The sequence below is a fragment of the Mirounga angustirostris genome, unplaced genomic scaffold (assembly GCF_029215605.1).
Source record: "Mirounga angustirostris isolate CCGP_5_RB_7025 unplaced genomic scaffold, mMirAng1.0.hap1 SCAF_5, whole genome shotgun sequence".
NCBI lineage: Eukaryota > Metazoa > Chordata > Mammalia > Carnivora > Phocidae > Mirounga > Mirounga angustirostris.
In genome coordinates, this window is record NW_026991713.1 from 98,392,318 (window position 1) to 98,536,496 (window position 144,179).

Below are 144,179 nucleotides of genomic sequence, written 5' to 3' on the forward strand. Positions count from 1 at the left end.
ACACCTCTGGTGTGGTTCCAGAAATACAGAGCGCAATACAAGATACTGTAGAAGAGACGCTAGTCCAGGGCCTCCTCAAACACAAGCCACCTGTTTGATGAAGGCCTTGCAGTTCTGGAGCTCATGAAACTACGCTCTGGCCCTGCAACCAATGTCCCTCCAAGCCCACCCAGACCTGGCTTTGCCAACAAGCCTGGTCCATCCACACCTCCAGAACTTCCCCTCACCCTGTCATCAAAGGTGCTTGGAGGACAATGGTCACTCCTGGGTTTTGGGCCCCCAAATCTTCATGATGATACCTCTCTTGCCCAAATGAAATTCAAGGATCTTTACCTTCCCAGGGTTGATATTCTGTTTCTTTCTTGCTTTCAAAATTGGGAAGGATGTCAAACTGCAGTTCCTTGGTTTTTTAGCATCCATGTTAGTCCTGCAGGAGGAAGAATAAAAAGTACATTGGTAGTAGGAGCAAAATATAAGTAATGGCCCCTGCACCCAGGGATGGGAAGAATGCAGGGCAGGCTTGGAGACAAAAAGTGGCAGGCCTAGGGTGCCTGGGTGGCTCAGTCGGTTAAGCATCTGCCTTCAGCTCAGGTCATGATCCCAGGGTCCTGGGATCAAGCCCCACGTGGGGCTCCTTGCTCTGTGGGAAGCCTGCCTCTCCCTCTGCCTCTGCCTCTCCCCCTGCTTGTGTAAGCTCTTTCTCTCTTATAAAAATACTTTGTAAAAAAAGTGGCAGGCCTAAAAACAGTGGCTGAGTCTCCGCTAACTCCTTTTTTTTCCCTCTTGGTGGCAGATGATATCAGGAAAGGGGATGTCTTGGCATCAGCCCTTGGGTGCTCAGGGCAGAGGGAGACAGCAGCCCAGGAAGCTAACGAGCTAACGAGGTGGCCAGCAGTTTAGGACACCAAACAAAAAGACCCATTTCCTCTAGCTCACTGCAAAGTAAACCATTCTCTTACCACAACCACCTTTTGCTCTGAAAGATACATATATAAGCGGTTACTCGGTAGCTTAAAGCCTACAGAAGAAGAAAAGGGACAATGGATAGAAATGCTTTGCCTGGATCTCATTCAGCCATTTTTTGCACCTTCTTTATTCAGACCAGAGCTATATGAAAAATGAACTCACTGCAAGACGAAAATCTAATTTGCATTAAGTTTATGGAATCTGGTTAAAGCGATGATTTATATAAATGGAAGAGTCTTAGAGGCTCTGACGCCCGTTCCATTAACAGCTGCTGGAACTCTGCTTTGTGTCCCTTTGAAGTTCCTTTTCAGCCTCTAACTCTAATAAGAGCCAAGGGAGCCAAGGATATATGAACAAGGACAGAACAGGGATCAGTGCGAATGTTATCCTGGCTTCTGCAAACCACTCCATTGGTAGGTTCTTAAAGACCCTATAATAAATGGTGACAGCATCACAATTCTGAAATTATTCAGAGAACTCAAGACACGTCCTGCCCACTATTATCGCAGCATAATGTTGAAAAACCAGAAATTACTTGTCTATATATAATGAGAAGTTAAAAAATATGGCACGTGTATTATAGACTATGATGTGATCACTTTAAAAAATGAAGTCTCTATGTATGCCTGTAATGTATTGAATAAAAACAGAACAATATGCATGATTCCATATTTGTTTAAGAAAAGAACGAGATGGGGGCACTTGGGTGGCTCAGTTGTTAAGCATCTGCCTTTGGCTCAGGTCATGATCCCAGGGTCTTGGGATCAAGCCCCACATCGGGCTCCCTGCTCGGCGGGAAGCCTGCTTCTCCCTCTCCCACTCCCCCTGCTTGTGTTCCCTCTCTCCTGTGTCTCTCTCTCTGTCAAATAAATAAATAAAATCTTTAAAAAGAAAAAAACGAGGTGGAGGTGGCTGCGTGGCTTAGTCCATTGAGCTTCTGCCTTTGGCTCAGGTCATGATCTCGGGGTCTTGGGATTGAGCCTGGAGTTGAGCTCCCTGCTCATTGGGTTCCCTGCATCTCTCCCTCTGCCCCTCCCCCTGATTGTGCTGTCTCTCTCGCTCTTTCTCTTCTCTCAAACAAATAAATAAAATCTTTAAAAAAGAGAGAAAACAACAAGATGTTTGCATGTCTTAATCAGGTATATCGAAGAACATAGGAAAAACCATAGCTGGTGGAGCTGGGGGAGGTGAGTGGGAACATGAGTTTTAACACACACACACACACACACACACACACACTATGAAAAAATCCTATGCAAAAGTAAGCAAAAAGTAATAGTTGCTTCTCTTCAAATGATCATAATGTCACTTCTTTCTTCCCTTCCTTCCTTTTTACAAACATTTGCTGAGATAATTCTTCTGATAAACCAGACACAGCCTCTGCCCTTAAGGAGAGTTCATTATCTAGGAGGGAGACACATGGAAACAGGTCATTACAATGCACATGATCAGGGCAGTAATAGAGGCCAGTGCAAAGAGCTAATGAAGCACACTGCAGGGGGCTGAGGAAGCCTTCACACCTGAGCAGAGTAGAGCTGTCCTTGAAGAATAAACATGACAGGCATGGAGTCAAGAGCAGATGGACAAGACAGCAAGCACAACAGTAGGAAAGAGCACTGTGTTCTTCAGAAAGTGTGAGCACATGGACATTACCGTAGAGGGCTAGAGAGGTGGTTAGACTGTAAAGAAAGGGTCTCATGGTTCATTCTAAATCTGACAAAATCAGATTTGTACTTAGGATCATCTCTCTGGCAATACCATGGAACAAGGTTCAGAGGAGCTCAAGTAGGAAGCTGTCTTGAGCATCTAGGCAAGAGAGGATGAGGACCTCAACCAAGGCCATGTGAGGACACAGTGGAAGTGGGAACTTGGGAATAATTTGGGAGAAAGAACTGGTAGAATTTTGGCCATCAGTTCAATATGAGGGTTGCAAAATCCAAACATGGGGTAAGAATGAATACAATTCTTTCTGCCAAGGCTCTGTATCAAATGCTCCCTCCATCTATTCCACAGGGATGTAGGAGACAATCAAGTCCACATGCATCTTTCCCAGCAAGTGGAGCTCTTTTCGTCTATTCAGCTTCTGGTGCTCTGTAGGTGAAGAGAACATGAAGACCTCAAGAAGATGCTGAGGCATCTTGGAGTCTAGTCTCAGTGCTGTCCCCAGATAGATTCTGAGCAAGTCATATGCCTTGTCTATCCTCAGTTTCCCCATTTGTAAGATGACAGGACTGGACTAGATGGCCTCTGATGTCCCTTCCAGTTCTAAGCTTCTTTGATGCTAACTTTATTAAATACTGCCAGATTGGAAAAGTTCTGTTGTGCCTTATTCCACAAGCTCTCTCCTTTGGATAATTCTGTGATAATCAAAGACTGTCTTGTGCCTTTTTTATTTCCTAAGAATGCATTCAATCTAGCTTCAATTTAATCCATGACACATAACCTATGTTCAAATCTTCACAGATGCCACTTTCTATCCTCAAAATAAGTGGTGAACTATGAGAATGTTTTATATCTTGTTTATAACTATTGCATGAAGGGTCAAAGATAACAAACTCATCTCAGAGCTAGAATGAATATGGCTTTGAGAACTGAAACTAAAATTTAAAATTTCCTCCTATTATTTTACACGGAGATCAGTTTCCCTACCTCTCCAGCTTAGACCCATCGCCTTCCTCTGGATTTCAGCACTCCTGTATGTGGAGATCATTTTGTCACTTGGTCAACAACTTGAGTTTTAATTATTTTAGGGGCATACATTTCATCTCATCTTGATTGTGAATCTCTTGGAGGCAAGAATGATGAGCTCGGATTTTATTTTATTCCTTACATTCCTCCTTCAGACAAGGACAATGACTTGTCCACTGAAAGCTCTTGGTACAAATGTGCTGAGAAAGAGACAACTAAGATAGTTCGGATGAATTCATCAAAAAATTTGAGACCACCATCTGAATGCCAGGGACTGCGTTAAGCATCGGGGCCTGAGAGATAAGGAAAACAGAATCCTTGCTTTCAAGGAGAGTTCAGGGTCCGGTAGGCATGACAGAGCCATCGACAGTGGGGCCAGGCTTATTGCACACATAGTATTTTACACATAGTGTGTTATCTATGTGCACCAATCTTCAATGCCCAGAAAGGAAATATATCTTTTGAGATTTACCTGTTATGATTTCAGTATTTCTATTGCAGTTGTCAAGTAGCTTGATCTTTATGCCTTGGAGAGCTACGTTTGGGGCAGAAATTGTGGCAGTGTAGGACTGGCAGGGACTCCCTTTGTATTTCTGTGAATAGGAGATAATGTACTTAATGTACTTAAGTTACTCTCACTGCTGCAAAGAAAACTCCTTGGCCCCTCTGCAATTATCCTTGAAACTCTTCATGGTCCATGGACTCTCAGAGCTGGAAGAGGTTTTAGGGGCCATTCATCCATTTTCCCACCCCAGCAGAAATCCTCTTTAGAGTATCCCTGGCAATCATTCAGTCTCTGCTTGAATATTTCTGTGACAGAGCTCACTGTTTTTCTGGGCAACCCATTTCACCTCTGGCTGCTTATACATATGGTTGGTGCTCAGCAAATGTGGGTGGGAAGAAATGATACTGAGCAACATATTCTCCACCAATACTTGCTATCCTCTGCAGAACAACAAAGAACACATCTACCCTCTCTTCTACTCCAAGAGCTCTTGAATATTCAAAAACAGTGTCTTCTTGCCTCCCTGGCACCTCCTCATCTCCAGGCATTCTGTAGTTTTATTTCAAGCATGTCTTCGTAGGATAGAGCATCCAGGCATGACAGAGAGAACTTGTATTGTGATTGTTCCTCTCTACTTTCTAGTTTTTCTATGACCTTGTTTTAAGTGGCTATCGTTTTCTAGAGTCTAGATTATGTACTGATCAATGCTAAATCAGCCAGCGAGATCTTTACATCACTTACCTGGTCACTGTGTTTCTATTAATGAAGTCTAGACCAGTATTTGCCCCTTTTAGCTGTCACAACACACTCATGTTGGATTTGGGATCAACTAAAACCATGGACTCCCAGCACTGGGTCCTCCACAAGTTTGCAGAGGATGTATTCTAGCCAAGTTCCTGACAACAGTATGGAGCTGGAGAAGGCAAAGTCAAAGAGTGGCTGGCACACCACTCGAGACTCCTTTCAGGTTTCTCATTATCCTCCTGATAAGGACTAAAACCGAGAAGGGAAGTAAAAGACATAAGTCCCAGAACCAATTAGGCACAATCCAGGTTTGGAGAATTCCTTAGAACTCCTAGATTTTACATACTTAACACACGTAGATAATTAAATCCCTCGAGCAAGACTGGCAGCAAAGGACACATTTGTCCTTTCATAGTTTGAACTTTCTATAAATGGCCTTGCACCTTTGCCAGGTCTCCACTGAAGCCTGAACAGTGAAGCTTGAGTTAAGATTGTTGACCATCAGCCATTTAAAACAAATCAGAGGGGTCACAAGTTACTTACACCCTGAATTGGCTGATGGACGTTTCAAACGTAGCAAGTACCACAAATCAACTACAGATTAAAAAAAAAAAAAAATCCAAATTTTGCATTGTTCATTCCCCTTTTAAGTAAAATATTTGCTAGGACGAGCATTACCCTAGAGTGGCAAATCAAATACCACCCAGAGGAAAAGTGATGCTCTGGATGTACCTACGATCGATCCGCACACAGCTTAAAGCAGTCCTGCATTGGGCTCTGCTTGAGCATGGAGGCTGCAAGCAGATGGGCTGGGCCAAGATAGGCTGGTATCAGCCACATCCTAGGACATCCACGTGAGGCGTGGGGTTGTGGGCTCACTTCTGACCTCCAAAAGGACCAGCCACGCCCTGAAGATAAAGGAGGAGGAAAGTTTTGCGCCCCACGTTGTCGGGGTCAGGGCTGGAAGCAATTTCAGGAGAGGTCTTATGAGTTTCCTAAAATCCATCTCTCCCCACCCCGCACTCAGCCAAGGTCTGCGATGCAACTTTCTGTTAGGAGCAAACTACATGGATGCCAGTTTGTGAGGATGCGGCGGTTCGGAGCACTTGTCCCGTCCGCGCTCACACCCCGCGCCTCTCTCTCCTCCGACCACACTCCGCCTGCTGTTTCGCATTCTCTGCACCTCCCTTCTCCCCGCTTCCCCAGCCTTCTTCCCCCGTTGCCCCGGATGCTTCTGCCCCACCGCGGTCCCTTCCTCCCCGCTGGCGCTGCGCGCTGCCTTACTCGGTCCGGGCGCCGGCAGGTGGTGGCAAGAGCTGCCTGGGGCTGGCGCACACTGCCCGGCGGCCGCTGCGGGGCGCTTGCTCCCACACCCTGCCCGCGCCGGCCCGGGACCACGCCCTCCTCCCGTAGCTATAGAAACTCTGGCCGCCCTTTTTGTGACTCCGGCCGCGGAAAGAACTTAGACTTTGTTCCCGTCCCAAACCACCGTTCACATCAGCCTAAAGAATACTTCTCTTTCCCCCCTACTCCCATTCTCTCGCCTCAGGTGGAACTGGACATCCCAAGGATGGGCAGATTAGAGTTCACCGAACTGCCCGGGCTCATGAAATTGTTCCTACTTTGTCCCTCTTCCAAAAAGTTTGTGGTTCCCGGAAGCTCACGGCAAAAGTTCCAGATATAAAGTATTCATCAGATGAGCACTTTTTGAGCATTGGCTCTGCACCAGGTTTTAAATGCATGAAAACTAAGAAAAGTTCTAGCTGAATGACAGTAGCGTGACCTGGAGGAATATCGTCTGGTCTGAGGAAACAGACATTCAAAAAAAGCTTTTAGAGAGAGGAGTTGAATTTGAGTCTTCAAGGCCAAATAGGAATTAGCAACGTAAAGCAGGCAGTTAAGAGCCCACGTAAAGGCCCTGAGCTAGGGGACCACATGGTATCACGGGTGTCAGCCTGTTGGGTGAGGCAAGAGTCAAAAGTGCATAGGGGACAGCATGAGACCAGGTTGAAGAAGCAGACAGGAGACAGCCAGATTTGAAATAGCTCATGAACTAAACAGGCTAGGGTATATGTATGTGGATTTTAAGCAGAGGGGTGTTCATGCTCAGATTTTAGAAAACTTTCTGGCAATATGGTATGGAGGGTAGGCCAGAGTAGGTTAAGAATCAAGGCAAGAAGATGTCCATCGACAGATGAATGGATAAAGAAGATGTGATATATATATACAATGGAATATTATGCAGCCATCAAAAGGAATGAGATCTTGCCATTTGCAACGACGTGGATGCAACTGGAGGGTGTTATGCTGAGTGAAATAAGTCAATCAGAGAAAGACATGTATCATATGACCTCACTGATAGGAGGAATTCTTAATCTCAGGAAATAAACTGAGGGTTGCTGGAGGGGGTGGTGGGGTGGGAGAGATGGGGTGGCTGGGTGATAGACAATGGGGAGGGTATGTGCTATGGTGAGCACTGTGAATTGTGCAAGACTATTGAATCACAGATCTGTACCTCTGAAACAAATAATGCAATATATGTTAAGAAAAAAAAAAGATAGCAGGAGGGGAAGAATGAAGGGGGGGAAATCAGAGGGGGAGACGAACCATGAGAGACGATGGACTCTGAAAAACAAACTGGGGGTTCTAGAGGGGAGGGGGGTGGGAGGATGGGTTAGCCTGGTGATGGGTATTAAAGAGGGCATGTACTGAATGGAGCACTGGGTTTTATACACAATGAATCATGGAACACTACATCAAAAACTAATGATGTATGGTGATTAACATAACAATAAAAATTTTTTAAAAAAAGAATCAAGGCAAGGATGCCTATTAATAGTGAGTGATGTTTCAGAGTAAGGGACAGCAGGTGGAAAAACAGTTCTGAGCAATTTACAAAATGGAAGAGAGCTCAGTGACTGGATGTGAAGGGCGGAAGTGCCCCAGGCCCTCCAGTTGATAGTGGTGCCATTTACTAACAGAAAATCTAGGAGGGGAAACACGGAGGATAGGGAGGATATTACTGATTTACTGGTGACTTAATGCATCAGATTATCAATGAAACAGGCTCTTGCACAGAGCAAGATCTGGGCTAAAAAAATCCTGACTTGGCAGTCATTGTCACATAGGTGACCACTGGAGCTTGAAGTCACCTAAGCTTAAAAAAGGGGGGGGGCAGGGGAAAAGAATGGAATCACACAGAATAGGGCACTATGGTGGAAAGAGTGGATGTAGGTGACACAAGAATGTAAGTCTGCAAAATAATGAAGAGCAGGCAGGGATGTGGGGAGAAAACTACAAAAGAATAGTGTCATGTGAGTCCAGGAAATAAAATGTATTAATAGGTAGGTTATGATGAATAGGGTCTATAAGATTAGGTGAGAAAACTGTACACTGGATTTGAGAACAGAAAGGTCATTAGTGCTTTCTGCAAGGCCAGTTTTAGCATAATTTAAGGTAATTTTCAGTATAAGCTATTACTTTTTTAAAGATTTTATTTATTTGGAGAGAGAGAGAGAGAGACAGCAAGCATGAGTGGGGGAGGGGGAGCGAGAGAGAATCCCAAGCAGACTCTTGGCTGAGTGCAAGCCCAATGCAAGACCATGACCTGAGCCGAAATCAGGAGTTGGATTCTTAACCCAATGAGCCACGCAGGTGCCCCCAAACTTACTTTAAATAACACAGAGGAAACAGGTCCATCAGGCTGGTGCCAGATGATTAATCAGTGATAGCAGTACCTAATACAGGGTAGGCTCTTAATAAATGTTTACTGTTGAACTGCACCATATAGAGCACCTTAATACCTTGTAACTGAATACATGTTTTTAAGAAGGGGATGCAGTGGGGTAGGTGAGGTGGTATACAACAGTATACAAATATACACAGAAAAAAATGTACAATAGCAATAAGCAAATGCTCACTTTTTTTTTTAAAGATTTTATTTATTTGAGAGAGAGAGAAAGAGAGAGACACAGAGCATGAGCAGGGGGGAGGGTCAGACTCCCCACTGAGCAAGGAGCCCGACACAGAGCTCGAGCCCAGGACCCTGGGACCATGACCTGAGCCGAAGGCAGACACTTAATGACTGAGCCACCCAGGTGCCCCTGCAAATGCTCACTTTAATCATTTTTCTAAATTCCTTATTTTCACATTAACATAGATGTTTCTATAAACCAAAAAAAACTGAACCAATAATATTATATGTTTTAATGGTTAACATGATGAGCAAGAAAAAGAGAGAGACTTTGAGGAGGAGGGAGGAGCAGAGATGAAGGGAGAGGGACAGGAGAGAATCTCGAGAGATTCTGTGCTCAGCATGGAGCTCAAACCCACAACTCCGAGATCATGACCTGAGCCGAAACCAAGAGTCAGACACTTAACCAACTGAGGCACCCAGGCGCCCCTAATGGTTAACATGATTTGAAGAGTTTTTATTAAAAAGTGATCAGGAGCTGGTTGAAATTCTCACCATAAAATGTGAAATATCTACAACTATTTTTATTCATAACAAATTCACATTAAGCTTCCTGAAAAGCTGTATTATCTAATATCATAATAGGGATGACGAAGTACTTGACAGCCACCCTCTAATCACTGGCCTCACAAAGTGATTATTCTAAGAAACAGCTCCCCCCCACCCTTATACTTACAACAAAAAGACTAACTTTTTTTTTTTTTTTTTTTTTTTGCAAAACATTCATTTAATCGTGAAATGTAGACAATCAGAAATAGATGGATGTAATGGTATGAAGGAAAAGAGCATATCAAGACTCTTCCACTTTTATTAAAGGTTTTGGCAATGAGAGCTTCATAAAATCTCATGAAATTCTATTTGCTATATAATAAACATCTATTTCTGAGTAGGAGACATATGCCATATTATAGTAACCATTTTAATGTGTAAAATAATTCTGAATTCTTACTGTAAAAATATTTGGCTAAAATATGAAACATCTTTGCAGTAAAACTGACAACAAAACCTAAGTTAAGATTTCAGAAATGTCTCCTGGAAAAAATGGGCATGTTTCCTTTTGCTAGATAAAGCCACAACAGTGAAAGTTAAGGTGCCATAAATCAGACAAAGCTGGAAAGCAACATCATCTTCTTAGAACAGTATGCAACATGGACTTCCTCCCAAACAGACAACTACTTAATGACAATGACTTACTACACACAGGAAAAAGAGAACACGTTCTTCAGAAGGAAATGACATCACAAAATAATTCTTATAAACAATCCTCTTCTTGAAGTCTTGAACAGCTTCAGAGAACATCATCACAAAATAGGTAGAGGCAATTCACATAACCTTAAAGGATTCCTTTATATTATGATGCCCTCCTTAAATAGAAACACACTTCAAATATAAACACACTTGTAAAATTCTGATTCTCTTAATCAAACATTTGTTTACCACCACACTCAGCTGCTAGCAGCGCTTGGATGCAAAGGTTTAACTCGTGCTAATCTGGACAAGCCAAGGCGGAGACTCTGACTTGGAGACTTAACAGACACCCCTGCCGGGGGGCTCTTCCTCCTGCTGCAGCCGCTGCTTCCAGATTCCGCTGAAAGAAAGCATAGCACCTGCTGCTGGCGATGTTTGAAATCTCTTAACAAAGATCAACTTCTAAGACAGAAGATGCAAAAAGAAAAGCAGGTGCGGATTACTGTGGTATGTAAGTTCTATCAAGCCATAAACAAGATCAAAAGAATGAACAGTATTAAAGGGCAGAAAGAATACAGTACTGCCTATTTTCAAACATGTTCAGAAGGCAAGTTAATGGCACCAAAACTTTAAGCACAAAAGCTGAAACAGGTAAGTTGGGAGCAAGTAACATTGGTTTTAAAGGCATGAAGAACTGCATGCGGTTATAATTTCTAAAGGAGCAGAAAAATCCAATGCATTTTTTGAAAATGCTGCAATTTTTACAAATACTCCTTGAATCTATTTTTTCAAATATTAAATTATTGTAAACATGACAAATATTCTTTTTATTTATTTATACTAGTTTATTTAAGTGACATTATATGGTATTTGTCCTTCTCTGATTGGGGGTGGGAGTGGATGGGTGAAATAGATAAGGGGGATAAAGGGGTTGAGACATAAAAACTTCCAGTTATGAAATAAATAAGTCACGGAGATGAAAAGTCCAGCATAGGGAATATAGTCAATAATATTGTAATAACGTTGTATGGGGACAGATGGTGACTATACTTATCATGGTGAGCACTTAGTAGTGTGTGGAACTGTTGAATCAATATGTGCCTGATATTTTACAAGATGAAGTAATTAAGAGACATTAAGTAATCATGCAGTTTCAGACTGCCATCTTTTTTTAATAATGCTTTTTATTTATATTTCAAGTTTTATTTAAATTCTAGTAACACATAATGTAATATTAGTTTCAGGAGCAGAATTGAGTGGATTCATCACTTACATATAACACCCAGTGCTCCTCACAACAAATGCCCTCCTTGATGCCCAACACCCATTACTCCATCCCCCTACCCATCTCCCTTCCAGCAACCCTCAGTTTGTTCTCTATAGGTAAGAGTCTCTTATGGTATGCCTTCCTCTTTTTTTTGCTTCCCCGATGTTCTTCTGTTTTGTTTCTTAAATTCCACATATGAGTGAGATCATATGGTATTTGTCTTTCCCTCACTGACTTATTTTGTTTAGCATAATACCCTCTAGTTCCATCCAAATGGCAAGATTTCATTCTTTTGGATGGTTGAGTAATATTCCATTGTATATATATACCACATCTTCTTTAACCATTCATCAGTTGATGGGTATCTGGGCTCTTTCTGTAATTTGGCTATTGTGGATAGTGCTGCTATAAACATCAGGGAGCAATACAAAAATACTGACTCAGACTGAAATCTGTCTATTAATACCTAGTTATCAGGGGGTGACCACTGTGGACCAATCAAGAAATGTCAGTGAAAAGAAGTAAACCAAACCTGAGTAGATTTGAAATGACTTAGAGAAGGAGAAGGGACAAATGAGGAGAGACATACCAGAGGGAGGAAAGTGGACAGAGAGAGGCTCTGACAGAAGACGACACACATTGTGTTTAAGGAAGAAAAACGGTATCAATCTCCCTGGACTAGAGGGTTCATGTGGTTGGGTGAGAGGAAGCAGATAAAGGACTAGTTAGGAAGCCACAGGTGCTTTGGGGCATGAAATGAACAGGGCCTGGACTAGGTTTTTGGTAATGTCAAGATAAGTGAAGGTCAAAGAATTCTTAAAGGATCAGTGAGGCTTGGCTGTGGAGCAAAAACAAAGGAAGAAAAGTCAAGTCTGCGAGGGCATTTGTTAAATGCTGGAAGCCCTGTGTACAGGTCCCGAGGTTTCAGTCAGACTGTGACCAGCGGGTCTTGAGCAAACCAATTTGTTGCCAAAAATAAATATCAGGAATGTTAAATGTTAACACTCTTTGACACTGTAATTCCACCACTAGGAATTTGTCCTAAGAAAATAATCAAGGATGTGCCCACAGATTTCTAAAATAAGGACGTTTGTGCTTATTGCAACCTTATTTATGACACTGAGAAAATAAGAAACAATCTAGATGCTCAGTATAAGCATGTAAGTATAAGGGAATGACATATGATGAATAAATGCAGCAATTAAAAACCTTGGTTTTGAAGAGTACGTAATAATATGGTGTTAACACTTACAACTAGGGAAAAACATCTGCCAGTGATAATTTTCCAGGCCCCTGCCCTTGATCAATAAATATGCCATACCTGGCGGGATCCACTTAGGTTTTCTGCTTTCAGCTGAAGGGCTACGTATTTGTAATGATTTCCTAGTGGCCTCTGAAGAAAGAGAAACCTTTTTTGGTGAAGGCTGAGATTCTGATTTCACAGCAGCTGGAACAGAGTCTCCTGAAGTCACTTTAAAAAAAATATAGAGAGAGAGAGAGAGAGAAAGTAATGAGCACTGGGTGTTATATACAACTGATGAATCACTGAACTCTACCTCCAAAACTAGTAATATACTCTATGTTAATTAACTGAATTTAAATAAAATTTTAAAAAAATATACATAGAAAAGGTTTTTCACAGAGGAAGATTAAGTCTAGCACATAGGTGTAAAAATTATAAACTTACATAATCTTATAAAAATTAAAAAGGCAATATCATAAATTTGGAAAATTCTTATTATACACAAACATTCACTGAGAGCCTAAGAATAGCCATTTTTACGAGCATTTGTAGGCAAGGCACTGTGGTAAGCATTCCACACACACTACCTTTAACTCTCAGAGCAACTCTGATACAGATATTGCTATCCACACTATCAGATAAGGAAACAGGCTAAGCAATCTGCCTATAGTCTGATAGCTGATAAGTACCTGAGCCAGGATTAGGAACCAGGTCCAAAGTCTATACCTGTAGCCATGACATAACAGTGTCTCATCAGTACATGTCAATGAGACAATATATTAGGCTCTAGGGTTACAAAGAGTATAGCTCATGGATCTTGTTCCCAAGGAACCTAGACTCTAATAGAGTTCAGTCACTAGACTAGTAAAATGCTCAGGTCGTGATCTCAGGGTCTGGGGTTAAGCCCTGCGTCGGGCTCCCTGCTCAGTGGGGAGCCTACTTCTCCCTTTCCCTCTGCTGCTCCCCCAGCTTGTGCTCTTGCTCTCTCAAATAAATAAATGAAATCTTTAAAAAAAAAAAAAAAAAGGAAGGAAGGAAAACCAAAGAAGCCCAAAACATGTGGCAAGAGGGATCTCAAATCAAAGACTAAGTCAAGATTGAAAGCAAGAAATGAGAATCATGCAAACTTCCCTGTTCGTTGTCTGGAAAAAATGTGGTCCAGTGGCTAGAGCTTGGGTTCTAAATGGACAAACCTGGGTGCAAATTCCAGCAGCTCACATAATTAGTTGGAAGAATTCCAATAAATTCTTTAATCTGAGCCTCAGTTTTCTCACCGTAAAATGCAGGTGACCCTAGCTGTCTCAGAGGGGGACCGTCAGTGCTGCAGGAGGGAAATTCTAGTAAGAGGTCCACAGGAGGTGGGGCTCAGAACTCTCAGCTGCTTTTCTCCCTTCCCCACCACCCCCTTCCTTCTGTGTATCTTAGCTAGAAGTGAACACTGGCAAAATGTTAGGGAAAACAAAGGCAGAGAGAAGAAAAACACATTAAATAAACCAAATACATTCCCTTTATAAAATTAAGTGTTTTGGACTAGGCTTACCCAAAGTATCACATTTGGATTTAGGTTTCTTCTCCTTCTTTTCAACTGGGGATTTTCCCTTCACTTCTTTCTTCTTAATTTCTTTCACTTTATTTTTTCCCATAGTGAAGTCTTCATCATCGTCTTCACTCTCATTAAAATCAGAGTCATCCTCAGACTCTTCACCTAAAACAGAGGATTACATACTTGATCTTTGTTCTAAAAAGTGAGGCTTCCGTGTATACCTGAAACTAATATAACATTGTATGTCAATTTACTTCGATTTTAAAACAAAGTGAGGTTTCTATTGCCTCAACTTTACAGCCGTTGCACTCGATTCTTGGGCACCTCGTGCTATGCTATGCCACTGCAGGACTGAGCATGGTTGCCTGGGTTTGAATCCTGGCCCCTCTGCTTACACTTTGTGTGACCTCAGACAGGCCGCTTACCTCACTGTGCTTAAGTTTCCTATGTATAAAATGAGGATAGTCATAAAGCCTACATGAGAGGGTTGTTGTGCAGATTAAAGGAGTTAATATAGGTAAAGGATTTAGAATAACATGTGGCCAAGAGCAAGCAAAACAGAACTGTTTGCTCTTACTATTATTATCATTATAATTTCCCATCAGTAATCTTTACTTCCAATTTTTCCAATTTAACTTAGTAACTTTAAAAGAATAGTAGGGCATAATATTAGCAACTCCTTCAAAACAAGGACCTTGATGGTAATAATAACAGTATACTTTCCTTTAATCACATAAACTTCAACATTCTAGAATAGAAACCCATTGGGAATCGAGAAGAGACTAACCATACCACAACATATTAACTGATAACCCTATGTATGATTTCATTTGGGACACACCTTTCATTTCCCACAAGCTCTTCTCTGTATTATATGAGATGATACAAGCTAGTGAGGTGATATGTTAAGTAGCTACAGCTGCTCTGGAAATCAACATATTTCACACAGCTGGAACAAATAATCCTAAAATTTGTATGGAACCAGAAAAGACCCCGAATAGCCAAAGGAATGTTGAAAAAGAAAAGCAAAGCTGGTGGCCTCACAATTCCGGACTTCCAGCTCTATTACAAAGCAGTCATCATCAAGACAGTATGGTACTGGCACAAAAACAGACACATAGATCAATGGAACAGAACAGAGAGCCCAGAAATGGACCCTCAACTCTATGGTCAACTAATCTTTGACAAAGGAGGAAAGAATATCCAATGGAAAAAAGACAGTCTCTTCAACAAATGGTGTTGGGAAAACAAGAGAGCAACATGCAGAAGAATGAAACTGGACCATTGCCTTACACCACACACACAAATAGACTCAAAATGGTTGAAAGACCTAAATGTGAGACAGGAATCCATCAAAATCCTAGAGGAGAACACAGGCAGCAACCTCTGTGACCTCGGCCACAGCAACTTCTTGCTAGACACGTCTCCAAAGGCAAGGGAAACAGAAGCAAAAATGAACTATTGGGACTTCATCAAGATAAAAAGCTTCTGCACAGCAAAGGAAACAGTCAACAAAACAAAGAGGCAACCCACAGAATGGGAGAAGATATTTGCAAATATCTTATCAGATAAAAGGCTAGTATCCAAGATCTATAAAGAACTTAGTAAATACCCAAAAAAGAAATAATCCAGTCAAGAAATGGGCAGAAGGCATGAACAGACACTTCTCCAAAGAAGACACACAAATAGCCAACAGACACATGAAAAAATGCTCACCATCATTCATCATCAGGGAAATACAAATCAAAACCACAATGAGATACCACCTCACACCAATCAGAATGGCTAAAATTAACAAGTCAGGAAACAACAAATGTTGGCAAGGATGCAGAGAAAAGTGAACCCTCTTACACTGCTGGTGGGAATGCAAGCTGGTACACTCACTCTGGAAAACAGTATGGAGGTTCCCCAGCTATTGCACTATTAGGTATTTATCCAAAGGATACAAACATAGTGACCTGAAGGGGTACCTGCATCCCAATGTTTATGGCAGCAATGTCCACAATGGCCAAACTATGGAAAGAGCCCAGATGTCCACTGACAGATGGATGGATAAAGAAGATGTGGAATATTACTCAGCCACCAAAAAAAAAAAGAAAGAAAGAAATCTTGCCATTTGCAACGATGTGGATGGAATTAGAGGGTATTAAGCTAAGCAAAATAAGTCAATCAGAGAATGACAATTATCATATGGTGTTACTCATATGTGGAATTTAAGAAACAAAAAACAGGCTCATAGAGGAAGGGAGGAAAAAATAAAACAGACAAAATCAGAGACAGAAAAAAACCATGAGAGACTCTTAACTAGGAAATAAACTGAGGGTTGCTGGAGGGGAGGTGGGTGGGAGGATGGGGTATCTGAGTGATGGGCATTAAGGAGGGCACATGATGTAATGAGCAGGGGTGTTATTATATAAGACTGATGAATCACTGACCTCTACCTCTGAAACTAATAACACAGTATATGTTAATTAATTGAATTTAATAAATTAAATTTAATTTTAAAAAAGAATATCTGATAGTTAAGCAATGATTCTTCTGTTTTGGGAAAGGCCAGGGGAGGGGAGTCAGAAAGCCATGTCTTATAACTAATAAATTCTGAATACTAAGTGTAAGTAAGGAGTAGTACTATATTCATAAAAACTTTACATTTTTTTATATTATAAAACAGTACATGCTTTTTGCAGGAAATATAGAGCACACCAAAGAAATATCAACGCAAAAGAAAATCCACTCTTAATCTCGCCACTCAGAGATAACCACTGTTATGCTCAGTGTATATAATATTTACCTATCTGTAGGAAATAATAAATTTTATATAAAAAATACATAAACATTTCCAAGCATACACAATAGACAATAATAAACTACCACTCAGACTCAATATTCATCAATATTTTTCTACATTTGTTTCATCTCTCTCTTGTCTTCTCTTCCCCTTCCTCCTTGGAGTATTTTAAAATAAATCCAAGGCATCAGCTCATTACACTCCTAGATACTTCAGAGTACGTCTCTAAAAAACCTGGGCTTTTTTTTTTTTAAACACAGCAATGTCATTATCATATCTTATAGTATCAACAACAGTTTCTTGGCATCACCTTCTATCCAGTCATTATTAATCAAGTAGGGGAGTTTCTCCAAAATTTCAAAATATAGACTCTTGGAGGACAAAACTTCCTATGTATCCAACAGTTTTGGTAGTGCATATATTCTTTTCTTGGCTTGAGGATAAATGGTAGGAGCTGACTAAACTCTATTTATCAAACTTTTCTAAAGATGGGGTCCAAGTGATCATCATCAGTCAACAAAGAAAGTAGTTTAAATAATTTGGTGGTGGGAAGACAGAGCTCCCAGAATCCCAAGTCATTAACACACCATATTGGCAAATCTGGAAGGCCCAAACAATGGGGTTATGGATTCTGTGAATCTTCAAATGTCCTTAAGAATTCTTAAGTCTTGGGGCGCCTGGGTGGCTCAGTCGTTAAGCGTCTGCCTTCAGCTCAGGTCATGATTCCAGGGTCCTGGGATCGAGCCCCGCGGGAAGCCTGCTTCTCCCTCTCACACTCCCCTTGCTTGTGTTCCCTCTCTCGCTGTCTCTCTCTCTGTCAAATAAATAAATAAAATCTTTAAAAAAAAAAGAATTCTTAAGTCTTGGGCACCTGGGTGGCTCAGTTGGTTAAGCGACTGCCTTCGGCTCAGGTCATGATCCTGGAGTCCCAGGATCGAGTCCCGCATCGGGCTCCCTGCTCGGCAGGGAGTCTGCTTCTCCCTCTGACCCTCCTCCCTCTCATGCTCTCTGTATCTCATTCTCTCTGTCTCAAATAAATAAATAAAATCTTTAAAAAAAAAAAAGAATTCTTAAGTCTTATGTTCTCAGTGAGGGGGAGGAGCAAGATGGCAGAGGAGTAGGAGACCTAAATTTCGTCTGGTCCCAGGAATTCAGCTAGATAGGGATCAAACCATTCTGAACACCTATGAACACAACAGGAGATCGAAGAAAAGAATAGCAGCAATTCTGTGAACAGAACAGCGACCACTTTCTGGAAGGTCTCTTTGGATTTGTTTAGTGTATATTTTTCTGGGGTCATTGTTACCCTGTTAGCATTTTGTTCTCTTATTCATCTATTCTCCTCTGGACAAAATGACAAGACGGAAAAAAATCACATCAAAAAAAAGAACAAGAGGCAGGATCAACTGCCAGGGACCTAGTCAATACGGATATTATTAAGATGCCAGAACTAGAGTTCAGAATGATGATTTTAAAGGTACTAGCTGGGCTTGAAAAAAGCATGGAAGATATTAGAGAAACTCTTTCTGGAGAAATGATAGAACTAAAATCTAACCAAGTCGAAATCAAAAAGGCTATTAATGAGGTGCAATAAAAAATGGAGGCTCTAACTGCTAGGATAAATGAGGCAGGAGAGAATCAGTGATATACAAGAACAAATGATGGAAAATAAAGAAGCTGAGAAAAAGAGAGATAAACAACTACTGGATCATGAGGGCAGAATTCGAGGGATACGTGATACCATAAGACAAAATGATACTATAAGACAAAACAATATTAGAATAATTGGGATCCCAGAAGAAGAAGAAAGAGAGAGAGGGGCAGAAGGTATATTGGAGCAAATTATAGCAGAGAACTTCCCTAATTTGGGGAAGGAAACAGGCATCAAAATCCAGGAAGCACAGAGAACCCCTCTCAAAATCAATAAAAATAGGCCAACACCTCAACATCTAATAGTAGAACTTATGAGTCTCAGAAACAAAGAGAAAATCCTGAAAGCAGCTCGGGAGGAGAGATCTGTAACCTACAATGGTAGAAACATTAGACTGGCAACAGACCTATGCACAGAGACCTGGCAGGCCAGAAGGACTGGCATGATATATTCAGAGCACTAAATGAGAAAAATATGCAGCCAAGAATACTATCTCCAGCTAGGCTGTCATTGAAAATAGAACGAGATAAAAAGCTTCCAGGACAAACAAAAACTAAAGGAATTTGCAAACACGAAACCAGCCCTACAAGAAATATTGAAAGGGGTCCTCTAAGCAAAGAGAGAGCCTAAAAGTAACACAGACCACAGTAATAGTCACCTTACAGGCAATACAATGGCACTAAATTCATATCTTTCAAAAGTTATCCTGAATGTAAATGGGCTAAATGCCCCAATCAAAAGACACAGGCTATCAGATTGGATAAAAAAACAAGACCCATCAATATGTTGTCTGCAAGAGACTCATTTTAGACCCAAAGACACCCCCAGATTGAAAGCGAGGGGGTGGAAAAGCATTTACCATGCTAATGGACACCAAAAGAAAGCTGGGGTGGCAATCCTTATATCAGACAAATTAGATTTTAAACCAAAGACTGTAATAAGAGATGAGGAAGGCACTATATCCTACTTAAAGGGTCTATCCAACAAGAAGATCTAACAATTGTAAATATCTATGCCCCTAACATGGGAGCAGCCAATTATGTAAGCCAATTAATAACAAAATCAAAGAAACACATTGACAAAAATACAATAATAGTGGGGGACTTTAACACCCCCCTCACTGAAATGGACAGATCATCTAAGCAAAACATCAACAAGGAAATAAAGACTTTTTTTTTTAAGATTTATTTATTTATTTATTTATTTGAGAGAGAGAATGAGATAGAGAGCATGAGAGGAGGGAGGTTCAGAGAGAGAAGCAGACTCCCTGCCGAGCAGGGAGCCTGATGCGGGACTCGATCCTGGGACTCCAGGATCATGACCTGAGCCGAAGGCAGTCGCTTAACCAACTGAGCCACCCAGGCACCCGGAAATAAAGACTTTAAATGACACACTGGACCAAATGGACTTCACAGACATATTCAGAACATTCCATCCCAAAGCCACGGAATACACATTCTTCTCTAGTGCCCATGGAACATTCTCCAGAATCGATCACATCCTAGGTCACAAATCAGGTCTCAACCGGTACCAAAAGATTGGGATCATTCCCTGCCTATTTTCAGACCACAATGCTTTGAAACTAGAACTCAATCACGAGAGGAAAGTCGGAAAGAACTCAAATACATGGAGGCTGAAGAGCAGCATCCTACTAAAGAATGAATGGGTCAACCAGGAAATTAAAGAAGAATTAAAAAAATTCATGGAAGCCAATGAAAATGAAAACACAACTGTTCAAAATCTTTGGGATGCAGCAAAGGCAGTCCTAAGAGGCAAGTATATAGCAATACAAGCCTTTCTCAAGAAACAAGAAAGGTCTCAAGTACACAACCTAACCCTACACCTAAAGGAGCTGGAGAAAAAACAGCAAATAAAGCCTAAACCCAGCAGAAGAAGAGAAATAATAAAGATGAGAGCAGAAATCAATGAAATAGAAACCGAAAGAACAGTAGAACAGATCAACGAAACTAAGAGCTGGTTCTTTGAAAGAATTAACAAGATTGATAAACCCCTGGCCAGACTTATCAAAAAGAAAAGAGAAATGACCCAAATCAACAAAATCATGAATGAAAGAGGACAGATCACAACCAACACCAAAGAAATGCAAACAATTATAAGAACATATTATGAGCAACTCTATGCCAGCAAATTAGATAACCTGGAAGAAATGGATGCATTCCTAGAGATGTATCAACTACCAAAACTGAACCAGGAAGAAACAGAAAACCTGAACAGACCTATAAACACTAAGGAAATTGAAGCAGTCATCCAAAATCTCCCAACAAACAAAAGCCCAGGGCCAGATGGCTTCCCAGGGGAATTCGACCAAACATTTAAAAAAGAATTAATACCTATTCTTCTGAACTGTTTCAAAAAATAGAAATGGAAGGAAAACTTCCAAACTCGTTTTATGAGGCCACCATTACCTTGATCCCAAAACCAGACAAAGACCCCATCAAAAAGGAGAATTACCGACCAATATCCTTTATATACATGGATGCAAAAATTCTTACCAAAATACTAGCCAATAGGATCCAACAGTACATTAAAAGGATTATTCACCACGACCAAGTGGGATTTATCCCTGGGCTGCAAGGTTGGTTCAACATCAGCAAATCAATCAACGTGATACAATACATTAACAAAACAAAGAACAAGACTCATATGAGCTTCTCAATAGATGCAGAAAAAGCATTTGACAAAGTACAGCATCCTTTCTTGATCAAAACTCTTCAGAGTATAGGGATAGAGGGTACATAACTCAATATCATAAAAGCCATCTATGAAAAACCCACAGCAAATATCATTCTCAATGGGGAAAAACTGAGAGCTTTCCCCCTAAGGTCAGGAATGCAGCAGGGATGTCCACTATCACCACTGCTATTCAACATAGTATTAAAAGTCCTAGCCACAGCAGTCAGACAACAAAAAGAAATAAAAGGCATCCAAATCAGCAAAGAAGTCAAACTCTCACTCTTTGCAGATGATATGATACTTTATGTGGAAAACCCAAAAGACTCCACCCCAAAACTGCTAGAACTCATACAGGAATTCAGTGAAGTGGCAGGATATAAAATCAATGCACAGAAATCAGTGGCATTCCTATACACCAACAACAAGACAGAAGAAAGAGAAATTAAGGAGTTGATCCCATTTACAATTGCACCCAAAACCATAAGATACCTAGGAATAAATCTAACCAAAGAGGCAAAGAATCGGTACTCAGAAAACTATAAAATACTCATGAAAGAAATTGAAGAAGACACAAAGAAATAGAAAAACGTTCCATGCTCATGGATTGGAAGAACAAATATTGTAAAGATGTCAATGCTACCTAGAGCAATCTACACATTCAATGCAATCCCCATCAAAATACCATCCACTTTTTTCAAAGAAATGGAACAAATAATCCTAAAATTTGTATGGAACCAGAAAAGACCCCGAATAGCCAGAGGCATGTTGAAAAAGAAAAGCAAAGCTGGTGGCATCACAATTCCGGACTTCCAGCTCTATTACAAAGCTGTCATCATCAAGACAGTATGTTACTGGCACAAAAACAGACACAGAGATCAATGGAACAGAACAGAGAGCCCAGAAATGGACTGTCAACTCTATGGTCAACTCATCTTCGACAAAGCAGGAAAGAATGTCCAATGGCAAAAAGACAGTCTCTTCAACAAATGGTGTTGGGTGTTGGTGATTAACATAACTTAATAAAAAAAAAGAGAAAAAAAAAAAAGTCTTATGTTCTCTCCAATTTTCATTTTTCTTTCTCTACCGAAGGTCACAATGATCCTTCTTCTCATCTAGGGTGAATCAGTACAGGGCTAGAGTTCTGACATGTCACCTAAAGAAAAGGATCCTGCTCCAAAATAACTTCAGGTTTTCTGAAATGATACCAGTTACACATTCAAGTGCAATAGACAATCACTCTGAGGGAACTGGAGAGTTGTCAGTCATCGCTGGCTTAGAGTGAAAGAAAATACACTGATTGCATTGCTCCTTAAAGTACACTAAACATGAAGAGGAACAGGTTTATCTTTCAACTTAAAGGTAAAGCAGGCTTGGCTGGAATAGCTTAAGGAGGTTTACACGGCCAGAAGACAGTATAAAGCTTTTGCATGCTCCAGCAGGGGACAGAAAAAGAGAGACAAGGAGAAAATTCTGTCTAAAGCTTAGTTTGTGTATCCATGGCACAGGCCAGTGGGCAGTTCTCACCACAGCTAATGAGCCAGCTCCCTCTAACAGAAGGACTGCTTCCCAGGGTGGACCACATGGCATTTTATAGGGAGAAGAGCCATACTTGTAGTTTGGTGGAAACCATAATAATGTAACAGGGGAAAAAAACCAAACCAGCTCTCAAAGAGCTGGAGAAGTAGCCGTCATTTTAGTCCACAAATGATGCTAGATAGGGGATACTTCTTAGAACCTAAGAATGTACATATACTACTATATAAACAATTTGCATTATTTTCTCCCAGTGTCCTAACCAGTCTCAGATCCGAGGATTCAGACATTCCATTTATTGACAAGTCACTGTTACCACAACAGCTTCCTGTAGTGACTACTGTCTTAGTTATAATGATAATGACCCTCATCATCAGAGTTCACAGTAAAATCACCATTTGACAAGCACATTTCCCCCCAAACAGCTAACAGGTCTTGAATCCATCCAAAGGAAGTGAGAATAATTTTCAGTTAGAAATATTTTTTGCAGTCCTCACATCCAGCATAACTTCAGAAGCACATATTTCAATAAATGTTTTCTTTCCTATTTTCAGTGTTTTCTATATCCTAAATCACCATTCAACTGTACAGAACTTGAAAATAAATCTATTCCTCTTTCAGAACTGTGGCTCATATTTCATCTCAAAAATATTTGTTTATGCAAAATTGAATAAGAAAATCCACCTGGAACCAAACCAGTTACTTTTATTTTTTATTTTTATTTTTTTAAAGATTTTATTTATTTGACAGAGAGAGCACAAGCAGAGGGAGAGAGAGGGAGAAGCAGGCTCCCTGCTGAGCAAGGAGCCCGAAACCAGTTACTTTTAAAAAATGACTATTTCCTTCTTTTAAAAAAATTTCTAATTGTGGTAAAAAAAAAAAAAAAAACCACTAACATAAAATTTACTATCTTAATCCTTTTTACGTGTGGAGTTCAGTAGTGTTGAACATATTCACATTGTTGTGCAACAGAACTCTGGAACCTTTTCATCTTGCAAAATTGAAACTGTACCCATTCAACAATTCCCATTCCTGCCTCTCCCCAATCTCTGCTAACCACCATTCTACTTTGTTTCTATGAATTTGACTATTTTAGATACCTTCTAAGTGGAATCACACAGTATTTGTCTTCTGTGCCTGGCTTATTTCACTTAGCATAAAGTCCTTAAGGTCCATCCAAACTGTAGCACATGACAGGATTTCCTTCCTTTTCAAGGCTGAATATCCCACTGTACATGAGACCACATGGTGTTTATCCATTAATCCGCTGATTGGCATTTGGGTTGTTTCCATCTCTTAGCTATTGTGAAGAATGCTGCTATAAATATGGGTGTGCAAATATCTGAGACCCTGCTTTCAATTCTTCTGGGATATATACCCAGGAGTGGGATTGCTAGATAATATGATACATCTATTTTAAATTTTTTGAGGACCTGTGGTCCTGTTTTCCACAGCGGAAATGCCACTACCAGCGCACAAGGGTTCTAATTTCTCCACATCTTCACCAACACTTGTTATTTTCTGTTTTTTGACATCCTAATGGGTGTGAGATGACAGCACATTGTGACTCTGATTTGTATTTCCCTAATGATACTGATACTGGGCATCTTTTCATATGTTTTTCGGCCATTTGTATATTATCTTTAGAGATTTTAACTACTTTTAAAGGCATACAGGCGACTTTTAAGTCACTATCCAAATTACAATTTCAATAAAAACTTATTTTTATAAAAGGATTCAAGACTATCTGAAGTTAGAATGTAAATAACACAATATTATTCTTTTTAAATCTCTATCATACCTGAAACATAACCCATATAAACCCAGCCAACAAAGCAAGTGATTTCACTTCCACATAGAAAGCAAACATTTGAAACATTACTAAAGATAAATTCATTTCATTGACATGCTGAGTAGACTTGCTATCTATAACTTTAAAATTGTTTATGGATTTTTCTGACAAGCGTGCATCAGATAATGATAAGGACATTCTAGAAGTGCTACGATCATCACCCCTGAAAGACACTTAAACTGACAAGGGGTTATTTTTATCATTTGGGGCTTTTTTGTATTCAGTAAACTTCAGTTGGAAAACATTCAGCCTGTGCTTTCCTATACTATTTCTTCAGGGTGTTTTCTTTCACTGGCTCCTGTTCTGGTGCTCTGCTTATGTCTGTGTTTCTCCAAGTAGGACCCCTAGACCACCTGCTTTGGCATGACCTGGATCATGTAAAACGGCAGGGACTGGTTCAAAAGGCAGATTTCTGGCCTCTACCCTGCCTTTCTCTTCTTCACGGCTCTTCTATGATGACACTGGACACATTCTACATTTCATTACTGTCTGTGTCCCCTTGCTTGAATTCAAGCTCCTTAAGGGAGCTCTGGTATTTTTTTTTGTTGTTGTTGTTCACTGCTGTATAACTAAGTGTCTAGAATATAATGCACAGATACTCAAATATTTACAGAATGCTGATGAACAAAACCATTTGTCAAGAGCATGTTAAAATCTGTCAAACTATATCATCTGATTTGGCACAAATTTATGGATTTATTCACTTTAAATTTTAATTAATATATTATGATGCTCTGTCAAGGTCACTATGCTTCCCATCTGCCCTAATTTCTGAATGAGTCTGAAAACATGTCACAATAAGATACAGGTTTCATACACTTCAATCCCAAACTATGTCATGAATTTCCACTATCTACAGAAAAAGTCTACATTTCTCAGAGTGGGTCTGAGGCCCTCCACGATCTTGTGCCAGCCTGCCTCTTTAGCCTCTTCTACAACATTCTCTCCTGCAGGCTCACTGACTTCTTGTATGTGTCCTTGTCTATTCCACTGTTTATGCCTTTCTGTCAGCCAGGAAAGCTATTTTATTTACCCTGTCATTTTGCCTAAATGCTACTCATTTTTCAAGCCACAGCTTAAAGGTCACCTCCACATAAAGCTTTCTCCCCAAATGGCAGAGCTGAATTTAACTGTCCTGTGTGTTCCTCAAGTTTGCATATACCAAACACTTAGCACAGTGCTTTGTATGCATTAATGGTCCCTAAGAACTTTTCATTGAATTTCCATGGGCTTAATTTTGAGGTGGGCTATAACTCACCAGTTGCAGAGTCTGGTTCAGAGTCATTAGCACTATCACCATCACTACCGTCCAAAAGAATCTTCCTCTGTTGTACCACAGATTTTGATGCTGCTTTTCTTTTCCCTTGAGCACCGTGAAAATCATCTTCCTCGGTAATCTTATCCAAATCTTCAGGAGAGGCGTAAAAATCAACGGAAAACTTTTGTGACAGGTAATATTGCAAGAGCTGCAGAACAGACTTCTATCACATCTGTTTTTTTGTTTTTGTTTTTGTTTTAATTTTATTTATTTATTCATGAGAGACAGAGAGAGAGAGAGAGAGAGAGAGGCAGAGGGAGAAGCAGGCTCCCAAGGAGCAGGGAGCCTGATGTGGGACTCGATCCCAGGACCCTGGGATCATGACCTGAGCCAAAGGCAGACGCTTAACCATCTGAGCCACCCAGGCGCCCCACATCTGTTGTTTTTATTTGCCCCGCTTCATCCCTTCGCTGCTTCTGAGAGACCACAGAGTCCAACCTGGGTCAATCCCAGTACCTCAGGCTCCTGACAAAAGAGTCCAGTTTAAGGATAAGCGTGAGACTCAACTGAGGAGTCCTTCCCCAAGAAACGGTAAAAACTGGAGCTGGGAAGATGCAGCCCCTTTCTTCAGCGGTTGAGCTACTGGCTAGGAGCCGGGGGTCATCATGACCCTCCCCCAGGGAAGAAAAGAAAAATGGGTCTGCAGTAAAAGGGAAGAAAACTAAAACACAAAGAAACAAAGGAGAAGTGGTAAAGGGAACCTTGACAAATTTAAATATCTTGGTTCTAGCTACCGTGTCAGGTATTTAAATCAAAGTCAGAAAAACAGCAATGTTGACAGAGAAAGTAAATATTATTATTAATATCAAAACTTACCTAAATAATCACTGGCTACACTGCAATTGGAGATATGGGGAGCCTTATTTATTGTTCCGGTTTCGCTGCTGCCACATTTTTCGGTGCCTAAAGACAAGGAAGAAGGAAAAAGATAGAGGCACCTTAATCAGCCAAGGGGCAGAAATAGGAAAATTGGTGCTCCAATGTAAAAGCAACCAGATACAGATGAATGATCCAAACTCAGAGCACAATGATTTACCTTGGAAAGGTTAGCATATGGTTAGGAGTTTGGGCTCTGAAATCACAGATTTAGACTTCAGTTGAAATTCAGGCTCTATCATTTACATTGGCTATATGGCCACAGGAAAGTTGCTTATCCTCTCTAAGACTTAATGTCTTCATATATCATATGGAGATAAAAAATAGTGTGTGGAATAATTGGGTTTATTGTGGGGGATTAAATGTCGATCACATATAGGAATTGCTTATTGTAGTGCCCAGCACATAGGAAACAGTCAATAAATATTAACTATCATTTCCATGTAAGCTGATACATGCTCTTACTAACAAAGCCTCTTCAATCATTATAATAATCTTAAAATGATTTAAAGTATTTCAAGAGGACTTTAAGTCATAATAATTGGTACTATTAAATCCCATTGCTATAAAGGGCATTCATCTATGAGAAGTGGTACTTCCAAGGAAATCCTGCTATGTCTTCTACCCTCTCTTACTGGAGAGAGATGAATTTCATTTTCTCAATTTTTGGATATAAGATAATTCTCTTTTTACATTTCTTTCATTTCCTGATTACTAAATGGCTCCCTAATCAACAGTGTCTCATTCATTTCCAAATAGGAGGCAATACTGATTTAAACATCTATACCCCTAAATAAGCTAATAAGTTAAAAATATCCTCCAACACAAGTTAAGCCAAAACAATTTCATCCAAAAAGTATTTTAACAGTTTGAATATCTTTTCCAGGAATAATGATTTCTGCCTCTCCAGAATATCAATATTGCCATCTGCTGCAGAGTTGCCAGAAAAATCGGAGAAAAACCAGAGAAATCCACAAGTCACACATCTTTTATGTCCACTGAGCTCGCTAACCAAACTAGTATCTTTAACCTGTAAATAATAAAAACTACCACTACCAGGTCATGTTTAAAGGATTTGAATTTTGAGAGAAAACAGGTGGATTGTTAGGATTGTATAGACCAATTCATTTGATCAAGAAATTAAATTTCCACTGTAAACAAAAATGTAGCTTGAACATCCAAGCTCAAAGTCCACGACCACAAGTTTACATTAAGTGTTAAGCAGAGATATGTGTGTGTGTGGGGGGGGAACGTAGACTTATGCAGCAGAATAAACAACCAAATCTAATTGTGCCCTCTGCAAATTGTTCCACTTGTTGTCCATAGTATTAAAATTTTACTCTTTCCTCTGTGAAGGCTCATCCAGAGAAATGATGACAAAAACACAAGGTTATAAAGATAAATATATGGAAAATAAAGTTACTTTTATCTTGAGCCTCTTCCATATCAATGGTGACTGTTGAAAGTTCCTTCACTGATAAAGCTAGTGCGACTTCTAAGTCTCGCTGGTAGAGCTTGTCATCTAAAGCCATCCTAAGGTGGACACACAAACAAAAATCAGTTTTTAAAAATACCAATCTCAACCAAACAGCAAAATCTGTGATTTTCCTAAATTACTATTTAAGAGCTGCCAACTCACAAAAATGTTTTTAAACGGTAATCATGATCATAATTGATTTTACTAACAACACTGCTAATATGTAGTAATGTCATGTTACATCTAGCACAAGAAACTGAAAAGAGCAGCAAGCACCATTGTTAAGTACTGTTTCCTTTCTGTGTAATGTCAGTCCTTACTACCAACTCCAAGCAGCTGCTCAACCTAGAATAAAGATGTGGCTCAACAACCCACTTAGAAATCTTCTTTGACCTCACTCACACCTCCCTAGACAAGTATTATAGCTCTTATATTAAACTGGTTTTTAACATCTGTTCCTCCCAATCTCAACTTTAACAAATATGTCACCAAGTACTTACTGTGTATGAGGCACACACTAGATAGAATACTAAAAGTACCCTCAAGGAATCTGCAATTAATGAGGGTAGGGAAATAAGACATACTAATAATTATACTATATATGCAGATTATTATTATTATTATCTCCTATTCAAGGTAGTCAAAAGTGCTATGGTAAGAAAAGAAATCAAAGATTTTTTTAAAAAAGGGTATATAAGGACAAAATACTGAGATGCACCTTGAGGGATTATTTTCTAAAAACAAGTTTTATTGAGATATAATTTACATAGCATAAAACTCACCCTTTTAAAGTGTACAATTCAGCAGTCTATAGTATATTCAGAGTCGAGAAACCATCACTGCTATCTAATTTCAGAATATTTTCATCACCCCAAAAAGAAACCCTATATCCATTAGTAGTCACTCCCTGCTTACCCCTCCCCAGCACCTGGCAACCACTAATCTACTTTCTGTTTCTATGGACTCACCTGTTCTAGACATTTCATATCAATGGAATCATATACGTGGACTTTTATGTTTGGCTTCTTTTGCTCAGCATGTTTTCAAGGTTCATCCATGTTGTAGCATATATCAGGACTTCTTTTTATTGCTGAATGATAGTCCAGTGTATGGACAGACCATATTTTATTTATCCATTCACCAGTTGGTAGACATTTGGATTGCTTCCATTTTTTGGCTATTATGAATGATGCTATGAACCTTCATGTCCAAGTTTTTGTATGGCTATATGTTTTCATTTCTCCTGGGTATATACCTAGGCTGGGTTATAAAATAACTCTGTGTTTAACATTTGGAGGAACTGCTAACTCTGCTTTCCAATGTGGCTGCACCATTTTACATCCCCAGCAACAATGTGTCAGAGTTCCAATTGCTCCACATCCTCTCACTGGCTATTGTCTGTCTTTTTGATTATGGCCATCCCAACGGGTGTGGGTGTGAAGTACCGTCTCACCACAGTATTGATTTGCACTTCCCTGATGGCTAAGACTGTCAAGCATCTTTTATGTGCTTATTAGCCATTTGTAGATCTTCTTTGGAGAAATGTCTACTCAAATCCTTTGTCCATTTTGTAAATTGGGTTATTAGTCTTTTATTGTTGAGTTGTAAGAGTTCTTTATATATTCTGAATACAAATCCCTCATCAATTATATGATTGGGAAATATTCTCTCCCATTTGTAGGTTATTTTTTCACTGTATTTAAAATGCAGTACAAGGAGCTCGAAAACAAAAATGAAAAAAGAGAAAAAAGTAAAGAGCAGGACATGGGGTAAATTTCTCTGTTAATGAACTCTTCTCATACTCGCAGCAGTGAACCGTATCATACCCCATGTTCCATTTGTTAATACTCCCATCTGCGTTGGTGGTATAGTGGTGAGCATAGCTGCCTTCCATTTGTTAATACTCCCCTTCTGCCCATCTCCTCTCCATACTACAGGTTTGGGGCCTCTCGGGACTTCCTTCTCTCATTCTCTCTTCTCTCTTGGTACTAACTAATGGAAATCCTATAGTCTACAAACTATAGGACCTTCTCAGTGCTGGACAAGTCTCAACAATATAAAGAGAAAACATCTTTTACCTACAGGAAAATAACATGGTTTTAATTTTTAGAAGACTATCCTTACAAATGTAATTTTTAACAAAGTAGTCTTATAAGACTTGAGGACTTTAGAGACAGGTACAGAGTCCTATCAAAGTAAGCTGTAACTCCTAAACTTTGTAATTATGATTATCTTAATACTTAAATGAGTATTTCCTTACATGTTTGTGAATTTCTTTTTTAAGGCAGAAAGTCACAAGAGGATTAATGGTACATCCCTGTTCTCTTACACCCACTAAATAAAATAATACCTAGGACTCTGCTCAAGTAATAATTTAAACCAAGAGTTCAAATCTGTCCCTCTCTTAAATTAACACATCTAATGTATATTTACTATATGTCTTACCTCTCACCTTTTTTTAGGGGTTTTCTCTTGTTGTGAGATATCTTCTTTCTGGAGATTCTTCAGTTTAGGTTTCCTTGTTTCTAGTTTTAACTCCTTTGGTGTTGTTCTGGGTTTCTTATTTAAAGGTGCAGTTGCAGAAACAAAGTCATCTATTTATGTGTGAATCAAAAATAAAAGAATCTATGACATTGCTTTTCATAAGTAAGAAATAAAAACATTTTCTGAGCAGTTGAAATTCATTACAGTGTGTGTTCAAGTTTTAAACATTAAGAAAATTGTTTAACTGCCACAATGTAAAAAATGTGGTTGGCATATTATTTTTCTTTATTCTCACTCATGCTTTTCAACTTTGTCGTAGTGGCCTTTATTTATGAAATTATCAGTCTAGCAAAAACTGATACAGTTCCGGTGACACTCAACATAAAACTGCTGCTATAGCTTTTATACTCATGCGTGACACACGCGTGAATAACTTCCGGGCACATGTAGTCTTAATTGCAGCTTTAGTATTAATACATGTTGTCTCTTTAGAGATTCCCAGAGTAGGAATATGATAACTCGTGGCTTGTCCCCCAACTCCACTCCATAATGTCTAGAACACAACTGGCAATTTATAAAAATCTACTGACCTACTGATAATAGTAATAAAAAGCTACAAGTTAGAGTCTCTACAATTTTCTCCCAAGTTTTAGACACACTTATGGTTGAGCCCAATGCAAAAAACAGGTTCCTTCAAACCTCAGGATTACAAAACATTTGACTCACAGAAAGCTCTGGTGGTCTGAGAAGTACAGAACCTACTTCGAAGTATAATGTAATCTAACTAAATGTTTCTCACACTTTCTGACCAAAATTCCCTTAATAGCAGAGACAAAAAAATACATAACCCAATAGGGTATAGCTTACTCCTAGCCTTTCTTCGAGGTCTTTTCTTTTTCTCCCAAGTTTTTATTTAAATTCCTGCTAGTTAACATACAGTGTAATGTGTACTAGAATTTAGTGATTCAACACTTACAATCAACACCCAGCGCGCATCACAAGTGGTGCCCTCCTTAATCCCCATCACCTATTTCCCCCGTCCCCCCCCCCCCACTCAGCCCCGCTCTGGTAACCATCAGTTTGTTCTCTATAGTTAAGAGTCTATTTCTTGGGGTGCCTGGGTGGCTCAGTCATTAAGCGTCTGCCTTCGGCTCAGGTCATGATCCCAGGGTCCTGGGATCGAGTCCCGCATCAGGCTCCCTGCTCTGCAGGAAGCCTGCTTCTCCCTCTCCCACTCCCTCTGCTTGTGTTCCCTCTCTCGCTGTGTCTCTGTCAAATAAATAAATAAAATTAAAAAAAAAAAAGTCTATTTCTTGGTTTGCCTCTCTTCCCCCCACCATGTTCATTTGTTTTGTTTTTAAAATTCCACATGAGTGAGATCATATGGTATTTCTTTCTCTGATGTATTTCACTTAGCATAATACACATTAGCTCTATCCATGTCATTGCAAATGTAAGATTTCATTCTTCTTTATGGCTGAGTAATATATGATCCAGCAATTGCACTAGTAGGTATTTACCCAAAGGATACAAAAATACTAATTTGAAGGGATACACACACCCTGATGTTTATACCAGCATTATTTACAATAGCCAAATTATGGAAAGAGCCCGAATGTCCACTGACCGATGAATGGATAAAGAAGATGTGGTATATAAAATCTTGTTTTATTGTACAATTAATGGGCATTTCACATTATATTCTGTAACACATTTGTGTTTCAAAAGACAATGTGTTTCTTCTTAAGGAGAGGGATAGGAGGAGACAAATCCCACTATGAGAAACAAGAACCTAGAATAGTTTAGATCTAAAGAGCCATTTCACCTGGCCCTGTTCATTTATCACTTACCCACATAATTCTTATCAGTGTAATTATCAGCATAATCATCCCAAATGCTTAGAAGGTAATTTTTGCAGCCCTAGCTCATATACAATTGAGCAATATGTTCAATGTTAGAATTCTATATGTCATATAAATTCTGAGAAAATAGATTTCCAAATTTTTAAAGCAAAAATATGAATCTCCACTTACCATCACTGTCAGAATTCTCAAACTGGGAATAATTGACTGGTTTCTTATGCCTATGACCAAGAGAGAAATTTTTTAATTACACAAATACCAATTTCCCACCTCCAATCCTTAAGACCATTAACAGTCTTGAGTAAAGGAAAATGTGTTTCGATTCTCTTAAGAATACTTAAACTTGAAACACAAGTTAGATTTTACAGTTGGAACTTAGCATTAGCTGAAGTAATTACAACTATACTTGATATACCTGATAAGGAAAAAATGAATTCAGATGAACCCTCAAAGTAAAAATAATCAATATCATTAACATAATTTACATACTGTGTAATTGCTGTGAGGTGCTTATAAGTTCCTGTTATACGTATTCTTTTGTTTTATGTGCTCATTCTGTCTTCTTATTTGATTAAAAACTTGACACTGAAAGCTATTTTCTCTCTTTTTTTAATCTCCCCACAATACTAAATAATGTTCTTTATGCACTGGACAGCGAAACAATGGTGAGTGACTTTGTACCTGCCACCTGAAACAAATCTTTTACTACTTTAGAGAGCCATTAGAAGAAAGTGATATTCAAAGTGGAAAAAATAAACTCACTTTCTTCCCCCTTCCTCTAGGCACTAAATGAAATGGCATTGTGGTTTTCTTTTCTACCTTTTGCCAAATACCCAAGTGTGAATAACCTAGTAGGCCAGTTGTTCTTTCAAGTAAAATGATGTTCTATGGAAAAGAAGTCAGTTCAGCTCCCAACTCAATCTCATAAGTGCTTTCCCTGAAGACAAACACTGTAGAAGTAGTTTATGTGTATATACGTAACTCTTATTACTCTCCTAATCTTTGGAGCTAAAGATTTTGAAAGCTGAATAAAATACAAAAACCCCTTTACAAACTCTGAAGACTGAATAATAGTAAAATATAATAAAACCTCTTAAAAAAATAAGTATGCTCAACAGTTGAGCTATAATGAATATGAGAATTCTTACTGCTTCATCAAACACATTCTTAAGTGAAACTGGCATTTTCTCTTTTTTTTTTTGTACTCTGAGTGTGCAGCAGTAAAGAATACAAAGATACTCGTGCAGTTCAGTGCCACTGCCTTGATTTGTGCTGAGCTTCCAGCAGTTATGCCACCATTGCAGTGCAGATAACAGAACAATGAATAAAGCGAGCAATGTCTCAGGATGACTATGAAAATAGTTTTGACCTGAGAAGGTTTCAGGGAACCATAGGGGTCTGTAGCTGGTACTTTGACAACTGCTATTCCAGACAAGGGGATTATGTCTTTGCTACTTGGGTGTTTAAAATCCATTTCAGACTTCATGTGCTCAAAATGGAACTCCTGATCCCCCACACCTCCTGAACCTGTTCCCTTTCCTAGTCTTCCCCACCTTGGTTAGTACAAAGATCATCCATTCAAGTAGCTCAGGCCAGAAATACTGTGAAATCATCCTTGATTCTTTTCTCCCCCTACCTCTACATCCACTTCATCCGCAAATTCTGTCAGCAGTATCTCCAAAATATATCCCAAATTCATCTGTCCCATTCCATGTCCACTGGTAACACCCCACTCCAAACCACTATCCAATGATATAGCAGTTTCCCTGTTCCCATTCTGGTCACCCCATCTTACATTCTTTCTCCACCAGAAGCCAGTGAACTTTATAAAACCAAAATTAGATTTCCTTGACCTACTTAAAACTCTCCATTGGCTTCCCATTGTACGTAGAATAAAATTCAAACTCCTTTTAAAGCCTACAAGGTCCTACCTACTCTGGCCCCTGCCTATTTCTCTGACCTAACCCCCTACAATTCTCCCCACTGCTTGCTAATGCTACAGCTTTAGTGGCCTTCTTTCTGCTCCTCGAACAAAGTCAAGCTCAGGGCCTTGGCTCTTGTCCCCCTCTACCTGGAGTGTCCCAGATTTTCACTGGCTAGCTCCTTCTCATCATTCATATCTCTAATCATGTATTATCTCTGCAGAGAGGCACATCCTAACTACACTATTTAAAATAAGATTTTCCTCCTTCTCACTCTCCATCACTTCGCAGTATTTATTTGTGGCCCCCTAACCTTACCCCTTGACTTGAATGTAACCTCCCACAATTAGTACAGTATACAGGTAACTTTCTAAATGAATGGCTGACTCTAGGCCTCCATAGCACTCCACTGTGGTTAGGTAGGGGAACAGTTTCAAAGAGTATAATGGAAAGCACAGAGGATCTGGAGCCAGATGATTTAGGTTTGAGTGTTATCCTGCCACTCACTAGCTGTGTGACTCACCTAAATTGGCCTAGGAGTTTCAATCGATAAAAACAGGGATACCTAAACTGTTATATCAAAGAACTACAGTGATGAAAAAACGAAATAACATGCAAGTAGGAGCTCGGTGAAATGTAAAGCGCTGTTCGAACGCTTACACAACCAGGGCTTCTTTGAATGGGGTCGGTAAAAGAATCCGCAATTGCTGCGAAGGGGGGGCAAACAGAAGGGAAAAGCTAGCATGCTAAGATACGTCTGCGGATTGGGTGACTCTCAGTGGAGACTGGAGAGCGTCCCAGAAACCGTCCATCCCACCCCACCTTCGCTACCCTCCGTCCTATTCGGCCCTTCTCCCTCAATCGGGTGTAGACGAAGTTGCCTACAGCGTCTTCCTGCCTCTTCTCCCCATCCCCGGCGCTGTCGCGAACTACTCACCTCACAGGCCGCACCATGGCCCCCTCCAATGCTGAAAATTCGCAGCTTTCAAGTTCTTGCTGGCAGCAGCGGCAGTTTCAATTCCCGCCCAAAACCAGACACAGGAGCTCTCCGCCCCCTACCACCAGCCCTCCAATGATTACCAGCCATCCTTGCAGCTGCGCATGCGCTCTGAGAAGGCCTAAGTGCTCACGCCGTTCCCAAGGCATTGCCCTTCCGCATCCGGTCTACCAAAGCTGAGTTTGTGCTTTGCCTTTGCACTTTCGCCACGACAGTGGATTCCTTTTTTTTTTTTTTTTTTTTGCGCCTTCTCTGAAATTCACAGTAACAGTATAAATACACCTTATTACATTTTTAAATGACCAAATTGAGGCAGGATGGAAAAACGGGGCACTTAGACTGAGGAATTTTCTATAGAGTGCCGGGAAAGAGGAAAAAGTATGGGCGAATCTGCTGAAGCGAATCTGTTAGCTGTAAAAACAAGTGGGTAAGTCAGCTGATGTTCCCTGTGCCCCAGCTCATTGACTGCTCGGAGTGTGCGGTCGGCTCAGGACTTCGGAGCTAGGGAAGGTGAGCCCAGAACCACGAGCGAGGAATCCCTTTGAGACTGAGACCGCCTAATGGAGCGGGTGTTCTCACTGGGCTGGAGCTTCTCGCGCCGGCAGCCTGCCCTCCCTTTCCTGCACTCAGAACCTGCGCTCTGTTGGCGGCAGGAGTTCGGTCCAGCCCTCCTCCTCCCATCCCAATTTTGCCTGGGAAACCTTCCTTAATTTCACCCGTGCTAAAAAAAAATTAAAGTGGGACTAAAGGGAACTAAAGAAGGGAACTAAAGTTTCAGTTTGTTGAAACATAATAAGTTTAAATGTTGAGCCGTTTGAAATCGGAGCTAATGGTTTTTGTTGACCGAAAATATTGAATCTAAACAAGATTAGATCATAACCCATTTATCCGTAACTTCAGTTCCCTTTTACAGTGTTCCCTTACTGCTTTTGTCTTCATCATGTATACTCAATCAGCAACCTGTGATTTTTTTTTATTATTATGTTCTTAGAGAACTTTTATTATTATTACTAGCCTTCATCTATTGATCATCTTGTTTGTCAGATGCTTCGTATTATTCGACTAATCCTTATGATAATCTTACAAATTAAAAGACTTCTCCGGTGCCCATCTAAGCTGAAACCTGAAGAATGAGTAGCTGTTATCCAAGGAAAGAAAAGCAGTAAGAGTGCTCTAGGCAAAGAAAAAGCATTCAAAACGGTTGGAAGTGGAAAGAGAGGTTTGGTGTTGAAAAGAGCTCAGTATGACTGCAAAATGGTTTGTGAATTTGTGTGTTGCGGATGAAGGGATGCAGGTGCTGGGGGAAAGACGTCTGGAAATATAAACATTGATACTGGGTATAGGAGTTTGAATTTTATCCTGAGAGCAGTGGAATGTGATCAAAAGTTTTTAAGCAGATGAGCAACATGATCAGATAGGCACTTTGGAAAGATTACTATAACTTCAGTATAGAGAATACTATGAAAACTGTTTTGATGGTGAAAAGTGTAGAGATGGAGTTTAGCAAGGAGGCTGATAAATATCCTCAATTGATATTGATTCTTACTCTTTGTGGCCAGATTTTCTTCTTTTGAAAAGTGTCCAGTTTATCTTTTTTTGTATGTCTTTTTCCCACATGGAAATCTTTCCAACACCATCTTTCTTCCATCCGTGCCCAGTAAGATCTCATAACATCGAAGATCTTCAAGATCACTTCTTGGTCCCTGATCTATTTCTTTGACTTTGTATTCACCAGTTGTTTCATAACTCTGTATCTGTCTACCCATTCATCTCTTCCTAAAAATTTTCTCTGCTCTTCTCTCCATGTTCTCTCTCTATTCTTGAGAACCCTGCCTAGGAGTGCAAAATACTTTATGGGCACAATGTTTTTTTTTTTTTTCTTTCCTAAGTGAAGTTTAAAAGGAACTTTTTTCATTAAAAAAAGAAGCACTTCATTTCCTTCATGAAGGTGAAAATGCAGGGATAAAGGTAGGAAAACCTAGAATAATTAGCTTTGAGTCACACAAAATCACTGAGTGGTGGAACGTTTTCTTAAAAGTGGTACAACAATAAGGAAACATTATGATGTTTATGGACTTATGATCTGCTGGGCTTATGTTTGTTTGTTCTATAGAAATCCTGCCAAAGAAGATGAAGAAAAGCAGAGAAAGATTCTGCAACACAGAGAGGGAATTTGTATATGAATTCAAAGTAGGAAGTCAGTGCTTAGAACTGAGGGTGCCCCTCAAATTTCCTATTCAAGAGAATGCCAGTCATTTACATGGGCGTCTGATGCTGCTGCACAGTTTACCATGCTTTATAGAAAAAGGTGAGAACTGATTTTTTTAAGAGTTTATTTGTTTATTTTAGAGAGAGTGAGCATGTGGGGGTGGGGGAGGGGCAGAGGGAGAGAATCTTCAAGCTAACTGCCTGCTGAGCACAGAGCCCAACATGGGGCTGCGTCTCATGACCATGAGATCATGACCTGAGCCAAAACCAAGAATTGGATGCTTAACCGACTTAGCCACCCAGGCACTCCAAGGACTGATTGTTTTTTTTAAAGATTTATTTATTTGAGAGAGAGCACGCACATGTGTGCGCAAGTGGAGGGAGGGGTAGAGGGAGAGAATCTTTAGGCAGACTCCCCACTGAGCATGGAGCCCAACACTGGGCTCGATATCGTGACCCATGAGATCATGACCTCACCCAAAATCAAGAATCAGACACTTAACCAGCTGAGCCACTGAGGTGCCCTGAGGACTGATTTTTTTTTAACACTTTATTATTAATTACACTTTATTATTTTCTGATAGTCTCTTTCCTTAGACATTTCGTATTAGAAAGCTTAAGCCTGAGAAGCTTGAAACAGCCATAAAATATGAAGTGTTTAACTGCTTCCTAGAATAAAAAGGTTCCCCAGGCCTTTGTTATTGAGTGTTTTTTTTCCCTATAACCCTTGTAGTTGTTTATTGGGCAATTTAGTATAAAAATTAATTTACAGGGGTGCTGGGGGACTCAGTTGGCTAAGACTCTTGATCTCAGCTCAGATCTTGATCTCAGGGTTGTGAGTTCAAGCCCCACATTTAAAAAGATTAAAAAATAAATAAATGAAAATCAATTTATATAATGAAAAATTAGTTATAAGGTTTGGGTTAGAATGCTTACTCTCTTAATTTAGTTGGGTAGATACATTTCAGCTATCAGTAATTATGACATTATAGAATTGTATTGCTAAATGCATTGCCCTTTTAATGATCTGGTCCTCAATTCCTGAGATGTCATGGAAAGGAAGGAATACTAATCTTTGAATAATTTTTGCTTACCTAAATTAATTCATAAGGTCGTCTGTATTAAATCCTTTTTAAAAGGTCTCTATGTTCTATGTCACAAATGAGAAAAACATTTTAAGCTGAGAATATGTTAGATCATAGAGCTAAAGGGGATCTAGGAACTTTTTAACACAATCTCATTGTACAAATAAGGAAACTAGTACACTGAAAAGTTAAATTTTTTGCCTAAGGCAGTGGTTCCCATAGGTTGTTCCTTGATCAGAAGCTACAGCATCACTTGGAACCTTGTTAGAAATGCACATTCTTGGGCCTCGCCCCATTCTTTCAGAATCAGACACTCTGGGGGTGGCATGTAGCAATCTATGTCAGTAAGCCCTCCAGGGATTTCTGATGCATGCTAAAAATTAAGAACCACTGGTCTAAAGCTACAAACATAGTGACAGAGCCAAAACCAGAACACAAGTATCCTGATTTCTGTCCCTGTGCTCTTTCCATTATATCATCTCTAAGTAGTGTCTCTAAAACTGGAATTCTAGATCATCCCAATTAAATCCATTTTAATATGCTAATCATTCAATTTCTCTTTCAAATTCAAGGACTGTAACTCTATGTATAGGAAGCTTTTTCATTTAAGTACAGTAACCTTCAGAACCTCAAAATCTGTAGATTTTTCTTCATGTGCTTTTACCTGCTCAGTTTCAAACTGAAGAATCAGACTTAAGAAAATAATGTTTTAAATTAGTATCAAGGTTATACATAAGAATTTTGACCATTCTCAATGCAATAACCTGTAATAGTAAAGAAAAATAATTGTGAAACTAGTCAAATGATCCCCAAGCTGATTTTACTGTATTTAGACATTAAGTATACAAGGTTGATAAAATAAAATTTCACATTGGAATGCTTATTCAGGTAAAATGTTCCCTGTTTACTTCAGGATTTTGCTGATGTTGGCATTTCTTATCCCTGTTACAGACTTAAAAGAAGCTCTGAGCCAGTTTATAGAAGAAGAATCCCTCAGAGATTATGACAGAGATGCCGAAGCATCCCTGGAAACTGTGAAATCAGGTGAAGTAGATTTACATCAGCTGGCCAGTTCATGGGCCAAAGCTTATGCTGAGGTAAGAAAATAGATCAGATTGTAAATATCAGGGATATTTTAGACTTTGATGAAGCTTTTAAATTGCTAAAGTAATACTGAAACAGTTGTGGAGTCCTTTTTTCTCTACATACAAGGTTCTATTCCATAATATGTAACCTATATTGATGTTCCTGTGCCTCCTTCCTATATGAGGGTGAGCACCAAATACTTTATGTAATATCTTTGTAAAAGAGAAGCTACTTTTATATTTCTAACCAGCACAGGGTTGGCAGATTTAGCAATTAAAAATACAGGGCACCCAAATCTCAAAGAATGAATAATTTTTTAGTATAAGTATGTCCCACATATTATATGGAACATACTTACAGTAAAATTTATTCTTTTCTTATCTGAAATTCTAATTTAACCAGGTGACCTGTATTTTATCTGGCAACCTTAAACTAGCAGTAGTAGTTCATTTTAGGCTTTTACTTTTGTCCTCTCACTTATCCTCACTGTTGTTGTTGTTGCCTTTTTTGATTTGTTTTGTTTTAGAGAGAGCAAGCGGGCGTGAGTTGGGGGCAGAGGGGCAGAGGGAGAGAGAATCTTAAGCAGGCTGCCTGCTTAGTGCGGAGCCCAACGCGGGGCTCGATCTCAACCCTGAGATCATGACCTGAACCCAGGCACCCTTCACTGTTGTTTTTATAGTTACATAATGTCATCACTTTTCCATTTAAATAATATATCTTATTTCATAGAGTCTAAGATGCCATTGATCATAACACGCACCATTAATTTATTTACTACCGAGATAGAACACCACCATCAATTAAGCAATGGTAGAATACCAAGATACCATCAGTATAAGACACATTCTGATTTCTCAGAGCTGTAATGTGAAAAAATATGCATCTTAGAATTGATGAGATACAGTTGAGAATCTACGGCATGCCAGGTACTGTACTGTGCCAGGTATTGGACATAAAGTGGTGAGCAAGATAGACACAAAATGAAATTTACATTTAAGTTAAGGAGCCAGAAACAGAACTACATAAACAGACAAATTCTATAATTGCAAGCTATAATGAGTGAATTACATCCCACTTTAAGCAACTTGGTCTATGAGAATTTGAAAATCAATTTTATGGGGTCATATTTTGTTGTTCAAAGCAGTTTGCTTCATGTCCGTTAAGGTTTCCTAGTATGTTTAAAAGATGACACTATTTACATGTATTATTTTGAATGTTAAGAACACAGTTGTTGCATTAAAAAAAAGATATGCCTGTAATAATTACTATTTAAAGAAACCTAATCTTTCTGCTGATAAAGGAATAAATAATTAAGATGTAGTTAAAGAATAATTCTACTTAATTTATTCAAGCAGTATTTTTTTGTACATCTAAAATGTACACAGCTGAGGATTTTAAGTCTTTGCCTTCAAGGAGCTTACAATCTAGTAGAAAGAGACAAAGAAATCTATAGCCAATAACACTGTGCAATCAGTGTTGGGATCAAGGTAAATACATGGGAGCATGTAGAGAAGTTGGGAGAAGAGTGGTCAAGAGTTCTTGAAGAAAGCAGTCAATTCCTCTTCTAGGATTGCTATTGTTTTGATACAAAATCTGGAAGTAGAACCTCTTCTAGCCCTGATTTGGTGTAACCAAAGAGAAAACTTCCCAAATGTTAGGTCAATAAGTGCTTATGTGTTTAAATTTATCTTATTATAAAAAAATAATTACCATATTCACTAATTTATGGTTTTCCTTATTCTTCTGCACATTAGCCATTCTAAAAATAAGAATTTGACTGTCTTCCAGATTAATGATCATAACAATAGTAATAATAATAGTAATATTAATATAACAAAATAAGAACACTCTATACTTATTCATTTAATCACAAGAGTGCAGATTTACAGTGAATTAAAATCAACAAGCCTCCATCGAGCAAGTACTCTGTTCTCACCCTCTACAAATTTAGTAGATACATAGCACCTCTTGTTACTTAGAGTTCAGCTTTCTAGCAATGCCAGGATTCTAGAAGTATAGTTGCTTGTTTGTTTTTAAAGAATTAAGAAAAGAAAGAGCAAAGAAGCTAATACTAACAGTAAAAAAAGGAAATCTTGACTGTCAGGAAAATAACCGAGAGGACCTAAATATTGTTATACCCACTGGATGTATTCGGGCTGCCACTGGCTGTGAAAATTATAAAAGCTGAACAGCTAGTACAGGCTCAAGAATGTAGGAATCGGTGACTAAAAAGAAGGAATTGAAAGGGAAAAGGAAACAATGTTGCAGATCACCAAAGGGCCGGCAGAGATTAGAAGCTGCAGCCTTATGGAGATCAGAAGAATCCAAGTATGGCAGGCAGAAGACTGATAGTGGAAGCAGAATGGAATAGAGGGGACAGAGGGGCTAACACATCGCTGCAGTATATGGGTAAACGGTATTTCAGTCACCTGAGAAGAATAACTGGACCATCAGGAAAAAGGTAAAATAGCATAATGTTTACAGTAATACCGATTACCTTGGTTATGAAGGAATGAGCTCCATTTACTATAAACGGACCTACTAGATATTTCAGATGCTAATATATTTAAATCACGAAACTTTTTCCTTAACCACCTTTTGATGAAGATCTTTTAAAAATGTAGTACAGGGGTACCTGGCTGGCTCAGTAGGAGCAGTGTGTGGCTCTTGATCTCAGGGTCATCAGTTCCAGCCCCATGTTGGGTGTAGATTACTTTAGATAAAGATAAATAAACTTTAAAAAAATTTTAAATAAGGAATGTAGTACACATTTCCTTGCTTTCTTAAACACAGTATATAAAATTCAGTTCTAACTCTTGAGGACCCCGAGTCATTACTATAAATATAAGTGATTATACCTTTACGTGATACAGTGAGGCACAGCTACAAGGAAGGACTGTCTGTCCCATCACTGCAGATGCAGTACACTGCAGAGATGTACTGAGTATGCTGCTGTTATATAAGGAATTTCCATTGTGGAGGACCATTGCCCCTGATAACAGAGCTGTACTTTAATGGATGTACTTGCCTGGTAGAGGAGATTCTGATGGCCTACTAAAATAAAGTGTGTATGACTGTGAATCCCTACTGTGTGGAGTAATTCTGTTTTCTTCTGTGTTTCCTTTTCTTGTCTACTGTCATAGGATCTATTGCTTGTCATCTTGTTCTGTTTTCAGCCTCTAAAAACCTTATATGGTTTTTTCCTAATCACAGCTGTGTCTTTGCTATTGCACTAATTTTTTAAAATAATGAGAAGTAAGCTTGGCTAGATGAGGAAAGCTAAACAGAGCCAAATATTGGCAAAATTGTGAAGTTGGCTATTTATTTTTGGTGGTGCCCTATCTTCCATTTCAGTATTGTCTTCTCAGGTCTCTTTGTATTCATCCATTCATCAAATGTGTACTGAGCTTCTGTTAGATATCAGATATTGTGTTAGGCACTTGGGGATAAGCAGAAAGAAAATAAGACACAGTTCTTACCTTCTCAGAGTTTATAGACTGTCAGCAGACAGATATTTAAAATTAAGTGCAGTGGGGCACCTGGGTGGCTCAGTCGGTTAAGCATCTGCCGTCAGCTCAGGTCATGATCTCAGGTCCTGGGATCGAGCCCCATGTGGGGCTCCCTGCTCAGCGGGGATCCTGCTTTTCCCTCTCCCTCTGCTTCTCCCCCACTCATGCACACTCTGTCTCTCTCTCTCAAGTAAATAAATAAAATCTTTAGAAAAATAAAATAAAATTAAGTGCAGTGAATGTGATAAGTGCTATGGTACAGGACAGTGCAAGGAGAGCACAAAGCAGGTACACCTATTCTAATCTAGAGAACTTCAGGAAAGCTTCCCACAGGAAAGAGAAAGTGAGTTGAGACCTGAAAGATTAGTTGGAAATAGGTAGGTGGAAGGTATGTGGTGGGAGAGGAGAAAAATAATACCCTAGGTAGAGGGTATAAATATAAAGGTTTGGAGGTGAGAGAGCCCATGGCACATTAGAAAAACTGAAAGTTGTTCAGAATGGCTAAGAAAGAGAGTTGCAGGCCATCTTGAGTTCTGTCTTTATGCCAAAGGTAATGAGCAGCTTTAAAAGAGTTTAGTAGAGGAGTAAGATGATGATCATATTTGCACTTCAGGAACGTCAGTTCAGTGCATTAGCGTGAAGAGTTTATCCTGCAAGGGAGAAATATTGGAATAAGTTAGAGAACTGTTGTAGTTAGGGAAGAAATTATGAAAGCTTAGTCTAGAACAATGGTAGTTAAAATGGTAAAGAGAAGATAACAAATGACTTTTCATTCATATATTTGTTTATTCAGCAAATACTTTGTGTGGATCCTGTACTAGGCATTGGGGATGTATCAACATAACAAATCTGGTCCTTATTCCCATGGAACGGTAGTGAAGAAGACAGTTAATAAGTACATAAATTATAATTTTAAAAATGTTATTAAGGAAATAAGTAGGGTACTGTCATGGAGAACCATGAAGGGGGTTATAAACCTAATTTATATAGGATTAGAGAACTCTTCTCTAAGGTGTTAATATTTAAGCTGAGACATGAAAGATAAAAGATCAGTTGGCTCAGATTTCTTGCTTGGACAACTGAGGGAATGGTGGAGTGGTGGCTCCCTTCACTTGAGCTCCCTTCACTTGAGAAGCAAGTTACAGCATAAAAATGATGGCTTCAGTTTATACCCTTTAAATGTGAAGTGCCTACAAGAGGCACCCATGTGGAGATGTCTCATAAGCACTTAGCTGTGTACACCTGGCACTCAGGAAAGATGATTGGATTGGAGACATGGGTATGGGAGTCATTCATACATAGATGAATTTTGAAGTCATGGAATGAATGAAATTGCCCAGGGTGACTATGTAGAAGGAAAAGAGTACATGCCTGTCCAGAATCCCAATGAAACCCTGCATTAGAATTGTCTGTTGACTTACCTGTATCTCCTGCTTGTATGGATAGCCACCTGGAAATGTTTAGTGTATTCTCTATTATAGCTCTGGTACGTAGCCCAGTGCCTGAAAATAACAGAGCTTTGGTATGGGTTGGATAGATGGGATAAGTAGATGGCAAAAAAAAAAAAAAAAAAGATGGATGAATATACAAGTAAATGAACACACTAACACTTAAGGGATGAACAGAGGAAGAAGAACCTGCAAAGGGAAGAGAGGAATTGGCCCAGGAAGTAGAAAGAAGACAGAAGATTATGGCTTCATGAAAGTTGAGAAAAAAGAGGTGCCAAGAAGGAGGGAATAGTTCATATGTCAAATGCTTCCAAGAAAATGAAGTGAGGAAAAGTCTCAAAAATATCCATTAGGTTTATCAGGTAATCTTTATCTGCAGCAAGATAGTTTTAATGGATTGGTGGGACTGAAACTAGATTTCAGTGACTTTAAGAATGTGTGGGAGTATTAAGGAAGGCACGTACTGCATGGAGCACTGGGTGTTATACGAAAACAATGGATCGTGGATCACCACATCAAAAACTAATGATGTATGGTGACTAACATAACATAATAAAATTTTAAAAATTAAAAAAAAATGTGTGGAGTGTGGAAATAGAATGAGTATAGATAACTCAAGAAGCTTGGTTGCCTAAAGAAGAAGGATGAGACACTTGCAAAATGAAAACACAAGATCAGAGGTTTGTTTATGATGGTATCAATGAAGACTAGAAGGGATAGAATCCAGAACTCAAGTAGAGAATCTTGACCGGGAGGAGGTACATTTCTTCTGTTATGGCAGAAAGGAAGAAGAAAAGGATAGATATAGATTCTGAAAATTTTACTGCTTTAGTAGCAGAAAGTTGAGGACATTTTCTTCTAACTGCTTCTACTCTATCTGGGAAATAAAAACAGGCCATGTGTTTAGATGAAGTGGGGAACTGATGACACAGTTGGATGTTTGAGGAGAGAACTGACCAGAAAAAGATAGGATTTCCAGGCATCATTGAAGGGAAAAGTTAGAGTAGCACCAATCTGTCATCATAAACTTTACAGTTTTGTAGTTTTTCTGCTGCAGCATTCTATAGCCTGACTGCAGGCATAGAGAAAAGGAATAATACTAGAGTTTTGTTAGGTGGGCAAGAGAAAGAACATCAGTCAAGGGGGTTGAGGATTTTGGCAAGAAAATATTTGAATGCTGGACCATTCTCTAAACTACTTAGGGAAGAAAGTGAAGCTGGGCGGGACCTAATGGCTGATAAAATATAAGAAAGTAGAAGGGTCTGTGCAGTGGAGATCCTGATGATTTAAAGAACTCATTGCCTGGGAGTAATTGAATGTGAATCTTGGTTGGAGGTTATAGTCAGACTGAATGTTTCAGTTTCAGAGGCTGAGCTGTTCCTGGGGATGACACAGAGTGGGGGACTCAGGGGGAGCAGAGGACTTAGTAAAGATAAGTTCAGGGAGGGGCGCCTGGGTGACTCAGTGGTTAAGCGTCTGCCTTCAGTTTGGGTCATGGTCCCAGGGTCCTGGGATCGAGCCCCGCATCGGGCTCCCTGCTCCACGGGAAGCCTGCTTCTCCCCCTCCCTCTGTCCCTGCTTGTGTTCCCTCTCTCGCTGTGTCTCTCTCTGTCAAATAAATAAAATCTTAAAAAAAAAAGATAAGTTCAGGGAAGCAAGAGGCAGGGCACTGGATTGGGTTACCCACATGGACATCCAGGTAACCCAGGCTGATGACAGGAGGTGGAACAGAGAGGAAGTCTGTGGTGTGAACTCAGGGCCAAAGCTTTATGCGGGAAGGTAGAGGTGGAGAAATAATGGCCTGGACATTAAATAGTTTTCTTTTTGCAGGCCTTTACTCAATGCCCCCATTCCCGTCAGCCATCACAGTTCCTTTCCTAGCATCCTCTCTCCTGAGGGGTTGGTATGAGTTAGGTTAGGGGAAAACTCTGTTTAGTGCTTCTCATGTAGGTAGTTTGTACCTATTGGTAAGGCTTGCTCTAGGCCAAGTGTTAAATTGATGCTGCCGGTTACTGTTGTTAGCTGATCTGGTTTGTGAGGTTCCTGAATATTTGGTACTATGTATGGGCAAGCAGATCTCTATGATCTCTCACGGGCTCCTTCCTACAAAGTTTTAGCCTGAACCTGAAGTGAATGGCGACCTGAGCTTAAGTCACATGGGCTGCTCATAATTCCTAGAGCAGTTAGCAGAATGTGCTTTCAAGTTTTCAGAGGCATTAGAGCAGATGAAATCCATGTTCAAGATTCAGCTAGTCACCTTAAACTCTTCCCTCCTGATCTGGCAATTGATTGAAGTATAAGTGAAAGGTAAGGGATAAAGGTTTACCTGTTGATTGACCGATTTGAAGATACCTATTTCTGGGATATGTCCACTTGCTTTAGTTTTAGGTAAATTATTACTCTGAGTTATGTCCTCATCGATTACAGTTTTTATTTTCATTGGCAAGGAAAGGGAAGAATTCAGATTGTTCTTTTTTTATAGTTGTCTGTCTACAAAGATCAGTAATGGAAAAAACATTGAGTTCTTTGTGTTATTTCCACTTTTGCCATTAAATTGTATAATCTTTGACAAAGAACTGCTCAGCCAGTTTTCTCACCTATAAAGCATTGTGTCTGTCTGATGTATTGACATATCTCAGGTCCTTGGGACAGGCATCTGTACCTCCCCAATGGATATGTGTGCATACTTCCTTGGATGGATCCTTGTGTGTGTTGAGGGTATCCCTATTTTGCCTCTCTCCATGTTTCTGTTTTTCTTGTTTATCAGTGTTTACTCAGTCCCTTATCATTTTTTTAAAGATTTTATTTATTTATTTGAGAGAGAGAATGAGAGAGAGAGAGAGCACATGAGAGGGGGGGAGGGTCAGAGGGAGAAGCAGACTCCCTGCTGAGCGGAGAACCTGATGTGGGACTCAATCCTGGGACTCCAGGATCATGACCTGAGCCGAAGGCAGTCGCTTAACCAACTGAGCCACCCAGGCACCCAGTCCCTTATCATTTTGATAGCTACTGTTTTCATATTCTTAAAAGCATATTCTTAAAAGTTTTCATATTCTTAAAAGCATTTTAAGAAGAAAGAATACTAGAAAATCAAAATAATTGCGTAGGTTTATCTTGATGTAAAATCCTACACATGAATTGGATTTTCAGGGTCATTGCATCACTAAACATGTGAGTATATATGTAACCTCATTTTCTAAATGTATATCCTATAAAACCTTTTTTAGCAATGTATTTTTAATAATGAGAAGCTTTTTTTTTCTAATTATAATAATATAAAGAAAGTTAAGGTCATCAGAAATCCTACATTCCTGAAATAGCTACCATTAGCATTTTGTTGATCATCCCTTTGTGTGTGTGTGTGTGTGTGTTTTACAGAAATGTTATTCTGTAATTTTACAGAAATGTGAAAATTCTGTTATTTTACAGGAATGAGATCATAGCACCCTTAATTTTTTTTTCAATTATGAACACTTCCTATCCCTTCCTCCATATTAGTACCCCCTCCTCATTCCTACCTCCAGGTAATTCATATTACATCTTAGTTTATACCTTTCCATCTTTTTGTATACTCAAATAATCCTATATAACCTATATATACACATATATAAATAGAAGGTCTCTATCCTTGTCTGATGTACAAAAAAAAATTCATAATATATGTACTCGTCTAATAGTATAGTAAATGAAAATGCCCGTGTCATGATTTAAGAATGTCTGTGTGTCATCTTGTAGACCACGTTAGAGCATGCAAGGCCTGAAGAGCCCAGCTGGGATGAAGATTTTGCAGATGTGTACCATGACCTAATCCATTCTCCAGCCTCTGAAACTCTCCTAAATTTGGAACATAATTACTTTGTTAGTATCTCAGAACTGATTGGCGAAAGAGATGTGGAGCTGAAAAAATTACGAGAGAGGTATTTCAGATTTCTTGCACTATCATAATTAAATGTCACATTGTCAGATACGATGGCTGCAGAATAATTGGTTTACATTTAATTGTAAAATTGAAAAATAAAATAGAAAAAAGTTCTCTAATATTGGAAATTAATTTTCTTGTGTGTTTCAATCTGTAATTTCAGCTAGGAAGTCATCACACAGGCTTATAAAACTTCTCAAGTGATTTACCTGAATAAATTATGGTGACTTTATATATTATTTCTAATCTTTATATATTATTTCTAATCTTTATATATTATTTCTAAGATCTAGGCACTGTGCAAAATGCTTTAGATGATGTCTTAGCCTGTTCAGGCTATAACAAAATACCATAGACTAGGTGGCTTAAACAAGAGAAATTTATTTCTACCAGTTCTGGAGGCTTAGTAGTTCAGGATCAAGGTGCCAGCAGATTTGGTATCTGGAAGACCTGTCTCCTGGCTTATAGACAGTGCCTTCTCAATGTGCGCTCCCATGGCCTTTCCTCAGTGTGTGGTCCTGGTGCGTCTCTTCTGGAGAGAGAGTTCTAGATACTAATTCCATCATGAGGGCTCCAACCTCATGACTTCTTCTAAACCCAATGACCTCCGAAGGCCCCACCTCCGAAAATCATCACGTTGGGGGTTAGGGTTTCAACATACGAATTTGAGGAGACACAAACATGCAGTCCATAACAGATGCCTTATCTCATTTGATTCTTACCGCAGCCCAACAATTATTACCCCCTTTTACAGATGAGGAAAATAAGTGAAATAACTTGTCTAAGGACAAGCTAGAATTTGAAGTCATAGCTCCACTCAAAAACTCTTAACCACTGTACCAAGCTCTCTCCCTATTTGGAACCTCTTTAAAACCCTGCCGTTACTAAGTTCATGGTCTCTTTCAGTTCACTTTTGTAAGTTTATTTACATGAGGGGAAAAAATAGCACTAGTATTATTCCAAGACATTTTAATTCATTGCATACAGTATTGAAAACAATGCTTTAGTGATTCACTTTTTTCCCTCCAGAGTAAGTAAAAAATTGCTAGCATTATTTATTTTAAAACATGACTTTCCAGATTGCTTCCTAGCAATTCTATAAAATATAATAATAATCAGGGTATGCTTCTTCTAAATAATCCATTTTAATCCAGCAGAATCTAATAACATTTATTACCTTAAAAACATTCACTTAAGACTTTAGGTATATGTGGTATTAAGATAATGTTTTGAGTGGCTGATGTGAAATTTCTTTAATTGTAAAAGTATATTAGGACCAAATCACATGTATTTCTTGTGACTGACTTGATAGTCTGTCCCAAAGCTGGTTTGCTCCTGGCTCTCATTTGCTTTGCATTAGAAAACGTTGGGACCAGCAAGATGAGAATAATCTGTTATTTTGAGGGTTGTCATAGTTAGGAAAATTTAAAACGCAAAAATCATAAGCAAATTGATTTAGTAATTTTTTCCTGAGAAATACTCTTCTGCATACCAGATCAGCATTTTTACTATATTGCATAGGTTGGTACATTTTCATAACAGTTCTCCTCTCAACCTTTTATTTTCCTATCTAGTAAAATACTAGAACATTCCCTGTCAGAAAGAACTTGATATTTTGACATTTGTCACTCCGTATGGGTTTAGCTTTGCTGTTCAGCTGCATTGAGGCAGTTTATTCCTTTCTAGGTGGGATACCTGCAGTATGAGTCGTCACCAGGTAAAGAGTTGAAGCTGTGTCCCTGAGGGAGACAAAAATTTTATTTAGTCCTTTATTATGTAGCCAGTAAAACTGTGACTATATTTTTAGAGTAAGAACAAAACATAGGTTAGATTTATATAAGTATTCTTCCTCTGGGGAAGCTGCATTAATTTATTAATTATCTGCATTTACTGGTACTTCATACTTTTTTTTTCTATTGTGGAATAGTTTTTTTGTAGGAGTTTGGGTTTTTGTGGGGTTTTTTTGTAAGATTTTTTTAATTTATTTGACAGAGAGAGAGATAGCAAGAGCAGGAACACAAGCAGGGGGAGTGGGAGTGGGAGAAGCCGGCTTCCCGCTGAGCAGGGAGCCCGATGTGGGGCTCGATCCCAGGACCCTGGGATCATGATCTGAGCCGAAGGTAGACGCTTAACAACTGAGCCACGCAGGTGCCCTGGTTTATGTTATTTTTTGAAATGTCCTTTGGTCAAATCTCTTGATGGGGTTTTGCTTTTTTTTTCTTTGTAAACATAAACAATATTTAAATACATTTATTTTTTTTCTTAAGATTTTATTTATTTATTCGACAGATAGAGAGCATAAGTAGGCAGAGTGGCAGGCAGAGGGAGAAGGAGAAGCGGGCTCTCCGCTGAGCAGGGAGCCAGATGTGGGGCTCGATCCCAGGACCCCAGGATCATGACCTGAGCCGAAGGCAGCCGCTTAACCGACTGAGCCACCCCGGCGTCCCTAAATACATTTATTTTGACAACAATTTGTAGTTTATTCTCCACATACCCAAACTGTTAGCTTGAAAGGGAAAAATAAGCTAGGTTCCTCTTGAGGTAGGTGATTGTTGTAAAGGTTAACAGTATAACTTAAGACAAGTTAGACTTCACTGATAGCTATGGAAGTTCACCCAATTCATTTACCCAATGCATGAGCAGAAGTGACACATTTTCTTATTTCTCTTTTCATTTTAATTCCACTTTACATCTTTAAAAGACAGTTTCTTAGCACAGTATAATAATTTTTTCTGTTTTGTTCTGTTATAGCAGACTGTTATAATCGTTTTTTCTAAGTGTCTTCAAGATAATGTTCAGGTTGTTAGAATTATCACACCTGACATACTGAGCCAATACCTAGTTAGATAGAACTAGAAATATAATAAAATTTCCTTTCATCTTAATCCGAGAAAATGTATATTGTATCATTAACTGTATTATTAGCTCTTGCATTTCTGACACATTTAGGATGAAATGTTCGTGCAATTTCTTTTGTTGAATTATTTATTAGTCTTTTTTTCCTCACTGTTAATTTGCTGCTGTTAGCACACCAGATTTAAGATACAAAAATTTGAAGATACTCATTTATTGATATTTAAAGATACTAAATCTTTAAAACTTAAAAATGGCAATGATACTTTTTATCCACTAGAGGGAACATGCATAATGTAAAATATTAATCTATTTATATCAAAGTTTGTATTTATAATTGTCGCAGTTATTTCTGCTTTAATTAAAAATTTTACTTGCAAGCACCTGGCCCCCAATAGTTATAAAAAGTTATTGGGGTCACCTTCATTAGAATTAATTGAGGACTAAATGGTACTGAATATTTAATAGTAGGAGGTAAATACAGAAATGTATAAATAAATGTATAACATATAAATGAGTTTTATTTATCACATACATATAAGTGTCTTAATCAGTTGTTATAATTAAGGATAAATTCTCTTTTAAGAGCGATTACATTAATTAGACTGATAGTAAAATCCTTTTCCTTAATGTCTTTATTTCATTCTTTTCACATTTGTTTGAAATATATTTTAGAACAAACTTTTTAAATACATTTATATTAGATAATTTTTTAATTTGAAAATTTTTAAGAACTTATTAAAACATACAGAAAAGACAACAACTGTAGGTGTACAATAAGTTTTTATAAAGTAAGCACACCCATGTAATCATCACTCAGCTCAAGAAATGGAATATTTCCAGCACTGCAAAAGGCTCCCCGGGGTCTTCTTGTCACAGCCCATCTCTCCCATAAATAACTGGTATCTGAACTTCTAATACCAGTGATTAGTTTTTCCTGTGGGAAAACCATGTTTAATTTCTGCACAAATGAAGAAGGTAAGGCTAAAACATACTTTAGAATGTATCTTATATTCCTCTATAAGGAGAACTTTGTGACTTAATACCAGTTTGATTCTTAGAACCTAATTGACAGCTTCGGGGATACTACAAGCTAACTTTCAGAGCTTGAAGTCACTTTAACTCCTGTGCGTATAAGTAGAAAATGTATTAAAGCTGGAGTCAGAGTATCTTCTTTGAAGAAATCTACAGATGAGAAAGGAATCTAGTTTCAAGCATCAGTCATGGAAATTGAAAGATTGCCTAGATTTTGACTGCTTTCACTTATGTGAAGCTTAGATCAAGATCTAGCTGTACAAATGACGCGTTATATGACATTATCATTATTCCCACATCCCCATTTCCAGGGCTTCAGAGTGATTTCTAGGTATTACAGTTGCTGTGCCTGGACATCTTCCTATAAAAGAAAAAATTTTATTTTCACTTCGTAGAGATTGTTTAATGAATCTGGAATGGCCATACCCCTTAAAGATATCATGAATAATATCTGATATGCTCATTTATGTTTTAGACAAGGCATTGAAATGGAAAAAGTGATGCAGGAATTGGGTAAATCACTGACAGATCAAGATGTAAATTCACTGGCTGCTCAGCATTTTGAATCCCAGCAAGTAAGTGAAGTGCAATGATTTTAATTTTATTTATTTATTTTTTTTAAGATTTTATTTATTTATTTGAGAGAGAGACTGAGATAGAGCATGAGAGGGGGGAGGGTCAGAGGGAGAAGCAGACCCCCTGCTGAGCAGGGAGTCGATGCGGGACTCGATCCCGGGACTCCAGGATCATGACCTGAGCCGAAGGCAGTCGCTTAACCAACTGAGCCACCCAGGCGCCCAAAGTGCAATGATTTTTAGATACACAGTTGCATTTTCTTTCACTTATGTTTGTAAAAAAAAAAAAAAAATTGACCACTTGGTGTACTCTCTCTTTTGAGGACTTAGAAAATAAATGGTCAAATGAATTAAAACAATCAACTGCGATCCAGAAGCAAGAATATCAGGAATGGGTGATAAAACTTCATCAAGACCTAAAAAACCCTAACAACAGCTCCCTCAGGTATTAATCATCTATTGTTCTTGTTAGATGAAAGTTCATTGTTAGTAAGAGTTTGTATGTATTATAAAATTGAATCTTTTAGTTGTAGCTATTTTTAAGTTACCAATGACAGTTCAAGATAATTTTATACTTCTAACACCTTTGGTATTATCTGGATTTGTGTGGGTTATTTGGGAGGGGGGTAAATTGGTTGGCTTAAAATAGTGATTTGCCCCCTTAGAACTTAGCTATAAATCTCTTAGGTGTGTATATCTAAGTATCCCAAGTACAGTCTCTTGTTCGTTTTAAATTGGTTTCTGTTCAGTGCAATAAGCATTGGTTGAATGCATCTTAAATGCCACGCACTCTCTAAGCAGAAAATCAAAGATGCCTATGCATGTGGAGCTTATATTCTAGAGAGACTGACCTATAAATAAGATAATACTGTGTAGAATGATATGTGCAGTCAGAGAAGCATGTGCAAGGTAGAAAAGGAGTATATACACAACTAATGAATCATTGAACACTACATCAAAAACTAATGATGTACTATATGTTGGCTAATTGAACTTAATAAAAAAAAGAAAGGAGTATAGAAGACTTCTGTAATTCATAACTTGTACAGTACCTGATGGCCTAAATGCATTGTATTTCATATGTTGCCCTAGAGCTTGACAGTGCTTATGTTTTTTCCTGGCTGTATACTCATATGTTTGAGAATTTCTTTCTTTCAAATCTTCAAGTATATTCAACAGGAAATGTACTTAGAACAGTATGATAATCCTGTTTCCAGCAGTTGCCTGGAATCTGCTCCAAACATTTAGAAATAGCATTTTATTTGTGTAATGTCAGTCTCCCCTCTAGTCTTGCCTTGGAGACAAAACCCATGTGTGTTTTTTCTGCTGTTATACCCAGATCCTTGCCAAGTGTCTACCTCTTCACACTGGCACATAAGACATGCTCAGTATGTATTTATAGGATGGGTGGACAAATAGGCAGATGGATGAATTATCATTTAGCTGTTTACCTGATATCTCTATCACCTCTTATCCAAATATTATAATCTGTCATTTGCCTTATTTTCCCAAGACAACACCTTAGAAAAATTTAAACAAGTTTTTATGATTAGAAATGGGGTAACATCCTTGACACCGACATATTTGACTATACTCCTCATTTCAAATAAAAATAATGAACAAAAAATTTTAAAAAATAATGAGCACAATACAAAGGGAGAGGTGCGCAGAAAGAAGGGTTGGGAACATCTGTATCCTATAATGTGTAATGGAGTTTCTCAAACTGCTGGTTACAGTCTGCCAGGACCATTCTAGATTCTTTACTTTCCAGTCAGACCTTTAAAAATCGCAATAAAGGGTCACCTGGGTAGCTCAGTCGTTAAGCAACTGCCTTCGGCTCAGGTCATCCCAGGGTGCTGGAATCAAGCCCCACATCGGGCTCCCTGCTCCACAGGAAGCCTGCTTCTCCCTCTCCCACTCCCCCTGCTTGTATTCCCTCTCTCGCTGTGTCTCTCTCTGTCAAATAAATAAATAAAATCTTTTAAAGAAATTAAATAAATTTAAAAAATCGCAATAAAATGAGATCGAATGCAATGGAATGGAACAGAGTATGGCAGAGTAGAATAAGGAAAAAATATGAGAGCACATCATACATGAAGCTTTCTATAAATAAATGTGTGTATTAAGCCAGAATGTAAAGTATATACTGTATGTTTTGGTCAGAGATGTGGAGAGTCTGGTGATGGGCATTAAGGAGGGCACATGATCTGATGAGCACTGGGTGTTATACACAACTAATGAATCATTGAATACTACATCAAAAACTAATGATGTATTATATGTTGGCTAATTGAACTTAAAAAAAAAAAAAAGGAAATGTGGAGAGTCACTGATTTCGGGAAGCTGAGAAAGCCCCTTGTTATAAACATTATCTCGCTTTGCTGCTGTAGTTTCAGAAATTCACTCTATAGAATCAATTCCATTGTGTACATATTGGCCTCTAGCTGATGCTGCTTTTACAAACTAAGTATTCCTAGGAAAGAATGTTTTTACTGTGACTTTGTCAGTTTTGCTTTTCTTTTAATAGCAGTTTCCTTGGGCAGCAGAAACTTGTTTTCAACTCAACTCCGTATAGAACTCCTATAAGAAGTTGATAAAAGTGGCATTTTATTTTTAGCCATTATTTTTGCTTTTTTTTAAAAAAAGTCAGGCCTACTGAAGGGTAAACTATGCAAATTAAAATTTACCTCTTTTAGGTTTACATTTTGATGAGTTTTGACAAACTTAACTGTCATGAAATCATCACTGCAATCAAGATATAGCATTTCACTTCTATACCTTTATAACTCATTCCTTTCTCTTTCCCAGCTCCTGGCAACCTGCTCTGATTTCTGTCCCTGAAGTTTTGATTTTTTTCAGACTGTCTTATAAATAGAATCAAACTGTTATGTAGCAGTTTGTGTCTTGCTTCTTTCACTTATCATAATGCTTTTTATTCATGTTGTTTCATTTATGAATGGTTCTTTTCTTTTTATTACCCAGTAGTATTCTAGAAATTTTATAGTTAAGATTTATATGCATAAGTCATGATGTATTGTTTCATATATATTATATAAGTAAATATGTCTACTATAAAATAATGAATAAACATATATATATATATGATGGTGTATAGTTTTGTTTTTCTTATGATATCTTCATTTGGTTTTGGCATCAGGGTAATGGTGGTATCATAAAATAAGTTGGTGGTCTGCTGATGACCCTGTCAAAGGAGTTGATATCTGTGATCATCAATTTGACATCATATTTTTATTTCTAGTACTTTAATTTCCTTTCTCTCTTTGCTTAAATTCCTTATGTGTCCTTGTGTATTGTTTTCCAATAGATCTTTTAGCATATTGATCATCATTATGTGAAAGTCTTTTTCTTTTATGCCCAGTATCAGGGTCATCTCTCAGTCTGTGTCTGTTGATTGCTTTATCTCTTGACAATGGGTTATTTGTTTCTTTTGCTTGCTTTTTTGGGTCTCTCTTTTTTAAAAGATAAATGCTTGTTGTGTGTATTAGAAGAGACTAAGGTAAATAATATTTATGTCCAGAAATGAACAGGCCATTAATGTGAAGGTCATGCCACCCTAGTCAGTAGTTGAGCTGAGTTTGGTTTTTGTTCCATCAGTGATACCACAGGCTTCATTTTCGACTGTAGTAAACTGCTGCCACTTTGTATTTAGAATGGGGCTTTGGGTTCTAGAGGGTTTTTTCCTGTCATTCTGTTCCATCCTCACTTTCAGGAGTCTTTGTAGGCTTGTGCCACAGCATGAGGTCTCTATGCTGTTGCTCTACCCCTGAGGAATAGACTGTTGTTGTTTGTGACTTGGTGCTAGATTCATAGTTGGGGGTGGGGAACAGGTCTCTGTTGTCTTTGTCCAGCTTCAGTCTTGGGCAAGCCCTGTATCTCTAGAGCTTGGGTTGGAGCATTCTCAGCATTTCTACCTGTGCCACTCAAGGGGCTCCCTTGTCTCCTGGACTGCCTCCAGTGTTTTCTTGGAAACACCTGGTGGAGACCAATGGAAAAGAGTTTGCAAGTACATGCAAACCTCCCTCGTGCCTGAGGCTCATAGCTATTCTAAATTTACATGCTAGCCCACACTTGGCCTTTAAGAATTCATTAAAATTTTAGCGATTTCTTTTTACCTCTTTACATTACAGCAATTCATTTCTGCCATGCTCTGCCAAAAATGAAAACTGTGTCTCCTGTCTGCCCTTGGAGGGGTGTGTTGCATTTTAGAATTGAGTTTACTTCGTTGCCATGTTACCTCAAGTTTCAGAAAAGTTAGGATTTTATAGATTATCTGGCTTTTTCTTGTTGTTAGAGAAGGAGGAGCAATCTCTTGTGGCTTTTCAAATCCTACAATGAGGATGTTTTATTAATATAAATTTATTTTTAAGTTTAAATTTGCCATATATCCTAATGAAGTTAGTGAGACTAATGAGACTCTTTGGAATAACCCCAAACATGTGGTCCAAAATGACTATTATAGACTTATATCATCTTCAGCATACCATGAAATTTGAATTTACAGTTGTACAGTGCCTCCATGGAAACCTTTTCAGCAAATAAACAAGAACAGAGTAGAGCAAAGGGAAAAGTCCTTGAATGGAAGGAGAATGTTGGCAGGGAAAAAAGCAGGAAAAGATTTAAAAAAATAGAAGATGTGAATACATCAAAATGAACTTCATCTTTTTTATTATTCCTTTTATTTGACTTATTAATTTTTATTTCTATAACTTCACCTATTTTTTAGTTTTTCCTAGAGCCAGCCTTGATATAGGATATATTATATTTTTTTAAAATATGCCATTTTAAAGTAGTAAGTTAATCACTTCATTTAATCATTCTCTTAGGCCACATGAGTTGATATTCTAATGACTGGAAAGAATAATATGCAATACTTACTGTAAAGAAATCAAAAAACAAGTAGGAATTTTAAGAACTTCTGGTGTTTATGATTCTTTCTTATTACCATGGATTAAGGAGTAGTTTAGGAATAAATTAAGTGGTATTCTCAGCTTTTGTTTTGTCTCATTTCATTATAAAGCTTTCTTTCCTTCAAGAAAAGTTCCTGACAAATAGACCAAAAAAGCATATGAATAATTTTATTAATTTCAGTGAGGAAATTAAAGTTCAACCAAGTCAGTTCAGAGAATCTGTAGAAGCAAATGGAAGGATTTATGAGGAGCAGAGAAAGTTGGAAGAAAGTTTTACCATTCACTTAGGTAAGTGGATTCATTTTTTGCAGGCGTAATTTATTATAACTTGGGAAGCTTTTTTTATGCTGTAAGAGAAAAATCCCTAGCATATGAGTACAATGTACCCATGTTGTTTTTAATTATAAATTATGTCCTGCTCCCAGCAACATGCAGAAGAATGAAACTGAACCACTTTCTTACACCATAAACAAAAATAAATTCAAATGGATGAAAGACCTGAATGTGAGACAGGAAACCATCAAAATCCTAGAGGAGAACATAGGCAGTAACCTCTTTGATATCAACCACAGCAACTTCTTTCAAGATATATCTCCAAAGGCTAGTGAAACAAAAGCAAAAATGAACTTTTGGGACTTCATCAAGATAAAAAGCTTCGGGGCGCCTGGGTGGCTCAGTTGGTTAAGCGACTGCCTTCGGCTCAGGTCATGATCCTGGAGTTCCGGGATCAAGTCCCGCATCGGGCTCCCTGCTCAGCAGGGGGTCTGCTTCTCCCTCTGACCCTCCCCCCTCATGTGCTCTCTCTCTCTCATTCTCTCTCTCAAATAAATAAATAAAATCTTTAAAAAAAAAAAAAAGATAAAAAGCTTCTGCACAGCAAAGGAAACAGTCAACAAAACAAACAGGCAGCCTATGGAATGGGAGAACATGTTTGTAAACAATGTATCCGATAAAAGGTTAGTATCCAAAATCTTTAAAGAACTTACCAAACTCAACACCCAAAAAACTAATAATCCAGTCAAGAAATGGGCAGAAGACATGAATAGGCACTTTTCCAAAGAAGACATCCAAATGGCTTACAGACACATGAAAAGATGCTCAACATCACTCAGCATCAGGGAAATACAAATCCAAACCACAATGAGATACCACCTCACCCATGTCAAAATGGCTAAAATTAACAACACAAGAAACAATAGATGTTGGTGAGGATGCCAAGAAAGGTGAACCCTCTTGCGCTGTTGGTGGGAATGCAAACTGAGGCAGCCACTCTGGAGAACAGTTTGGAGGTTCCTCAAAAAGTTAAAAATAGAACTACCCTACAATCCAGCGATTGCACTACTAGGTATTTACCCAAAGGATACAAAAATACAGATTTGAAGGGGTACATGCACCTCAATGTTTATAACAGCACTATCAACAATAGCCAAACTATGGAGAGAGCCCAAATGTCCATTAACCAATGAACGGATAAAGAAGATGTGGTAGATATATGTACAGTGGAATATTACTCAGCCATCAAAAAAATGAAATCTTGCCATCTGCAACAACATGGATGGAGCCAGAGTGTATTATGCTAAGTGAAATAAATCAGTCAGAGAAAGACAAATGTGGTCATAATGTGGAATTTAGGAAAGAAAACAGATGAACATATGGGAAGGGGGGAAAGTAAAAAAGGAGAGAGGGAAACAAGCCATAAGAGACTCTTAACAATAGAGAACAAACTGGTGGTTGATGGAGGGAGGGGAGTGGGAGATGGGCTAGTTGGGTGATGGGGATTAAGGGGTGTACTTGTTGTGATGAGCACTGGGTATTGTATGTAAGTGAATTTTACACTGAATTGTATGTCACTGAATTCTACCCCAGAAACCAATATTGCAATGTGTGTTAACTAACTAAAATTTAAATTAAAAAAAAATTATGTCCTGCTTCTAGAGTTTGTTGGCTACACATTTTCTGTTTTAGCTAATATTTATTTTTTAAAAATAGAAAGGTTAAATCTGAATAGTTATCAGAATGGGAAATTGCAAGGCCTATTTCTAATTATTTGTAGCACAGATTTATCTGAATTCTTGCCGTAGAGATTTGCATCCTGTTATAGTGGATTTTTGCAGCTGTCTGAGTTTCTTTCTGGGACTGTTGCCCACCCCCCAGGAGCCCAGTTGAAGACCATGCATAATTTGAGATTGCTGAGAGCAGATATGCTGGACTTCTGTAAGCACAAAAGAAATCATCGAAGTGGCGTGAAGCTCCATCGACTCCAGACTGCCCTATCGCTTTATTCCACGTCTCTGTGTGGCCTGGTTTTACTAGTAGATAATCGAATCAATTCATATAGTGGTATTAAAAGAGGTAAGTTAACATTACCATATTTGCTTCATTAAATTTCCCCTTTAATACCATTCTTACAAAGAAAGGAATTACAGAAAAACAAAAAATTTAGCCCTGGTATTCTAGTAGCCAAGCAACACACATACCCAGCCATGGCTATTTTAGATTTCTTTCATACTTCAGCATGGGTAAAGTGCTTCAGGATATTTACTTTTTCTTAAAATTCTGTTTTATCATAAGTAATGCTCTTATGGGATTCTTGCTTCAAGGCATAACAAAAAGAATAATCAAGACACAAATGTATTCAATTCAGAGGCAGATCCTGGCTCAGTGTATTTTAGTTCATCCCTTTGTCCTTCCTTCCTAGGTTTTTTAGATAACATATTTCTTAAATGTTCTAGGTATAATTCTATGTTCCCTCTGTACAGTTCACTTTATATGATTATTTTAAAAACTTTATATATATTGAAATGTGTAACTTCTTAAGGAAGCTTGAATAGAGTTTATTTCCCATCATAAATAAAAGAGCTTTCTTGTATTTTTCAGCATTTGGGGGACTGGATTATGATTAAAGTAACTATTATTTAAAGAAGGTTTGGAATTATCTGAAAATTTCCTTGTCTATTAATTGTTTGCTCTTTTGAGTGATTGGGAGATTAGGTTTCTGATTCAAACAAAATCTCTGTCCCCTAACTTAAGACATAAGCATTGAAAGGGCAAGTATAAGAAATCATATTTGTGAATTTTATATTTTATTCTGCTAGCTCTCATTGTCTGTAAGTAAATACTCAACATTTGATAGTTCATCTATAGAAGTTCATAAATGTTTTGGGTTCTTTAGATTTTGCCACAGTTTGCCAAGAATGTACTGACTTCCATTTTCCCCGAATTGAAGAGCAGCTGCAAGTTGTCCAGCAGGTGGTACTTTATGCTAGAACCCAACGAAGGAGTAAGTTGAAAGAATCACATGGTCAGTAAAACTAAATTTTTCAAAATTTCACTTTCAGTGTATTCTGTCCCTAAGCACTCTAATAGCATGTGGACTATTATTAAAATACAGAAAGTTGTATTGGTGGAAAAGTGGAAGAAAGAAATTAAGAACAAAATTCAAGATCTTTAAAAGCTTGACTTCTGTTCTTAATTTCCTTCTTTGCGTGACTTTGTTCAATAACCTTAGCAAAAACTGTCTTTAAATTTAAATTCTGTAGTTACACTTTAAAGTACTCAGTGGAAAGTTGGTGGTCTTTTCATCCAAGTTCTGTATCTCTAAAGTGGACATAATTACTACCTCAAAGGGCACTGAAGTGATAGAGTAAATGTTAGCACAAAATATACTTTTTAAATGTTCTACCTTTGATCCCTCTTAGGTAGTAGGAAGTCAGTTATAAGAGTTGTTTTTGATTGTTCTTTTGAAAAATTACTATGTCCAGAACTATGTCCTGTTTTTTTTTCCATATTTATCCATAATATAAATATCCTTTCTAACTATTTGAGAAATTTGCTGGAAAATTATTTTTAAAGCTATAGAAAATGTTCGTGGCATCTCTCTGTAGATTTCTATTTATTCTTAGACTTAAGGGAAGATATGGGTAAAGGAAAGAACTTCGGCTGAAATTACAGAGTTCTATTTTTTAATTGAAAAATATAAGTTTAAAAAGTAGTTTCTTTATAAATTAAATTGGCATCATAAGTTTTAGTTAAGAGCTAAATATAAGGGTAATATCCATTCAAAATATATGTAAGTTGCATGTTTCTTATTTTTCAGACATTTCATATTATATCACAGGCATAAAATAACAGTATATGTTCTTATTTGGCTTTAATGCATACTCAGTATTTTATTTTATTTTTTAATAAAAACTTGATGTCTTACCCAAAAAATAAAATATGGCAAGTTTTTAAAGTGTGGCTGGTCAAACTTTTAAATCTTCCTCTGGTACTTGGATGTCTATTTTGTTGGTTTGTTTTGCAATTGTAGTGTTTAAAAGAAACCATCATAGTACTTTTGGTTCATATGTTTTGTGTTTTGTAGTAAGCAAAGAGATATTGTTTTATCTTTGCTTGCTGTCTTTGTTCCTCTCCCAATGTAATTTGTAGAATTTCTCCCTTTCTCCTGATGCTAGAAGGTAGCTCTCTAGACTTGATTAGCACTCACTATGGTTTCCATATTCAATAGACTTCTAAAAACTTGTTTTATTTTTTAATCATTTCCTAAATAGGTAAAACAGTCTCAAGATTCACAATTTAAACTGTACAAAAGAGCATACGGTGAAGGTCTTCATAATTGTCTGCCAGCCATTCAGTTTCCCCCACCCCGCAGAGGCAGCCAAGGCTGCCTTGTACCTCCAGACCTATGTCTATATGTGTATCCATGCGTGTATGTGTGTGCCTGTATTTATTTTTCCTTTTTACACAAGTAGCATCTTTCTCTGCACACTTTTCCGTATTTTGCTTTTTTTACTGAATATTTATTTATTTTGGCCATCATATCATATCAGTGCATAAAAAACATCCTTATTAGCTTTCCACTGCCCCATAGTAGTCCATTGCAAGGCATCCTTTATTAATCAATTCCATGGTAGACATTTAATCTGTCCCAGCATTTTTGCTACTATAAGTAATAACGCATGAATCACCTTATGTGTACATCATTGTGCATGTGTGAGCATATCTCTAGGAATAGACTCCGAAAGAGAAATTACTGGGTTAAAGGGTACATACATTGGTAGTTTTGATAGTGTTAGCTGTTGCTCTCCATAGCCTCACCCCTAGTTTATATTCCCACTCTAGGGAACTGTGGCTTTGTGTGACACTGTGTGTCATATATGACAGAGCCAGGCTGTGTGAGGAAGTCATAACAGAAATGTATCCTAACATAACAAAAGACCTTTCAGAAAATTCCAGTGTGTCCTCTTATTCTTCTACCATCTTCTTCCTCCATCTCATTCAAACTAGCAGTGATGTAATCAGAAATATCTTAATATTATTCTTAGTAGTGACTAAAAGCATGAAGATTGAGATCATGACAGGTGTGGGAGAAGGAGGAGGATTCTAAGTATATTTATGAGAGATAGAAAGTGTGCAGCAAATGACAGGAAGTTTTCAAACCACATACAGTTAAGGCAATGTGTGTAAATCATGGTATTATTTTGTTCTTGTTCAAGCAACTATTTTGTGGTTTAAGTGAGTCAGTGAAACAAGCAGGTCTATAAAAGACAACTTTCTGAAAGGAACCCACATGTTGTCATAGAAGAGCTCAGTGAAAATACTTTCTCTGTCTTTTCCTCTTCTGTGCACACCCACGTATTTGTTCTACACGTTTACATCCTGATACTCAAGTACCTATTTATTCTAAGGCATTCCATTGTTTTCCTTACTGTGTTCATTATATTAGAATCTTTATATTTCTACAATCCACGATAACAAGCCAAAAGCAATTTTGTTTTCTGTGTACATGTTATATACATTTTTTTAAAAATGAAAAATAGTAATTTTCTTAATATTACAAGGTATTACCATTAAAACATGGAGAGGGGAATAGGCTATGAACTGTTCTCTCTTATTCACTTAGTAGGGATTCTGTTTGTTCATACCCCATGTAAACAAAATTGTTAGAGTCCTTATTTATCATTTCTTTTGTTTTCTGTGCTATGATCAGACATTTATTCAAAACTTATCAGTTGCTGGGGTGCCTGGGTGGCTAGATGGTTAAGCTCAGGTCATGATTCCCAGGTCCTGGGATTGAGTCCCATGTCCGGCTCCCAGCTCAGTGGGGAATCTGCTTCTCCCTCTCCCCCTGCTTGTGTTCTCTCTGTCTCTGTCTGTCTCTCTCTCAAATGAATAAATAAAATCTTAAAAAAAAAAAAAAAGCCTATCAGTTGTATCGCTCTGTATGAGAGACAGACTATTACATTAAATATAGATTCTGGCAACACAGAGCCTCCTCTCTCTGCCTCTTTCTCCCTCTATTGACAAAATATTTTACAAGGTACAATGATATAATCAATTATTCCGAGTATTCGCTAAGTAAAAATAGTAAATTACTTTCATTCAGAACATTTTTGAAAGCATAATTGCCCTTGGTATTTTCAGTTTACTCATTTGAAGATCTGACTGTTTTCAAGTGATACTCTGATGCTGACAGCCATTCCAAATAGTTTTGTATTTAATTGGAATACATATACACCATCTTAAAGGTAGCTGCTTTGAATGCTAATATTCATTCTGCATTTTTGAGTTTTGGTAGAAGATACATCTGAATCTTATAAGAAATCTATTAAAAATACATGTACAGGGGTGCCTGGGTAGCTCAGTCGTTAAGCAGCTGCCTTCGGCTCAGGTCATGATCCCAGAGTCCTGGGATCAAGTCCCACATTGGGCTCCCTGCTCTGCAGGAAGCCTGCTTCTCCCTTTTCCACTCCCCCTGCTTGTGTTCCTGCTCTCGCGGTCTCTGTCTCTGTCAAATAAATAAATAGAATCTTTAAAAAAAATACATGTACATATGTAAAATAATTTGTGTCCAATTATAATAATGTATGGTCAATTGTGATTTATTTTACCGGTATTTATCCGTCTAAATAATATCATGCCTTCCAGAAAGAAAAAACAACTATTGAATATCTAACACAAGAAGTTCCCATTTGAAACAAAGTCTCATGTATCTATTTGAAATAAATTGTATATGGTGTCAGATAAGAAGTAACAGATTTCAGAATGGGCTGAATATCAAGTGATTCCTGGTACTACTAACCATTGCTTGTAGTCCTGAACAAGTTATATCAGCAACAGTGACTCCGATTCTAAAAATAAAGATGGCCACTCTGCAACTATCTAATGAAGTTGTTTTATGTGTAGTTAATTTAGTGCCCTGAACCTCCCAGATGAAAAATAGGGTACTGCCAAGTCAAATGTGGTTAAGCCCATAGGGTTTGGAATCTGGGTATGTGAGTTCAAGACCTGGTTCTGCCACTTACTGTGCATCCTTGGTTAAGTTACTTAACTTATGTAACCCTCTGTTCCCTCATATATGCAATGAAGATAGTAACAGTATCTACCTCATGAGGTTGTGTTTTAGGGGTTTTGTGAGAATTAAATGAGATTATGCATGTAAAACATGTATCAGAATGCCTGGCACCTAGCTATCCTTAGTAAATTTTTGCTGTTATTGTGATTGTTTGGGGAGCAGTAGAATTAAATGTGTCTTCATATGTTGTTATGTTCTTTCATGTTGTATTATCTCATGAATAGATTCTGGAAACCGAAATGGAGGAAATGATGATAAGGCTAAAAATGCTGACAGAAACTACTTAAATATTTTACCTGGTAAGTAGTATTTTATTTGAAATTGCAATTTTCTTATGATCACATCCATGGAGATCATAGATTTGAAATAAAAGTTCTTATGGTGTATACATTATAAGAAGTTTGTCAATGTATCACTTTGAAACAACATTGTATCTACAGAATATACTTTCACAGATGTTCTGCAATTTAAATCTTTATTCTTATACTAGTACTGACTTTCTAGATCCATACAATAAAAATTGTCCAGACAATTGCATAAATTTAATCCCATTTGCTATTTTAAAATTCTTCTGTTATACATTGTTTCTTAGTTTCTTAAATGAAGCAAGAAGTCATTTTTACTCTGAAATATAAACAGTACTAGAGACGGAAACAGTTGAACTTGTGGAAAGAACATGAGTCATATAATTTAGAATCTTTCTTATTTCCACCTCCCCATAACTGTTCCTGTTTCCCATTTCTTTAATTTCCTTTGTTATTTTCAGATAGATTATTTATCAAATGGAAATTCAGGCTCTTCATCCTCTTCCAGATTGAATTCACTCTGGTGATCTTGTAGTGTTCAGATGACAGAGTATAGCAAGGAAGGCATATCATCAGTTCACAAGCATAAAGTCTTTTGAGCTAACTAGTAAAGTTTGCATTTTCCTAAATAACTAGGTTGTTTCCTCAGTGTTTCTACCCCAGATTTTCTACATGTAGGTCACATTCCATTTAATAAGCAAATAGCATGTCGCTTTCTGGTATTCATCTTGTCAGTCCCAGTCAGTTAGCTTGTGGTCATCAGCTTCCGAACTCCCTCCCGCCTTCAGAGATTCTACCTTCGTGGGTAATGTTAGAGGCAGGATTGCATCACCACATGCTGTTTCCTCCACTTTGTGGAACAGGAAACTGTCCTCCTCTCTATCTAAAAATATCTTCATTGAGACAGGATTTATTGTATTTCTCTGCACAGATCCATAATTTAAATCATCCATATTTTGTGGCTTTCTTAAAATGTGCCAATCTCATTACCTATTCCGGAGGTACTGATGTGTGGGTTTTTTTCAACTTACCTCTCTCTTGCTATATTTATTTCCTTCCTTGCTCCTTTTTGGGAAGAGCCTATAGGTTAGTATCACATTATTACCACCAAATCAGGAGGATATGTCGTAGTCCGCATTAGAAAAGGAGTATCAAACTATTGGGTTAGCTATGCTGACAGCATCTGAATTTCCATTTGTTAAAGGATGCCAACAGCAAGAAAGTTTACCAGAGATGATGAAAGATCCAAATCACAAATGCTTTTAAGTTTTCAGGTTGAAAAAGAAAACAGTTTTATTTATATATTTATTACCAGGAGGTTTGCTCTATCATTATCTAAGTATTTATGGTTTATATTATCTAACTCTCACAACAGCTTTGTAAGAAAAGCAGTCAGGCATTATTTTTCTCATTCTTACATGAAGTACAGAGGATCTATAAATCAAATTGATTTGCCCAAGATCACTCAGCCAATAAGTGCTTAGAGACCAGATTTTCTCAATACCCAATCTAGTCCTTCTGCTATATCATATTATTTTGATGACCACTGCCAGCTCCATGATCCCCATTTCACTACTGGGTAAAATGAGACCAAGAGACAAATCATGTAAGGTCAAACAAAGCAGTGCCAATTTGGGGATTAGGAGCACCTGACTCGTTCACTAAGTCATCTGCCTCATCACTGGACCATAGCCCATATTTAATGCTGCCACTCCCCTCATCTCAATGATCAGTTAGAGTTGAGGAGGTAATATACTTCACTGGGCCCAGAATGATACTGTCTCATACAGTCTGCCAGGTTTCTGATAGGCAGTCTGCATCTTTTATTGCCTTCCAGGGTAATTGTAACTGTACTCTTCTTTTCATCTTTTATCTTAAGTCAAAAAAAAAAAAAAAGGCCCTTGCATGGGGCCTGTTAGTGGCATCCATGGATACAGCTTACAAACACTGGTAACTACAGATGAGTAAACACTGTGCTAATGTATATCAAATATTTTTAAGCATACTCTGTGTTTATAAATCAATATAAGTAAAATCCTAAGATAATGACTTTGAAGCAAGGGGAAGCAGAATTTGTGAGGGCAGGGGTTAGTGATGTAAGTGTAGTTCTTAGAAGCAAAGCTTTCCTAGAATTTTCATATCAGAATTTCCAGGGAGGCATGTGTGTTTGTAAAAACATATTCTTTATAAGCTTGTATATTTTACATATTTATACTGAGAGAAACTGTAGAATATAAAGGCTGATGGCTAGTGTGGCTACATAGAAAATGGAGTGATTATAGGAAGCATGGATTTTAAGGCTTGTCTATAAACATTTGTTCATCAAGTCATTCAACAAATACTTATTAAGTACCTTCTATGTACCAGGCACTGTTCTGTGTGCTGGAGATAGAACATTAAACAAGATAGACAAAATCCCTGTAGTCATTGAGCAGAAACAATGGTCTCTTTGATAAAAAAGCTTTTGCACAGCAAAGGAAATAGTCAACAAAACTAAAAGGCAGCCTACGGAATTGGAGAAGATCTTTGCAAATATCTTATCAGATAAAGGGCAAGTACCCAGAATCTATAAAAGAACTTACCAAATTCAACACTCAAAAAACAAAAAATCCAGTCAAGAAATGGGCAGAAGGCATGAACATACATTTCTCCGAAGGAGACATTCAGATGGACAACAGACGCATAAAAATATGCTCAACATCACTCAACATCAGGGAAATACAAATCAAAACCTGAATGAGATACCACCTCACGCTGGTCAAAATGGCTAAAATTAACAAGTCAGGAAACAACAGATATTGGTGAGGATGCAGAGGAAGGGGAACCCTCCTACACTGTTAGCGGGAATGCAAACTGGTGCAGCCACTCTGGAAAACACTATGGAGGTTCCTCAGAAAGTTAAAAATAGAGCTACCTTACAACCCAGCAAGTGCATTCTAGGTATTTACCCAAAGGGTACAAACATAGTGATCCAAAGGGGTACCTGCACCCCAGTGTTTATAGCAGCAATGTCCACAATAGCCAAACTATAGAAAGAGCCCAGATGTCCATCAACAGATGAATAGATAAAAAAGGTCATATATGTGTGTACACACACATTATACCCACACACATATATATATAATGGAATTTTACTCAGCCATCAAAAAGAATGAAATCTTGCCATTTGCAATGACATGGATGGAACTAGAGGGTATTGTACTAAGTGAAATAAGTCAGTCAGAAAAAGCAAATACCATATGATTTCACTCATGTGGAATTTAAGAAACAAAACAGATGAACATAGGGAAAGGGAAGGAAAAATAAGAGGAAAGCAGAGAGGGAGGCAAACCATAGGAGATTCTTAACTGTAGGGAACAGGGTTGCTGGAGGGGAGGTGGGTGGGGGTTGGAATAACTGGGGGATGGGCATTAAGGAGGACACGTGATGTGATGAGCACTGAGTGTTGTACGCAACTGATGAATCACTGAATTCTACCTGTGAAACTAATAATACAGTATAAATTAAATTGAATTTAAATAAAACTTTTTAAAAATAAAATAATCTCAAAGAATTTCAGTGCTGAGAAGAAAATAAAACAGAACAATGTGGAGAAGAAGAAGTGAGGGGTGTCCTATACCAGATGAGACAGTCAAGGAAGAGCTCTCTGAGGAGGTGACCTTTGATCTGAGACATCATTGTAAAAAGAAGTCAGCCGTATAAGAATCTTGGGGAAAAACTTGGACAAGGCAGCCCTGATTTGGGGTTTGAAGAACTTTACAAAAGCCTGTGTGGCTGGGACAGAGGAGAGGGTAAGACGAGGACAGATAGCTAGGCAGCATCCAGGTCACATAGGCCACGGGAACCACAGTAAAGAGCTTGGATTGTTTTCTGAATGAAGTGTGAGCCTGTTGGACAATGTTAAGTAGCAGAGTTTTATAATCTGATTTATATTGAGATTGTTTGGGCTGCAAATGTGGAAATGGTTTGTAGGTAGGCAAGACTGGGAGCAGAGAGATTAATTAAGAGGCTTTGACAAAAACCTAGGTGAGAGATGATGGTAGCATGAACCTAGGGTAAGAGCATGAGGTAGGGTAATAGCAATTAAAATGGAGTATCTCAGATTTGAGATATTTGTTGGAGATATTACTTAAAGTAGTTGATGATGAATTGTATTGTGGATTAGGGAAGAGATACTGAGATATAGAAAGTAATTAAGGGCAACTTCTGTGTTTTGTCCTGTGCCATTAACTAACTGAAGGGAGATTAGATCCACAAATTCAGATGGAGAATGCTGATTTAGGGTGTGGGGAAGAGAGGTAATCAAGCAACCTGTTTTTTTACATGCTCACTTTGAGTTAAGTAGGACATTTTGAGCATTTACATCAAAAAGTACTCATTTGATTTACTTACTTAAGACTTGGTGGTCACCATACCAATTTGTGAACCTAATGCAAAATTGGCTATTGTCTCTTTTTTTCATCACCTTTCCAAGAAGTAACGAGCAATGGCTGTATTTGCTTCCTGAGCCCAACATAGGTTCCTGATACCTCTCCTAGTTCAGCTCATTGACTGCCCTAATTATAGTTACTTATAAAGCCTATCGATGAATGTGATTTATTCATTTGAAAATCATGATTGTATTTGGTGTTCACAGGAGAATTTTACATTACACGGCATTCTAATCTCTCAGAAATACATGTTGCTTTCCACCTTTGTGTGGATGACAATGTGAAATCAGGAAACATCACTGCTCGAGATCCTGCCATTATGGGACTCCGAAATATACTCAAGGTTTGCTGTACCCATGACATCACAACAATAAGCATACCTCTCTTACTGGTGCATGATATGTCAGAGGTAAGCAGATAGAAGAATACCATAATTTTATAAATATGTTAACCATCAATATTGTGTAGTAATAATAATCCACTTTACATTTTAAAAGCACTTTTTAAAAAACTAATGGACCTTTGAATCTCCTATCTGGTTAACAGCACTGAGTGACATATGATACAAAATAGTGAATAATCCTTAACCATTTATGTTCAGAGAATTATAGCCTTATAGTAGGTAAACTAGAAAATCAGAATTAGCTTTAGCTTTGGATAAGACATATACCCCTACTTCTCTCCCTCTTCCTCCATTTTTGTCTTAAGTAGCATTAGATTTACCTCCACATTTATATTTGGCCTACACTAACATTAAAATTAGTTTGCATTCTCTGAGTATGCATTAATAGGCAACAGAAGGAGATACTAGACAACAGGAAGAAGCCAGCCTCATTTTAACATTCTCTCAAAGATGCTCAAGGATGCTTTTTGGATAATGTAAGTGTTGGCTTCTACAGTTAAAATGTGGCATAATCATCCATTCATTTTATTATGTACTGTGCTTTGTTTCATATTTTGGAAAAAAATCTTCCCGTGACTGCTTTCTCTCCTGTTTTCCTTCTCATCCACATAAAAACTGGTTAGGGAATAAGCTGAAGAAATAATACAAAGACCAAAACTCAATTTCAAATAGCCTGGAGAAACAAAGTAGCCTCAAAACAGTGGTGGTGCAGTCAAGTGCTTCTGGGAAAGCTAGTGGTCAGCCTGGTGATGAAGGACCCACATCAGCAACTTGGGGCCTGCTGGTTTGGAGGTGGCTTTTTTTTTTTTAAATGAAATGGCTTAATGCAAATTGTGAATGTCAGGAAGGAAGTTTGATCATTGATTATTAAAAGTTATTTCTTGAAATAAAAGATGTATAAATGCTGCTTTTTAGAGCAAAACATTTCGATTCATTCATTTTAAATGCAATACCCTATGTAAACACACACACAAAATCAATTCCAGGTAAGATGAGGTGATTTTAAATGATTTACCACTTACATCCCATTTGTATTTTCATCAGACACGTTGTTTCAATTAAGAGAATTCTGGCTCCATCCTATGAAAGGTGTATCCAACTGCCTGATTTATCATTCCATTCACTTATATAGCCTAAGTCATACCTAATATGGTATCAGGAGAGATTAACACACATGGTTTGTTTGGGGTTTTTTCAACTGTAGCTTTATAAAGTTTTAGTTCCATCAGGAATGTTTAGCCATTGTTAAGTTATCACTAACTAGTCCATCTATAAAAGTGTTGGAGAATAACAAAGTTTGTGATGAATTCCAGCCGCAAGGAAACATCCAAACATTCCTGCAGCTGGACTCCTGGTTAACCAGTTTATAAAAATGGTTATATGTAGGTGGGAAACAACCTCAAAAACAGTATTTCCAAAAGTCACTAAGTTTGGATTTACTTCCAGACATCTGATACTACTAGCATTCCCTCTCCCACAATGTTACAAAAGTTACATGTTTTAAATTGGGACAGCCAGCTGCAGGACATTAAGTTTGTTTCCAGAGTGTCCATTTTAATTCACAAAAGTATATTGAGCCGCGATCCTCCCATTTGTTGTATTTAAACATCCATTCGGGTCAAGAAGTTTATTCTACAAACTCAGACAACGTTGCACAGGATATAGAGTTAATCTTTGTTTTAGCTTTCATGCAAGGGTCCCAAAGCATTTTCAGGTGTTGTTTACTTCCTCTAGCAAACAGAATTTGTAGACGCTCGGTTACCACATTTTAGCGTGTGCACAGTAATGACGATAATGTCTGAAACAGCCCATGTTCTGTGGTAGCTAGAGCTGTAGAAATTAATTGCAGTTTAAAAAAAAAAAAGGAAAAACTAATCTATCAGCGAAAAGAAAGACATCCTGATAATCACCAGCTTATCTCTATAGATATTTGTAATCTCAGATACTGTCATACTGGTGCCAATCTAACCTGATAGGTATGGAATGAACGTGCAAGCCAAAAATATCAAGTTCCTGATTTCCTTTTCTTTTTTGTTGTTAACTTACTGAATAATTTGGGACTTAAAGGTTTTAGTTATTATAATTGTGGCTGATGAAGATGTTATTTGTTTTTAAATTTTTATTAGAGTAGAATACACATATAGAAAAGTATACATAAGCATATAGCTCAAATTTTCACAGACTTAACACCCATGTAACCAATACCCAGATCATAAAACAGAACATTATCACCACCCCAGAAGCCATCCTCATGCTCCCTTCCAGTCAGGTAAACCATACTCTCTCCATGAGGGTAACCGTTTTTTTCCATTTTGAAAAGCATAGATTACTTAGGCTTGTTTTTGTAGTTTATATAAGTAGAATCATATATACATATTCCTGTATCTGGCTTCTTTCACTCAATAATTATGTTTGCAAAATTTACCCTTATTATTGTCTGTGGTTGTAGATTGTTCATTCACATTGTTAGATATTACTTCACTGTGTGATTAGACCACAATTATTTAGCAATGCATTCTACTATTTATGGACATTTGGGTAGTTTCTAGGTTTTGATTATTATGACTTATGTTGCTATGAACATTCTAGTGCATAGATTTTGGCATTTCTGTTAGGTATAGACTTAGGGATGGAATTGTTAGGTGTCAACGGTATGTGTATGTTTAGCTTTGGTATTTACAACCAAATAGTTTCCCAAAGTGGTTGTACCTAACCCATTGTTTTTGAACGTGAAAAATAAGAATGCCAGACTGTTCCTCACCTTCAGATAATGACTGAGAAACTGATTAATAGTATTTCAGGTACCTCAGAGGCATATACTTGAGAGTAAAGAATAGTGGGTGTATGAACTCAGAAAATAATTCTGATATAACTTTTAAGACATATACCAACTAAATCTTAATCGCCTCTGCAGTTCAACCTTACCCTAATCAGAAGATTCAAGTTGAATAGTCAAGTATGGCCTGTTATTTTTTAGAAGATACTGTCTGCAATTATAATCATAATTGACATTTTTAAAAATTTTAATTACAGCGTAGTTAACATATAGTGTTATTTTAGTTTCAGGTGTGCAGTATAGTAGTTCAGCACTTCCATATAGCAACCCAGTGCTCATCAAGATAAGTGTATTCTTAATCCCCTTCACCTAGTTCACCAATCCCCCCACTGACCTCCCTCCTTTTTTTTTCTTTGTTCATTTGTTTCTTAAATTCCACATATGAGTGAAATCATACAGTATTTGTCTTTCTCTGACAAGCTTATTTTGCTTAGCATTATACTCCTTAGATCCATCTATGTGGTTGCAAATGGCAAGATTTCATTCTTTTTATGGCTGAATAATATTCCATGCATATATATACCACATCTTCTTTATCCATTCATCTTATTGATAGACACTTTGGCTGCTTCCATAGCTTGGCTATTGTAAATAATGCTGCAGTAAACATAGGGGTGTATATATCCTTAGAATTCATGGTTTTGTATTCTTTGGGTAAATACCCAGTTGTGTGATTAGTGGATTGTAGGGTAGTTCTATTTTTAAATTTTTGGGGAACCACCATACTGTCTTCCACAGTGGCTGCACCAGTTTGCACTCCCACCAGCAGCACAGAAGGGTTCCTTTTTTTTTTTTTTTTTAAGGTTTTATTTATTTATTTAATTGACAGAGAGAGAGAGCATGAGAGGGAACACAAGCAGGGGGAGTGGGAGAGGGAGAAGCAGGCTTCCGGCCCAGCAGGGAGCCCAGGACCCAGGGATCATGACCTGAGCCGAAGGCAGTCGCCTAACCAACTGAGCCACCCAGGTGCCCCATCACAGAAGGGTTCCTATTTCTCCACCTATTCACCAACACTTGTTTCTTGAGCTTTTGATTTTAGCCATTCTGACAGGTGTGAGGTGGTATCTCACAGTAGTTTTGATTTGTATTTCCTTGATGATGAGTGATGTTGAGCATCTTTTCATGTCTGTTGGCCATCTGGATGTCTTCTTTGGAAAAATGTCTGTTCATGTCTCCTGCCCATTTTTTAGTTGGATTATTTGGTTTTGGGGTGTTGGGTTGTGTCAGTTCTTTATATATTTTGGATACTAACCCTTTATCGGATATGTCATTTGCAAATATCTTCTCCTGTTCAGTAGGTTGTCTTTTAGTTCTGTTAGTTAATGCTTTGCTATGCAGAAGCTTTTTTTTTTTTTTTTTTAATGTGGTCCCAATTATTTTTGCTTTTGTTTCCCTTGCCTCAGGAGACATATCTAGAAAGATACTGCTACAGCTGATACCAGAGAAATTACTGCCTGTGCTCTCTTCTAGGATTTTTATGGTTTCAGATCTCACATTTAGATCCTTAATCCATTTTGAGTTTATTTTTGTGTATGGTATAGGTCCAGTTTCATTCTTTTGCATATTGCTGTCTGATTTTCCCAACACCATTTGTTGAAGAGACTTTTTCCCATTGCATATTCTTGCCTCCTCTGTTGAAGATTAATGTCAAAGACCATATAGTTGTGGTTTTATTTCTGGGTTTTCTATTCTGTTCCATTAATCTATGTGTCTGTTTTTGTGCCAGCACCATACTGTCTTGAATCACTACAGCTTTGTAATATAACTTGAAGTCCAGAATTGCGATGCCTCCAGCTTTGCTTTGCTTTGCTTTTTTCAAGGTTGCTTTGGCTACACAGGGTGTTTTGTGGTTCCATACAAATTTTAGGGTTGTTTGTTCTAGCTCTGTGAAAAATGCTGTTGGTATTTTGATAGGGATTGTATTAAATGTTTATATTACTTTGAGTAATATAGACATTTTAACAATATAAATTTCTGTTCTATGAGGTTGGAATGTCTTCCATTTTTTGTGTCATCTTCAATTTCTTTCATCAGTGTTTTATAGTTTTTGGAGTACAGTATTTCATCTCTTTGGTTAGGTTTATTCCTAGGTATCTTACAGTTTTTGGTACAGTTGTAAATGAGATTGTTTTCTTCATTTCTCTTTCAACTGCTTTATTATTAGTGTATGGAAATGCAACAGATTTCTGTACATTGATTTTGTATCCTGTAACATTCCTGAATTCATTTATCAGTTCTGGTGGTTTTTTTGGTGGAGTCTTTTGGGTTTTCTATATATAGTATCATGTCATCTGCAAATAGTGAAAGTTTTACTTCTTCCTTACCAATTTGGATACATTTACTCCTTTCTGTTGTCTCATTGCTGTGGCTAGGAACTCTAGTACTATGTTGAATAAAAGTCATGAGAGTGGACATCCTTGTCTTGTTCCTGACCTTAGGGGAAAAGCTCTCAGTTTTGGGGGTCAGGCAAGTTTTATGAAAAAAGGGAGTGGTCACTAATGTGAATTATTACCAGTAAGGACAATTAGAATATAAAACTGAGAAAAGGTTTGGTAATTAATAATCATTGAATTGTAACCCATTGTATAAAGTAAATACCCATAAGTTCATACTATTGTAAACAGATGATTGAATAAATAAATAGGGGAGAAGAAACAATGCAGAGGAATTCCAAATAATTTATATAGATACTCATTCTTCAGGGAGGGAAGCAAAAATCACCTTTTACATGTGTGCTGTTCACAGTGAGTGACTTCTTTCTAAAGAGTATGTTATGGAAAGGTTGGGGAACGGGAGAGGGGAATAACTTTACAGTGGAGAAACCTGAGAATCACTGCCTCAGCAGGTGATCCAGATCAATGTCAACAGTCATAAATCATGTTGATAAGGTGTATTGATATGATATTATAAAAATGGCTCCTTACCTCTGTAGTCTTCCTACCAAAATCCATAGCACCACTCTGACCATGAGAAAAACAGCAAATTCCAGTAGAAGGCATCCCTTACCTGACCAGGACTCCTCAAAACTGTAAGGTCATCAAAAACAAGGAAAGTCTGAAAAACTCACAGGCCTGAGGTGACATTATAACTCAATATAGTATAGTATGCTGGATGTGATCCTGGAACAGAAGACATCATTAGATAAAAACTAAGGAAATCTGCATGAACTATGGAGTTTAGTTAATAATAAGGGATCAGTAGTGATTCTTTCTCTCTTTTTTTGGCTATGAATTTGTTTATTGCATCACATTTACTGCACCCAGTAGAAAGATTAAACATGTACTCAGGGTTTTTTGACTGACAGCAAATAGAGATTCTTTAGTGAGATCTTGTCAGTTTGATGGTATATATATACTGTCTGTCATGTATACATGGCATATCTATACATATACTTGCATGCATACATATATATAATTTCATTGATGGAATAATAAATGTCAGAAATATATCAGAAAAACATGTTTATATTTATATTATTTATAAATAATAAAATAATAAATATACCTAGTAGTGCAATTGCTGGATTATAGGCTATTTTTAAATTTTTGAGGAATATCCATACTATTTTTCAGAGTGGCTGCACCACTTTGTATTCCCACCAACAGTGCAAGAGGGTTCCCACTACTAGGTATTTACCCAAAGAATACAAAAATGCTAATTCGAAGGGATACATGCACTCCGATGTTTATAGCAGCATTATCAACAATAGCCAAATTATGGAAAGAACCCAAATGTCCATCGACTGATGAGTAGATAAAGAAGATATGGTCTGTATATACAATGGAATATTAATCAGCCATAAAAAAGAATGAAATCTTGCCATTTGCAACAACATAGGTGGAGCTAGAGAGTATTATTCTACACATAGGTCAGTTAGAGAAAGACAAATACCATATGATTTCACTCCTATGTGGAATTTAAGAAACAAAACAAGCAAAGGGGAAAAAAAAAAGAGGGAGAGGTAAACCAAGAAACAGGCTCTTAACTATAGAGAACAACTTGATGGTTACCAGAGGGGAGGTGGGTGGGGGGATTAAGGAGTGCACTTGTGATGAGCACTGGGTGTTGTATGGGAGTGCTGAATCACTATATTTGTACACCCGAAACTAATATTACACTGTATGTTAACTAACTGGAATGTAAATTAAAACTTAAGGGGTGCCTGGGTGGCTTAGTCGGTTAAGCATCTGCCTTCAGCTGAGGTCATGATCCCTGGATCCTGGGATTGAGTCCCACATTGGGCTCCCTGCTCAGTGGAGAACCTGCTTCTCTTTCACCCTCTGCCTGCCACTCCCCCTACTTATGTTCTGTCTCACTCTCTCTCTCTCTGTCAAATAAATAAAATCTTTAAAAAAAAACTTAAAAAATAATATGTATATAAATTTTAAATAAATTACAATACCTTAACTCTATAAAACAGCAGTTTTTAAATTTGTGTTCTGAAGATCCCTCTAGGATCTTAGCCCCTTTCTGGGGCTCAGCAAGATTTAAAATATTTTCATAATGATACTAAAGCATTATTTGTCTTTTCCATTCTCATTTTTTCATGAGCATCAGTGAGTTTTTCCAGAGGCTGTACACAACAGATTAAATGCAGAGTGGATATAAGAATCCAGATGTCTTCTATTAAACCAGGCGCCTGGTTTAATGAGATTTGAAGATATGTAAATCATTGCCACTCTTCTCGCTTAAATTTTTTTGTTTAAGGAAATATAGTTACTTTCTACTGAAAAAAAAAAACAAAACAAAACATGTTAGGTGCACCTGGGTGACTTGGTCAGTTAAGCGTTGGACTCTTGATTTCGGCTCAGGTCATGATCTCAGGGTGGTGAGACTGATCCCCATATTGGGCTCTGCACTCAGGGGGGAGTCTCCTTCTCTCCCTCACCCTCTCCCCACCCCCTGCTTGTGCACACACACATCCTTTCTCTCTCTCTCTAAACTAAGTAATCTTTTTAAAAAATATGTTAACATGCAATAGGTTTTTCATTGTCATTTTTAAGTGAAATTGATTCTTTTTTTTTTTTAAGATTTTTTTTTTTTTTATTTGAGACAGAGAGAATGAGAGAGAGAGCACATGAGAGGGGGGAGGGTCAGAGGGAGAAGCAGGCTCCCTGCCGAGCAGGGAGCCCGATGCGGGACTCGATCCAGGGACTCCAGGATCGTGACCTGAGCCGAAGGCAGTCGCTTAACCAACTGAGCCACCCAGGCACCCTAAGTGAAATTGATTCTTTTGTGTGTTGCTGTCCAATTTCCCAACACCATTTGTTGAAGAGACTGTCTTTTTCCCATTGCATATTCTTGCCTCCTTTGTTGAAGATTAATTGACCATATAGTTGTGGGTTCATTTCTGGGTTTTCTATTCTGTTCCATTGATCTATGTATCTATATTTGTGCCAGCACCATACTGTCTTGATCACTACAGCTTTGTAATATAACTTGAAGTCCAGAATTGCAATGCCTCCAGCTTTGCTTTTCTTTTTTCAAGGTTGCTTTGACTATTCAGGGTGTTTTGTGGTTCCATACAAATTTTAGGATTGTTTGTTCTAGTTCTGTGAAAAATGCTGTTGGTATTTTGATAGGGATTGTATTAAATCTGTAGATTGCTTTGGAGAGTATAGACATTTTAACAATACTTGTTCTTCCAATCCATGAGCTTGGAATGTCTTTCCATTTGTTGTTGCTTAAATTTTTTTTATCAGTGTTTTGTAGTTTTCAGAGTACAGGTCTTTCACCTCTTTGGTTAGGTTTATTCCTACGTATCTTACAGTTTTTGGAGCAGTTGTAAATGGGATTGATTCTTTAATTTCTCTTTCTGCTGCTTCATTTTTTACATTTTTCTGTTTTAATTTCCAATGTAATAACTATCAAGAGATAAAATCCACATAGACAAAAGCTCATTGGTGTCCTCATTGATTTTTAAGAGTGTATAATATTGGGGCGCCTGGGTGGCTCAGTCGGTTAAGTGTCTGCCTTCGGCTCAAGTCATGATCCCAGGGTCCTGGGATAGAGCCCTGCATTGGGCTCCCTGCTCCTTACCCCTCCCCCTGCTTGTGCTCTCTTTCTCTCTGTCAAATAAATAAAAATCTTAAAAAAAAACTTAAAAAAAAAAAGTGTAAAAGATCCTAAGACCCCATAAGGTTCAGAACCACTCTAATGAAATAATAAATGTATATTATAGTTATGATTATGAAGACTCGCAACATAGAAAAGTAATTCTGGAGATAATGAAAAGTAGAATTTAAAATGGTATAATCACTGATTGTAACTATAGAAAATTATAAGTGAATCGATTATAGTCTGGCAGTAGCACTCATGTGTGCATTTGATCAGAGATTAGAGAGGAATGTAGAAAAATGAATACATTTGGTTTGGTAGGTGGCTGGGATGGGATGTTTGTGTATTTCTGTCACTTTTTAAATAACATGTTATACAATAAAAGCATTTTGATGCATTGTTCCAGTATTATACAAGTTAATGGAATTATTCATGCTAAAACACAGTAGTTGGAGTTCTGATGTCAGTTTGTCTTTAGAATTAATTATCTAGAAAGTTTTAAGGGTATGTTTATTTTTTAAATTATATTTACTAGGATAATTAAATTGGTTTCTATTCCACAAATGTAATCTAACAGCTATAAGGAGTTATACCTAAAGACCAGAGAAATCCAGCTAAAGTTAGCAAAAAGTTGCCCAGATCTGTTCACAAAGTAGAGGTCAATGTTATAGATAAATTAAGACTTGATTTTTTTTTTTTTTTTTTTTTTACAAAATTCTGTTAAAAACATGATTTATTTTGGTTCTCTCTTTAGGAAATGACTATACCATGGTGCTTAAGGAGAGCAGAACTTGTGTTTAAGTGTGTCAAAGGTGAGCATAACCTTATATTTTAACAACATGACCTGTATTTCTTAGTCCCAACTACTGAAATTAGAGAAACCCAGGAGAAGAATATGAACGTTACCTCTGTCCTCTGGTGCCTCAATTAAAAGTGGTTTAACAAGGCAAATATTTTTTACTTATCTTTTTTCCAGTCATAAAATAAACAAGTCTCTGGCCCTCTTGAAATGCAAGGATATTTGGATATTATTTATATTTTGCTCTGATTATGTCTTGCTCTCTATTGCCTTTTTATTTTCTTAAAAAGAAAAAAATAGAACCACATCTTCAATTATCCTTTAATAACCTGCTTTAGCTTCATTGTATAGAGACTAAATAGGACTTGAGAAATCATGAGTAAAAATGCGTTAACAAAAATATGTTAAACCTCTCTGGCAGGGGGAATTAAGGATTGCAGAAGTTTATCTGTTCTTTGGGCCTAGCCTCTCCTGCACACAAGTGGCTACCTAAAAAGGCAAGACATGAAGCCCCACATGAAAATTCAGTTTATCTTCATAAGGGACTTGTAGGTTTGAGGACCAGAACTCATACTTCAGCAAAGTCTGTTGTTCTGTTTTAGGTTTCATGATGGAAATGGCTTCATGGGATGGAGGAATTTCCAGAACAGTACAGTTCCTAGTACCACAGGTGTGTTATCTGAATAGATCTCTCCCCAGTTTAATCTCTGCTATAATATTGCTCCCAGATACAGCTAGACACCCTGTCCTAAACTCAATATAACATAATGAAATGCTTACAGCTTTCTGTTTATTAAGGGGAGAAGTGTTTGGATGCCATAAAAGCATTTACTTTATTGTCAAAGATGTCAGCATCTGCCACTCAAGGGATCTTTTATTTAACCCCAAAACCAAATTTGACTCTTTTGGTTTTTTTCCCACATTTATGATTGAAGAATTCAATAAATATGTGATTGAAGAATTCACGTAAAAGGGCATTAGCAAAAAATGATTCTGTATTCTATATAGAGCCTAGCAAAATTAGTGGTACTTTACTTACTGACTATACTAGAGTTATCTAGGGATTTTTCTGGTAATCAAATTTACTATTTGACAGAAACAACATAGATTCTCAGAAGGAAAACACCCCCTGTCCATAACCATGCGGTTAACTCAGTCATGAAAGAGAATTTTCATATACTGCTCTCCCTATCTAGGACTAGTTCCATATTTTAAATTACTTCAAAATTTTAAAAATCAATGATGATTTAACAAATGTGAACTTTTTTTTTTACTTCTAACAGAGTATTTCTGAAGAAATGTTTTATCAACTTAGTAACATGCTCCCCCAGATCTTCCGAGTATCGTCAACACTTACTCTGACATCCAAGCACTAAATCCTTAGAGACTGACACGTTGGCAGAAGAAGACTGTTAAACTTTCCAGGAACTTGAGCTGTGCTGGGATTCTGTCAAGCAAAAGATGCCCAGAAAGAGAACTTGTAATCCAAGCCCCAAATCAAATCATGATGTAGGTCTGTGAAACCTTACAAAAATTCATATACCATATAGTCTAGTGATCAGCCTTTTACTTATACATTTATTCTTAAAATTTCTTTATGAAAAAATCTTTTTTTCTACTGTTATGCCCTGTCTGTGAATATTAGTAAGTTAAAACGTCTTATATATCATACCTGGACACTTGATACAGGAGATTGTTAATTGCATTTTCATGGAGACATTTGACTTTTCCAAAAGGGTTGAGTCATATCAAGTGCAAGACTTAATCATAAAAATAAAATCTTTCCTTTACCTTATTTGCCAAGCAAAAATTAAAAGGCACGGAGATATACATTGCAAGTATGGATTTCTTGTGAAAATCTTTGTAGAAACACAAACATATGAGACAAACTTTTAAATTCTCCTGTTTCAAAAACTCTAAGGTTTTATAAGTCAGAAAAAAAAAATCAGGAAAGGACTTTGGATTCTTTACCTCTGTCTCACCCTCTCTATATGACCTTGCCCTTGTCTATTAATAACATTTCATGGGCTGGGAAAATAGCATGCTCATTTGCAAGCCCAATGGAAAGTTAGTCCAAACCAGCACCTGGCAGGATTTTAGTGTTCGGCAACATTATGACAGTCAGACAACAAAGATCATTTTCATTTCTCCATCCTGCTTCCTGCATTCTCAACTTCCTTAACCATTCTTCTACTTCCTGCATTCCATTGCTGATAACTATGTCCCCATTTCTTTCTCTGCTCTGTTTCCTCTCCTTTTTCATCATCTTTCCTACTTTCTCAGATGATGCATATCACTTATTTCTCCCATCTGTAACACATTTGCTATGAGTAGTGACTACATTAAACAAAGACATTTGCAAAAGCAATAGTTTCATCATATCCAAGTTGTATGCATGTTGTAACTGACCAATGAAATGAAATGGAGGGCTTTGACATTATGAGGAGGTGTTATGGCCTGATTCCAAGAAACAGAAAGCACTCTTGTTAGTGCACCTAAATACCTAAATGTAGTAACTTACAGAAACTCTTTTGACACACAAAATGCTTTCCCATAACACAGAATATGTCTGGATTTTCTATGTCTTGATGCAAGGAAGTGACTGTCCAAGTAACAACACTAAGGAGAACACGCACTCCAGACTGTGTCCATTACACACTAACACTTTCCACATGCTTTTCCAGGGAACCTGGAAGGTAGGAATTCTGTTCTCACAGCGAGAAATTGTCTTCCAGGCACCACTGTTATGCTTGAGACTGATTCTAATGCAAAGCAAGGTAGACAGAGGTGGAAAACAGGGGTGTGTTTAGAGCAGTATCAAAGACTACTTTTTTTTTTTTTAAGATTTATTTATTTATTTATTTGACAGAGAGCGAGAGAGGGAACACAAGCAGAGGGGGTGGAAGAGGGAGAAGCAGGCCTCCCGCCGAGCAGGGAGCCCGATGCGGGGCTCGATCCCCGGACCCTGGGATCATGACCTGAGCCAAAGGCAGACGCCACCAAGGCACCCCAAAGACTACTTTAGATCATAATATGAAAGGTCAAGTTGGAAGTGGGTGTAGTTGGATCAATATTAGATGTTCAAAAAGAGGAACTGAGAATCTTTCCATAGAGGTTCTGTAACTAGGTGGACAGCCAACAGCTAGGGGCATAGCCAGAGGTCAGGGGGTAGGAGTAAGGGTTCACTCATGGAAACTTGGTGAATGCTGCTGCCCCGTCCTTCCTTTGCCACTATATAATGTAGCGGCTTTCACTCCAGGGCAATTAAAGGTAGCGTTTGGCCCATGAAATCAAGATAAATGTATTAAATATCCTTTTTTTTCACATGGTACTGTATTATGAGATATACAGAGTGGTAAGATTGGAAAAATGCTTATGATGTTATATGAAGACATACCAAACTCTGAGCTAGTAACAAATATATAATTCAAAGCACTAATTATATGTATGCAAGTGATGGGGATTTTAGTGAAGCAGTAGATGAGGAAGTCTGGAATTTTGTGTTTGGACCAGAAAAGGTGAGATCATGACCTTTTTCTGAGTGTTCTAGAGAGCTTCATGGAGGGGAGTGGTTTGGGGCACTTCATGAGTGATACGAAGAAGGTACCTTAGCAGGCTGAGACTAGAAGGGGCATTCTCGGTCTAAGATACAGATAGGAACAGAAACCAAATGAAGGGAGGCACTGGTAAATGGCCAGTAAGTTGAGAGAAGCTGACCACAAGAGCGTTTTGGGGGTGGGGTAGGGGGCCTTAGCTCAAACATTGGTGAGGAGTGTTCCAGTGAGCACGAAGCTTTTTATTTGCATAAACAGTTAAGTGTTCCTAAGACAGATGACAATATGGTACTCAAGGCCTTAAAAATATGCTTTGGAAATCACGCAGGGGCATTGAGCCTGCTGTGTCCATTCCATACTGCTCTGTCCTCCCCTTCCCCGATTTTTGTTCTCAAAGCACAAAACCAAGCAAAGCTGTAACATTGCCATTGATCAAGAAGTGTGGCACCAGCTGTTCTCAGCATGACAGTGTGGCCAGAATGGAAGAAATGCATGAAAAAGAATTTCAACAGAAAAACAACTCAGTTTGCCTGGGAGTTGGCAGACCTCTTACTGGCACAGTACACACATCCTTTGTGCCACTTTAGTTGGAGGCTGGCTCATTCTCACAAGAAGAAAAAATGTTCCACAAAGGAAAGATGAATTCACGGAAACGTTCCTAATGTAGAGGCCCTAAGGGGAATCAGCAGAGCTGTGCCAAAAGAAGAAACAAAACTTAGAGAATGGAGTCTTGGCTGCTTCTCAGTCTCCAGGTGAAAATGATTGCTTTTCTGTTACTCCGTTCTCCCATTTAGATGAAATTGGACTGCTTTGCTCAAAAGGAGTTACAGCAGTGTAAAAATCATTATCACAGTTATGAAGTAAAAAATGTTTTACAACACCTATTTACCAAAAGTACCATGCAGGGGCGCCTGGGTGGCTCAGTTGGTTAAGCGACTGCCTTCGGCTCAGGTCATGATCCTGGAGTCCCTGGATCGAGTCCCGCATCGGGCTTCCTGCTCGGCAGGGAGTCTGCTTCGTCCTCTGACCCTATCCCCTCTCAGGTGTTCTCTCTCTCTCATTCTCTCTCTCTCAAATAAATAAATAAAATCTTTTTTTAAAAAAAAAAAAGTACCATGCATTCAGAACCATTTAGATCAATGTTTTTCTACCCTTTAACCATCAAAGACCCTTTCCATCATCTTCAGCATATTTCTCTGAAATGTCTTGAAAACTTTTACCTAGCAAACAATTGAAGTAAAAAAAAAAGTAATCTTTTTTTGTTGTTAAAGACATATCTATGGAGCTGAGTGAGAGTATTAGCAAGCAATACATAGTATTCCCACATAGATTATCATTGTATGATTCCCATACATAGTTTTTACACATAAAATACATAGAATTATTGTGTAATACCAGGCAAATTCACAAAAACAACCTTGCTGTTTTACTTAACCAGCAAGGTCTCATCCCAGTGAAATGTACTTCAGAAAGATTTTTTTTTGTTTTTGCTTTTGTAGTTTATTTATTATTACATTCAGTTAGCCAGTATGTAGTACATCATTAGTTTTTGATGTAGTGTTCAACAATTCATTAGTTGCATATAACACCCAGGGTTCATCACAACATGTGCCCTCCTTAATGCCCATCACCCGGTTACCCCATCCCCCCAACCCTCTCCTTTCTGTAACCCTCAGTTTGTTTCCTGGAGTCCAGAGTCTCTCATGGTTTGTCTCCGTCTCTGATTTCTTCCCATTCTGTTTTCCCTCCTTCCCCTGTGGTCCTCCACACTGTTCCTTATGTTCCACATATGAGTGAAATCATATGATAATTGTCTTTCTCTGCTTGACTTATTTCACTTAGCATAATCCCCTCCAGTTCCATCCATGTCGATGCAAAAGGTGGGTATTCATCCTTTCTGATGGCTGAGTAATATTCCATTGTATATATGGACCACATCTTCTTTATTCATTCATCTGTTGAAGGACAGCTCAGCTCCTTCCATAGTTTGGACATTGCTACTATGAATGTTGGGGTGCATGTGCCCCTTCTTTTCAGAAAGATTTTTTTTTAATAGCTCTTCAAGGACCACTAATTCCAGGAACCCCAAGCTGGGAATCACAACTTTAGACAGAAATACTTACATGAGAGTACATTACAAAGGGAGGGCAGAGATAAGGACAACATGAGTGGCAGATTGACCCTAGAATCCCATTCAATAAACACCAAGTGTTTACTGCATTTCTTCCACACACAAAGGCACAGTGCTGAGCAAGAGTCAGCCTCTAGAAGGCTATGCAAAGGCTATGGGACTTGAGGAACTATTTGATTAAGGTAAAAATGCTTGGCAAGCTTTTCTGTGATCTGTGATGCTGACTATGACTAAGATAAAATCCCAAGTGAAGCAGGTGAAGGGATGAGAAGCCTCCTGATAATAACTACAGAACTAATAATATGGGCATGTGATGTCCTATTCAATATTCACAGCTACAATTATTGCAGTGCAATCCAGTTCTCTCTTGCTATTCTTTTCCTGACATATCCAAATCCAAGATTTGGCTGAATTTCATGCCGTATATAGTCAATCATCATTAATCATGGATTCTATATTTATGATTTCACCTACTTGCTCAAATTTATTTTTAATTCTAAAATTAATCTGTAAAGGCATTTATCAAGGCACATAATCATTTACAAAAGCACTGGTGTTTTTTTTTTTTTTATCAAATCCAAGTTGTGTGGCTGTTGTAACTGGCCCACAGAATGAAATAGAGGACCTTTGGCAGCACTTTGGCATCACTCAGGAGTTAAAAATTTTGAGTAGACATACACATCTTCCCAGCTGAAAGGAGAAAACACTCTGCCTTCTGGTTTCAGCTCTCGTAATATAAATAAGTATCCTTTTCATGGTCTATTTAGTGTCATGTTTTTCACACCTTGTGCTTTTTGTTGGTGATTTTGCTGTTAGCCTCCAAGTGCAGTGCTGAAGTGCTATCTAGTGTTCCTGAGCACAAGAAGGTTGTGACGTGCCTGATGGAGGAAGTGTGTGTGTTAGAGAAGCATTGTCCAGGCATGAGTTATAGTGCTGTTGGGTCATGAGTTCATGGTTAATGAGTCAACAGTCTTTATTAAATAAGATGTCTTTAAAAAGAAACACACATTTGGGGCGCCTGGGTGGCTCAGTTGTTGGGCAGCCACCTTCGGCTCAGGTCATGACCCCGGGGTCCTGGGATCGAGCCCCGCATCGGGCTCCCAGCTCAGCGGGAAGCCTGCTTCTCCCTCTCCCACTCCCCCTGCTTGTGTTCCCTCTCTTGCTGTGTTTCTCTCTGTCAAATAATAAAATCCTTTAAAAAAAAAACACATTTAAAAATGTTATGTTCACTTATTTGTGGAACGTAAGGAATAGCATGGAGGACATTAGGAGAAGGAAGGGAAAAATGAAAGGGGGGTGAAATCAGAGGGAGAGATGAGCCATGAGAGACTATGGACTCTGAGAAACAAACTGAGGGTTCTAGAGGGGAGGGGGTGGGGGGATGGGTTAGCCCGGTGATGGGTATTAAGGAGGGCACGTACTGCGTGGAGCACTGGGTGTTATATGAAAACAATGAATCGTGGAATACTACATCAAAAACTAATGATGTATTGTATGGTGACTAACATAACATAATAAAATTTTAAAAAAAATAAAAATGTTATGTGTGGATTAACTCACAAAAATGTAGTGAGAGGCTTGCAGGGAACTCGCCCTGTATTCCCTCTAGGAGCAATGGCTCAAAATTTCCTCCCTCATGTTCACAGCACTAGAATCAATAGTCTGTGTGTCTTCTCTCACAGTCAAGAGCTACCTGTATATATCTTTAGCACGTGGGGAATAAGACATGAAACTATATTACAGAGAAGCAAACAGATCCTTTCTGGAGATGTTTAGGAATTAAGCAGAAATTGCTGTCACAGGTTAGGTATGACATCTGCAGGAAGAGAGTGTATTTGTGGGTCTCTCCCTCCCCGTTTCATTCTCATCTGCTTTCTATCCTTCTCTTTTTTTCTTTATAATGAAGTCCTAGCTTCTTGTTATCAGCAAATCTGTACTCAACTACTCAGGATGACAGTATGGCATCAGAGATGGGGAGCACAGTCCCTAGAATTAAACCAGGTTCAAGTGCCACCTCCCTGACTGACTTGCTGTGGCTTGTCACATTGGGCATATTACCTAACCCCCCTAAGCATGTTTCCTCGTCTGTAAGCTAGGAAAAATTAATAATAGTATCTACCTCATTGAGAAGTTGGAAGGATTAAGTAAGAAAGTGCACACTACCTGGCATATAGTCATTCTATAAATATTTGCTGCTATTATCCTTCCTTCATGCCTTCCTCTCTCCCCCTTCCTTCCTTTCTTCCTTCCTATCTGACCTTTCTCCTTCTTTCCTTCCTTCCTTTCACTACATAGTAGGGATACTAAGTCATTTAAAACATCATGTCCTCAAGGAGCTTACAGCCTTATTGAGTTGAGAAGGCAACCCGTGTAACTCACAGTATTAGCCCGCATATAATAAGGGTATACAGTCAGTGCAAAATAAAGTGTACACAGAGTGCTGTGGAAGTCAAAATAGAAACATGAGCAATGCATTGGGCCAAGAGGGATGTTGAGCCCCTTGAGAGCTGCTTACCCTGCCCTTCTCTGGCATTGAGTATCCTCTGGGAGCCCTTGTTACACTCAATAGGTCAAGCACAAATCCTCCTGGCAGGCAGACAGAATGCCACCTGTGCCAATGGCAGCAACAACTTCAGGAACAAAGGACAGGGCAGGTTAGAATGTCAGGAGGAAGTCACAAGGTAGGTGAGTAACCCTGTATTTGAGTGGAACAGGAAGGACTATTACATTTTTATCAGGTGGATCTAGATTTTAGACATAACAATAGTATTAAGCAGTTATAAAAGTGAAAGTCTCCTAGCCCTGCAGCAGCCATAAAGAATTTACTTCTGTCATGCTTCCCTGGTTCTTCTCTCATGATTCTCTTGTCAGTGAGCTGATCAAAAGTTTCCTATCTTACAGGTGACTGAGGCCACAGGATTAAGTGCTGGCAAAGGATTAAATGCTAGAAAGGTATAGGGGAAAAGTCCTGCCAGTGGAGAATTAGAATTCGGACATAACTAGTCGACTTGGTGTACTTTGTGCATGTGGTGGCAGTGAAGGGGTGAGGGTAATAAGTACAACTCTCTATTGTAAAAATCATCTTGGCTATCAGAATAACAAACCACTCTAAAACTTAATGGCTGAAACAGGAAGCATTTATTACTCATGACTCTGTGGGTCACCTCTGTAGTTCTTCTGGTCTTACCTGGGCTTTCATGAGTAAGTCTTCAGACCTACTTCAGTAAGTCAAATAGGCAGTTCTGATGAATTTGGCTGGGGTCTCTCACATGTTTGAGTGTTGGCTGGCTGTAGGCTGGAATAGAATGACCTCAGCTGGGGCAACTGGACTTTCTTTCACTGGGTCTCATCCTCCGGGAGGCTAGCCCAGAATTTTTCACATAGCAGTAGCAGAGTTAGCAAAGAGAAAGTGGAATCATGCACTGACTCTTGAGTTCTAGACTCAGAGTGGACACACTAACACTTCCACCACATTCTATTGGTTAAAGCAAGTCATGAAGCCAGCCCCTACTCAAGGAGTGAGGTAGTTGTCGATGAGAAGGGCACAATGAGAAGTCACACTGTAAAAAGCACGGACACAGGATGGGGAGAAGAATTGGCAATATTTTGGCTATTAATGTATCACTCTCTCCTCAGCAATTTCCACTTTCTTGATGTTGTTTTTCATTCTTATGGGTTTATTTATAGTTTCAATGCATATATAGTGTAGCCATATCTATACAGTGTAGCTGTAAAATGTATCATGAAATGTGCCAAAGTGTCATATTGAAAGCTTATTTTCTACATGTCATTCAACAACTTGCTTTTTTTAAAATCCCACATCATGGGAGCGCCTGGGTGGCTCAGGTCATGATCCTGGGATCCTGGGATCGAGTCCCACACTGAGCTCTCTGCTCTGCGGGGACCCTGCTGCTCTCTGTCTCTCATGAATAAATAAATAAAATCTAAAAAATATACATATATATTAAAATTTTACATCATGTTTTTGAGATTTAATCATGTTGACACAGAGTTCATTAATTTTAACTGCTATATTATTTCTGAATACTCTGAATTATATGCTTGCAGCCCATGTTATTTATTCATTCTCCTATTGATGGACAATGGGAGGTTATTTTCACATTTGTGCCACTTTGTACTGTGCTGTAGTAACCACATTCTTACACAGGTATCATTGTGCATATGCGCTAGTTTCTCCAGGGTGTATATCTCTGAATGGAACTGCTGCATTATAGAGTATTGACATCTTCAAATTTGATAGTTCCAAATATTACTCCAAAGTATGTGTACTAAATTCCCCTTCTATTGGCAGTATGTGAACACCCCCTTTTCTCCATATCTCATATAAACTAGGAAAGAATTTTCAGAAATTTTAATTTTTCCTATTTTAAGTATGAAATAGCATCTCATTGCTCTTTTGCTTTACATTTCTGTGGTTATGGTGATGATGAATAATAGCACAGCATGTTTGTTGTCCATTTTTATTTTTATTTTTTTGAGTTGCCTGTGTGAATCCTTTGTCTATTTTTTCTATTGGGTTGTCTTTTTCATATTGATTTGTAGCCTTTCTTTTTATAGCCTGAACATTAAACCTTTATAACTTATTCTTGTACATCTTTTTCCCCAGTTTATAGTTTTTTGTTTTTTTTTTTTAAGGTTTTATTTATTTATTTGACACAGAGAGAGAGATAGTGAGAGCAGGAACACAAGCAGGGGGAGTGGGAGAGGGAGAAGCAGGCTTCCCGCCAAGCAGGGAGCCCAATGCGGGTCTTGATCCCAGGACCCTGGGACCATGACCTGAACCAAAGGCAGACGCTTAATGACTGAGCCACCCAGGCACCCCTATAGTTTTTTTTTCACAGAGTTTTAAATTTTAGTGTAGTATAATTTATCACTCTGAGATCTGAGCAGGAAAGCAAAAATAAACCTATATCTAGGCTCTTCATGGTAAAACTGCAGGACACCCAAAATGAAGATAAAAATCTTAACAGTATTTTAATTTTTTAGTAAAAACCAAGCAAAAGCGATTTGAATTACAATTTCAAAAAGAGCAGACTTCTCAGTAGCAATAACAGATACCAGAGAATGATCAGTGTCAGAGAAAATAACTGCCAACTAAAAGTTTTATACCCAACGAAACTATCATTCAAGCCATACAACTACATAAACACATCTAAGTAAAAAAAAGGAGGTTTCAACTAGCAGAACTCTCTAAAAGATCATCTCAAGGAAATTACTTTACTTCAGAAAGAAGAAAACTTATCTTCAAAGGAAGGGAGAATCTTTCAAATTGAGAACGTAGGGTTTGTTCATATAAAACAGCAAAAGACCAAGAGAAACTTGACCAGGTCATCAACAAAAATATTTAGCTATTTATGGATTTTCTGAACTACCTTAAGAGGTTAGCCATGGAGCACACATGGCACACTGTCTCTGTTTAATGTTTGTTAGTGTCCTTTTGTTGGCACATCCACCTTAGTTAAGTCAAGACATCATTTCCCTCATCGGAATTTCTCCATCTCTAAACCTTTATTTCATATTTTCCACCTATGCTACATTCTAAGTCAATATCTTTTATCTGTTCACTGTTTCTCTTAATTTGTATGTAACTTACTGTTTGTTTCAATTTCATTTAACTTCAGTGCCAAGGACCACATATTTTTTTGTATAGAAATTCTACATTATTTTCATTTATAAAAAATCTTTGTAAATCTGCCTGGTATTTTGTTGTAGTGTCTTGTTCTTTTCTTATGTTTTATATTCTTTCTATGACTTTAATCATTTGAGATATATTTATTATATATGCTTATCAGATTATTCAATTATTATTATTTTGGTGAGAACACTTACGTTCTCTCCTAGCAAATTTCAATTATATAATACAGTGTTGTCAACTATACTTACCATGTTTTACATTAGATCCATAGATTTTATGCATCTTATAGATGGAAGTTTGTATCCTTTTACCAACCTCTCCTTTTTTCCCCCACCCCCCAGTTTGACTTTTTTTTAAGATTCTACAGATAAGCAATGCCATGCAGTATTTGTCTTTCTATGTCCAGCTTATTTTACATAGTATAATGTCCTCAAGCTCTATCCATGTTGTTGTAAGTTGACAGGATTTTCTTCTTTCTCATAGATGAATTAGGGGTGTGTGAGTGTGTGTGTGTGTGTGTGTGTTTATACACACACACATCTTCTTTATTCATCTGTTGACATTTATGTTGTTTCCATATCTTGGCTATTGTGAATAATGCTGCAATGAACATGGGAATGCAGATAACTCTTCGATCTCCTGTTTTCATTTCCTTTGGATATATAACCAGGAGTGAGATTCCTGGATCATATGATAGTTCTATTTTTAATTTTTGAGGAATCTCCATGCTCTTCCCCATTGTGGGAAAACTGGCTGCACCAGTTTACATTCCCACCAACAGTGCACAGGGTTCCCTTTTCACCACATCCTCACCAGCACTTGTTATCTCTTGTCTATTTTCCCCTCAGTTTTATTGAGATATAATTGACATATAACACAGCAACATAATGATTTGATATAAGTATATATTGTGAAATAGTTACCATAATAAGTTTAGTTAACATCCATTAACTCACATAGCTACAAATATTTTTTCTTATGATGAGAATTTTTAAGATCTACTCTCTTAGCAACTTTCAAATATAAAATGCAGTATTGTTAACTATAGCAACCATGCTGTATGCTATATTCCCAAACTTACTTATCTTGTAACTACAAGTTTGTACCTTTTAACGATCTTCACCCATTTCCCTCCCCAACACCCTCACCTCTGGCAACTATCAATCTGTTCTCAGTTTTTATGAGTTACTTTTTTTTTTAGATTGCACATATAAGTGAGATCATTCAGTATTTGTCTTTCTCTGACTTATTTCACTTAGCATAATAATCTGAAGGTCCATCATGTTTTCTCAAATGGCAGGATCTCCTTTTTATGTCTGAGTACTATTTCCTTATACACACACACACATATACACATCACATTTTCTTTATCAGTTCATCTGTCAATGGACACTTAGGTTGTTTTCATATATGGGCTATTATAAATAATGCTGCAATGAACATAGGGGTGCAGATATCTCTTCAAGATAGTGATTTCATTTCCTTCAGATATATACCCAGAAGTGGAATTACTGGATCATATCATAGTTCTATAAACTCTTTGAGGAAACTCCATATTGTTTTCCATAGTGGCTGCTCAACTTACATCCCCACCAACACTGCACAAAGGTTTCCTTTTCTCCGCAGCCTCACCAATACTTATTATCTCTTTTCTTTCTGACAATAGCCATTCAAACAGGTCTGAGATGATATCTCATTGTGGTTTTGATTTGCATTTCCCTGGTAATCGGTGATATTGAGCACCTTTTCATATACCTGTTGGCTATTTATTTGTATGTCTTCTTGAGAAAAGTCCTTTATACTTCCTGCCCATATTTAATCAGGTTGTTTTATTTTTTTCTATTGAGTTGTATGAGTTTTCACCTATTGTGGATATTAACCTCTTAACAGATACATGATTTGCAAATATTTTCTCCCATTCCGCAGGTTGCTTTTTCATTTTGTTGATGGTTTCCTTTGCTGTGCAGAAGTTTGTGTGTTTGTTTTATCTTGATGTAATTCCACTTCTTTATTTTTGCTTTTGTTGTCTTTCTTTTGGTGTCAAACCCAGAAAAAAATCATTGCCAAGACCAATGCAAAGGAACTATGCTTTCTTCTAGAAGGTTTATGGTTTCAGGTGTCATGTTCAAGTCTTTAACCTATTTTGAGTGGAGTTTTGTGTATGGTGTAAGATAGTGGTCCAGTTTCTTTCTTTTGGGTGTGGCTGTCCAGTTTTTCCAACACCATATAGTGAAGGACTATCCTTGCCCCATTGCCTATTTTTGGCTCTTTGTCATAAATTAATTGACCATATAACTGGGTTTATTTCTGTTTATCTTCTGTTCTATTGATCTATGTCTGTTTTATGCCAATACCATGCTATTTTGATTATTATAGCTTTCTAGTATAGTTTGAAATCAGGAAGCATGATGCTTCCAGCTTTGTTCTTTCTCAGGATGGCTTTTGCCATTCAGAGACTTTTGTAGTTCCACACAAATTTTAGGATTATTATTTCTTTTTCTGTAAAAATTGACATTGGAATTTTGATAGGGATTGAATTGAATCTATAATTTCTTTGAGAAGTGTGGATATTTTATTTTTTATGCTTTTATTTACATTCCAGTTAGCATACAGTTTCAGGTGTAGAGTTTAGTGATTCAGCACTTCCATACAACACCTGGTGCTCATCACAAGTGCCCTCCTTATCCCCCATCACCCATTTAACCCATGCCCCCACCCACCTTCTCTCAGATAACCATCAGTATTTTCTCTATAGTTAAGAGTCTGTTTCTTGGCTTGCCTCTCTCTCTTTTTTTCCCTGTGATTCTTTTGTTTCTTAAATTCCATACATGAGTGATATCATATGGTATTTGTCTTTAATTGACTTATTTCAGTTAGCATAATATTCTCTAACTCCATCTATGTTGTTGCAAATGGCAAGGTTTCATTCTTTTTTATGGCTGAGTAGTATTCCATTATATATATATATAATATATATATAATTCCAATATGTATATATATTCCATTATATATATAGTTACAAATTATATATAGACATTTATATATATACATATATAGATATTTATATATATAGACACATTTTATATATATATATATAGACATTTGGGCTCTTTCCATAATTTGGCTATTGTTTATTATGTTCCTATAAACATCAGGGTGCATGTATCTCTTTGAATTGGTATTTTTGTATTCTTTTTTTTTAAGATTTATTTTTATTTATTTTAGAGAGAGATCGTGAGCAGGGGAAGGAGCAGAGGGAGAGGGAGAGAGAGAATCCTCAAGCAAACTCCCTGCTGAGCATGGAGACTGATGCAGGCTTGATCCCAGGACCCTGAGATCATGACCTGAGCCAAAATCAAGAGTCAGATGCCCCAAGTGCCCCAAGTATTTTTGTATTCTTTGGGTAAATACCTAGTAGTGCAATTGCTGGATCATAGTATAGGTCTATTTTTAACTTTTTGAGGAACCTCCATACTGTTTTCCACAGTGGCTACACCAGTTTGCATTCCCACCAACTATGTAGGAGGGTTCCCCTTTCCCCACATTCTCACCAACACCTATTGTTTCCTGTGTTGTTGATTTTAGCCATTCTGACAGCTGTGAGGTGATATCTCATTGTAGTTTTGATTTGTATTTCCCTGATGATGAATGATGGTGGGCATCTTTTCATGTGTCTGTTGGCTTTATAGATGTCTTCTTTGGAAAAACCTGTATTCATGCCTTCTGCCCATTTTTTAATTGGATTATTTGTTTTTTTGGGTGTTGAGTTTTACAACTTCTTTATAGATTTTGGATACTAACCCTTTATTAGATATGTCATTTGCAAGTATCTTCTCCCATTCTACAGGTTGCCTTTTAGTTTTGTTAGTTACTTCTTTGCTGTGCAGGAGCTTTTTTTTTTTAGGATTTTATTTATTTATTTGACAGAGAGAGAGAGAGCACAAGCAGAGGGAGTGGCAGACAGAGGGAGAGGAAGAAGCAGGCTTCCTGCTGAGCAGAGAGATGTGTGGTTCAATCCCAGGACCCCAGGACCATGACCTGAGCTGAAGGCAGACCAACTGAGCCACCCAGGCATCCAAGAAGCTTTTTATTTTGATGAAGTCCCAATAGTTTATTTTTGCTTTTGTTTCCCTTGCCTCAGGAGACATGTCTAGCAAGAAGTTGCTGTGGCCGAGGTCACAGAGGTTGCTGCCTGTGTTTTCTCCTAGAATTTTAATGGTTTCCTGTCTCACATTTAGGTCTTTCATCCATTTGAATTTATTTTTGTATATGGTGTAAGAAAGTGGTCCCATTTCATTCTTTTGCATGTTGCTGCCCAGTTTTCCCAACACCATTTGTTGAAGAGACTGCCTTTTTCCTATTGCATATTCTGGCCTCCTTTGTCAAAGATTAATTGACCATAGAGTTGTAGGTTCATTTCTGGGTTTTCTATTCTGTTCTATTGACCTATGTGTCTATTTTTGTGCCAGTACCATATCATTTTGATCACTGTAGCTTTGTAATGTAATTCGAAGTGTGGAATTGTGATGCCTCCAGTTTTGCTTTTCTTTTTTCAAGGTTGTGTTGACTATTTGGGGTGTTTTGTGGTTTCATACAAATTTTAGGATTGTTTGTTCTAGCTCTGTGAAAAATGCTGTTGGTATTTTGATAGAGATTGCAGTAAATGTGTAGATTGTTTTTGGATAGTATAGACATTTTTTTATAAAGATTTTATTTATTTATTTGAGAGACAAAGTGAGAGAGGGAACACAAGCAGGGGGAGTGGGAGAGGGAGAAGCAGGCTCCCTGCAGAGCAGGGAGCCCAATGCGGGACTCGATCCCAGGACCCTGGGATCATGACCTGAGCTGAAGGCAGTCGCTTAACCAACTGAGCCACCCAGGCACCCTAGTATAGACATTTTAACACTATTTGTTATTCCAATCCATGAGTATGGAGTGTCTTTCCATTTCTTTGTGACCACCTTCAATTTCTTTCATCAGTGTTTTATAGTTTTCAGAGTACAGGATACCTAGGAATAAACCTAACTAAAGTTGGTAGTGTGGATATTTTAACAATATTAATTCTTCCAATCCATAAGCATGGGATTATCTTTTCATTTATTTTTGTCTTCTTCAATTTCTTTCATTGGTGTCTTATAGTTTTCAGTGTAGAAATCATTTACCTCTTTGGTTAGATTTATTCCTAGGTTTTTTATTCTTTTTGATGCAGTTGTAAATGGGATTGCTTTCTTAATTTCTCTTTCTGATAGTTCATGGTTAGTATATAGAAATGCAACTGATTTTTGTATATTAATTTTGTATCCTACAACTTTACTGAATTTATTAGTTCTAACAGTTTTGTGTGTGTATATGTGGAGTCTTTAGGGTTTTCTATATATAATACCATGTCATCTTCAAATGCAGACAGTTTTATTTCTTCCTTTCCAATCTGGATATCTTTTATCTCTTTGTCTTGCCTAATTGCTCTGACTAGGACTTCCAGTACTATGCTGAATAAAAGTGGGGATAGTGGGCATCCTTGTCTTGCTCCTGATCTTAGAGAGAAAGCTCTCAGCTTCTCACCATTGAGTGTGATGTTAGTTGTGGGCCTGTAATGTATGGCCGTTATTCTCTTGTGGGGCATTCTCTATACCCAGTTTGTAGTGGGTTTTTAATCATAAATGGATATTGAATTTTGTCAAATGCTTTTCTTTTTTGCATTTATAGAGATAATCATATAATTTTTATCCTTTATTTTGTTAATGTGGTATATAACATTGATTTTTAGATGTTAAATCATCCTTTCATCCCTGTAATAAATCCAACTTTATCATAACATATGATCTTTTTAGTGTATTGTTGAATTTGGTTTGCTAATATTTTGTTAAAGATTTTTGCATCTATGTTCATCAAGAATGTTGTCTTATAATTTTCTTTTCTTGTCCTTGTCTGGTTTGGTATCGTGGTAATGCTGGCCTTGTAAAATTAGTATGGAAGTGTTCCCTCCTCTTCTGCTTTTTGGAAGAACTTGAGAAGGATTGGTGTTAATTCTTCTTGGAATATTTGGTGTAATTCAACAGTAAAGCCATCTAGTCCTGGACTTTTCTTTGTGGGGAGATTTTTTTGTTACTCATTCATTGTCCTTACTAATAATTGACCTGTTCAGCTTTTCCATTTCTTCATGATTCAGTCTTAGTACCATGTATGTTTTTAGGAATGTATCCATTTCTTCTAGGTTGCCCAATTTTTTGGCATATAATTTTTCATAGTAGTCTCTTGTGATCCTTTGTATTTTTTGTGGTATAGGTTGTAATGTCTCCTCTTTCATTTTTAATTTTATTTCTTTGAGCCCTCTCTTTTTTTTCTTTATAGGTCTAACTAAATGTTTTTTTGTTTCTTTGTTTATCTTTTTAAAAAGACTATCTTGGGGCACCTGTGTGGCTTAGTCGGTTAAGCATCTGACTCTTGATTTCAGCTCAGGTCTTGATTGTAGGGTCATAAGTTTGGGCCCACATTTGGCTCCATGCTGGACATGGATCCTACTTAAGAAAAAAAAAAAAAAGATTATCTCTTAGTTTTATTGGCATTTTCTATTGTCTTTTTAGTATCTATCTCCTTTATTTCTGTTCTGATCTTTGTTAATGCCTTCCTTTTACTAACTTTGAGCTTAGTTTGTTCTTTTTTTAGTTCCTTGAGGTGAAAGTTAAGTTGCTTATCTTTTTGATTCTCAGTTTACTTATCTATAAAGTACAATTAATACCTTTTTCTCTCTCAAGTTCATAGAATCAGACAAGGAAGAAAAATGAGATATGAGAATGCTTTACAAATTATAAAGTTACAAAAAAGGTAAGATTTAATTTGATTCTTAAGAGCCAGGGCCATATCTGAATATGAGAATCTTATTTCTTTTTGGGGATAGGTAGACAGAAGGAAGAATAAAATTATCCACTAAATAATTATTGAGTATCTGTTATGTGATCATACACTATTTTAAATACTAGAAATATTACATAATGGTGAAAAGGACAGATATGATCTTATCCTCTGCCTAGTATGAGAGATATAATAAATCAAGAAGTAAATACATATGTAATTATAAATTATGATGATTCCTATGGGGAAATAATAAGAGGAATATAATTGATATGCAAATATGGGAAGGCTTTTAGGAGAAAATGACATTTAACCTAAGACCTGTAAAATTAATAGTAATTAGCCATACAAAGAATTGAGGAAGAGGTTTTTTCCAGGCTCAGGAAATAAAACAAAACAAAGAACAAAAAAACTTTTTTAAAAAAATTCAGCAGCTGCAGGAAGTATGCAACTGAAGGGAGAAACTAAAGCCCCAGACTTCTGACTAGAAGATGAAAAATAGGAGACACAGGAAAATCATAAAAAGTGAGAGCTTTAACACCCCATTAAGTTGTTTATGAACTCCTGGGCTTACTCCAGAGATGTGTCAACATGGATCTGATCCTAAACATCATACTAAAAACTTGGATAATTGAATTATGAGATAGACCAACATCCAAATTCTAGACTGTTCACTGACCAGCACACATGTGAGAAAAATTCAAATAGCACTGCAAAGACTTTGAAAATGGAACTTACATTGAAAGCATAATTCAAAAAAGTTTGTTTTGAATTTATGGTCTGAAAGAAACTGGATTGATTGCCAGCTAAAAGAAACATATCAACATTCTCCATATGGTTTAAACAAGACCCATGATTTTATAACATAATATTTTAAATGTCCTGGATGAAATCTAAAAATATTTGTCATACACAGGACAAGAAAAATCTCAACTCCCAAAAGATAACCAACAAATCCCAATTCTGAGATTACACAGATGTCAGGATTATATAACAAAGAATAAAAAATAGCTATTATAAAAATGCTTTATGAACTAAGGACAAACTCTTGAAATGAATAAAAAGCAGACATTCTTAGCAAAAAAATAGATATAAAGAAGAATCTCATGAAAATTTAAGAGCAAAAAAATGACATCTCTAAAATTAAAACAAACAAACAAACAAACACTGGGTAGGATCAGAAGTAGAATGGAGATGACAAAGAGAAGAGTCAGTGAACCTGAAGATAACTCAATAGAAATTCTCCAGACTAAACAGAGAGAAAAAAGATTGGAGAAAAAAGTGGGCTGAGCCACAGGGGCCTGTGGGAAATGACCAAAAAGTCTGACATTCATGTCATTGGAGTTCCAAAAAGAGAGTGAAAGTAGTCCTGAAACAACACGTGAAGAAATATTGGCTGAAAACTTCCCAAATTTAGTTAATGATAGAAACCTAAAGATTTAAGAAGTTCAGCAAATCCCAAACAGGATAAAATCAATGAAACTTACACCCAAACTCATCATAATCAAACTACTGAAAACTAAAAACAAAGAAAAAAGCCTTGAAAGCAACTAGAGAAAAACCAATGCATTACCTATAGAGAATGCTAATTTGAATTGAATGGCAGCAGATTTTGTAGATATTGTAGATGCCAGAAGGAAGTGGAAAAATACTATTTAGGTGCTAAAAAGATTGCCAACCCAGAAATCTGTATCCAGTGAAAATATATTCGAGAATGAAGGTGAAGTGAAGACATTTTTTGATGAAGGAAGACTAAGAGAACTTGTTGTCAGCAGACCTGATTTGAAAGTATTGCTAAAGTTCTTCAGACATTAGGAAAATGACTTTCAGGAAGAAATTTGGAATATCAAGAATGAAGGAAGAGCAACAGAAATGGTAATTGTCTGAGTAAATATAATAGACTATTCTTCTCTTGAGTTCTTTAAAGTTGAAAGCAAATATATATATATATAACACTGTCTAATGAGGATTTCAATGTATGTAGATGGAACTACCTAACAACTACAAAATAAAAGGAGGGGGTAAAGAGCTTATATGCTGATCAGGTTTCTATATTTCACTGAAGTAGTAATATTAAGCCTAAGTGCACTATGAAAACAATAAAAAATCCTGAGATAAGAAATTTGACGCATTAAGTAAATAAGAAGTCAAATTGTAACAAAGGGCTACTGGGTCATGACTGCTTCTTCCTCATCTGAGAAAGATTCCAAATGGAAATTTTGCCTCATGGCCCAGCCCTTTCCCACACCCCCATATGTAAACAATCACCAAATCCTCCTTACTTCTTTCAAATCTCAAATATTTCTTTCCATTCTGTTGGGGTCTTCATAGATTTTTTTTTTAAGATTTTTTTTTAAGATTTATTTATTTATTTTAGAGAGAGAGAGAGAAAAGAGAAGCAGGGGGGGGAGTGGGAGAGGGAGAAAATCTCATGCAGACTCCCCACTGAGTCCAGAGCCTGACAAGGGGCTTGAACTCACAACCCTGAGATCAAGACCTGAGCTGAAATCAAGAGTCAGATGCTTAGGGGCACCTGGCTGACTCTGTTGGTTAAGCGTCTGCCTTCGGCTCAGGTTATGATCCGAGAGTGCAGGGATCAAGCCCAGCGTCAAAATCCCTGCTCATTGAGGAGTCCGCTTCTCCCTCTCCTCCTGCTCCTCCCCCTGCTCATGCTGTTCCCCTGCTCATGCTCTCTCTCTCCCTCTCATTCACTCTCTCTCTTAAATAAATAAAAAAAATCTTAAAAAAAAAAAAAAGAGTCAAATGCTTGACAGACTGAGCCATCCAGGCACCCCTGGGGCATCATTTCTTATCTATATACCATTCCCCACAAATGGTCTCCCTAACTCCAGTTTTGCCTCCTACTTTTTTTCTTCATCCCACTCCAATTACCTAAAATTCAAATGTCTTTATGTATTTCTGCTTATAACATCAATTGCTCCCTCAATACTTTTAAAATAGTGAATTCTTTAGCCTGTTCCAAGGCTTTTCATAGTATGCCTCCTGATGATCTCTCTACTTTCATTTCTTGACGCTCTAATTTCTCCCCCTAACTATATTCTCTAGATCAGCATAGTAAACATTTTAGGTTTTGAGGGCCATATGTTCCCTGTTGCAACTACTTAACTCTGTACTTGTAGTGCAAAAGCAGCCATAGACAATATGCAAATAAATGGGTAAAATTATTTGCAAATAAAACTTAAATTACAAAAACAAGTGTCTGGCTGTATTTGGCCCATGGGCCATTATGTGGTGACCCCTGCTTTAGACAACTGAACTACCTACAAATCTGTGGACATGGCATTTTCTTTTATCTCTTGAGTACTGCACAATCTATTGTCTGTTTGGAATGTCTCTCTCCTTTGTCTGGCTACTTTCGGTTCATTACCATGTATCAACCTGGATGCCACTTCTTCAAACTCTCCTTAGACTCCTTGTCCCTCTACCTCCATTGTTGTACCTACCACACTAATATATTTACCTACTAATATATTTACCTGTTTACTTGTCTGTCTTCTCCCACTTGTCTATAAGTTTTGGAGGGCAGAAACTATGTCATGTCTGCACTTTAATCCCTAGTGCCTAGCAGGGTACTTGGCACATATAAGCACTATATAGAACTTTCCGTTTTTCCATTGAGTGAAGGGAAGGCCAATAGCCCTCTGGCTGACTCAGCCCCTGTCTTAAACCTTCAGGGCTGGGAAAATACTGCCTAAGTAGATGGTTGTATCTCCATGGAAGCTGTCATCTGTTTTGGGCAAGCCATCCCTTTCCTTTGGCCTGGCTTCTTCTTCCAGGGAAGTAGAGGTCCAAAATTAAGGACCAACCACTGTATCTCCTCTCAGGCAGCACCCATCCCATCTACCAGGCAACTCAGAGCTATCTGACCCCACTTTCGGCAAACATTCTCAGCCACTGATTTTAAAAATAAGCCCCGAGGGGGAAATTGCTACATCTCTTTCCAAAGGCTGTTGTAGATGCCAAAGGCGGTGGACAATAAACCATTTGTGGTTAAGGGTGGAGAAACCACCATTCAGCCAGGCATCCTGGGGACTCTCCCTGCCTGTTCAATGTCCTCCCTTCCCAGCCCATCACCAGTAAAGTAGGAAAAGGGCAACTTTCTCTGCCAAGCCATCAGGTAATTAAGTGCCAGAAGGATCAACCATGTGTCCTGTTCTCAACTAGTGCTAAAGGCCAGGTAAAGACATGGGCCCTTCCTGCAGGACCTTACAATCTATTTTTAAAAATAAGATAGGCATGTTTGAAACATTTAGAGGTTAGTAACATACATTTATTTATTTACTCATTCGCTTTTTAAAGTACCAACTCAATGCTAGGCACTATGTGGGATGCTAAGTCACAGAGACAAAAAGTTCACTCAAGGATACTCTCAGTCTACTAAAATTTCCAGGAGGAATATGCAATGTGAATGGGGTTTAGAGTTAAAGATATCAATAAAGGCTAAAGTTGTCAGAGAAAGTCCCATCAAGGAGGTGGAACTTGAACTGGTCTTGAGGAAAGTATGGGGTACAGATTTATGAATGGAAAGAGAAAAGAATTTCACAGGAGATGACATGGCCAGAGGTGAGGAGGAAAACTGAGTGTGGAGAGAGGGGAGGAGAGATCAGGAGTGGGAAATAAGGCTGGAGAAAAAATGAAGGATTGTAGTGGAAGACCTTGAAGACTGGACATTTTAACTGGACATTTAAGGGAGGAGATACTATCCTTCTTCTTTTCTTTAATTGAGTTGTAGTTCATATACCATAAAACTCACCCCTTTATAGTGTAAAATTCAGTGGTTTTTAGTATATTTACAAAGTTATGCAATGATCATCATGATCTAATTCCAGAACAGACAATATCCTTGTGAATATTTCTTTTTCTTTTTTTTTTTTTTAAGATTTTATTTATTTGACAGAGAGAGACAGCGAGAGCAGGAACACAAGCAGGGGGAGTGGGAGAGGGAGAAGCAGGCCTCCCGCGGAGCAGGGAGCCCGATGTGGGACTCGATCCCGGGACCCCGGGATCATGACCTGAGCTGAAGGCAGACGCTTAATGACTGAGCCACCCAGGCGCCCCCTTGTGAATATTTCTGAACAGAGAATTCATGGGTCAATCTGTATTTCAAGCAGAGTACCCCAGCTACAGGAGCAGGAATGATTATGTGGGAAGAAACTGGATGTGGAAACAAGCTAAGAAGTTCAGGGGCTTGGAGACTTAGACCAGAATAGGTCATAGTGCCACCTCCTATCTATGATCTCACTTTGTCCATGATAGTGAGGTTTATGGCAGGATAATTTATTGAGATAATAATCTATGTCTTGTTCTTCTTGTATTTTCCCTCCCTTGTTCCAAGAAGATAGCAGATATTTGTGTTTCTTAGCCTAAGCAGTTTCGGGAGCTAGGCTAGAAGCAAGTTGCCTGTGGACAGCCACCCTTCCCGACTTCTGTTTTAGGAGTTCTGAACTCAATATTGGAATTGTGTTGAGGGAGGAGATAAAAGAGACCCCTTGGGGACAGTGGGAGATGAAGCTGAGACAGCAAAGAGGGAGATTCCCCCAAAACTTTGAGGGGATTTCAGGTTCTGAGAGTAGGAGGGACCTCAGGGGTGTGACAGCATGCTTGACCCCAGGCCCCAGGCCCCAGGTCCCAGAGCTCCAGGGCTGCAAGCCTCAAAACAGACTCCTGTGCCCAAGTGTGGTACAGTGAGTATATCAATTCTGACAAAGTGGACTAAAGATCAGAAGAGCTCTCTCCTAAGTGTTTTACTCAGCAAAAAACTCCTGGGATTTTGCCCTGTCCTGGGGGGTAAGGAGCCCCAACAATAATGGAGACTGCATTAACCACCAGCTTGGCAGGTTCAAAGTCACACTTAAAGAAGTTGAAGCACTGGGGATCTTCTTGAGAGGTAGTACAACATAGGGGCTACTCCACCAGATTCTAAGGAATCAACTGTCTGGGATTGAGCCCATAAGATGGGCACATAAAAAAAGCTATATAAGTGTTTGCTTATTATTATTAATTAACAAGAGGGAAACAAATAGGGGAAGGGAGGAGTGTTGCCCTATAAAGGAAAACTATTGTGTGGAAATAAGGGTGGGAAAAATAGAGGGAATGAAGAATTTTAAAAGGCAGTATTAAAGATGAAAGACTTAAGGTAGATAACCATTTAGACATGGAGAAGAAAGGACTGTAAAATTAAAACAGATAGATGAAGATAAATAGAGACATAGATGAATTGATAGATATGAAATAAAAAGAGATTGAGAAATAAATGTATTATATAATAAGAACATCACAAAGGTAGAACAATGGTGGCAAAGAGTAACTGATAAAATTATATAATTGAGAAAGATCAACTAATATAGATAGATGATAAACTCAGAATGAAATACAAAAAATAGCATCAGATTCGACATGGAGAAAAGGGGAGACATAAAGGAAAGATGCAAGGGAGGTGGTGAGGGCTCAGTCATGGTGGATTGAATGACTTCCAGTCTGTGAGACAGAGGGAAGACCATGTTCCTCCAATTGAGAACTCCCTGTTCTCTGTTCTGTACAGTTCAGAAATTATTTTCTTCTGTCTCATTTTCTAACTGCTTTGTGTATACAATTCTTGTCTCCATTCCAAAAGACTGTGTCTACCATTCTCCACTTTCATGGCATCTCATCCAGTATGAAGAGGAGAGAAAAATGTGTGGAAGGCCAGTCCTGGTATAGAAGTGGGAATAGTAAGGGGCACTCCAATCTCCAACTACCAGCATCACCACCCTGTAGGACATCACCAATCACCCCTGGAAGGTTCCTCTCTCAAAACAACCTGGAGAGAACTTGTCCAGCTTGCCATAGCACAGTAAAAATCTATGCAGTATGTGATGATCCCTTCCCCTCATGTTTCTCAAGAGTCCAGACATCTGTAATTCAACATTTTCCTATAAATAATTGGTCTCCCTACAAAATTGTGAGCTCCCAGAGGGCAGAGACTATATGGAAAAAGCTTCAGAAATATTACAGAATGAACAAGAGCTTATATTCTGTATCTACCACTTCCAAGGGCATCTGAAAATTTCTACCATGTTGTAGTTGATGTTCTTGGTCCTAAGGACAGAAACTGTATCATCAGGAGAAGGAAAATTTTGGCACAAGGAAAGAGACCTAAGAAGCTCTGTTTACACAGGTCCTGAATATAGGACCAGGGCCTTGTAAGGATCCAGGGAGAGTTCTGGTCATTTTGGCCAAATGAAACTCCCCCAGACTGATCTAAACCCGTTCCTTTCCTCCTAGAGAAGAGGAAGGAAAAGTCCCATTTGTAACCACGGAGAAATAAAAGTCTTCCTCAATGATTATATACAATTTACAGCAGAGTGTTTCATTTGGTGTCCAGGAGCCTGTAATAGCTGGAATTGCCCTTGTTCCTCTTCCTCTTTGAAGGGCCAGAGCTGAGAAGTGCTCTGTGATTATGGGTCAGGGTATGGCATGTCTATGCCAAACTTGCTCAGCCTGGTTTGGTGTTGTATGCTTGTGCACATGCGTGTGTGTGTGTGTGTGTGTGCTTCCAGAACAAAATTTCCCACCTCCCTGCATGGTTTTTCAATTCATAAATAATGAGTTAAAATATCTTTGCCATTTCACCCATCCTTACTGGAAGGGAGGGAGGGAGAGAGGAGGGGAGGACATTAGAATCATTCCCCCACCCCACAACTTCACAGTGTATTGAAACTCCAGGATCAACAAAGCAGAAAAACTGAAGTGGGAGCCCTCACCACCTCCCTTGCATCAGTTGGGCTGAAATGTACTGAAGTTTACAGTACAGGTGATGAGAACCTAAGAGTAACAGCCTTCCTAGATTGTGAAGGTGAATGCTGCCTCATGCAGATAATTTGTGACTGGTACTCTCCCAAAGTTTTGCAACACAGAAGCCCTGGGGAGAGTGGTATGCAATAAAATATTAGAAACCTTAAGTCCGGGTTGCAAATTTTTTCTATAAAGGGCCAAATAGTAAATATTTTAGGCTTTGTAAACTATATGGTTAATATTACAACATCTCAGCTCTGTAGTGAAAAAGCAGACATAGACAATATGTAAACAAATTGGCATTGGTATGTTCCAATAAAGCTTTATTTACAGCACACTTGGGTGGCTCAACTGGTTGAGGGACCAACTCCTGGTTTTGGCTCAGGTCATGATCTTGTGGTCATGATCTCGTGGTTGTGAGATTGAGCCCCAGTCGGGCACTGTGCTCAGTGCAGAGTCTGCTTCAGATTTTCTCTCCCTCTCCTGTTCACACTTTCCCATTCTCAAAAAATAGATAAATAAAATCTTAAAAAAAAAAACACCTTTAGTTACAAAAATAGCAGATGGTTAGAATTAGCCAGTGGGAGGTAGTTTGCTAACTCTTGCACCGAGTGATTTAACAGTATGAGGACCTGGTTTTGAAAAATCTTGTTACTTTTAAAGACTAAGTCTGAAGTAAAGAAAAAAAGGAAGAGGTGAAGAATGGGTAATAATTGTTTTTAGAATAAAAACAACTTGGAGCAACTGGACTTACAGGATGGGTACAAAGGGAAGAACAATCTCAGTTTGAGTCATTTGTAGTGAAATTTTGGACATCTTTAAGTGGGGTTTTGAGTACTTGCAAGGAAAGCAGTTGTGACCAAGTATGAGGAATAGAATCTGGGTTCTAACATGAGAGAACTATCTCCCTGTTTTACTTATCTATTTCTGTGTAGCAAATTAACTCCAAACCTAGTGACTTCAAACAAAAAGAAATATTTATCATCTTTCATAGTTTCTGTTGGTCAGGAAGTCAAGAATGGTTTGGCCAGCTGTTTTGGCTCATGGTTTTTCATAAAGTAAAGACAGGTCAGCCATAACTGCCATTATCTGAAGGCTTGACCATAACTGAAGGACCTGCTTTACTCACATGCCTGACAAGTTGGTTTTGGCTACTGGTGAGGGGCCTCAGTTCTCCACATGGGCCTCTCCACAGAGATGCTTGAGTGTTTTCACAACATGGCACCTGGCTTCCTGAAGAGTAAGTAAACCAAGAGGCCAAGACAGAAGCTGCAATATTTGTATGACCCAGTATCAGAAGTCATAAACCATCACATCTACCATACTTCACTGGTCACAGTGACCAGCCCTGTTTCAGTGTTGGGGAAAGCTAGTGCAGGGTGCAAATACCAGAAGGCAGGGATCAATGGGGTCCAACCTAGCGGCTGACCACCTGCCACCTAATAACAGAGAGAGGTAAAAGATAGGTCTATGGTCTCAGTCTAGGATCTGCATATTAGGATGGCCTAGGAATTTGTGAGTTAGAATGCATCTGGCTAGAGAAAGAGAACAAGGCAAAACACCCCACTTCAAGTTGCTTAAACAGTAAGATTGATTTCACTTATGAAAGAGTCTAGAGTTGGGAGTTTTCAGGGTTAGTCAATTCTGTAGCTCAACAATATCAGGTTCTTGTTCAAACTTTCTGTGGTTTTCTTGGCTTTTCCTTCATGGTCACAAGGTGGTTGCCACAGCCCACATTACATGTTTACACAGTTGCATGGGAAAGCAGAAAGTAAGGAATATCTATCAGGTAGCCAGCGAGCCCTGCTTGCCACCGAAACTGGTGTGACACTCTGAATTGAGTAATATGAATAGTGTACTTGTAACTTTCCTAGAACCACAGGATCTTAGAGATGACTAAGTCCAGTTCCCATGGAATACTTGCATCCCTTCTATTGGATTCAGGGAACATTGCCATATACCAAAATTTCCTCTCACTGTATTAAAATAGATTGGCTGCCATAAATATATGACAGAGACTTCTGGTCAAAGTGCATTAGTGTAAGAAATGTAAAAAGTTGAGGCCAAGCTATTTAGGGGACAATCCCTGAGCCCCTCACTGGTAGCAGGAACTTTGGAAGCACTAGTGAAGTCCTTTATTAGGGACTGAAAGGCTCTGACCACCACGTGGTTGGGTATCTTTCTTGCCCTTAAAATGAGTTTCAGAAGAGGCACATTCCCCTAAATGACTTTTGCTTATAATGGTAAAACCCAAAATTGAATAACTAAGACCCAGGGATAAAAGTTACCAGGAAATAGACTTCCAATTCAATTCTAGCAAAAAACGTTTTCAACAGAATAGTCCAACAATGGATTTGCTAATGGGGATTCCTCAATAAGAGGAAAATTTGCATTACATGATCACCAATTTTCCTTCTAACTCCAAAATCAATTTTTCTATATTTACTGCTAGGAATTTCTTCCTGATATCAAGACTAAACCTCTTTTGCTGAGCTCTCAATGTACTTCATGAAGTCATAGACTATCAGGGTTGGTATGATTTAAGAGACTGTGTATTATTTTATTTCTTAAATATCTTGAGTCAGAGCTCCTATTCATTTATAATCAATATTTTATGACATTCCTTTTATGCCTATAAATTTTCAAGTTATATTCGAATAAACTTTCTTAAAATGTAATTTACTGAGAATAAAATACCATCATCTTAAGTATAAGATCTAATAAGTTTTGAAAAATGTGCAACCCCTACCACCACTGTCAAGATACAGAACATTTCCATTACCCAAAATGTTCCCCCACACCCCTTTGCAGTCAATTTCCACCCCTCCTGGCTCAGGGCACCACTAAGCTACTTTCTGTCATTACAGATTTTTTTTTTTTTTTGGTCTATTGGAGCATTTCATTTAAAATATAGAATCATAAAGCATGAACTCTGTTGTGTAAATTAGCTTGGGCCCAGCAAATTGTTTTTGACATTCACCCATGTTACTGCATAGAACAGTTCCTACCTTTTTTATTGTTCAATAGTTTTCCTTCATACAGATATACCAGTTCATTAATCATTCTCGTGTTGATGTACATTTGAGTGGTTACCAGTTGAGGTAATTATGCATAAATCTGTGATGAATTTCCACATACAAGTTTATAGTTTTCACGGACAAGTTGATAGGTTTTTATACAGAACATGTTTTCATTTCTCATGGGTAAAGATGTCTGAGAGAAATTGCTGAGTTGAAAAGTAAATGTATCTTTAACTTTGTAAGAACCATCAATTGGTGGTATAATTTACATTCCCACCAGCAAAGTTTGAGAGTCCTAAGTTGTCCCACATCCTCACCACCACTTGGCATTATGATACTTTTCAATTTTACCATTCTAGTGGATGTGAAGTGGTATCTCACTTTGGTTTAATTTATCCTTCCCTGATGAATAATGATGTAAAACATCTTTTCATGTGCTAACCGACTATTTTTCTATTTCTTTTATGAAGAGTCTGTTCAAATCTTTTGCTCATTTAGGTTGTTTATCTTAGTATTGATCCATGAGAATTCTTTATATATTCTGAACACTAGTCCTTTCTCAGATATATGTATTGCAAATATTTTCTCCCATGGAGTGGCTTAGCGTTTCATTTTCTTTTTTTTTCTTTTTTTTTTTTTAAGATTTTATTTATTTATTTGACAGAGAGAGAGACAGCGAGAGAGGAAACACAAGCAGGGGGAGTGGGAGAGGGAGAAGCAGGTTTCCTGCTGAGCAGGGAGCCCAATGCAGGGCTCAATCCCAGGACCCCAGGATCATGACCTGAGCCGAAGGCAGATGCTTAATGACTGAGCCACCCAGGCGCCCCTTAGCTTTCATTTTCTTAATACTGTTTTGAAGAGTAGAAGTTTTTAATTTAAATGAAGTATAGTTTAAAAGTATTTTCTTTTATTGATATTGCTTTTGGTGTTATGATTAAGAAAACCAAAGTCACAAATGTTTTTTCATATGTTTTCTTCTAAAAGTTTTATAGTGTTAAATTTTACATTTAGGTCTATTTTGAGGTAGTTTTTATATATGGTATGAGGTGTGGATCAAAGTAGTTGCAATAACAAATTACTATATATTTAGTAGCTTAAAACAACACAAACTTACTATCTTACAGTTCTGTAGGTTCAAAGCCCAACAAGGGTCTAACTGGGCTAAAATCAAGATGTCAGCAGAGCTGCATTCCTTTCTGGAGGATCTACAGAAGAATCTATTTCCTTGCCTCTCTAGCTTCAAAAGGCCACCCACCTTCCGTAGTTTGTGATCTACTCTCTCCATCTTTAAAGTCAGCAACGTTGCATTGCACTGTGTCTTCCTTTCATGGTCACATCACCCTCCGACTCTGTTCTGCCTCTCTTTCCATGTTTAAGGACACTTGTCATTACATTGGACCAACCTGAATAACCTAGGATAATCTCTCCCAACTCCTCAAATCTTTCACTCGGTCCCTTTTGCCATGGAAGATAACATATTCCCAGGTTCTAGGGATCAGAGCATGGACATCTTTGGGGTGAGGGTTATTATTCTGCCTACCACACTTATGAATTGTTTCAGTACCATTTGTTGAATTACCTTAGCATCTTTGCTGAAGTCAGTTTTTACACATGTGTGAATCTATTTCTGGACTCTATTCAGTTCCACTGATCTCTATATCTGTCTTAAGCCATACCATAACTTCTTGATTTCTGCAGCTTAATAGAAATCTTGAAATCACATAATGTAAGTTTTCCAACTTTGTTCTCTTTCCAAAAAAAATATTTGGCCATTCTATGACTTTTATATTTCCTCTAAATTTTTGAGGCAAATCATCAATTTCTATAAAAAGCCCTCCTGGTTTTTGTTTTTTGAACAGTTTTATTGAGGTATAATTTGCACACCATAAAAATTTATTCATTGTAATATAAAACTCCAAGAGTTTCAGTAATTTACAGAGTTATACAACAATCACCACAACTCAATTTTAGAACATTTCCATCATCCCAAAAGGATCTCTTGTCCATTTGCTAACTCTCTTTTTCCACCCCTAGCCTCAGAAAATGACTAGTCTACTTCTGTCTCTGTGGATTTGCCTTTTAGGGACATTTCTGGTAAATAGAATCATACAATATGGAATCTTTTTTCATCTGGCTTCTTTCATGTAGCATAATGTTTTTCAGGTTCTTCTATCTTATACCATGTATCAGTACTCTGTAACAATTTATTGCCAAAAAGTATTCCATCTTAAGAATATATGCATTTGTTTATGCATTCACCAGTTTGATGGACATTTGCTTGTTTCCATTTTGGTGTAACTATGAATGATACTGTTATGAACATTCATGTATAAATCTTTGTATAGACTGATATTTTCATTTCTCTTGAACTTTTTGAGCATTTTTGCTCAAAACTATTTTGGGGGGCTGCATCATTTTACATTCCCACCAATAGTGTATGAGGGATCCAGTTTTTACATAATCTTACAAGCCCTTGTTTTTGTCTCTTTATTATTACAGAGTCATCCTGGTGGGTGTGAAAGGATGTTTCTTTGTAGTTTTAATTTGCATTTCCCTAATACTAATGATTTTGAGCATCTTTTCATTTGTTTATTGGCTATTCATATATCTTCTTTGGTAATATGTTTATTAAAATATTTTGCCCATTTTTTAGTTGGGTTATCTGCCTTCTTACTTCTTTTTTTTTTTAATTCTTATGTTAATCCCCATACATTACATAACTAGTTTTAGATGTAGTGTTCCATGATTCATTGTTTGTGCATAACACCCAGTGCTCCATGCAGAACGTGCCCTCCTCAATACCCACCACCAGGCCAACCCATCCTCCCACCCCCCTCCCCGCCAGAACCCTCAGTTTGTTTTTCAGAGTCCATCGTCTCTCATGGTTCGTCTACCCCTCCGATTTCCCCCGCTTCATTCTTCCCCTACCACTACCTCCTCCTCCTTCTTCTTCTTCTTCTTCTTCTTCTTCTTCTTCTTCTTCTTCTTCTTCTTCTTCTTCTTCTTCTTCTTCTTCTTCTTCTTCTTTCTTCTTCTTCTTCTTCTTCTTCTTTTCTTAACATATATTGCATTATTTGTTTCAGAGGTACAGATCTGAGATTCAACAGTCTTGCACAATTCACAGCGCTTACCAGAGCACATACCCTCCCCAGTGTCTATCACCCAGTCACCCCATTCCTCCCACCCCACCCCCACTCCAGCAACCCTCAGTTTGTTTCCTGAGATTAAGAATTCCTCATATCAGTGAGGTCATATGATACATGTCTTTCTCTGTTTGACTTATTTCGCTCAACATAATACACTCCAGATCCATCCACGTCCCTGCAAATGGCAAGATCTCATTCCTTTTGATGGCTGCATAATATTCCATCGTGTATATATACCACAGCTTCTTTATCCATTCATCTGTCGATGGACATCTTGGCTCTTTCCACAGTTTGGCTATTGTGGACATTGCTGCTATAAACATCGGGGTACACGTACCCTTTCGGATCCCTACTTTTGTATCTTTGGGGTAAATACCCAGTAGTGCAATTGCTGGGTCATATGGTAGCTCTATTTTCAACTTTTTGAGGAACCTCAATACAGTTTTCCAGAGTGGCTGCACCAGCTTGCATTCCCACCAACAGTGTAGGGGGGTTCCCCTTTCTCTGCATCCCCACCAACATCTGTCGATTCCTGACTTGTTAATTTTAGGCATTCTGAATGGTGTGAGGTGGTATCTCATTGAGGTTTTGATTTGGATTTCCCTGATGCCAAGCGATATTGAGCACTTTTTCATGTGTCTGTTGGCCATTTGGATGTCTTCTTTGGAAAAATGTCTGTTCATGTCTTCTGCCCATTTCTTGATTGGATTCTTTGTTCTTTGGGTGTTGAGTTTGATGAGTTCTTTATAGATTTTGGATACTAGCCCTTTATATGATATGTCATTTGCAAATATCTTCTCCCATTCTGTCGGTTGTCTTTTGGTTTTGTTGACTGTTTCCTTTGCTTTGCAAAAGCATTTATCTTGATGAAGTCCCAATAGTTCATTTTTGCCCTTGCTTCCCTTGCCTTTGGCAATGTTTCTAGGAAGAAGTTGCTGCGGCTGAGGTCAAAGAGGTTGCTGCCTGTGTTCTCCTTTAGGATTTTGATGGACTCCTGTCTCACATTGAGGTCTTTCAACCATTTGGAGTCTATTTTTGTGTGTGGTGTAAGGCAATGGTCCAGTTTCATTCTTCTGCATGTGGCTGTCCAATTTTCCCAACACCATTTGTTGAAGAGACTGTCTTTTTTCCGTTGGACATTCTTTCCTGCTTTGTCGAAGATGAGTTGACCATAGAGTTGAGGGTCCATTTCTGGGCTCTCTATTCTGTTCCATTGATCTATGTGTCTGTTTTTGTGCCAGTACCATGCTGTCTTGATGATGACAGCTTTGTAATAGAGCTGGAAGTCCGGAATTGTGACGCCGCCGGCTTTGCTTTTCTTTTTCAACATGCCTCTGGCTATTCGCGGTCTTTTCTGGTTCCATACAAATTTTAGGATTATTTATTCCATTTCTTTGAAAAAAGTGGATGGTATTTTGACGGGGATTGCATTGAGACCTGATTTATGACCTAGGATGTGATCTATTCTGGAGAATGTTCCATGGGCACTAGAGAAGAATGTGTATTCCATTGCTTTGGGATGGAATGTTCTGAATATGTCTGTGAAGTCCATTTGGTCCAGTGTGTCATTTAAAGTCTTTATTTCCTTGTTGATCTTTTGCTTAGATGATCTGTCCATTTCAGTGACGGGGGTGTTAAAGTCCCCCACTCTTATTGTATTGTTGTCGATGTGTTTCTTTGCTTTTGTTATTAATTGCCTTATATAATTGGCTGCTCCCATGTTAGGGGCATAGATATTTACAATTGTTAGATCTTTTTGTTGGATAGACCCTTTAAGTAGGATATAATGTCCTTCCTCATCTCTTATTACAGTCTTTGGTTTAAAATCTAATTTGTCTGATATAAGGATTGCCACCCCAGCTTTCTTTTCGTGTCCATTAGCATGGTAAATGGTTTTCCATCCTCTCACTTTCAATCTGGGGGTGTCTTTGGGTCTAAAATGAGTCTCTTTCAGACAGCATATCGATGGGTCTTGTTTTTTAATCCAGTCTGATAGCCTGTGTCTTTTGAATGGGGCATTTAGCCCATTTACATTCAGGGTAACTATTGAAAGATATGAATTTAGTGCCATTGTATTGCCTGTAAGGTGACTGTTACTGTATATTGTCTGTGTTCCTTTCTGGTCTATGTTGCTTTTAGGCTCTCTCTTTGCTTAGAGGACCCCTTTCAAGATTTCTTGTAGGGCTGGTTTTGTGTTTGCAAATTCCTTTAGTTTTTGTTTGTCCTGGAAGCTTTTTATCTCTCCTTCTATTTTCAATGACAGCCTAGCTGGATATAGTATTCTTGGCTGCATATTTTTCTCATTTAGTGCTCTGAATATATCCTGCCAGTCCTTTCTGGCCTGCCAGGTCTCTGTGGATAGGTCTGTTGCCAATCTAATGTTTCTACCATTGTAGGTTACATATCTCTCCTCCCGAGCTGCTCTCAGGATTTTCTCTTTGTCTATGAGACTCGTAAGTTTTACTATTAGATGTCGGGGTGTTGACCTATTTTTATTGATTTTGAGGGGGTTCTCTGTGCTTCCTGGATTTTGATGCCTGTTTCCTTCCCCAAATTAGGGGAGTTCTCTGCTATAATTTGCTCCATTATACCTTCTGCCCCTCTCTCTCTTTCTTCTTCTTCTGGGATCCCAATTATTCTAATGTTGTTTCGTCTTATGGTATCGCTTATCTCTCGAATTCTGCCCTCGTGATCCCGTAGTTGTTTATCTCTCTTTTTCTCAGCTTCTTTATTTTACATCATTTGGTCTTCTATATTACTGATTCTCTCTTCTGCCTCATTTATCCTAGCAGTTCGCACCCCCATTTTTTATTGCACCTCATTAATAGCCTTTTTGATTTCTACTTGGTTAGATTTTAGTTCTTTTACTTCTCCAGAAAGGGTTTCTCTAATAACTTCCATATTTTTTTCAAGCCCAGTTAGTATCTTAAAGTGATGATTCTGAACTCTAGATCTGACATCGTACTAATGTCCGTATTGAGTAGGTCCCTGGCAGTCGGTACTACCTCTTGTTCTTTTTGTTGAGGTGATTTTTTCCGTCTTGTCATTTTGTGCAGAGGAGAATAGGTTAATGAGAGAACAAAATGCTAGCAGAGTAACAACGTCCCCAGAAAATATACTCTAAACAAATCAGAAAAGACCTGAAGCAGTGGAAAAAGAAACGGAAAGATAGAAAAAAGAAAAAGATAAAAACAAACAAAAACAAACAAAACAAAACAACAACAACAACAACAAAAAAACCAGAATGTGATCAAATATGATCAGGTTGGTATATAGATCAGTGCCACACACTAGATTTGGGGTGTATTTTGGTCTTTTAGAAGAAAGTGCCTCCCAAAATTTTAAAGAAAGAAAAACTTATATATGTACAAAAATAAGGGTTGATATGATGAAGGGATGGAATATGACTGTAAAGATGGAAATTATAAAAAATTTTATAAAAGGAATTGATAAGAAGTTGTTTGGGGCGCCTGGGTGGCTCAGTTGGTTAAGCGACTGCCTTCGGCTCAGGTCATGATCCTGCAGTCCCAGGATCGAGTCCCGCATCGGGCTCCCTGCTCGGCAGGGAGTCTGCTTCTCCCTCTGACCCTCCTCCCTCTCATGCTGTCTCTCATTCTCTCTGTCTCAAATAAATAAATAAAATCTTTAAAAAAAAAAAAAAGAAGTTGTTTGAAAAAAGAAAGAAGAGGATTTTAAAAAAGAAAAAAAAAGGGAGAGAATGTGATCAGGCAGAGGAGTAGAAAAAACCATATACTAGAGATTTAGGGTATATTTTAATCTGTTAGAAGAAACTATCTCAAAATTTTAAAGAGAGAACAACTTATATATATATGCCAAAAATACGGGTAACTACTATGAAGGGATAGAATATGACTCTAAAAATGAAAAATAAAAATGGTTTTTTAAAAAAAGGGATTGATAAGATGTTGGTTGAAAAAGGGAAAAAGAAAAATTCAAAAAACAACAACAACAACAACAACAAAAAAAAAACAGTTAAAAAAAAATTAACTTTGAAAGACTAAAGGATAATGGTAAAAAAGCCATGAATTCTATGTGCAGTATTCCCCTAGCGCTGGAGTTCCGCCGTTCTCATTGATCGGTAAACTTGGTCTTGGCTGGCTGTTCTCGCTGATCTTCTGGGGAGGGGCCTGTTGCCGTGGTTTCCAAATGTCTTTGCTGGAGGCGGGTTTGCCCCGCCCTTTCCCCTCCCGGCTAAGTAATCTGCTCGGGTTTGCTCTCCGGAGCTTTTGTTCCCTGCGTGCTTTCCGTACAGCTTTGGAGGTGGAGAGTGAAAATGGCGGCCTCCCAATCTCCGCCCCAGAGGAGCTGAGAACTCGGGTCCCTGCTCCTCAGTGAGCCCCCAGAAAAAAGCCATCAGTCACTTCCGTCTCCCCGGTCTCCGGCCGCACTCCATGCTCACCCGGCCTGCGACCGCGCGCCTCTATCTCTGGCACCCGACCCCGGGTGGAGTCTCCAAACCCAGCAGATCCCTGTGGTGCACTCCCGCGCGGCTCCTCCCGGAGGAGGAAGGTGAGTCTCCCCGGATCTGCTGCTTATTGGGTCCCTGCTAGAGGAGCAGTGGCCCGACTGTGCCGCGGATCCCGGTTTATGGCCACCCCGAGCTGAGAGCCCGCGCCTGGGCTCCGCCTCTGCAGCCGGCTTCCCTGCTCCGATACCTGGGAGCTCTGCCGCACTCAGGCACCCCCGGTCTTTCTGTGACCCCGAGGGTCCCGAGACCACACTGTCCCGGAGGGTTCCACCCCCCGCTTAGCCACCAGACTGACGTCCCTCAGTGGAGCAGACTTTTAAAAGTTCCGATTTTGTGCTCCGTAGTTCTATCACTTGCCAGAAGCGGCCAACAGAGCGCCCCCCCCCCCCCCCATCTATCCTCCCGAATATCGCCTCGGATTCACTTCTCCGCACGTCCTACCTTCCAGAAAGTGGTCGCTTTTCTGATGAGAGAATTGTTGCTCTTCTTTTCTTCGATCTCCTGTTGGGTTTGTAGGTGTTCAGAATGGTTTGATCCCTATCCAGCTGAATTCCTGAGAGGAGACGAAATCTAGGTCTCCTACTCCTCCGCCATCTTGCTCCGCCCCCCTCGGTTATCTGCCTTCTTATAATTGAGTTGTAAGAGGTCTTTATATATTCTGGATATAAGTTCTTTATCAGATATATGATTTGCAAATATTTTTCCCAGTCTGTTTCTTCTTTTACTTTCTGTAAAATAAAGCACAAACACTTTTAATTTTGATGAAGTCCAATTTATCCATTTTTAAATTTTTTATTTTATTGACTTTTTTTGAAATGAATCATTTAATTAGGTTCTTTGTAAGAAATTTAGAACACCAATTTGTGAGGATAAACTCCATTTGTGAGAGAAAACACAGGAGGAGGTAGCCCTGAAGCTAAGAAAGAGCTTTGATTTTTGGCAGAATTTATAAGTCCACAGCTTTCTGATCAACCTTGAGCTGCTCTGTAGTCCCATATTTCTCTTTCTCCATGTGGAAGATCTCACCTTTACACAGTTTCTTCTTCCTGAAGTAAGCATCAGTAAGATGTTTTGGGGTTTTCACACAGTTGATAACTGTTTTGAGGGAGGTGGCAATGACAAATTTCTGGTGTGTTCTATGCAGAGAAACTCAACTGAGGGCCAGAGGTCCAGTCACAAGCAGCAAGTGACTGCTCAGTTGCTTCAGAAAAACCACCATCTTGCCTCTGTGGTGCCCAGTGAGGATGATCAAAATGGTGCCAGGAGTGATGCTAGCTCGGTTTTCTCACAAGCTGACTGAAAGGATTTTTGCTTTTTGTTTTTTTAAGATTTTATTTATTTATTTGAGAGAGAGCACAGAGGGAGAGGGAGAAGCAGGACTCAAACCCATGACCCTGGGATCACAACCAGAGCCGAAGGCAGATGCTTAACCGACTGAGCCACCCAGGCACCCTGACTGAAAGGGTTTTTTGCCATGGCTCAACAGCTTTTGAGGCACATCTTCAGCAGGATAATACCTGGGCATTTTGATATGTTTAACCATTCGGGTACCACCATTCTCGTCACCACCAACTGGTTTTGTGACAGTAGCAATAACCTTCTCCTTTTTCTTATCAACCATGGATTGAGCTGCTGAATACTTCCTCTTGTACATGGCCTTTCTGGAATACATAGCCAACCAGGAATATCTGCCAATTCCTCTGACTAGGACAGGGCTTTGGCTGCGGTGGGGCTTCCGCTTCTTTGGCGTTTTAGCCTGGAGTTTACTGTTCTTAACCTTGCCACCAGCATCAGGCTCCTTTTTTTTTTTTTTTTTTTTTTAAGATTTATTTATTTATTTGAGAGAGCAGGGAGGGGCATAGGGAGAGAGAGCATGAGAATCCTTAAGCAGACACCCCGCTGAGTGCAGAGCCCTCTTTAGGGCTCCATCCCACAACCCTGAGCCAAAATCAAGAGTCAGTCATTTAACCACCTGAGCCACCCAGGTGCCCCCAGCATCACACTTTTTGACTTCCAGTTTCTTCTCTTTAGTATCCAGCTTCTGATTTTTCACCTGCCATCTTTCAAGATGGGAAAGAGCCAATTTATCAATTTTTTAAGTTAATTTTTGTGTATGGTGTGGAGGTAAAGACTTAAATCCATGTTCTTATGTATGGACATCCAGTTCTCTTCAAAACCATTTGTTGAAAAGGTAGCTCTTTGCCCCATTGAATACCTTGGCAATTTTGTCTATATCAACTTACTATAAATGTGCAAGGTTATTTCTGGACTCTCAATCTGTTCTATTGATCTGTATTTCTATACTTATGCAAAAGATTTATAAAAAACTTACTAGAAAATTAATTTTAATAATCAAAATGGTAAGTTTTAAAATCAAGAAACCCTCCAGTTTGTTCTTTCTCAAAAAATGGCTATTTGGGGTTTTCATTTTCATATAAATTTTATAATTTTATTGCCCAATTCTAATTTTAAAAAGCTGAAATTTTTATAGATATTGCATTGAATCTATCTATAAATTTGGGAAGAATTACCAATTTAATAATATTGAGTCTTGCAATCCATGAACATGGACTGCCTATTCATTTATTTAGATCTTCTTTAATTTCTTTAAACAATGTTTTTTTTAATTTAAATTCAATTGGGTCACATATAGAGTACATCATTAATTTTCTAATCTTCAGTGTACAGGTCTTGAACATCTTTAGGTAGATTTATTATTCCAGTACTTTATTATTTTTGGTGTTATCATAATTTCTTAATTTCATTTTCAGGTTGTTTATTGTTAGTACATAGAAGTAAAATTGATTTTAATATATTGGTGTTGCAGTCAATGACCTTATCGAACTCATTTGTTAGTTTTAATGTTTTTGTTGTTAACTTCTTAGAACTTTCTATCTACAATATAATGTCATCTGCAAATAAAGACTATTTTACCTCTTCTTTTCCATCCGGTTGCCTTCTACCTTCTCTTGTCTAATTGCACTGGTTAGAACCTCCACTATAATTTTGAATAGAAGTGAGAAAAGAAACATCTTTCCCTTGTTCCATAATTTAGAGAGAAAGCATTTAGGCTTTACTAAAATATAAGGTTAGCATAGATTTTTCAAGTTGAAGAAGTTCCAGTTTATCCTTGATTTTCTGAGTTTTTATCAGAAATGGATATTGAATTTGAGAAATATTTTTCTGCTTCTGTTGAGATAATTATAATCTTTTTCAGTTTGTTAAATGGTGAATTCCCCTGATTTATTTTTTTCATTTTTTATTTTATTTTATTATGTTATTTATTCACCATACATTACATCATTAGTTTTTGATGTAGTGGTCCATGATTCATTGTTTGCATATAACACCCAGTGCTCCGTTCAATAGGTACCCTCTTTAATACCCATACCCCCACCTGCCTCCCCTCTAGAACCCTCAGTTTGTTTCTCAGAGTCCATAGTCTCTCATGGTTCATCTCCCCCTCCAATTCCACCCCCCTTCATTTTTCCCTTCCTAATATCTTCTTTTTTTTTAACATATAATGTGTTATTTGTTTCAGAGGTACAGGTCTGTGATTCAACAGTCTTAGACAATTCACAGCGCTCACCACAGCACATACCCTCCCCAATGTCTATCACCCAGCCACCCCATCCCTCCCACCCTCCACCACTCCAGGAACCCTCAGTTTGTTTCCTGAGATTAAGAATTCCTCCTATCAGTGAGATCATATGATACATGTCTTTCTCTGATTGACTTATTTCGCTCAGCATAATACCCTCCAGTTCCATCCACGTCCCTGTAAATGGCAAGATCTCATTCCTTTTGATGGCTGTATAATATTCCATTGTATATATATACCACATCTTCTTTATCCATTCATCTGTCGATGAACATCTTGGATCTTTCCATAGTTTGGCTATTGTGGACATTGCTGCTATAAACATCGGAGTGCATGTACCCCTTCAGATCCCTACATTTGTATCTTTGGGGTAAATATCCAGTAGTGCAATTGCTGGGTCATAGGGTAGCTCTATTTTTCACTTTATGAGGAACCTCCATACTGTTTTCCAGAGTGGCTGCACCAGCTTGCATTCCCACCAACAGTATAGGGAGGTTCCCCTTTTATCACATCCCTGCCAACATCTGTCATTTCCTGACTTGTTAATTTTAGCCATTCTGACTGGTGTGAGGTGGTATCTCATTGAGGTTTTGATTTGGATTTCCCTGATGCCAAGCGATGTTGAACACTTTTTCATGTGTCTGTTGGCCATTTGGATGTCTTCTTTGGAAAAATATCTGTTCATGTCTTCTGCCCATTTCTTGATTGGATCATTTGTTTTTGGGTGTTGAGTTTGATAAGTTTTTTATAGGTTTTGGATACAAGCCCTTTATCTGATATGTCATTTGCAAATATCTTCTCCCATTCTGTCGGTTGTCTTTTGGTTTTGTTGACTGTTTCTTTTGCCGTGCAAAAGCTTTTTGTCTTGATGAAGTCCCAATAGTTCATTTTTGCCTTGTTTCCCTTGCCTTTGACGATGTTTCTAGGAAGAAGTTGCTGCAGCTGAGGTTGAAGAGGTTGCTGCCTATGTTCTCCTTTAGGATTTTGATGGACTCCTGTCTCACATTGAGGTCTTTCAACCATTTGGAGTCTATTTTTGTGTGTGGTGTAAGGCAATGGTCCAGTTTCATTCTTCTGCATGTGGCTATCCAATTTTCCCAACACCATTTATTGAAGAGACTGTCTTTTTGCCATTGGACATTCTTTCCTGCTTTGTCGAAGATGAGTTGACCATAGAGTTGAGGGTCCATTTCTGGGCTCTCTATTCTGTTCCATTGATCTATGTGTTTGTTTTTGTGCCAGTACCAGACTGTCTTGACGATGACAGCTTTGTAATAGAGCTTGAAGTCTGGAATTGTGATGCCACCAGCTTTGCTTTTCTTTTTCAACATTCCTCTGGCTATTCGGGGTCTTTCTGGTTCCATACAAATTTTAGGATTATTTATTCCATTTCTTTGAAAAAAGTGGATGGTATTTTGATGGGGATTGCATTGAATGTGTAGATTGCTCTAGGTAGCACTGACATCTTCACAGTATTTGTTCTTCCAATCCATGAGCATGGAACGTTTTTCCATTTCTTTGTGTCTTCCTCAATTTCTTTCATGAGTATTTTATAGTTTTCTGAGTACAGATTCTTTGCCCCTTTGGTTAGATTTATTCCTAGGAATCTTATGGTTTTGGGAGCAATTGTAAATGGGATCGACTCCTTAATTTTTCTTTCTTCTGTCTTGTTGTTGGTGTATAGGAATGCCACTGCTTTCTGTGCCTTGATTTTATATCCTGCCATTTGACTGAATTCCTGTATGAGTTCTAGCAGTTTTGGGGTGGAGTCTTTTGGGTTTTCCACATAAAGTATCATATCATCTGCAAAGAGTGAGAGTTTGACTTCTTCTTTGCCTATTCGGATGCCTTTTATTTCCTTTTGTTGTCTGATTGCTGTGGCTAGGACTTCTAGTACTATGTTGAATAGCAATGGTGATAGTGGGCATCCCTGCAGTGTTCCTGACCTTAGGGGGAAAGCTCTCCGTTTTTCCCCATTGAGAATGATATATGCTGATGGCATTTATGATATTGAGGTATGTACCCTCTATGCCTATACTCTGAAGAGTTTTGATCCAGAAAGGATGCTGTACTTTGTCAAATGCTTTTTCTGCATCTATTGAGAGGATCATATGGTTCTTGTTCTTTCTTTTATTGATGTATTTTATCACATTGATTGATCTGCAGATGTTGAACCAACCTTGCAGCCCAGGGATAAATCACACTTGGTTGTGGTGAAAAATCCTTTTGATGTACTGTTGGATCCTATTGGCTAGTATTTTGGTGAGAATTTTTGCATCCATGTTCATCAAGGATATTGGTCTGTAATTCTCCTTTTTGATGGGGTCTTTGTCTGGTTTTGGGATCAAGGTAATGGTGGCCTCATAAAACGAGTTTGGAAGTTGTCCTTCCATTTCTATTTTTTGGAACAGTTTCAGAAGAATAGGTATTAATTCTTCTTGAAATGTTTGGTAGAATTCCCCTGGGAAGCCATCTCGCCCTGGGCTTTTGTTTGTTGGGAGATTTTTGATGACTGCTTCAATTTCCTTAGTGGTTATAGGTCTGTTCAGGTTTTCTATTTCTTCCTGGTTCAGTTTTGGTAGTTGATACATCTCTAGGAATGCATCCATTCCCTCCAGATTATCTAATTTGCTGGCATAGAGTTGCTCATAATATGTTCTTATAACTGTTTGTATTTCTTTGGTGTTGGTTGTGATCTCTCCTCTTTCATTCATGATTTTATTTATTTGGGTCATTTCTCTTTTCTTTTTGATAAGTCTGGCCAGGGGTTTATCAATCTTGTTAATTCTTTCAAAGAACCAGCTCCTAGTTTAGAACACTACTGTTCTTTTGGTTTTTATTTCATTGATTTCTGCTCTGATCTTTTTTTTTTTTTTAAAGATTTTATTTATTTATTTGAGAGAGAGAATGAGATAGAGAATGAGATAGAGAGAGAGAGCACAAGGGGGGGAGTGGGAGAGGGAGAAGCAGACTCCCCGCTGAGCAGGGGAGCCCGATGTGGGACTCGATCCCAGGACTCTAGGATCATGACCTGAGCCGAAGGCAGTCGCCTAACCAACTGAGCCACCCAGGTGCCCTCTGGTCTGATCTTTATTATTTCTCTTCTCCTGCTGGGTTTAGGCTTTCTTTGCTGTTCTTTCTCCAGCTCCTTTAGGTGTAGCGTTAGGTTGTGTATTTGAAACCTTTCTTGTTTCTTGAGAAAGGCTTGTATTGCTATATACTTGCCTCTTAGGACCGCCTTTGCTGCATCCCAAAGATTTTGAACAGTTGTGTTTTCATTTTCATTGGTTTCCATGAATTTTTAAAATTCTTCTTTAATTTCCTGGTTGACCCATTCATTCTTTAGTAAGATGCTCTTTAGCCCCCATGTATTTGAGTTCTTTCTGACTTTCCACTTGTAATTGAGTTCTAGTTTCAAAGCATTGTGGTCTGAAAATATGCAGGGAATGGTCCCAATCTTGTGGTACCAGTTGAGACCTGATTTGTGACCTAGGATGTGATCGATTCTGGAGAATGTTCCATGGGCACTAGAGAAGAATGTGTATTCCGTTGCTTTGGGATGGAATGTTCTGAATATGTCTGTGAAGTCTATTTGGTCCAGTGTGTCATTTAAAGTCTTTATTTCCTTGTTGATCTTTTGCTTAGACGATCTGTCCATTTCAGTGAGGGGGGTGTTAAAGTCCCCCACTATTATTGTATTGTTGTCGATGTGTTTCTTTGCTTTTGTTATTAATTGCCTTATATAATTGGCTGCTCCCATGTTAGGGGCATAGATATTTACAATTGTTAGATCTTCATGTTGGATAGACCCTTTAAGTAGGATATAGTGTCCTTCCTCATCTTTTATTACAGTCTTTGGTTTAAAATCTAATTTGTCTGCTATAAGGATTGCCACCCCAGCTTTCTTTTCGTGTCCATTAGCATGGTAAATTATTTTCCACCCCCTCACTCTCAATCTGGAGGTGTCTTTGGGTCTAAAATGAGTCTCTTGCAGACAGCATATTGATGGGTCTTGTTTTTTAATCCAGTCTGATAGCCTGTGTCTTTTGATTGGGGCACTTGGCCCATTTACATTCAGGGTAACTATTGAGACATATGAATTTAGTGCCATTGTATTGCCTGTAAGGTGACTGTTACTGTATATTGTCTGTGTTCCTTTCTGGTCTATGTTACTTTTAGGCTTTCTCTTTGCTTAGAGGACCCCTTTCAAGATTTCTTGTAGGGCTGGTTTCGTGTTTGCAAATTCCTTTAGTTTTTGTTTGTCCTGGAAGCTTTTTATCTCTCCTTCTATTTTCAATGACAGCCTAGCTGGATATAGTATTCTTGGCTGCATGCTGCATATTTTTCTCATTTAGTGCTCTGAATATATCCTGCCAGTCCTTTCTGGCCTGCCAGGTCTCTGTGGATAGGTCTGTTGCCAATCTAATGTTTCTACCATTGTAGGTTGCAGATCTCTTCTCCCGAGCTGCTTTTTCTCTTTCTTGCTGAAACTCGTAAGTACTATTAGATGTCGGGGTGTTGACCTATTTTTATTGGTTTTGAGGGGGGTTCTCTGTGCCTCCTGGATTTTGATGCCTGTTTCCTTCCCCAAATTCAGGAAGTTCTCTGCTATAATTTGCTCCAATATACCTTCTGCCCCTCTCTCTCTTTCTTCTTCTCCTGGGATCCCAATTACTGAATATTGTTTTGTCTTATGGTATCACTTATCTCTCAAATTCTACCCTCGTGATCCAGTAGTTGTTTATCTCTCTTTTTCTCAGCTTCTTTATTTTCCATCATTTGGTCTTCTCAATGACTAATTCTCTCTTCTGCCTCATTTATCCGAGCAGTTAGAGCCTCCATTTTTTATTGCACATCATTAATAGCCTTTTTTCTACTTGGTTAGATTTTAGTTCTTTTATTTCTCCAGAAAGGGTTTCTCTAATAACTTCCATGCTTTTTTCAAGCCCAGCTAGTATCTTTATAATCATCATTCTGAACTCTAGTTCCGACATCTTACTAACGTCCATATTGATTAGGTCCCTGGCAGTCAGTACTGCCTCTTGTTCTTTTTTTTGAGGTGAATTTTTTCCATCTTGTCATTTTGTCCCAGAGGAGAATAGATGAATGAGAGAGCAAAATGCTAACAGGGTAACAACGACCCCAGAAAAATATACGCTAAACAAATCAGAAGAGACCTGAAACCAGGAGAAAAGAAAGGGAAAGAAAGAAAAAGGAAAAGAATATGATCAAATATGATCAGACTGGTGAATAGATCAGTGCCACACACTAGATTTTGGGTGTATTTTGGTCTGTTAGAAAAAACTACCTCCCAAAGTTTAAATAAAGAAAAGCTTATATATGTCCAAAAATAAGGGCAAATACAATTAAGGGATGGAATATTACTGTAAAGATGAAAATTATAAAATATTTTATAAAAGGAATTGATAAGACAAGAAGTTGGTTGAAAAAAGAAAGAAGAGAAATTTTTTTTTAAAAAAAGGGGGAGAGAATGTGATCAGGCAGGAGACTAGAACAAAGCCATACACTAGAGATTTAGGGTATATTTTGGTCTGTTAGAAGAAACTGTATCCCAAAATTTTCAAGCGAAAGCAACTTATATATACACCAAAAATAAGGTTAACTACTATGAAGGGATAGACTATGACTCTAAAAATGAAAAATAAAAAATATTTTTTAAAAAGGGACTGATAAGATGTTGGTTGAAAAAGGGAAAAAGAAAAAATTTTTAAAAAAGAAAAGAAAATTTAAAAAATTAACTTTGAAAGACTAAAGAATCATGGGAAATAAGCCATGAATTCTATGTGCAGTATTCCCCTAGAGCTGGAGTTCTGCCATTCTCATTGATCGGTAAACTTGGTCTTGGCTGGCTGTTCTTGCTGATCTTCTGGGGGAGGGGCCTGTTGCCTTGGTTCTCAAATGTCTTTGCCAGAGGCGGAATTGCCCCGCCCTTGCCAGGTCCGGGCTAAGTAATCTGCTCGGGTTTGCTCTTGGGAGCTTTTGTTCCCTGCAAGCTTTCCCTACCGCTTTGGAGGACAAGAGTGAAAATGGCGGCCTTTCAATCTCCGCCCTGGAGGAGCTGAGAACTCAGGGCCCCACTCCTCAGTGAGCCCCCAGAGAAAAGCAGTCAGTCACTCCCTTCTCCCTGGTCTCTGGCTGCACTCTATGCTCACCCGGCCTCTGAGCGTTTCTATCTCTGTCACCTGACCCCGTATGGAGTCTCCAAACCCAGCAGATCCCTGTGGTGTGCTCCCGCACTGCTCCTCCCAGGGGAGGAAGGGGAATCTCCCTGGATCTGCTGCTTTTTGGGTCCCTCCTGGAGGAGCAGTGGCCCAACTGTGCTGCGGATCACAGTTTATGGCAACCCTGAGCTGAGAGCACACTCCTCCACTCCATCTCTGCCGCCAGCTTTCCTGCTCCAATACCTGGGAGCTCTGCCGCACTCAGGCACCCCTGGTCTTTCTGTGACCCTGAGGGTCCTGAGACCACACTGTCCCAGCGAGGGTTCCACCCCCCACTTAGCCACTGGAGCCACATCCCTCATCGGAGCAGACTTCTAAAAGATCTGATTTTGTGCTCTGCTGCTCTATCACTTGCCAGTAGCAGCTGACGGAGGCTCCCTTCCCCCCACTGTCTATCTTCCCTAATACACCTCGGATTCACTTCTCCACACATCTTACCTTGAGTGGTAAACCAAGATTGCATTCTTGGGATAAGTTCCACATTGTCATAATGAGTTATGATTTTTCTATATTTTTGTAATTGATTTGCAAAAATTTCCTTATGAATGTTTGCATCTATGTTCATGGAGATATTGATCTACAGTCCTTTTTTTTTATTGTAATGTCTTTATCTGGTTTGGTAACTGGTAATGTAGGCCTCATAGAATGAGTTTCCTTTTCATCAATTTTCTGCAAGAGTTTGTGGAGAATGGATGATAAAGAAATTCTGTGTTCTAAGATGGCCGACTGAGCCAAGGAGAGTCCCAGTCCTTGCCCAAGGGCTCTTCCGAGTTCTTCTCCCTGCCCCTGCTTCGCGAACAAGCTGAAAGTGCCAAGTATGTGGAAGTAGAAGTGTATAAATTGTCCCCTTTGTTTGTGCTCAGGGCTCAGACCTTTGGAGACCACTCTCCTCTGAGCATGCCAGCGTTAAATAAACCTCCTATCCTCCAAGACCTCTGAGTGCCACTTGGTTCTTCCATCTGGCAATCCAGTCCAGGTTCTGTAACATGGATATTATATCTTCTTTAAATATTTAATAGAATTTACCAGTGAAACCCTCTGGGTCTGAAGATTTCTTCTTGGGAAATTTTTAACTATAAATTTCAGGTTATATTTTTAGGACTATTCAGGTTATTATTTATTTGGGCAGGGGATTATTTATTTCTACTTGAGTGAGCTTTAGTAACCTGGATCTTCCAAGGAATAGATCCATTTCAGTGAAGTTACCAAATCTATTGTCATAAAGTTGGTCATAATACTTCTTTTTTATTCTTTCGATACCTGTAGAATCTGAAGGAATGTCACTTCTCTCATTCCCAATATTGAAATTTTCCTCTTCTCTATTTTTTTCCTGATCAGTCTGGCTAGAGGTCATTAATTTTATTGATCTTTAAAAATTCAATTTTTAGGGGCACCTGGGTGGCTCAGTTGGTTGAGCATCTGACTCTTGATTTTGGTTCAGGTCATGATCTCAAGGTCATGGGATCTAGCTCTGTATCAGGTTCCATGCTCAGTGGGGAGTCTGATTGTCCCTCTTCCTCTCCCTCTCCCCTTCCCCCCACTTGGGCACACACTGTCTCTCAAATAAATAAAATCTTTTTTAAAAATTCAACTCTTAGTTGTATTAATTTTCTCTTTTTCCCCATTTTTTATTTTATTGATCTTTCTAATCTTTATTATTTCCTTTATTCTCACTTTAGATTTAATTTACTCTTTTTTTTCTAGTTTCTTAAAGTCAAAGTTGAGGTCATTGATTTGAGATTTTTCTTCTTTTGCTAATATAGACATTTAGTGCTATAAATTTTCCTCTGAATACCACTATAGTGGCAGTCCACAAAGTTTTTTAAGTTGTATTATCATACATTTTCATTTAGTTCAAAATACTTTTTAATTTCCCTTTAGATTTCTTCTGTTACCTGTGGATTATTTAGAAGTAGGTTATTTAGTTTTCAAACATTTGAAGATTTTCCAGATATTTTCTGTTATTGATTTCTAATTCTATTGTTGTCAAAAAAACATACTTTATATGACTTGAATCCAATCAATATTTGTTTTTGGCCCATAGTATAATCTGTCTTGATAAATGTACCATGTGCCCTTGAAAATAATAGGTATTTTACTATTTTTGAATAGAGAGTTTTATAAATGTCATCCGGGTCAGGTTGGTTGATAGTGTTGCTCAGGTCTTCTCTTCTATCCTTACTTATTTTCAGTCTCCTTGTTTTATGAATTGTTGACAGAAGGTATTGAAATCTCTGACTGTAATTGTGGATTTATCTATTGCTCTTTGTGGTTATATCAGGTTTTTTTTCATGTTTTCTGAAATTCTAATATCAAATGTATACTTATTTATGACTATAATTTATGACTTAATTGTCCCTTCTTCATTATGAAATGAACTTTTAATAATTTTTATACTATTCTTTGATAAATCTATTTTGACTAATGTTAATATAGACATTTCAGCTTTATTTTACTTTATTTTTAATATATTTACATCTGTACATTTATAATGGTTTTATTCTAGGCAGCATACATTGGGTCTTTTTTTTTTTTTTTTTGTCTGTTGTGACACACTTTCTTTGCTAATTTATATTTTTAGACTATTTATATTGTAATATATAGTAATTATTGACAAAATTGGGTTTTAAATCTAGCATCTTGCTATTTATTTTCATTGCTCTCTTGTTCTTTTTCTGCCTTCCTTTGGGTTAGTTATGCATTGTAGGGGATTCTATTTTAACTCATTTGTTAACTTACTAGCTATAACTCTTGTTATTTTTTTAGTGGTTGGTTTAGGGTTTATAGAGTACATTTTTTATGTAATACACTCTACCTTAAAGTGATATTATACTACTTTGTGTATAACATACGGATCTATAGCATTTCCTCCGAGACTTTCTGCTATTGTCATATATTTTATTTCTACATATATTATAAACTCTACACTATATTGTTATTATTACTTTAATCCATCAGTCATCTTTAAAGAGATTTAAATGTTAAGTTTTAGAATTTTCTATATTTACCAACATACTTACCATTTCTGATGCTCTTTAGGTAGATCCATACTTCCATCTGGTATCATTTTTACTCTCCTGAAAGGACTTCCTTTAACATTTCTTGTAGTATGAGTCTGCTAGCGATAAATTCTTTCAGCTTTTGTTGGCTGAAAATGGCATTATTTTGCCTATTAAAAAAGATATTTTGGGGCACCTGGGTGGCTCAGGCAGTTAAGCATCCAACTCTTGATTTCAGCTCAGGTAATGATCTCAGGGTTGTGAGATTGAGCCCTGAAGCAGGGTTTCTGCTCAGTGCAGAGTGTGCTTAAGATTCTCTCTCTCTCTTCCTCTGCCCCTCCCCTGCTCACATGCACACATACTCTAAGTATTTAAACTCTAAAATTTTAACAATAAATAAATAAATATTTTGCTGAATATAGGATTCTACATTGATAAGAGTTTTCTTTCAGTATTTTAAAGATGTTCATTCACCACCTTCTCATTTGCAATATTTCCTGCAAAAAAAAAAAAAAATCTGCTGTTATCCTTACCTTTGTTTCTCTGTACATAATAAGTGTTTTTTCTCTGGTTGCTTTTAAAACTTTTTGTTTGCCACTGATTTTTATAATTTGATTATGATTGCCTTAGAGTTTTCTTTATATTTCTTGTGCTTGTGGTTTATTGACCTTCTTGAATCTATGAATTTATAGTTCTCAAAGTAGGACATTTTTTAGCCATTATTTCCTCAAAATTTTTTTGTCTCTTCCCCTACATCAGAGACTCCAATTACATATATACTAGGTTGCTTGAATGATGCTCTGTTCACTTTTTGAATTACTTTTTCTCTCCATGATCAGTTTGGATAGTTTCTATTGTTATGTCTTTGATTTTACTAATGTGTTCTTCTGCAGTGTCTAATCTGTCATTAATCCCATCAAGTCTGTTTTCCATTTCAGGCACTATGGTTTTCATCTCTAGAAGTTCCATTTGGGTCATTTTTATATCATCTGTGATTCTACTTACCATGTTTAATCTTTCCTCTAGCTTTTTGAGCACATAAAATACAATGATAATAACTATGTTAATGTCCTTGTCTAATAATGCTAACATTTGGGTCAGTCATGGGTTGGTTTCTACTTTTTAAGGTTTTCTCCTTCTTATGACTCATATCATCCTGCTTCTCTGTGTGACTGGTCATGTTTTATTGCATGCCAGACATTTGAAGTTTACCTTGTTGGAGTCTACATGTTTTTTTTATTTCTATGAAAATTCCTGGAGTGAATTTAAGTTACTTGAAAATAGATTGATTCTTTTGAGTTTTTCTTTTAGTATTTGTTAGGTGGCACCAGAGCAGCATTTGGTCTGAGGATAATTATGCCCCACTATTAAGGGAAGACCCTTGTAAATATTCAAACTAATGTCCCATGAATTACTATATTTTTCCATCTGTCTGGTAGTAACAAGCACTGTCTCCAGCCCTCTGTGAGCTCCAAGTACTATTCTCTCTAATCCTTTTGGGTAACTCTCTCCCCAGATTCAGGATGCTTACACGTGTGCTAATCTGTACCCTGCTGACCACTGCAGGGGATTGCCCCTCTGCACATCTCTGAGTTCTCTCTTACATAGCTGTCTCCTGTCTGGTACTCTGCCCTGAAAACTCTGCCTTCATCTCCCTCAGTCAACTTTGTTTCCTCAATTCAAAGTGTTTCCCAGGATCCACCTACGTTTCTTCTCCCTGAGCTGTGCCTGAGAATTATCTTAAGACAGTAAACTAGACAACTGTATCATTCACTTTGTTAATTTCTCATTTCTCAGAGATCATTGCCCTTTGTGTCCTGATATCTAATGTCTGAAAAACTGTTGTGTGATACATCTTTTCCAGTTTTTTAGTTGTTTTGAACAGATGAGTAAATCCAGTTCCTGTTATTGTACCTGAGCCAGAAGTAGAAGTCTTTAAAATGTTGAGGAGAGGGCCCAGAGACTTAGTCCAAGGCCTAATTATCACTATTACTAAGGTATTCCTCTTCTGCGGTCTCTGCTGAATGCTCTCTATTGAGAAAATCTAGTTCTCTCCACTCTGGCTGGTCTAAACACAAACAACCCTGTGAGCTCTGGAAATTGCCCACCTTCCAGTGTTCTGATAGTGCTTATCCTGTTCTCATGGAGTTCACCCTATATTTGTGTGGTTGGGTATTGAGCAACAGACTTAAGGGCAAGTACATCCAGATTTCTGGAGCTCTTTCTCTACATATGCCTTCTTCTTTGGTGTTCTACCCTGCAAGTTCTTGCTTCCTCAGTCTCCTTCAAACACTGGTCTCTGTATCATCTCACTGTGACCTCTGGGCTGTGCTTGGGTTCTGCTCTCCTGCTCTGTGGTCTGGGAGAGTGTCTCCAGGCAGAAGGAAAAGGTGATGCTAGAATCCATCTCATTTGTCTCCTTTCTTCCAGAGACCACAGTCCTGTGCTGCCCATTAACAATGTCTAAAAACAATTGTTCCATCTGTCAGTGTTCTTGCTGTCTGCAGTGGAGGCAGCAAATCCAGTGCAAGTTTCCCCATCATGGTGGAAGCAGAAGTCTCCAATAGAAATTTTTTTTTTTCATGACAAAATGAAAATCAGAAGATTGAAAATGTTGTGTGTATTTTTTTAATGAATATGCCCCACCCCACCAAAATGCTGACCACTCCTTCACAGAGGGTTGGGCCCTTGTCTGAGAATCCCTTGCCTAGTGAAATCCATAGATTCAAAGCCTTTAATTCAACAATAGCTGTTCAGACATTTTATCAGCTTTATTATGTGGCAGGCACTGTGCTGGGTTCTGAATATACAGAGATCAGTAAGACACCATTGCTTGCCTCAAGGATCCCACTCTCAGAGTGATACCTAGTCAAATTATTATAATATAACCTGGTAAGGGCAGTGATAAAGATATGTGCAAAGCACTAATGAGGCGAGGATGGGGCGGGCAGTGGAGATGGGGGCACCAAGTTCAGCTTAGAGACTTAGAGACAGGTGGAAGGTTGCCGGGGATTGCTTCCGGAGGTGACATTTAAGCTGAGTCCTTAAAGATGGGAAGCAATTTGCCAGGAAAAGAGGACAGTTAGAGCAAAGACAGGGAGGCAGAAGCAACACAAAGTGTGCCTAAGAACAACAGGCCATGTGGGGTTCCTGAAGCAAAAATCTCCAGAGCTGGAGAGGCCAACAGAGGTCAGGACACCATGGGCCTGTCGTGCCACACTGGGGAGCCTGCCACTAAGGGCTGAGTCTTTTACATAACTCTGCATGGTGGCTGGCAGGGTGCATGCCCTCCTCAGCACGCAGTAGGTATTATTAGATGATGATCATGAAAGGCAAATCTGAGAAACCGCAAAAGTCTGAGCAGAGCCAAAATCCCTTATGTTCTGAGGCTCCAGAAAGTTATCTGACTCCTCTGCCCCTTTGCAAATTCAGCTGAGATGTGCTGCCATGGTGGTAAGTCATCAACCCTGAGGTGCTGCCTCCTTGGCAGTTGGCTAGCCCTCTAGGTTTGTACATATGGTAGAGGATAGTAAGGGGAGAGGATGGGGAGAGAGTAGGGGGAGAGAGCAGGGGAGACAGAGAAGAATGACAGAGCCGGGAGGCAGGAAGACAAACAGCCACAGGAAGATGGGTGCTCAGATTGAAGGATAGATCCAGAAGATGATTTCTGGGGTGGAGGGGAGGACATGCCCTCCTCCCAGCACACTCTGCCAATCCTTAACAACCAGGCCACAAAGCTGAGTGTCCAGGCCACCTTCCCTCCCCAAGGAGGGGCTGCAGGGAGTGGAGCACGGTGTTCCATGTGAACTTAGGTTGGGATTCAGACACATGTGGACAACCGGTGGGCTGGCCCCAGTGGAAGTCTATTTGCTTGAGGGCTGAGGAGCCTCCATCCTGAAGGAAAAGGGAACCGAACCTGATGAGCTTGCCCCATGAACAAAGACTGAATATATGCTACAGGCAGGGAATCTGAAAATAAAATCCCAATGAATAAATCACCAGGGGACAAGTAGTACCGGTCAGACATTCCTTTAACAAGTATAACTATGAGGAAGGGCCTGAGATACGCGTTCCTTCTTTGAAACAGAACACAAAGCAGCTTTCAGTCCTTGAGGTCTTCAGGTCATGAGTTGTGGCGAGAAATGTCATATGCATGGCTGCCAGGGGGAGGCGGCAGGCTGATGGACAGGATGGTCCACACAGATGCCCTGCAGTGATCCCAGGCAGGAGCAGTCACGTACTCACAAACATATGTGAGACATGCTCTGGGAACTCCACAAATAACTTGGGGACAATTTATAGTGGGGTGAGATCCCTCCACATGAGCTGGTAGAGCCAAAAACTGGGGAAATTTGGATCATGACGCTAATGGAGTCCCACTTACACGGCTGAGACCTGGAGGAGTTGAGTTCCACTAGGAAAGAACAAAGTATGGATTCGTCCACAGACCAGCTAGCAAGACAGCACCTGACTTCTCCCGGCAGAACCTTTGTTCTGGTCAAAGTTTCTCTCTTGAATCCTCCCACTTGTAGCAAGTTTTATGAGCCCTCAGTACCTCTTTTGCTCAGCTCGAGGGCAGGGGTTCTTCTTAATCCCTCCCCTCTGCACATGCCCACGTCATACCCATCAAATCTGCCAAGCAAACCCGACCCTGAAACACCGGACGTAGGCACACAGGTGCCTGTCTGAGCAAGAGGAAGGGGGAGGCAAAGGGAGGCGGCCAGACTCCTGTGCCAAAGGAGCTCAAAGAAAGCTGAGACAGAAGATATAAAGACACTAAACACAAATGGTTATTTTATTTTCTACCTTACAGTTTTCTGTATTTTCCAAATTATCTATAGAAAAAGGCAAGTACTACTTTTTTAAAACCAATGTGAAAAATACAAATAAACACAGCTTTTCACAGTCAAGATGAGTTTTATGTGCTTTCCTTTACGGTCACTCTGAGGTGCTTGAGCTTTATTATGTAATAAATAAGAGTCCTAGAAAGCCACCTGCTTGGTATTACAGAAGTGGTTCCACTGTGTAGGTAATGTGCCAAATTCGACCGATCTATACTGGGTGGTACCCCACTCAGGGACAAAGACCCTGTCACGGAAGGAGACAGACATTCACACTGTTTCCCACTCACCTCCACCAACTCTTGGCTCATCCAAAGAGAGTGATTGACAACCCCAAAGGCTGCTGGGCAACTATTTGAAAGAGGGGTCCACAGAGAGGCCTCCTCCACCTGTTACTCTTTTCTCTATCACTTCACATCCATAGGGGTCCCTAAGCCCCAAGAGAAGGGTCAAGTGCAAATCTGGTAAACCAAGAAGCCCTAGCAGTTGTCAACTTAATTAGCCTTCAGGAGAAATATATGGATATATGAGCACAGTGGAGTTGCTATAGAGACAGACCCAGGAGGCGCATTTAGAACAGGGCCTCATCACATCACCCGATAAAAATAAGACTCAGGCTTTTTAATAGAATGAATTACTTAAGTTTTATATTTAACAGGGACGATACCAGGGCTATTACTGGTTTTCAGAATATTTTAGGAATCTAGACTGCCTGCTTCGGCATATGTTTGCAGCCATCACCACATATGCTCTGGTGGCCAGGAATTAAGAACTGGAAGCACACATGTCTCTCTCCCACCCCTTGAGATGGGAGAGGGTCCTTCTCACTTTGGGCTTGTCCTCCCTTAACTGGGTGAGAGATTTTCAAAGTGTTTAAGATAAAGGACCGGGGGAGAGCTATAGAGTGCTTTGCACAGGGCCATTTGCATATATTATTGCTAATTTCTATCACAGTCTTATGAAATAACGATCTCATTTTGCAGATGAAAATAATGAGGCTCAGAGAGGTTCAAAATTTTTGCAAGGTCACACAGTTCATAAATAGTGGAGTCGGGATTCAAATTCAGGTGTCCTCCATTCAAAAGCCCATTGCCTTATAAGACACCACCCACAATCTCTGCACACAAAAGAATCTGGGATGAGGTGAATCTAAACAGATTTACCATTTTTACTGATGTCTCGTATGGATCTTGTTATAGTTCAATCTCTCCTCTGAGGCAGTCCCAAAGTGGATGGGTCCCAAGAATCATCCCACAGTGATGATGATGAGCACCTCTCCAAGTATCCAAGGCAAGTGTTCATTTCAGACTGACTTCTTACCATCCAGCATGCTTCTGGGATGCCTCTTCCCTATGTCAGCACAACAAGCATAATTAATACAATATTCCAAACTGAACATAATTCAAAGGGCTTCTTCACTGCTCTTGCATACATGAAAACTTAAATATATGAAATCAAGTGAAGGTCATTTTTGTGTCTTTAGATTATTCATGATTCTCCTACTTTGCAGAGATTTTTTTGTACGATTTTCCAACAGAGACCTACACAGTAGACTCAATCTGTGCCCACAGGTGCCATTCATTGTTTTGGGAAACCAGGTTGCTGGTGATGGTAAGGCTGGACATAAGGCAGTGGAGGTGCCAGGGAGGGGCAAGATGGTTGGGAAGCGGCAGGGTGGGGGGAGGGCTGATGATGAGGGAATCCTAAGCAGAAGTACATGTGTCCCTCCCCATTCATTTTACCAGCAGAGGATAATGGCAGAAGAAGTCAGGGCTTCAGGGGATCTGAGAGAACATATCAAGGGCAAAACTAAGATGCATGGCCTCACAGAAATTCTAACCAAAGCATCAGTCCAAATGAACAGGGCAGAAAGGCAGAAGGCAGGTAGAAGTACAGACCAAAGGCTTGACCCAGACCAGGGCAGGAGGCTTGGAAGCAGAGGGGAGGGAATGATGTCTCAGAAGAGTCCCTAAGCAGAGGGACTCCTCCTAGGAGCCTTCTCCAGGCTGCCTGTAACCTCCAGCCTGTGTGGGGAAGTGAGTCATTTTGTGTTATTGAAATAATCCTATGATGAATGAGCTCAATAGATCTGTGGGCCAGCCTGGTCATCTATCTTCTACTATAGGCAATCATGTGGCGGGGCCGGGGAACGGGGGGCGGGGGTCCTGGGGTAAAAGCAAAGGCTTTGGATGGGTCACTTGTTAGCTATGGTAACTCAGACCAGTCACTTAAGTTTTCTATACCTTAGCTTTTGTCTCTATAAAATAGGAATACTATCAGTCAGATACTAAGGATGAGCCCAAGTAGGAAAATGGCCAGTGGGCTATGTCAAGGGCCAGCATGACTCCCCCCTCATTGGTTGGTGAATGCCATGGCCAGAACAGCAAGCAGAAGTCTGACCCTAGCCCTCTCTTCCTCGACAATCCTAAAGCTCCTTGGACCACCTCCGCACCCCCAACCACCAATTCTCTGTTCTCTCCTGTTAAAAGGGCTCAGTCTTGCAGTGTCCCCCAAGCTTACCTTCTCGTGAGCTACCATGAGCTCTTTCCATGAAAAAGTCTCCAGGGTAGCTTAAAGGCCACAGTCATCACCTGCCACCAAGCTTTCCCTATCCCTGTCTTTACCCTTTGCCCTCTAAATAAGGAAGCCAGCAGCACTGCCAGGCCAAGAACTTTTGCCCAGTTTGGGTTCTGGGTGGCCTCTTGCCTCCCTCTTCCCCTGGGCCCCCAGCCAAATCCTCCCTCCCTCAGAGATGCTCCCTGCTCACTTCATTCCTGCCTCATAGCTGGAATGACAGTGGCTCCCAGAATCCCTGGGGTGGGGAGGGTGATGGGGGTCTGGGGAGGCAGCCAGGCCCAGGAGCAGGTTAATGTTACAGCCCTGGATAAGTGAGCTGGTCCAGTTGACGTCAGGGTGATGATGGGTGGAGGGGAGGGCCAGGCTGCTGAACTATAAAGATAGGTCAAATCAAATATAATCAACTCGAGACGGAGCAAGCGGACGAGCTAGACACCGTCCCCAAGCCATGGTCCCTACCAGCCACGGCTCAGCCTGGGTCCCTCTGCTCCCAACCCGAGTGCCCAAAGCAGGCTTTGGTTTCATGTCAGCAGCCTTCATCTGCCTTCCAAAAATAAGCCCCTGCCGCCATGCTGAGGGGAGAAAAACAAGAAGGGCGGTATTTTTAGGGCCATTAATTCTGACCACGTGCCTGAGAGGCAAGGTGGATGGCCCTGGGACAGAGGCTGTTCATCACTATGTCCCGGGGAGCAGGACGTCTTCAGGGCACGCTGTGGGCTCTCGTCTTCCTAGGCGTCCTAGTGGGCATGGTGGTGCCCTCACCTGCAGGCACCCGCACCAACAGCACGCTGCTGGACTCCAGGGGCTGGGGCACCCTGCTGTCAAGGTCTCGAGCTGGGCTAGCTGGAGAGATTGCTGGGGTGAATTGGGAGAGTGGCTATTTGGTGGGGATCAAGCGGCAGAGGAGGCTCTACTGCAACGTGGGCATCGGCTTTCACCTCCAGGTGCCCCCCGACGGCCGGATCAGCGGGACCCACGAGGAGAACCCCTACAGTGAGTGCCAGCTGCAGCAGTTGGGAAGCTGGGGGCTTGGGTTCAAGCAGGGCTAAAAGATGATGGGGACTTGCTCTGGTGCATGGGGTCCTATTATAAAGGGGAGAGAAGTGTTATTCCCTACTTGGATGCTCATAAGCATGGCCACCTCCCCCAGACTCACTTGGACCGTGCCTAGTTGCAGGTTTACTACGCTGAGGTCCAAGCATTCTGGTGTCCTTTGCCATCACCCCACAGAGCCCAGGTGGCACTAATTACTTCAGCATTACAGGCACGTCGGTGGCCATTTAAGACCACCGGAACCATCAGCCGGGAAGCCATAAGGCAAGGGTGGTGAGAGTAAGCGAAGGGACTAGGACCAGATTAGACCCAAGCTGATTTTTACTTAGATTCCCTCTTTGAGAAGGAAAGGCAAGTGATTTGCAAAATTTCCTGTTGAAGCACATCTTTCTTTTTTATTCCAACCTGCCCTCTCTGTCCCCAGGCTCCTTGTCCTACAAGTTGATGGGGTGCTGCATAGATAGACTCCCCCATCCAAGAGGGGACGGGGGCTGCAGGATCCAAGCAAGCCATCAGCTTCCGTGTGGCTGCAATGTTTGCAAGTTCAGATAAGCTGAGATTTGTTGAAACATGTGGAGTATCTACTTTATTAAAAAACTAATCAACATTCATTTTTCTACCCCAGGCAAAGACCTCATGTGGTTAAGTCAGTGAAAGCTAATCTGTAGCTATGCTGTAAGCTTTGGCTCTGGTGTCAGAGCCCCCTCCCCCCCCCTTGCAGAACTGGATCTTTGACAGTATGGTGGCAGGACTGGCCGAGTACAAAGTGAGATCAGGGATAGAGGTGATAAGGGTCTGGCTTTCTAGGAGCAAGGGAAGGGCTTAGATGCCCTTGTGGCGTCATCTCTAGATCGATGTCCCACTCTGCTCTGCACAAGCCTTGGGTAACGTGCCCCCCCATTTCTTTGTCAGGCCTGCTGGAGATTTCCACAGTGGAGCGGGGTGTGGTGAGTCTCTTTGGAGTGAAAAGTGCCCTCTTCGTTGCCATGAACAGTAAAGGGAGATTATACACAACGGTGAGTCCGCTGGGCCGGGGGAGCTCCAGGCTGTGTGAGGGCTTCCGCTTACACAGTTGAAAATACTATAAAAGCTTGAGTAGAGAAGTGCATATCTGTCTAGAGCAGGAAGTGCCCATGCCAGTAACAGGCCTGGAAGTTCACGCTTTGCTTGCTTCACAGTTAATTTGCTTCTGCTCTGGACCATGTTTTTCCTGACCCTTCCGTCCTTTGTAATTAAATAGGAATCATAGCTCAGGAGGCTACTGGTTCTGCAGGAGACCTGGACCCTGGCATAAAGTTGTCATCCAGGCTTACGGTCGGGTTTGATCCCCTGAACTGGAGAGGCCCAGAAAAGCAAGCCTGTCTTTCAGCTTGGGGTGCTGTTCCCTATGACCCTCCCCCACCCCAAGAGGTACCGCCTAGAGTGCAGCATACCTTCAACAGGGTGTTGAAATTTGACATTAAGGTTTTGAGTCCTCTGACCCCTGATCCCAGAGGCTGGAGAAGCATCCTCCTAATCTACCCTCTGGGCTGACACCCCACCTCGAGTGCCCTCCCCCTCACAGATCACCCCTGGGAGGGTGAATACGAGCCCTTTGGTTAACCTAGCCAACTTCTAAGCATATTTACCAAAATCTCTGCTCTCTTTGACCCTCTCTGTCTTGGGGCTCTCCTCCTATGATTCAGCTTATTCCAAAATATGGGCTGGGAAAACATCCCTATGAAGTTGAAGAAACTGGGAGTTCTTTTGAGAGAAATAAGAAGGCTAAAAAGGTAGATCTCTGAGCAACTGTCAAGGAATACTAGAGTTATTTATGGGAAGGGCGTGGAGTGCTGTTCTACCTCTCCTTGGAGACAGAGTGAGCATCAGGAAGTAAGCAGAGAGATCTGGGATGGGGCCGGGCTCCGGGGAGGTTATCCCAAAGGGGGTGTTCAGGTGGCCTTTTCCCCCATAACCTTTAGTGCTGCTACTAAGTCTGGGTTGGTTTGCATGGAGACAAGGCATGGATTAAAAGTGGGCGTCTGAAGTAAGAGGAATAGCTGGAGGGTAGGTGGTGCCAGGAGCCAGAACTCGGGCCCCAGTCTGTACACCAAGCATACAGTAAAGTTTGCAAAGTCTGTAAACCTGCGGAGCCCAGAGGCAGGTCCACACACAGCCCTGACTAGATATGAGAACTTGGAAACCCCGTTGTCCTCTCTGTAAAGGGAGGATGAGGATCACATGCACCTCCCAGGGGTTGCGGGGGGGGGGGGCGGGTAATGCTTGGAAAGCACTCCACAGGGTGCCCGACAAACACTAGGTGCTCAATATGAGTTGGCTATTATATTAGCTAAGGAGGCGAGGCACCCTGCCATGAGGTTCTGCACCCCTCTTTCCTAGAGGTGAGGCATGTAAGAGGATCTTCTGCATCCACGGCATCTTGGTAACCTGTTCAAAGTAAAGATTTCAGGGACCTGCATCAGAGATGCTTATTCAGCAGGGCTGGGATGCGGGCCTAAAACTCGGTTTGTTTTTTGTTTTTGAATCTTCTCTGGTGTTTCTGAGGCACAGGCAGGTGCGGAGACCACCAGGCTACATGGCCTTGGGAGGGTTGGGCAGTTGAAATCCAGCATGAGGCTTGGAATTCCTGGACACCCTTTTTCTCAGACACCAGTCTGCACAAAGGTGATGGAGAAGAGGGGAGGCCACCTGGGACCAGTGTAGGTTTGGGTGCAGCAGGGCTCCTTCCTGTGGAGTCAGTCATCCCAAAAAGCCCCTTCTGACCAGCCTGCACAGTAGCTGGGACCCCACTCATTGGAGAGCCAGGAACAGGGGTTGTTGGCTGTGACTCTGTCTGCAAGGGACCACTTAGCAGGTAGAGCTCCAGGAAGGAAGCCTAGATGACAGAAACCCTTCCATAGTATTGCTTTCTCCTTACCCAGAAGGATGTTCAACTCTGAGGCAGGGAAAGGGCATAAATACAGGAACATTGATCCACTTCCCACTTGAAATGTGTGGCCCTGGTAAGAGAACTTATGTGAGACTCCAAAGTCAGAGCTTTAATCACCATCAGAGAAAGCACTGCAGGGGAGCCTGGGTGGCTTAGTCCGTTAAGTGTCCAACTCTCGATCTCAGCTCAGGTCTTGATCTCAGGGTCGTGGGTTCAAGCCCCGCATTGAAAAAAAGAGAAAAGGAAAGGAAAGAGAGAAAACATTTAGAAAGCAGTGCAAAGGGGTAAAGCATTGAGTAGCGAAAGGGAAGGAGCCACCCCTGAAGTGTGGGCTGACTCTTGATGTAGGAGACACCCCTGGTCCCGCCCCCAGGGCCCATTACTTCAAAAGAGGTCAAGTGGGCCCCATGAGAGGGAGGGTTCACTAAATGAACAAGTCCAGGGGAAGAGGGGGGTCTGTCCTGAGGAAAGACCTGTTCACTACGCACACTCCACCCTCCCTTTCCATACACTAGAAGCATTATGTCCAGGAGCACCTTGTCTGAGATGGGAGCTTGTCCTCCTTGGAGCCCAGGGCCAGGGTACCGAGAGCGGGGCTGGAGGAGGGTGGCTGGCTGAACTGTGCCCCAGGCTTGGACACTGATGCTTTGTGTGGCTGTGCACCAGATTCTGCTGAACCACCTCTACCCCCTCCTGCTGCCCCTCAGGGGCCTGTTATCACAGTCTAAAAAAACAATTGCCAACTGATCCCCGGAGCCAGGAAGACTCCCGCTGGGTGATGATTTCATTCACACTATTTCCCTTAAGCCCCTAGAGCTGCCTCATCTCCCTCGGCTCAGCTGCTACAGCCTGGAGCTAAATGAAATTTCTCATGGAGGGGGAGGGGACCCATGCTGGGGCTGGGGACAGGGGACAGCTCATGGTCAGATAATAAGAACCCAGAAAAGCCACCCAGGAAAAGTGGCCTCCTACATGTCTCACCTCCAGGAAAGAGGGGTGCAGAGCCTCATGGCAGGATGCCCCTCCCCGGCTTAGACAATATAAATAGCCACCCCATATTGAGCACCTACTGTTTGTCAGGCACCCTGTGGAGTGCTTTCAAAGCATTACCCCCAGCATCCCTGGGAGGTGCGTGTGATCTTTATCCTCCCTTTACAGACGGGACATGGGGTCTTTAAGTTAGCACAATCATAGCTGTGTGCAGACCTGCCTCAGGGTTCTGCAGGTAATACACAGAAAGCCCACAGGGGGAGCACCTGGGCTGTAGACTGGGACCCGAGTTCTAGCCTCTGACCCACCTACCCTCCACTACTCTCTCATCTGAGGCAAAATCACTGACCTTCTCTGGGCCTGGACCTCTGCTTCCTGGGTGTAGCCAGAGGCAGAAATCAGTGAATTCCAATCTCCTTCATCGTTTTAACAGTAAAATTGAAAAAAATCAAGGATCTCCACCTGACAATGTTCTATGAGAATCCTTTGGCCGAGAAAAATGTATACTGACAAGCTAGTAGGAATTGAGTTATGCTTTGAGGTGATTTTAGTTTTACTCATAGTAACTGTGTCTACATCCTTTTCATCAATAGTAGTATGACAAGGTGCAAAACACAGTATTTGTTCCATCCATCAAGGCCTTTGAATATTCTCTCGGGCATTACTCTGGGAGAGGGGAGGACCAAGCCATGCCCTCACTCAGCAGCAAAGCTCAGAGAACAGATTCCTAAGGAGATATGTTAGCTCCAAGGGGAAGGACGGGGGTCGGGGGGTGGGGGGTGGGGGGTAGAACCGAGAGCCCTGCAGACAACTCTCCCCAACTCACTGCCTGCCTGCTACAAAAAGCTACACCCGAATGAGAAGAATGATATGCCTGCTGAAAACCTTTTCAAACACTCTAAATTGACAATGCAATTGTGTATTAGGAAAGGGAGTTGCAATAGACAGACCTCTTCAGAGCTGGAAGTTGTTATTTCTCCATTTCAGCTAAGGACAGAAAAAGAAGTAGTCCGCGGCTGCATAAGGAAGGATCTTAGGAAAAAGAGCCCCCCCGCTTTTTTTTCTCATGTCCCACCTCCTTAAATACCTCCTGCCCCCGCCCTTCCTGTGCACACTCACAACCAGGAGTAATAGGGGCAGGTGGCCAAGGGCAGCCCTGGGAGGAAGAACTTTAAAGACAAGCATCCACCCCCAGCAGTCCGGGTGACTTAGCTCTGCCTGAAGACAAGAGGATGGATGTCTCGTCCACCCCAGGCTATAAGGGGCATTTCCGTCAGAGGTGACACGCTGAACCAGCCCTCTGCAAAACCCCCTTTCCAAAATGCCCTTCTCCGTGGTAAGAGCTGATTGTTTTGGAGTTTGGTTCCACATAAGTCTGATTAGACCTACATGGAATTTAAGACGTTGTCACGCTGGGGCCTGAGGCCTGGCCGGCCCAGGAAATGTGATCTGGTGGAATTATTTTCATTTGTTCAAGTAATAATATATGGTAGCTGCTTTTATTAACACAGCGTTCACTTGGCACGAGTGCTTTTCTCACCAGATCCAAGCAGCCAGCACTCCGGGGCCATGAGAACTGGGCTCAGGATGCGGGAGACCTAGTTTAAGGGGCTGGGTCTGGATACCAGGTTGGGCATCAGTCTGGGCAGCGGGAAAATCCCATTGGCCTGAAGCATTGGCTGCTTCAAAGAGTTCAGGGAAACAGTCTTGGCCTCTGGCCACCTGAACCCTAAGGACGAGGCGGCGGCCTGCAGAAAGGGACGGGCAGGGAAAGTGGGGGCTCTGAAAGCAAACTTCATCCACTTGTCCTGTGTCACTTTAGATTTGTACACAGTTCTGGTGAAGGCCGGGAATATGAGCAAGGGTAGGGAAAAAGAAACAAAAGGAAAGAAAGGAAAGTAGGA

The 144,179-nt window shown here is 39.1% G+C and overlaps 3 protein-coding genes and 1 pseudogene across 8 annotated transcripts in view; 2 read left to right on the forward strand and 2 right to left on the reverse strand.

Annotated features, from left to right (window-relative positions):
* Positions 1-356: 356 nt before the first annotated feature.
* Positions 357-35,669, reverse strand: RAD51AP1 (RAD51 associated protein 1). Of its 3 annotated transcripts, none has more exons than XM_064591678.1 (9): positions 35,512-35,669; positions 32,824-32,873; positions 30,759-30,900; positions 28,253-28,362; positions 26,770-26,856; positions 25,894-26,043; positions 14,115-14,279; positions 12,653-12,802; positions 357-427 (listed from the first exon to the last, which is right to left on the reverse strand). In XM_064591678.1, the coding sequence occupies exons 1-9, from the start codon at positions 35,526-35,528 to the stop codon at positions 387-389; spliced, it is 912 nt and encodes a 303-aa protein (XP_064447748.1). In that variant the 5' UTR covers positions 35,529-35,669; the 3' UTR covers positions 357-386. The 3 variants fall into 3 exon arrangements, with proteins under 3 accessions (XP_064447748.1, XP_064447747.1, XP_064447749.1); XM_064591677.1 differs by lacking the exon at positions 357-427 and adding an exon at positions 8,823-10,464 and having other exon boundaries at positions 35,512-35,668; XM_064591679.1 differs by lacking the exon at positions 357-427 and adding an exon at positions 10,387-10,526 and having other exon boundaries at positions 35,512-35,668.
* A 265-nt stretch (positions 35,670-35,934) lies between these two features.
* Positions 35,935-82,239, forward strand: FERRY3 (FERRY endosomal RAB5 effector complex subunit 3). Of its 4 annotated transcripts, XM_045874026.3 has the most exons (15): positions 35,982-36,081; positions 36,616-36,733; positions 37,685-37,879; positions 39,816-39,961; positions 48,643-48,824; positions 53,190-53,289; positions 53,613-53,734; positions 58,399-58,505; positions 60,372-60,569; positions 61,390-61,518; positions 65,796-65,870; positions 70,513-70,715; positions 80,357-80,414; positions 81,004-81,071; positions 81,685-82,239. In XM_045874026.3, exons 3-15 carry the CDS (start codon positions 37,702-37,704, stop codon positions 81,775-81,777), a joined length of 1,659 nt encoding a protein of 552 aa, XP_045729982.1. In that variant the 5' UTR covers positions 35,982-36,081; positions 36,616-36,733; positions 37,685-37,701; the 3' UTR covers positions 81,778-82,239. The 4 variants fall into 4 exon arrangements, with proteins under 4 accessions (XP_045729980.1, XP_064447750.1, XP_045729982.1 ...); XM_045874024.3 differs by lacking the exon at positions 36,616-36,733 and having other exon boundaries at positions 35,935-36,081; XM_064591680.1 differs by lacking the exon at positions 36,616-36,733 and having other exon boundaries at positions 35,935-36,081; positions 61,390-61,497.
* Positions 82,240-117,891: 35,652 nt separating this feature from the next.
* LOC123842444 (large ribosomal subunit protein eL6-like) lies at positions 117,892-119,103 on the reverse strand (annotated as a pseudogene).
* Positions 119,104-137,720: 18,617 nt separating this feature from the next.
* The window catches only part of FGF6 (fibroblast growth factor 6), an 11,462-nt gene continuing 5,003 nt past the window's right edge, over positions 137,721-144,179 (forward strand). The window contains exons 1-2 of the mRNA XM_045874028.3: positions 137,721-138,296; positions 139,269-139,372. Of these exons, the coding sequence (XP_045729984.1) occupies positions 137,951-138,296; positions 139,269-139,372 (450 nt within the window). The 5' untranslated portion in view covers positions 137,721-137,950. The remainder of the gene's footprint in view (positions 138,297-139,268; positions 139,373-144,179) is intronic.

Bases quoted from the DNA above. Each gene is read 5' to 3' on its own strand.
- RAD51AP1 (XM_064591677.1), bottom strand. The intron at 28,363-30,758 runs GTGAGAGGTAAG...TGTCCACCTTAG, and splicing joins GAGAAAACCCCTAAAAAAAG to GATGGCTTTAGATGACAAGC. The intron at 26,857-28,252 runs GTAACTTTATTT...CCTTGTCTTTAG, and splicing joins GGAAGAGGCTCAAGATAAAA to GCACCGAAAAATGTGGCAGC.
- FERRY3 (XM_045874022.3), top strand. From the start codon at position 37,666: ATGTTTGTTTGTTCTATAGAAATCCTGCCAAAGAAGATGAAGAAAAGC. The intron at 58,506-60,371 runs GTAAGTGGATTC...CCCACCCCCCAG, and splicing joins AAGTTTTACCATTCACTTAG to GAGCCCAGTTGAAGACCATG. The intron at 80,415-81,003 runs GTGAGCATAACC...GTTCTGTTTTAG, and splicing joins TGTGTTTAAGTGTGTCAAAG to GTTTCATGATGGAAATGGCT.